Source organism: Schistocerca gregaria, chromosome 3, assembly GCF_023897955.1.
Source record: "Schistocerca gregaria isolate iqSchGreg1 chromosome 3, iqSchGreg1.2, whole genome shotgun sequence".
Classification (NCBI taxonomy): domain Eukaryota; kingdom Metazoa; phylum Arthropoda; class Insecta; order Orthoptera; family Acrididae; genus Schistocerca; species Schistocerca gregaria.
Genome location: NC_064922.1, coordinates 567,151,593 through 567,295,771, shown reverse-complemented (window position 1 = coordinate 567,295,771; position 144,179 = coordinate 567,151,593). Strand labels below are relative to the sequence as shown.

At 41.5% G+C, this 144,179-nt stretch overlaps 2 protein-coding genes across 2 annotated transcripts; one reads left to right on the top strand and one right to left on the bottom strand.

Annotated features, from left to right (window-relative positions):
- The first annotated feature begins 29,595 nt into the window (after positions 1-29,595).
- LOC126355464 (alpha-crystallin A chain-like) lies at positions 29,596-30,075 on the top strand. The gene has a single exon (XM_050005780.1). The coding sequence runs from the start codon at positions 29,596-29,598 to the stop codon at positions 30,073-30,075; it is 480 nt and encodes a 159-aa protein (XP_049861737.1).
- Positions 30,076-35,200: 5,125 nt separating this feature from the next.
- On the bottom strand, positions 35,201-104,352 carry LOC126354089 (aspartate aminotransferase, cytoplasmic-like). Its single transcript, XM_050003474.1, has 8 exons — positions 103,783-104,352; positions 81,102-81,283; positions 69,696-69,804; positions 68,943-69,160; positions 57,554-57,704; positions 46,863-47,028; positions 42,157-42,299; positions 35,201-35,692 (listed from the first exon to the last, which is right to left on the bottom strand). Exons 1-8 carry the CDS (start codon positions 104,162-104,164, stop codon positions 35,526-35,528), a joined length of 1,518 nt encoding a protein of 505 aa, XP_049859431.1. The 5' UTR covers positions 104,165-104,352; the 3' UTR covers positions 35,201-35,525.
- Positions 104,353-144,179: the final 39,827 nt, after the last annotated feature.

Sequence of the window (144,179 nt, the reverse complement as noted above, 5' to 3'; positions counted from 1 at the left end):
AGTTAAATAATGGGATGGCAACTCAAACTAGGGATGGAACAAGGACCGACCGACTCTTTAACCAATTCCCTTCCGTCCAACCAACGGCACAACGATGGAAAATATTGGCCGAGGACGAGGATACGAAAAGCACTACATCTTCAGAAATTGGCGTCTGAAAACCACTTTAAGCAAAATATGAACCAAACAACTTAAAAGGCTGTCGAACAATACGCCGTGCCAGGCAGCATGAACACGACGAGGAAAGGCACACTGCCGGAAAACTATGCTAACGACCATGGAAGGTAACTAGGGTGTTAACGGCCACAGAGCAGAAAATTCCGATGGTGCACTTCAGTGGCAAGTAACAGTCAATTTAATAAGTAATCACAACATAGGAAGACGGCTGCAAGATTTCGTCTACTCCAACACATCATATGCTGATGCTAGCCAAAACGGCTCAGGGAGCAACAACCTGCAAATTAACGAAGAAATATCACAATAATTGAGGTTTCATAACAGGTTAACTGATCACTCGACTTGAGCGTCCATGTTGGGTGGGCAATGAACTTTGTTGCTCTCGCAGCTAGTGCCTCACAATCTGACAGTACGTGCATACCACCAGCGGTTTCGGCCTGGCCACGCGCTGTGGAGTCTTCCTTGCTGCTCCGTCAAAACCGACTGACCCAATCCAGCACGCAGGCAGCATTAACATAACTGAACAGTCAAAAGTACACAAGCTATACACGGTTCCGCGAAACACTTCCACAAAAAACTCGAACAATACTAAAACCAGTCACTGTGGAACAACAAGTCGACATACACAGAAAACCCGGGAATGGTCGGCGACCAAATACACGTCGTCCGATGAGATGACCGACAGAACAACCAACCAAGGTCGTCCCCACTGGTCATGTGTGCTGGCAACGGTCGGGGGAGTCATGGCTGTCTAGACCTCACTGCTGCTCCATCCTCAATGAACTCCCGACACACGACGACCCGGAAATACTAGCGGTCGCTCCAAAGATTGTATGACAGTGCTCTTATCGATAACCGCTGCTGCTGCCACTCATGGGCAGGCAAGCCAGCAAATTAGCGATGTCAGTAAATCGAATAAGAAACGAGACAGGATTACCGCCAAGACAAGATGTCCAGCAATAATGGCACGAACAAGAGCCCTGCACGACTCAGTATAGTAGCCTGTGTTGACGACTTGGTGGTAGTAATAACTGCAAACTCGAGAATGGAGCTCGAAAGCAAAGCTACACAACTCCTTATAAAAATAAATGTCTGGTGCAGCCATAATAAACTCACAATTGTGGCAAACGAGGCATTATATTTACTGATCAAAGGGGCCTTGCAGAGAAACCCAACCATTAACCTAAACAACACTAGCATACAGAGGAAAATAACAACAAGATGCCTAGGGATATACCGCGACGACCGACTGACATTCAACAAGCACATAAGACTTACAACTGAAAAAGCGACAAGACTAATGCAGAAACTCGCCACATTAAACTCAACGCACTACAGACTATCACTGCAGACACTGTGAATGTATCATATAGCCCTCATTGAATCACGACCCAAAAAGCAGTTGTAAGGCGTAGAGAAAGAGGTGTATTGCTCAGAATGTCAGAGGCATTTGATACCACGTCCGTGGAAGCCCTATGTGTTGTTTTTGCGACGTACCCTATTGACATAACCATAAATCACAGAGCAGCAGCGTACTGGCTAAAAACAGGAAGAGTGGTTAATGTATATGAGATAATGGGGAAGTACTGTATATTACAAAAGAATGTCAATTAAATCGTTGGAAGGTTGAGACATGGCAAAAAGAATGGGAAACACCCAACAAGTTCCTTCAGGTTTTCTCCTTCTTACCGAACATCCGGCAACAGTTGACGCTCAGACGCGTTGACCCAAGTCACAGTATCTTACAATTCGTGACGGGCCATTGCCCTTACCCTTCACACATGCACTGGTTTGGCCTTAGCCAAAGTGATATGTGTGAATGTGGTCCTATTAGGGTTATCGCCAGTGGAGCAAGGCGTTCATGTTGGTGGTTTTCGAGCGTGGTTAGGCTTATGAATAATCGTCTATGGTGCGATAGTTTTCGCATGTGGTACTTTTTCGTATGTGGTTATCGCTTATGGCTTACCGTCAGTAATGCGATTATGTTTGTCGTGTCGTATTTCGACTGAGGATCGCCAGAGTCAGAGGCAATTCATCGGCGAAGTTCCGTATCACGTGGTGCGAGCATGTGGAGCGGTGGAGCGCAAGTCATGGTAGTAAGTTTTTAGATGAATGGAAAAGATACGGCGAATGGGATCAGACAAAAAAACGGAAGATAATCGCGAATTCTTATGCACTAAAAATTATTTTAAAAAATCGTATTTTATGTGTCTGCAGCAGCTGTTATTTGGTGATATCTGCACGTCGATTTTTGAGACTTATTGGTCGGTTTCAGAGTGAAAGGTAAATTCTTGTTGAAGTCTAATCTATACTGACAGTACAGTAAGGAGTGTACAGATAGCGGTGAGCAATAGTTGACCCAGATTCTGCGCCAGGTATGCGCATCAGAGTCACCATCCAACAAGTTGACATCAAGAGAAACATCACAGCCCAGATTAGCGTAAAGTAGAAAGGGTTAGAGGTAGCTAGACTTGGTAATTGGTGGAACCTAATTAGAAATAAGTGTTGCATCGTGTGAGAGTGCTTGAAGTATGAATGTGCAGACTGTGCCACTTTAGCCCATTGGGGTGCATGAGTGGTATTGGGAATCTAACAAAACACTGGCATACACTACAGCAACACGGCTTCGCCACTAGAAAATGATTAGTTTATATCTTTTAGATAAGCGATTAATTATCAATGGTATCACAGTTTTCTTCAAAAGAACCTTCGTTGTAACATTGTTTAATTAAAAGAAAACAATAGGGCGCTTTTTTTTAATTAATCATATGGTAAAGTTTGAGATACAAACAGTTTATATTTTTGTTATGGTTCTTGTAAATATTTATTGCAAACGTTCTTTGTAAAAACACGGCACTAAAACATGCACTAAGGATTGTGCAGAGGATTACGGCTTTCCAAATGGCGAGTCAGAAGCGAATAATGACTGGGCACTAGGCGACGTTGCACTTCACAAGGCAACTGGTGGGGCAGGCTCAACGTAGTGTGACGTCAGGCGCAGCTGCTGGCGTGACGTCACAGCAGGGTGACAATCGTGAGTGAGGGACCAGCTGACGTGACGTCGCTGCACGATCACATCAGCAGTTGTCAGCAACAGAGATCCGTCCGCCCTCCCTGAGATGAAAGGGGGGCAGCTAGCTGATACGATGATACTGGGGTAACTCAAGGGCAACAGAGGCGTACGTGGAGTCCCGCTTGTCCCTTTTACTCGTGCCAATGGAGAGTGAAAGGAATTTAATGTTCTGCAGCAGGGGTGCCTCACCTGCAGCCAGCAGGTAACGGAGGCTCGTCCCTGACGTCACACGACCACCTGAGGCCACTGCTGTTAGTGCAAACGTATCAAGGGACCGGACCTGAATGTAACACCACTGCCGAAGAGATAGGAGGGACTCGGGAGCGCCGTACCAAGTGACTGATGCCTCCGGACACTCGCCAGAACACTGACAACTGCTGCTGAAGGACTGTCTTCAACATGAGCGACAGTTTGTCAACTGCGAGCCCATCAATGGTCCTCTGGTCTGTCAATAGTCCAGATGCCTTCCAGTTGCTACCATTGACTGGAGACAGGTCCTGCCACAGACACCGCTGCCACCACTGATCCCATTAAGTAAAGGGGTAACCTTTCTCTTAGGACCAACTCACTCCTGCAGATGCCACATCCAAACTGTTACACACCTCATGAGTGTAGCGCTATGTTTATTTGTCAGTCTAATGTAAAGTTAATTTTTGAACTCCCTAAAGACCCTTGAGAAGCGGGCGTTATTAGGAGACTTAAAATATGTTTCTGTTTTTTTATTCTTATTTTCGTGTGTCTTGCTGTATTTATTTTACTAGATTAAATATAATTTTTCACTATCCTTTCCTACTATGTTTGTCATGAGGGCAACAACATTTTCAGATGTGTACTTGGGTACAAGGTCACTCTCATCTAAAATCTAAGATTGACAATACATAGCACACAATAAAGTCACTAATATTCAAACCACTTTTTGAAACAGACTCATGTTTTCATTTTGTCTTTATCATTCGTGATAAGTCTCATTATGTTCCATGTTTCATTTAAATGTAGTTTATTGTGTGTTAACACCATTTACACCATTGTATTAAACAAACAGAAAAGTACCTTACTATGAAATAAGGTTAACAGATGACACATGGCACATAACACACACTTGACTTGCCTAGGTTTGCTGAATACTTGGATATAATTTGTCATGTTATTTGTATCTATGGAAGACTGAATCACTGTGAATGCTTGGGCAGAAGTAACAAACTCTCTAAGGCAGAGAATGCTGAGTGCTCAACGATACTGTATTGTGGTTAGGAAAACCAATCATCTCTGACCTCAGCTTCAGTATGAAATGTCTACACGTCCTTTTTTACCGTTCAATCATTGTATCTGGAGTCAGGGATGTATATCAAAGACCTGAGGGTCCACAGGAATAATTCAGACACCCAGAAAATCACAATTTTTTTACAGAGATGCAGCAGTGAGTTGTTGAACGAGGTCAAGAAAGGGTGTAGTACGTTTTGGTTTTTTGGTTGGCAAAACAGTCTTCGGCCGGCATGTCATTCACGAAGACCCAGTTAAAGTGTCACAATTTCTTTTGCACCTTGTCACACTAACCTCTTTATTGAAGTGCGAGAAATTATTGGGTAACAGGGAGGTAGTGAGAGGTGGTATGTCACTCTCTCACTTTAACAAGATTGTCCGTCAGATTGACATTCATATTTTATGTTATGAGCTCTGTGTTTCCCAGTACTACAGTGGAACTGCATATCATCTCATACATATCGTGTGTCACCATATTATATTCAAACAGAGAATATGTTTATGGATTCCGCAGCAAACAGAAGTTAGGGATATTGGTCTGGAACAACATTGTCCGTCAGATTGACATTGATATTTTATGTTATGGCCTCGGTGTTTCCCAGTACTACAGTGGAACTGCATATCATCTCATACATATTGTGTGTCACAATATTATATTCAAACTGAGAATATGTACATGGATTCCTCAGCAAACAGAAGTTAGGGATATTGGTCTGTAATTTTGCGGTCGTTCGTTTATCCCTCTTATATAACGGAGTTGCCTGCGCTTTTATCCAGGAGCTTGGGACTGTTCTGGGTGAGAGACTCACAATAAATGCAGTCTACGCAAGTGGCCAATGCTCCTTGTAAAATCAAAATGGGATTCCATCTGGACCTGGTGATTTATTTGCTTTCAAATCTTTCAATTGTTTCTCTGCGCCAAGGATGCTTATCACAATCCCGTCCATACAGAAGTCTGTCTGATGGTCAAAGGACGGTTTCTCGAATGTGAAATTTAAAACTTCAACTTATCTTCAACTGTCACACGAGACTGGTCAACAATGGACTGAATGGAAGCCTTAGACCACTTAGCCTTTACATAAGACTAGAATTTTCCTAGGTTCTCGGTCAGATCTTTCGCTAAGATGTAATGGCGGTATTTTTGTATGCTTCGCCTCCCAGACCATACGCCGACCCTACCACTGGCGAATCCACCTTCTGACACCACCATAGACATGTAATGAGTGTACTCACCTTCGAACCCAGCCGTAATTCATGGTGGATACGCCTTGGTACTACAGTATATTCTGGCCATAATGTGTGGTGGACCCACTTTTGAACATTATCCCAGCCATAACGCATGGTGGATCCATCTCCAAACCCTATCACAACCATAATGCATGGTTCAAACTCTATAACGCATGGTGTATCCACCCTCAAACCCTATACCTGACATAATGTGTGCTGGATCCACGTAATAGCTATATCGTGATCCTATCCCAAATCTACCCTGTGTCATGGAGGCCCCCCATATGAAACTGACACAGGACATACAGTACTACAGTTGCTCTAGGTTATGACAACGGTACTATATTTTCGAGCAATATATGATCACATGAGCAGAAGTGACATAAAATCGGTAAAATTACGAAAATTGATGGAAAATACTTATAAACTGAAGATAAATACGCCATAATGCAGTGAAGTTGAGGGAGAATAGGGGAGTACTCACATGTCCGCTTGGTGCAGGAAGATTCTTATACATGGGAACGAGTATGTGACAGCAAGAGGAATACGAGGAAGAGTTGACGTTGAAGCGCTAGGAGTAACGGAAACAATCATTTTTCGTGGACGGCGGTAAGAAGTCTGGAACAGATTCTTTAATTGGGTGACCACCAAATGTAGAGTAATAAATTTATATACGTCGGATCTCAAGCCCAGGTGTGACCCCAAAGATATCTACAACCACCTTATTAGCTAAGGAACATTGTATTACCAGCTGTGGGAGTGCAATGGATCACGTGTTTCACCCTGTGCAACATTGTTCAAGTGTTTTAAACTCTAGAAAACGATGTTTACAACGTGCTTCTCCGTATTCTCTACCAAAGACAACCATGTGGTGTCAGCCAACAAATACTTTACAGAACAGTTGTATGGATTTTAACAACATTCTGCTGTTTGATTATTACAGTAAAAGGGATATATACAGGTTGACTGCCGTCTTTGATGCTTTCTTGGAAAAGAGTGTCATCTGCCTCTAAATTGAAATGGATCTCCCTTAAAGTATGATAGAAAGTATTAGGAGTAACAGTTTTGGAAAAGAGTGCAACCTGCCTCTAAATTGAAATGGATCTCCTTAAAGGATGATATAAAGTATTAGGAGTAACAGTTTGAGGGGGAATGTAATAATGTATGATTTAATAGTAGATTGGTGCCTTCTCGAGGTAGGAAGATATTGCGGCAGGTTTTTCATCACACATTTAACCATTTTTCTTCGTTGTTCTCTCGGGGCGTATCAGTTGTTTGCCATAGCCTGGATTTGACACGTATACAATTGCGTGTTCTATATCTGACTTCCGGAGTGAGATTTATTTGCAATTGTTAACAGCAAACCTCTCCGTACGGCAGTCAGCAGATGACTTCCAACGCATGTGTGATGAATCATGTCCACCATACAGATGAAAAACCTGTTTCGGGACGCTCTCCTAGATGAATGAAGCGGTATGCGATGTTCTCCATTTCCCTGCCAGTGACAGTGGTTTGTGAGATACTGCAATCCCTGCAGTTAGGAAAAATGACCCAACGTGGGATACCATGTCCCCCCCCCCCCCTCCCCCAGCCCTCCCTTGTTTCTCCTTATGTAGGTCCGTACAGAGTAATCACGCATGGGTTCCAGTACACTTTCAAGACTGAAAAAGATGGGAAACGTGCGGTAGTGCCAATGCAGCGATCGACGATGGTACTTCCCCTTCACATACCACAATATCGAAATCCAACGAAGAGGCAGAGCCTTTAGCACTGGAAAAAGACACTGAAGTGTCTACCTCGGAGCAGACGCAATCTTCGCCTGTACCACCCGCTTTTCCGGGGGACCATCAGATAAATTAAGGGCAAGTGCCCTCAGATGATTTTAAAGAAAAGGGGGGCGGGAGGGGGACTGATGTGGCGACACCACATTACACTTTGTCGCGTTAAGTGAATGAAGTTGTCGTGGATGACCCGCAGTCGACATAACTGGTGTTGTTATTTACAGTTGTTTTAGCTTATGTGCTTTGCCTATCCAAGCTTGTACAATAGAACGATATTTATGTGAATGCGAGAGTAATGTAACGTTCGCCCGCCCGGTTAGCCGTGTGGTCTAACGCACTGCTTTCCGGGCGGGAAGTTGTGCCGGTCCCCGGCACGAATCCGCCAGGCAGATTATTGTCGGGGTCCGGTGAGCCGGCCAGTCTGTGGATGGTTTTTAGGCGGTTTTCCTTCTCCCTCGGCGAATGCGGGCTGGTCCCCCTTATTTCGCCTCAGTTACACTATGTCGGCTATTGCTGCGCAAACACTTTCTTCACATACGCGTAGACCATAATTACTCTATCATGCAACAAACATTGGGTTACACCACTCGTCTGGTGTGAGACGTTCCCGCATGGCGAGGGGGGGGGGGGGGGGGGGGGGGAGCCCACTGGGGTCCGAACAGCACACAATAACCCTGGGTTCGGGGTGGGGTGCACTTCTGTAGCCTGTTGTGGGGCTGTGAACCACTGAGGGCTACAGTGGGGACTAAGCCTCTGCGTCGTTTCTAGGTCCCCAGTTCAATACAATACAATACAAGATAACGTTCCCATTATTCAATTTTGATAGTAACACAACAAGAGACATTAATTTTGCGTCGGAAAAGTCATTCGAAGTAAGATTCTTTGCCGCAGATTGTCATCGCTGTAAACAAAATCGGTATCTAAGTCTGTGACAGATGCGCCTTGGACCATTTGCAAGCGTTCTTGGGAATTAGCAGAAAGTCTTATATCGTAATTTGCACACATGCTCAAAATGGTAGCACAAAAATCAATTGAAAAGACTGACAGACTGCATGAGTCAATTACTGTTGTGAAGAGGATGTGCTTTAAAGAGTGTGTAGTGACGAATGATTAGCTAAGAAATGAATCAAGGCATCAGCTAATTCAAGAAGCATCGGCTAGATGTTGTACACGATTGTTGCAGCTGCATTCAGTGATCAGTAACATCTGTCAGTGAGGATGCGAAACACATTGAATCCCCCAGAAAAACAGAGACCGAATTTAATTCGTGGAGCGAACATGATAAAACAGCCAAGAAAATAATCATTTATAAACTAAAACAAAAGCAGACCTACCACACTGTTCAGCCATTGACTGAAAGATTGCCTTCTACATATTGAAAAATATTCATATGATCCTGTAGTTCACGTCGCTCTTAAAACGATGGCTGTCCCTCGTTTTTTCAAAGCTCGCCCGGTGACCTTGGCTGTAAAGAGGCTTCCCAATGTCTTTTTTTATTTAATTTTTTTATTTGATAGTAAAAGGATGTCTGTGCACTCTAGGCCAGTGTCCTGTGATGGGTCTTTTCTGGACACATTTAGCGTTTCAACTCTGAGCGAATGACTGGAAGCAAAGATAGACTATGATGCGTCCAGTGGCGGCTATTCCTTGAGAACTCCAGGGTGGTTCCCTCTCAGTAACATCTATCTCTTAAAATATTGCGGTATGTACGAGACGTGAATCAAAAATCGACTCATTTAATTTTCGTATACCACCAGCCCGTGTATGCGAATTATTAGTTTTTAGAATGGGTGGGCTACCAGCCCCTGTAAGTGAATGCTAAATGTTCTTGGATTGAGCTGGCTTTCGAACTCTCGGCGAACTTTTTTAAGGCAAGCAAGGGACGCGCGTGGAAGAGTGGGGCTATTGGCAGTTGCACGGGGTAGTGCGTTCTGTAGGCCTGCCTGGGACGGCGTCCGCGCGAAGTGGGCCAAGTAACACGTACTTCCGGGCCTGTGACAGTAGTTTTGTTGTTTCAGTGTTATTCTGTTTGAAAGTGAGACCTAGTGACTAACCGATGCGCTAGTTTCTTGTTTAAACTGAGTGGTATAAATAGCGTAAACAGTATTTTAACTATTGTTTGTCAAAATTTTACATTTGAGAGATAGTTGGAGCTGAAAAGATTAGGACCGCCACGACCTGATGTAAACATTGAACAGAGTCAAAATGTGTGCAAAAGCAAACGTAGTTTTACCAGAACATTTACTCCTTCTTTATACAAACATGCGGACTGGGTGTGTCGATGTGAAATAAAAAATGTCTTCTTCTGCTACACGTGTCTGGTTCAAATGGCTCTGAGCACTATGGGACTTAACATCTGTGATCATCAGTCCCCCTAGACCTTAGAACTACTTAAACCTAACTAACCTAAGGACATCACACACACCCATGCCCGAGGCAGGATTTGAACCTGCGACCGCAGCAGTCGCGCGGTTCCGGACTGCGCGCCTAGACATGTGTCCGGTAATGAATGCTGCAGAATGTGCTTGGATCACAGATGAGGTAACGGACATTTAAACTGTTACTTGACAAATTTAAATAAACTTAAACTGAGTTTGCTATACTTGGCAAAATCGATATAAGTATCAGCTGAATACGGGTTACAGAATGAGAATTAAGGAGGTTAATGAAGATGTTTCTAAGAATCGTTACACCCTTAGCAAGTTGATCGACAGTATCAAGTTCTGTAGGAAGTTCGAACCTGCACTAAGGGGACATGACGAAACGGATACTTCAGAGAATACTGGTATTTTTTCGGTCTTTGGTCAATCTGAAGCCAGAACTGGATTCCACGTCGAAGGAACATACTGAAACAAATCAATAGTCGTGTATTTCGTAAACAATTCACAACGAGCTGCTGGACTCTATTTATGCTGTTTGCCATGAGTTTATTTGTAAATAAATATTAGAAACGGATTACGTCACTATTGAAGATGATGAACCGATAGATTGTGCAATCTTGTCTCAGTTCATTTTTATTGTACGATACAAATTAAAAGGGGAAGTGTATGAAAAATTCATATATTTCATAACAGCCAAAAATCGTGCAGCTGCGGGGATAAGTAAATAAGTGCTCAACGAACTTAACAGATTAAAGATTGCCGACTCTTCAGAAAAACTAATAGCTCACAGTTATAATGGAACTCCAGTTATAAGTAGAAGGCACAATGGGGGGGGGGGGGGGGGGGCAGGCAAGAGTAAAAGCAGTGCCGAAAGAGCAAATTTAGTACTCTGTTATACCCACCAACTAAACCTCATTGTAGAGCGCTGTGCAACACAACAAAAACATAAGAACTTCGAATATTTTTTAGCGATTTACAGGGACTCTCTACTTCCTTCTCAAACTCAGCGAAGAGAACTGCCATACTGGACAATGTTGTGAAGAAACGTATTCCTAGAAATATTAACACAAGATGGAATTTTAAAACGCAATGTGTGAACACCGTATTTAATTATAAAAAAGAAATAGCTGAATGGCTTGGGATCATTGAAGACGATGATAGCAACGGTTACTCAACAACCAGGAAAGCAGTTGGACTTCAGAAACTTCTCAACAGCCACCAAGAGTTTCTCTTTTGACTAGAATTATCAGTACGGTCCTGCCTCACTGCGACATTTTATTTGACCAGCTGCAACGTAAAGATGTTGATAGTGTGAAACATGGAGGTAAAACAGAAGAGTGATGGCGCTATAGACTTATGGTCTTAAGCTATACGTTGTTTTGAAGCCAGAGGGGGCGGGGCCTGCTGCCATGTTAAATAGCCCACATCAGCAGACTACTGTTTACGATCGCTTCTTGTTCGCTATTCCTACCATGCACACGCAACATCTACTTTAATTACTAAAAATTACAGTTCTTACGTGTCAGGTAGGCAATTTCGATGCTATCGTTAAAACTCTGCGAGGAATTTTTTGAAAAGTTATGACTGTGAGGTAACCTAATGAAAACAGAACAATCAAACTGGGATTAGATTCCGAAACACTCCAGCAGAGTATAACCAACAGTAAACAAGTGGGTCAGAAACAGACGTTCCCCCAGCAAAAAAATAAGTTGTAATATTAATATAGGTCGCCAGGCTGATTATGAATTCTTCTGTCAAGCAATATAATAAAACAGAAGGCAGTACTAAAGCTAACCTAACCTTCCTAGGCACACATACTAAGCTCTTTCTTTATGTCTGTTACACTACAACGTAGTAACCTAACCTTGCAGATAAAGGTACTACTAGTACTAAGTCAGACAAAAAAATGGCCAATGAGATAGCAAACAGTAGCATATGCCTCTCAACAATACATACCTTAAATGAACTAGATGCACTAGTTTATAGAACCAATCACTAACACACATGAAACTAGTCGCATTACTAAACAGGGAAGAGCATGATATGATTCTGAAATAGATGAGGGGCTCTGTTAATGACCATACTCTACAACATCCCTGCTTAGTACAGTGCATTAACCATCTTGCATTAGAATAGCTAACTCAGTAAATATTTCTTTCTTAAAGTCGGTTTGAAGCAATTAAACAGAACGCAAATCTGTTTACACTGTCTCTGAAGGAGCCTTTGCTTTGGATCATTAACTAACTAGCATAGTACGTAAGGACTCTTAAACTTTCATGGTTTGAAGAACAATGCTCATTAACAAAACTACACACGTATGTATCAGATGTGGTAAGTATTCTCATTAATAATTATTGATTAAGTAAAGCACAACAAACTATTACTCTTCAAATAACAAATGTGCTTTGATAAGCAGTCTTTTAACCTACTCAAAATACAGTTTGCTTTTAAATGCCAACACAACATTAAATTAAAGTTCAAACACTTTCTCATGAAATGAACACTGATAAAATTTATAATTCTGATCAAATTGCATAAAAGCAATAATTAATAATATTTTTCACGTCAGATCAGCTTTACTATTCTCAGGCAGCTTTTCAAGTAAGGCAAATTATTTAAGAAAATTACTGCAGATTGATTTAACAATGCACTGGAAGTGGAGCATTTCTCAAACTATTAGACTGAAATTTAAATACTATAACTCCTCTTATTAGAAAGCAATCACAACTATTTTTACAGCCGCTGAATAAGTCTTTCCATAATAAATTAGGACACTCAGAATTAAATTCACTAGAATTCCAGGTAATCACGGGTGTAAGACAGAGTTATTAACAACATCACGATTATTATTAAAATCAACCAAATTTCACAAATACCTGGATCGTTTACAGAGTGCCAAATATAAACACTTTAGTGGATGGCTTGTGGTACGGGTGGCGTAATTTGCAGAGGCTGTTAACATGGCGGCGATGCAGTCATGGCGTACTGTTGGCTTCACGCCTTACAGATATTCTTGGCGCCGGAACTATATCTTTATAGGGCCAAAAACCATGCCATGATAATAATATCACTAAATGCAGCGTCCCAGGACCATTTAGGCTCATCTGGCCTCAAAACTCCAAGGATATGAGCCACCATGATCCGCTACTGCTAGTGAGATGTTAACCATAGCACTGCTCAGCCCAGACTCCTTATCCGTCACAAAGGACGAGTTGCCACTTGTGAGCCAACCACACCTTTTCCACTCCTCCAGGCTACTTCTGTAGCTACAGGGCTTCCTCACCTTTTTCTTACATTCAACCCTGTGTTCCCTAACTGTGGACCAAGTCATTTACAGTACATTATATAAGAATCATTCCAGTGGTTATTTAAATCCACAAACACATTTTAAATAACGTCGTTCAAAAAATTCACATAACTAAGACCGGTATACATAGGCAAAAAATTTCCATGACAGATACAACATTCTATGTAAGCAACACTACAAACTGACATAGAAATATCAGTACAGATACATAAAATGATCGAAACTACGCACGGGCATGTCAGAGTGACTGCACTATGGTATCACCACAGTGACCCGTGGAAGTATAAATGCGGTAAATCGCTACTTAAGATGGCGGACGTCGGCTTCAATTTGTGACATAGTGATAACTCCCTTCTTTTTTACCTCCAAGGTGTGATAGCCATGGAGGTACAAAATGATAAGAGGTGCCATTACATCACAAAGTTGAAAATGATGTCCGCCATCTTAATGAGCCAAAAGCATTAGGTTCACCACATTTATACCTCCCTAATACACCAAGGTGGTACTTCCGATGACGTCACTCTGACGTGCCCGTGCCCAGCTTCGACCTTGTTGGATGCTTCCATTGTGTGGAGACGTATTTATTGCGTCAAAAATACAAGCTTGCGGTGTTTATGGCTGTACCAATGGATTCGATCATAATTTAAAGTTTAAAGGAATCACATTTCATTCGTAAGTGAAGGAATTCAAGCGATAATTTCTTTTCTATACATGAATTATCGTTGCACTTTTTAATTTTATTGTAATTGTGTTATTTCTGTCATTTGACTTTAGATTTGCCTTACATTATTCAGTGTCATTTCTTTCTCTTCTTTCCTACGTTTTGCATTGCCTTCCAAATCGCAAACGTTACAACATCCGGATTCGTTCCCACACAATAAACGGCTTGATTGTTGTGGCATCATCTCATGCCCTAAAATCTTCCTGCCGATAACTATCCATTGTTCAAATTTCCTCTCTCTATAAAAAAAATATTCTGCTTAGAACAGCCAGATACAGCAGCCATGTGTGAGTTTTTTTGAAGAAGGCTTTGATTGAAAATTTACGTGGATACTGTTTTGTCGTGCCTGCTTGCTCATAGGCACAGAAGTAGTGATGAATATTTTTCACATTATACACTCCTGGAAATTGAAATAAGAACACCGTGAATTCATTGTCCCAGGAAGGGGAAACTTTATTGACACATTCCTGGGGTCAGATACATCACATGATCACACTGACAAAACCACAGGCACATACACACAGGCAACAGAGCATGCACAATGTCGGCACTAGTACATTGTATATCCACCTTTCGCAGCAATGCAGGCTGCTATTCTCCCATGGAGACGATCGTAGAGATGCTGGATGTAGTCCTGTGGAATGGCTTGCCATGCCATTTCCACCTGGCGCCTCAGTTGGACCAGCGTTCGTGCTGGACGTGCAGACCGCGTGAGACGACGCTTCGTCCAGTCCCAAACATGCTCAATGGGGGACAGATCCGGAGATCTTGCTGGCCAGGGTAGTTGACTTACACCTTCTAGAGCACGTTGGGTGGCACGGGATACATGCGGACGTGCAGTCCTGTTGGAACAGCAAATTTCCTTCCCGGTCTAGGAATGGTAGAACGATGGGTTCGATGACGGTTTGGATGTACCGTGCACTATTCAGTGTCCCCTCGACGATCACCAGAGGTGTACGGCCAGTGTAGGAGATCGCTCCCCACACCATGATGCCGGGTGTAGGCCCTGTGTGCCTCGGTCGTATGCAGTGCTGATTGTGGCGCTCACCTGCACGGCGCCAAACACGCATACGACCATCATTGGCAACAAGGCAGAAGCGACTCTCATCGCTGAAGACGACACGTCTCCATTCGTCCCTCCATTCACGCCTGTCGCGACACCACTGGAGGCGGGCTGCACGATGTTGGGGCGTGAGCGGAAGACGGCCTAACGGTGTGCGGGACCGTAGCCCAGCTTCATGGAGACGGCTGCGAATGGTCCTCGCCGATACCCCAGGAGCAACAGTGTCCCTAATTTGCTGGGAAGTGGCGGTGCAGTCCCCTACGGCACTGCGTAGGATCCTACGGTCTTGGCGTGCATCCGTGCGTCGCTGCGGTCCGGTCCCAGGTCGACGGGCACGTGCACCTTCCGCCAACCACTGGCGACAACATCGATGTACTGTGGAGACCTCACGCCCCACGTGTTTAGCAATTCGGCGGTACGTCCACCCGGCCTCCCGCATGCCCACTGTACGCCCTCGCTCAAAGTCCGTCAACTGCACATACGGTTCACGTCCACGCTGTCGCGGCATGCTACCAGTGTTAAAGACTGCGATGGAGCTCCGTATGCACCGGCAAACTGGCTGACACTGACGGCGGCGGTGCACAAATGCTGCGCAGCTAGCGCCATTCGACGGCCAACACCGCGGTTCCTGGTGTGTCCGCTGAGCCGTGCGTGTGATCATTGCTTGTACAGCCCTATCGCAGTGTCCGGAGCAAGTATGGTGGGTCTCACACACCGGTGTCAATGTGTTCTTTTTTCCATTTCCAGGAGTGTAGTTGTAGTATAGGTACAATAATGTACATCATTACAATACCAAAAAAAACGACATTCATTACACCACAATAAGGTTGTCTGTAGCACAAGCACGTGTTCACAATGCTACCATCAAAACTTTTCATCACTTACCCATTGATATAAAATGCTTGACCGATAGCAAAGTAAAATTTGAATCTAAGTTGAAAACGTTTCTCTTTGATAACTGCTATTACTCAGAAGATTATCTATTACTTTAATCTGTAGATGGTGATGGGTAGGAATTACTGACAAACATCGGTCTGCCTTAATTAAAAAATATAAAAACTATTAAATGTTCAGCATAGAGGCATATTCAGAAAAAAATTGATGTCTACATTTCATTCCATATCACTACGATTTATCTGTGAACGATACATGGAAACGAAGGTAACTAATTTACTATAGGTACATCACAAAGCATGGTGTAGACTTACTTACTTTGAAAACCTCAAAATTAAGTTCAAAAGTAAATTTAAGCAGGTGTACATTCCAATTGTGCTGTGTTTGATTACTCCTGAGAAACTGATAGAGTTACTGTCAAAATATATTCCTGGAAAAGCAGCAAATAGGCTACTGTTGGAAAGATAGGCCTACATCTTACACAGGTTAGCCTATATCATTACTAAAAGTTACTGACGTACATGTTAAAGCAAAATACTCATTTTAAGGGATCTTAAGCGCTTTAGACCATTCCCTTAATCACATTTATAGCATTCTACAATGGTGGAGTATATTTGAAAAAATTATGTCTTTTCCTTTTGGCCTGTAAATTGCTATTATTATCCAAATAATGAATGACACGTTGTACGTAAGATTTTAAAGTGAGAATATCTGTAAACTACAGTGAGACAAATGGACTGACAATCTAATAAAACAAGAACTCTATTTCGCATGGAGGTGTGGGGACATAAGCTCTATGGACTTCCGTCTCCAAGAATATCGTTGTGAAAACAATGTCTCTGGACCTTGGACAGTGTACTCTGAGATACCAAGTGCTTATGTTGTACCTGTGCGTATAATGTGTATAAATAAATATTGTGTAAGTGAATCGGTAACATCGACACTCATTACACATCATGAACATCGTGTTCGTTACCCAAATCCTACATTGGTGACCCTGAGATTGTTGACGACCGCGCCGCGACATTTCCGTGTGACACTTTCCTTCACCTCCACTCGGGTGAGAATCCGACGTCTTGCTGGCGTGGATCCTACACACACCAACGGTCAGCCAGCTACAGTCAATGACAGGAAGTGTTTCGAGTGTTCATCTAACGACTTTTCACTACAAGACGGAAATTGCAATGCGCCTGCGTTTAATACCTGCACAACAGTGCAACCATTTTCATATCAGTGCACACACAAGTACTACGATATTGAACTTCCATTGACTACAGTGTCTTTAACAAACACTGAAAATAGTGCTTTGAGTGCTTATGTGGACACTAACTAACCTCGACAGACTACATAGCAAAGGGACAACGACGATCGACGGTAATGAACAATGGCGCTACCCATCTGCCCCCACCATTCTCGGGTGCAATATTTCAACTGATCTACATACAGCTACTATGAATTCTACTCACAAGTCTCCCTGTGAACCAATTGACTCTACCATAAATGAGATCTCGGGCACTGACAGGCTAATTACGGCCACCAACTGAAGTGATGTAACAAACGTCGAACAATCAGTGACAACAAACAAACGTGCAGATCAATGAATTTGGTGGTCTCAGGGACATACTGCCGGGTAACAGTGATCTTGAACAGAACGTCATATTTCCTCAAACCACTTTCGCTCTCACACTTCACGCAGGTGACGTCACAGCAGCCACGTCGCGTACCAGAGTACACCTCTGGTGTGACGTCATGGCCCCGCCAGCTGCACCACTCCTCACACACCAGCTCGCACTGGGATATGCTAATCTCCACCATTTGCTGGTACAGGTGCACTACACAGACAGTTTACCATTACCACACATCAACAGCCACCAGGATGCCACAACAGATACATCAACAGCACTATGACCACAAGATGGATATGAATACTGCTACACCACCTGCACTGACATCGAAGGGTATCAAGTTCGTACCAGACATCACCGCCACATCTACAGTGGACCCCATACCATGTGGGCCATCGATCTACCACGAATTCATCAAGCCGATGATGATTACACGACATGCTGCTGATCCTATGGACACACTGCACAGACCTCACACACCACGATGGCCTCTGACCAACCGTGACTTCACCCTACCTACCACAATGCGACTGAGGGGTGCAACCTTGCTAACACAGACTTACTTGCTACACCAAATGCGCCGTGTGCTGTATTTTGTTACACTGACGCCACCACAGCAACCATGACGACCAAGTAGTGGCACCACCATTTAAGAAGGGAAAAGGTTAGCTTCTGTGCAATATTTCCGAGTGCACAAGTTACAGCCAGGCATGGGCCTGTTGACAGTAAGTTATTCTACCAGATGTTGTGAAGTAGAATGGTGGCCACAGGGCTTTAGACCCAATGAAAAGAGTAAATGCATCCTTTTGCATGGCGCAAGTCACAGGCAGAAGCGGCCCACTGCCCCAATCCCGGTGTTATGAGCACATGACTCGAAGTGGGGCATTAACAAAACAGAGGCACATAGCCATGAATAAACAGGCACTGATTCACTAACAAGGCATTCAAGCGTGCAGGTCTCCTGGACGGTGGGGCGTGTCACACTACCAGCTACATGTAGCAGCAGATGCGGAGCCAGCATTCCAGACCACAGCGGGTCACTGGTCCGCCCTCTGAGACCAATGAAGGGTCTGCAGCCAGCCAGTGGCTGGACATGCCATGGCTCGCTACTGCGGGCAGTCTTGTTGGCTCCCAACACGTGCCAGAGGCATCCCGAAGCGAGGGCTACAGATTCGGATGCTGGATCATGGGTGTTTGTTGTCACCGCGAGCTTAGCCACGCCGGCAAAGAAGTATGCACTGGGCCACCCTGCAAGCAGCGCTGAGGCAACAAGGGCGAAGACCACTGGGTGGACTGGAGACGCATCCAAATCTCATCACAATTCTGCGGCCGCACCAGGCTGACACACCACAGGGCGTGGCACAGATTGCTGAGGCAGCCAATCCACGCCAAGCCATTTTGCAGATAGTGAAGTGGTGTCCTCAGCATTGCAGGACCCAGTGATGCAGACCGAGAGGAACGGGGCAACTGTAACTGGAAACAATAAATCATTTGGGAAACATGGACGAGTTTTAATACAGTGCATATTGACACTTCCATCCTCGTGCAACATATCCTCTACACTTGGCATCAGAATAGCGGGCGTCATCTGTACACTATGTCATTCAAGTCCACGACCTGCATTACAGTCACAAAATGTGGTCAGTGTTGACCAATTTTCTTTTTGAGTGTTTGTTTGTGTTCTGAGCATGGCTCCTGGCTGGCCATTTGAGATGTTTTACATAGGCATATTTTTTTTTGTCAGAATAAGGGTTAGTGTGTTTGGGGCAGTAAGATGTTGTTTCTCGTGTCATACGATTACTTTTGTATTGGCGTATGATGATACTGAGTGCGATGATACAGAGCTGTAGGAAGTCAGGTTATTCTTGTACTTTAAATGTTTTGTTTCGGGACTAACTGGGAACGAAAGCAACACAATGGCAGAGTCAGGGACACAAGGTGTGTCGGAACCAGAAGTGGTACAGATTTTGTTGAAAAAGATAGCACAATTGACAGTGGACAATATGCAGTTGAGAAGCGAATTAACATCTAGGAGTGAGCAGGAAACTGCATTGGATCAGTCGTTCTTAACTAGGGTGCCACAGCAGAAGACTCATCTAGCCGCTGCGAGTTTGATTATTCGTTTTTGTGGCAAGGCATCTGAGGATGTGCGTTCGTTTGTGGAGGACTGCTGTGATGAATGGTTGGTCTGATAAACAGTTGTTACATGTAGCCAAGATTAGATTAGCGGGTGAAGTGAAAACATATGTGAGGTGTTCTGAGGCCTTAAGGAAGGCGGGACAGTCTAAGCTGTTGAAGGAGAGGCTTTTACAGATGTACAAGAAAGAGAACAGCTCACGCTACTTCAGGGAGAGGTTGAGTACAGAGACAAAGAGGCAGGGGCAGATGGTAGAAAAATTTGCGGACAGGATAAGAGAAATTAACAAGTATACTTACGAGTTGGGTCAGAGTGATAAAGCGAATGGTGTTCTGTTGCAGGAGGCAAAGGGCACTTGTCCCGTAAAGTGCGTGAAGTGCCATTCAGCTGGCAATCCAATGTGAGGAAACAGACGCGGCAGTGGGGGTACATGAAAGACAACCAGTGTTTGCAGCTGGTATAAAATGTTATAGTGTGGTTGTATGGGATACGGGCAGAGGCAATGTACCCAGTCAACGAGGAATAGAGGAAGGGGTGGAAATCAGCAGTGTGGAGGATTTCATTGATCAGCTTACGGGCGGTATTACAGAGTACAGTAGTAGCTGCTGGGGAGTGAGTATTGTCGTTGTGCCCAAAAAATCCAAGGATCGAACTAAGAAATACAGGTACTCTTGTGACTACCGATACCACAATAACAAGACAGTAATGGACACGTACCCCATTCCAAACATATCAGAGACTTTGGATCACTTAGGACAGTGCCAGCACTTTTCTACAATGGATTTGACAAGTGGTTATCATCATTTAGAGGTGGCTCTAGAGGATCGTCCAAAAACTGCTTTCTCTACTCCTGGAGGCGTTTACCAGTACATCAGAATGCCATCCGGTTTGAAAACCGCACCAGCAACGTTTCAAAGGTTGCTAGACAGTATGTTGAGGGGTTTGAAACAACAGCAGTATCTTGTCTATTTGGATGACATTATAGTGTTTTAAAAAGTGTCGTTTTGCATTGGAAGAAGTGAAATATTTAGATCATATCATCAGTAAGGACGGAGTGTGAACATATCCAAGGTTGGTACAGGCTGTAAGGGATTTTCGGGAGCCGGAAAGAGTTAAGGAAGTGCAATCATTCGTCGGAATTTTCAATTTCTATCGAAAGTTTGTGAAGGGTTTTGCAAATTTAGCACAGCCACTGACACGACTGTTACGGAAAGTTGTGAAATTTGAGTGGACAGAAGATTGTCAGAAAGCGTTTGACAAACTGAAAGAACTGTAACATCAAGTCCAGTTCTTGTGTTTCCAGATTTTGAAAACGAATTCATTCTAGCATGCGATGCGTCGAATCAAGCATTAGAGTGTGTTCTTAGTCAGGAAATTGATTGGAAAGAACATCCTGCAGCCTGTGCGTCTAGGCAGTTGAAGCCAGTAGAGAGGAATTACTCAACAACAGAGAAGGGGAGACTTAGCATAAACTACTGAATCACATGTTTTAAATGTTATTTATATGAGAGAAGATTTCAGGTAGTGACAGATCATGTTGTGTTGAAGTGGTTGTTGGGCTTAAGGATCCATCCACTAGACTCGCTAGGTGGGCTGTGAGGCTTCTCTAGATTGTCGCACAAATGACAAAATGGCAGATATCGAAATAGATGACAGATATAGACAGGATAAAAAACAATTAAAACCGCTCGGAAGAGGAAAGGCCGCTGGACCTGTTGGGATAACAGTTCGATTTTACACAGAGTATTCGAAGGAACCTGCCCCCCTTCTCGCAGCGGTGCACCGTAGGTCTCTAGGAAAGCGTAGCGTTCCAGAAGATTGGGAAAGGGCACAGGTCATCCCCGTTTTCAAGAAGGGGCGTCGAACAGATGTGCAGAACTATAGACCTATATCTCTAACGTCGATCAGTTGTAGAATTTTAGAACACGTATAATGTTCGAGTATAATGACTTTTCTGGAGACTACTCTGTAAGTATCTGCATGGGTTTCGAAAAAGACGATCGTGTGAAAGCCAGCTCGCACTATTCGTCCACGAGACTGAGAGGGGCATAGACATGGGTTCCCAGGTAGATACCGTGTTTCTTCCGCAAGGCGTTTGATACAGATCCCCACAGTCGGTTAATGAACAAAGTAAGAGCATATGGACTATCAGACCAATTGTGTGATTGGATTGAAGAGTTCCTAGATAACAGAACGCAGCATGTAATTCTCAATGGAGAGAAGTCTCCCGAAGAAAGAGCGATTCCAGGTGTGCTGCAGGGGAGTGTCGTAGGACTGTTGCTATTCACAAGGTACATAAATGACCTTGTGGATAACATCGGAAGTTCACTGAGGCTTTTTGCGGATGATGCTGTAGTATATCGAGAGGTTGTAACGACGGAAAATTGAACTGAAATACAGGAGGATCTGCAGCGAATTGACGCATGGCGCAGGGAATGGCAATTGAATCTCAATGTAGACAAGTGTAAGAAAGATCCTTTATCATTTAGCAGCAATATAGCAGGTCAGCAACTGGAAGCAGTTAATTCCATAAATTATCTGGGAGTAGGCATTAACAGTGATTTAAAATGGAATGACCATATAAAATTAATCGTCGGTAAAGTAGATTCCAAAGTGAGATTCATTGGAAGACTCCCAAGGAAATGCAGTCCGAAAACAAATGAAGTAGGTTACAGTACACTTGTTCGCCCACTGCTTGGATACTTCTCACCAGTGTGGTATCCTTACCAGATAGGGTTGATAGAAGAGATAGAGAAGATCCAACGGAGAGCAGTGCGCTTCGTTACCAGATCATTAAGTAATTACGAAAGCGTTACGGAGATGATTGATAAACTCCAGTGGAAGACTCTGCATGAGCGACACTCAGTAGCTCGGTACGGGCTTTTGTTGAAGTTTCGAGAACATACCTTCACCGAAGAGTTAAGCAGTATATTGCTCCCTCCTACGTATATCTAGCGAAGAGACCATGAGGATAAAATCAGAGAGATTAGAGACCACACAGAAGCATACCGACAATTCTTCTTTCCACGAACAATACGAGACTGGAATAGAAGGGAGAACCGATAGAGGTACTGAGTGTACCCGCCGCCACACACCGTCAGGTGGCTTGCGGAGTATGGATGTAGATCACGTGTTACCTAGTCATGGTGGGTGTAGAGCGACGAATAGGAGAGTGCCGGAGAGGTATTGGTGGAGAGGCAGGAAAGCAGATGTGGATCAGTATGTCAAGAATTGAATACCATGTGCGCAGAGAGCAGAACTGAGTAGGAAACAGATACAGCTACAGCCATTGTCAGAAGCGACATGTCCATTTTCTGTGTTGGGAACTGATGTCCTAGGACCTTTCAGTCAAACACCATCGGGGAACAGATTCGTCCTGATAATAATAGACCATTTTTCGAGGTATGTGGAGATGGTGGCTATGACAAATCAACAGCTAGCAATGGTCGCGCAAGCATTAATAAACAACTGGATTTTGAAGTTTGGTGTACCGGAGATAATAGTTACTGACCAAGGGACCACCTTCATGTCAGATTTAATGAAGGAACTGCATAAATTGTTGAACATAAAGAAGTTGAGGAGTAGCACATTGCATCCATGGGCGAATGGAAGGACAGGACAGGTACACAGAACAACCAGGAAGATGCTGAGATTTTATGTGGATACTCATCACCGTCAGTGGGACGAGTATTTGAAGCACATTGTATGTGCATACAAGTCGATATCAATACCGGTTTGTTTCCATATGAGGAAGTGTATGCATGAAAAGTGCCATCACCATTTGATTTAGTGAAGTTACAGAAAGAAGGGACAGGTGCATCTGTACATCAGTTTGCGAGGACAATTCGGGATGTTTGGGTAGGCAGGAAGATGCAGTGAAGTGGAAAGGAAGTTTACCGCAGTATAGAGTAGTGCAATGGGTAATGCTATCCAGCCCCCTATACACCGAAAGGAAAAACGAAGAAGTTCGTCACGAGGTATCAAGGGCATACCAAGTAGTTGAAACCACATTCTCCGTTGATGTTAAGCTTCAGATGCCAACTAGAACAACAATAGTACACATTGGGCAGTTGAGGCCATTTAAGGGTTGTCCAGATGTGATTCCAGTCATGTCACAGGAAGGGAAGAGGAAGAAAGAGGGGGTGAAGAGAGGTGTTCAGCTCGAAGAAAACCAGGGAAACAGAGTACAGCATGATGTACCGTATGCTTTGAGATCCAGAAAGTAGTGGAGTATTTATAGGTTTTTCGTTTTCTTGTTTTGTAGCATTGGGTCTGCGTAGATTAATTAGGCATTGTATTTTCATATGTTGTATGTGTTTTCGAGTATTGTGAGTCTGGTACGGACAGAAGTCTTCCTGAAGGGGGAGGTAGGGTGATGGTGGTCCCTTTCCTCTGATCACTTAAAAGGGGAGCATTGAGCAAGTTTGTAGAAGTAAAAAACTGAGGAGGCATTGCTGATCTCGGCGGTACACCGAGATGACAAGGGAGGAATAACAGAGCTCCCATAGAGGGAAGATAATGGTATGTCCAGCCAGGCTGATAAGCACCAATCGGGTCACATCCACTGTGCAGTTATTTTTAGCCAGGAGGGAAGAAATAGACTGTGAAAGGGTCATCATGAAGCCAAAATTGAGCTTGCACCGGGTCAGGATGCGTCGGATCTACTCCATCTACGAAAAATTAATAGTAGTAGTAGAGGGGAGCGGAATTTTAACCAATGGAACTGTGTGTAACATAGTAGGACAATCACTCAATTGAATGTTACACAGCCACAGGTGTAGATGGGAAAAGATTAGCTTCATTGCAATATTTACGAGCGCACAGATTACAGCCAGGTGTGGGCCTGTTGACAGGAAGTTACGCCAACAGTGGTTGCAAAGTGGAATCGAGGCTACAGGGTCATAGACCCACTGTAAAGATTAAATGCAGCCTTTTGCATGGCGCAAGTCACAAGCAGAAGGGGTCCACTGACCCAACCCAGGTGTTATGAGTACATGACACGGAGCAGCACATTAGCAAAACAGAGGTGCATAGCCGTGTATAAATAGGCACCATTTCATTAACAAGGCATTCCAAGTGTGACAGCACTCCTGGACGGCAGAGAGTGTTCCACCACTGGCTACACACACCAGCATTCCAGACCATGCTGGGTTGATGTTTCGACCCTCTGAGGCCAACGTGGGGTCTGCAGCCAGCCAGCAGCATGCCACAACACAGCTCTCTAGAGCCGGCATTCTTGTTGGCTCCCAACACATGCTGGAGGCATCCCGAGGCGAGGGCTGCAGATTCGGACGCCAGATCGTGGGCGCTTGATATCGCCGCGATCTTAGCCATGCTGGCCAAGAGGCACGCAGCAGGCCACCCTGCAAGTGGCGCTGAAGCAAAAGGGGCGAAGACCACTGAGTCGACTGCAGATGTATCCAGATCTCATCACAAATCTGAGGCCATACAAGGCCAACACACCGGGTCACTGAGTCAGCCATTCCATGCCAAGCCATTTTGCAGACCGTGAAGTGGTGTCCTCAGCAATGCAAGAGCCGGTGACTCAGACCGAGAGGAAAAGGGGCACTGTAGCTGGAAATAACAAATCACTTGGAAAACTCAGACGAGTTTTAATATTGTGCATCCTGACAGTTCCATCCTCGTCCAACATAACCTTTACAGGCGTGATGCGACTAACAGAACAGTGTGCACAGTGGACACACAGACAAATACCGCCAGATAACTGTGATATCCAACAGAACGACATTTATTTGCAGTCGACCAATGCCTCTATAAGTCACATGGGTGACAGCATAGAAATAGCAGCTGCACCATGACACTCACCATTTCACAGGCATGATGTCACCGCCTGGCATGCTGTGCCACATGCCAGGCCACAGCTCCAAGTAGAGTATCACACCACATCTTGCCAACAGGTACAACATACAGTGGCCACACCTCATCAGGCCACCATGGTAGGTCGAAGCAACTACTGCACGGCAACAACTCAGTGGGACCAACACATTATGACCACTATGGGAACCATCCACTGTCTATCAAACTCCACCTGCCGCAAATTCACACAGACTCACCAGAAGTGTGTTAGGCTTTTTGTGAATGTATGACAAGGAGAGCAGGGATCAATGATGACCAGACCAAACTGTTAGAACTTCTCAACCATCTTCGTGAACAAGCCGATCTTGTCAGTGATCTACTGCCAAACACTCCGATTGCTCAAAAGTACGAAATGGTGAGGTCACTAATATTGCAACGATTATGATGCATACCAGAGCAATAAATGTACCTCGCCATAAACCAGACAGTGGTGGGCGAAGACACACTATCGTCGTTATGGCGCAAACTGCGCCTGAAAATTGATAACAACCTACTACCAGACACAGCCCAATGGTCATTGTGGATACTCAAGCTCCCAGAACAAATACAGACAGCACTTCTATTACATGCAGACACACAATTGGAAATGCACCTACAACTGGCCAAAAGGATGCTGGTGCTCTCACGCCAATCAGTACCAGGACACCTACATCTGACCGCCATGCCAGCAATGGATATGGTGCACGGCAGGCAAGGATGGCAGCAGCAGCAGACATAGAGCAAAACACTGTGCACAGACCCCCATTAACGGGACCCCAGAAGCCTTGCAGGCCTCGACCACTGCAATGCCATAACAATCGCTTCTCACGGTCCTAGTTGCTGCAGGAAATAAACAAACAAGTGAGATGGTCGACACCTGGGCTGCCACAACACAGCACAAACATAATGACAAGTAGCTACTGCTGGTTTCACGAGCGATTCAGCGCGCGATTCAGCACGCTACTGCCACCACCATGTGGCTACCCAGACTACACTGGTGGACTGGCCTATGTGCACCAGCCCACCTCCCTACAACAAGCCACCTTTCTGCTGGAGACACCAAAGCATATAACACACCACACACAGGGACAGATGATGCTCGAATTTGTTTACTACCACTGCCTACACCAGTACCTGCTGGTTGATACAGGTGTGGGCATCAGCACACTACACCCACATCTCACCACACTAGATTACAAGCTCTCAACCATACAACTCCAAGAGGCAAATGATTCAATAATAAGAGCAATGGGGATGACCTCCACAATGCTATGGCTAGATGACCACACACCACTTCCATGGACTTTCTTTGTGGCCGAAATGGTGGAATTGGTGCTCGGAGTGGACTTACTCTGTCATTAATGCCTCATCTCAGATCTCATCAGGGCTCTGTTATTGGAAGGAGAAGAACTAAACCCTACAGGGGGTGTCTGGAGTGAGTCTCCTGTCCACCACAGACCCTCCCCCTCTACTGCTAGACGTGGAGACTGCAGTGGATTTTGCATTAAAACATGCAACAACGTGCAATGAACTCCACGAAGATATCATGGCCTATGAGAACATCGGCAAAGAAAACAACTAAACTTGTACAGGGAATACGCAGCTATGCAGCTACCATCATGAACTGGACAGCCAACTGTAATAAATCTGGCAGCAACTACAGATGGCCCAGTGCACCTGAGAGGCACAGGAGAATGGTACAACCACCAGCACAGATACACAATTTAGTACAGTGCTTGTTACACTTGGTGACGCAGCTCTTGCGAGTGGGTTGAACAGTGACACTCTCGCTAGCACATCAAATAGTGACAGCATTTCTGCTCTTGTGAGCAGACTACCCACCGACAAGATTACCCCTCTGCAGACAGATCAGACAACAAGATTCCACCTCCAGGACCACCCCTACCAAACAAAACAGTTAGCGTAGTTATGGATGGCACCACCCACATAATTAATATGACCTTAGTACTGCCCATACACAACCACCCCCACTGCTTAGCCCCCTACAAAAGCAAGGTGGCCAAGGAAGCCATTGAAGAATTTCTCCAGGACTGTATAATCAGACCTTCAGACAGCGCATAGGCATGACCTATCACCATGCAGCCAAAGAAAGAAGGTACATGGAGCCTCTGCAGTGACTACTGGTACCTCAACACCAGAACAATTATAAGTAGCTACCCGGTCCCGAATATCCAAGATTTTGCACATGAGTTGGCAGGGGCAACCATCTTTAGCGTACTCCTAAATGCCTATGGCCCCGGAGGACGTTCACAAAATGGCCATTATCACTCCATTCGGTTTATATGAATTCTTATTTACGCCGTTTGAGTTGAAAAACGCTGCACAGGTGTGGCAAAGGTTCAATGATGGGTTTTTTCTCAACGTGCCATATCATTGCTGCTACTTAGACGATTTAATTATATACTCAAAATCCACAGAGGAACGCAAATGACACCTGCATGGGATATACTACAAGCTGTCACAATATGGGATGGAAATTAATCCAGACAAATGACAACTGCGGCGGCCTTGCATCATATTTGCCACCTAGTCAATGCAACAGGTACACAGCCCACACAGTACAAAATTGAGCAAATTACTAACTGGTCCCCTCCCACTAATTACCAGCAGCTATGTAAATTTCTCAGCATTCTCAGTTTCTACCAGTGACACCTACCCCATGCAGCTGAAACCCTACTTCCCATCATAGAAGCTCTATGGGGGAAAAATACATTGAGGAAAAGGAAGCTGACATGGACAGCGGAGATGCACACTGCATTTGACAACATTAAAGCTCAACTAGCCCACACCATCACACTAACACTACCTTTACTGGATACTCATCTTATCATTACATCACACGTGAGCAACATAGCGATAGGTGCTGTATTACAGCAGGAAGTTCCAGGGATGACACAACCCCTGCGTTTTTTCTGAAGGAAACTGACAGACTCTCAAAGGAAGAGGTCGACTTTTGACCACAAACTACTGGCCATGTATGAAGCAGAGCACTACTTCCACAATGATATTCAAGGTAGACCACTTACTATCTATAAGGACCACTGAACATTAGCTGACACAGTAAATAATCTGTCTGCCAACGCCACACCATGCAGGTTTAAGCACTTGAACCACATCTCACAGTTCACAACACACATTCACCACATGCGCAGAACAGACAATATGGTTGTGGACTACCTGTCCCGCCTGGCAGCCATGACCACTGAACTGTATTTTGATACCCTCATGGACGCACAGGCAACAGATATGGACCTGGAACGATTCTTGTCAGACGGTGACATGGAATTGCAACTACAACAATGGCCAGTGGCTGGAACCAACAAACTAGTTTGGTGCAATGCATCATCAGGAGACAACGACCTTTAGTGGGGCCACTATCTAAATCTAACGGATTTCGCCCTGAACAAAAACGGACTTCAACAGGAATTGACAGTCATCGACCGAACAACTTGATGGGTGGAGGCCACTGTGCTCAGGAGCATATCAGCAGAGACAGTGGCGAGATCGTTCATCGACCTATAGAGAGCGAGAGTCGTTAACAACAGATCAGGACAGACAATTGGAATCAACCCTGTTTACAGAACTGTGCCACCCCTGTGGCTGCCTCTAATTTCATACCACAGCCTATCATCCACAGTCAAACAGCCTAGTGGCTAGTGGAATGGTGGCACCGCAAGCTGAAGACAACACTGGTGTGCCACAATAACAAACGGTCAGAGGTCCTACCCTGAGTGCTGCTGGGTACCAGAACAGCCCACAAAGATGGACCTTGAAGCCTTGCTAGCGGAGATCCTCCACGGCGAAGCGATTAGCCCCCTAGTGGAATGTCACACAGACAACAGACGAAGGCAACAAGCAACTCCCTGACCTCATATAACAGGTCACAGAATGGATACGCAGCATCAGAGTCCCACTGCCATTGCACCACACAACACCTACTGTATTTGTGCACAAAAACCTACAGACTTGCACTCATGTAATGCTACATAAAGTTGCCATCAAGCCAGTGCTCAACCCAGTGCACAGTGGAGAATAGAAAGTACTAAGATGGGGTCCCAACACATTCGAAATCATGCTAGCCAGCAAACCCACTACTGTGTCTGTCAATAGACTGAAGCCAGGATGGACTTTGGTGAAGACATCAGGGAAGAATATTGTCCCTTTGACTGCATGTCACAACACAGTCTCCTTTTCCATCACAGTCAATGTCAAGCACTACCTTCCAGAAGATATCACAGTGTCTCTGCATGACACAATGATCATGGTATCTGCCACATATGAAAACCAACAGATCGGCAGCAGCATGGTGTCACAATCATTGTACCACTCAACACCAATACCACAGTCAGTCGATACAACTGCAGTGTTATCTATGCTATCTAGGGACAGCATCCTACACGTGCCAGCCCCAGACCACAACACGGAAAACCAGACACAGGATAAGCCTACACCACCACCACCACAGGATCATGTACAACCACCTGTGGATGACCTAACGATGGAACCTCCAGCACCACCTATTCAGCCAGTACCAATGTCATTAACAGGCTGACTGTTGCACTCACCAACACGTTTAGACAAGAACAAGCTTGACAGCATCTCCAGAGACAAACTGCACCACACCACAGCACAACTTCAGCAATCCATGCATTTCGGTGGTGGGGGGAAGGGGAGGGGGAGCCCTGTGGCGCACAATCTCTGTGGACTTCCATCCCCAAGAATATCGCTGCAAAAACAGTATCTCTGTACCCCTGGAGAGTGTGCTCTGAGATGCTAAGTGTTTAAGATGTATCTGTCCGTATAATGTGTATAAATAAAATATAGTGTATACGAATCGGTAACGTTGAGAGTCGTTACACATCATGTACACAGTGTTCGTTACCCAAATTCTACAGAGGTATAGTTCTATGCTGTTCTCTTTCTATGACATTTCAGTAATCGATGCACGTTTACTGGATACCAAAGAAGACGTAGTTAAGTATTTTACAAACATGAATATTTAAAATGCTGTGCATACAAGTCGAAAGCTGAAACTGTGAGTAACAAGAAGCATTACCAGTAAGCAACAAGCATCAGTTTCGGAATTTCAGCTTCATTTACTATCGATACAAATGTAGTAAAAGTAGAATAAAATGTGTTACGAAAGTACCCTTGTCACAAAAAAATCTTCACTTCTTGGTTATTCAAAATATATCAACAAAAACAAGCTACAATAACGAGACCAAATCTGTTGTATTACTAGGGCAAACACCCATTTAACAACAGAAAAACGTTTGAAATTGCCCTCCTGACACTATATTATTCATGTAATCACTGTAATTTTTAGTACGTGCACACGATAGAAGTAATGAAGAAGAAGCAATTGTAAACAGTAGTCTGCTAATGTTTTAGTACTTAAAATGGCATCAGGCCCCGCCCACTCTGGCTTCAATACAACATACAGTCTACAGTGTGATCTCCTGTCTTATTTTACCACTGTGGTGATAGCTCTTAAGAATATCACTGATTTCAAGTCAGCGATCCAATTGATGAGAAATTTTCTTGATCTCGATCATTACTGGGGTAATGGGAGTGGACTAAATGATCGCTGGCCCAAAAGTTTCCATACTGTATACTCACGAATAACTGTTGTAAAGGATGTCTGTGACCTTGTTATGGACAACACTGATGCTTGTTTCGCATTTAGCAATCACTTGTCAGCAGCTAAATTATCCCAGTCCAGTTTCTTTACAAAACACAAACTGTTATTCCCCGACAAAGAATTTCAGACAACAGTTAAATTATTCACCCTGAACAAAAACGGACTACGACAGGAATTGACAGTCATATACAGTAGCAATGATTTCCAAACTGCAAATGGAGCTTTCGGACTTCTAAGTTGTATCTACAAGAATAATTTAGATACTGTTTTAATGGAATCAGTGAAAGTATTACGAATTGTTTGTAAAATACCAATGACAACACCAGAAAGCGAGAGGTTTTTCCACACTGACAAGAAACAGAATGAAAGAAGAGAGACTGAGAGTAGGCCTATTTGCTATGTGCTCTGTAGAAAAATTATGTTTGAATGTGCTTAATTTCAATGAACTCGTAATTGACCACTTCACTGAAGGGCAGGAGAGGAGAATGGACTTTGTCTACAAACAATTAAGGTAATAACGTAGTTTTAATTTTATTCTGTGAATTATTATCTTGGTCACAGAAATTACTAAAAACAATATATTTGTGGGTAAATTTTTATTTTTTGGCATCAGCAACAAACTGTGTTAGATGGAGGTTTCATCACATGTCTTAATCATTAAATGTTTTATTTTCCCCGTTCAAGAACCGTTCTGAAAGGAGAAATGTTGCGTGCTATTGTTTGGTCAGACGTGTTGCCGCCATTATCTAAAGCCATCCGGCCTCCGCTGGTTGCAGAGATTGTTAAAATGCACCCCCATGAATGTGAAATACTTAGGTTACAAGTGTTTCTGGATTGCTCAACTATCATGGCGAATTAACTGCACACCTATTGCTCAGCAAAACTCTCCTACTCAACAGCTAATATGCCAAGGGATACAATTTGAATATCCATCTTGCTGTCAACAAGCTTTCCAGACTTTAAAAGATTACCTTAAGCAGGCACCGCATTTGACAAAAAATGCCTCTTTTCTGTTCTGCCACTGGTGGTAGTAACTGAAATGTCCCCCCTCCCTACATCAGCATAGTCCGGTGCCATAAATACCCTGCCGGTGCACTCTATTGCACATGCTTCTAAGACATTACTTGTTTCTCAGAAATGGAAAATTATAGTAAGGTTTTATGGGAGAAAACTGCTGAGGTCATCGATCTCTAAGCCTACACACTACTTAATCTAACTTAAACTAAATCACGCTAAGGACCACACATGCACCCATACCCTAGGGAGGACTCGAACCTCAGACAGGGGCAGACGTGCGGACCGTGAAAGGCACCTCCGACCGCTCGGCTACCCTGCGTGGCTCACAGCAATGATATTCTCAAAGAGAGGAATGGACTCTCACTATCATTTATGCTGTTCAGAAATTTAAATTATTCCATTATGCACAAATATGTCATTATGTCACAGATCAAGATTCGGTGCTGAGAGTCTTTGGGCCTAAGCATCATGTACTAGATTGGACCACTAACTGCCTCCAGAACTGCATGCTATATTTGTCTAATTTTCTTTGTTCTACCATTATGAAGCAGCAATGTCTTAGGTAAACATGGATGATGTGCCTTGATCCATATGGAATCCAATCAAGCCTTTCACCATTATGAATTGGTGTTTCCCAGCTTGATTCAGATTCGGATTCATCCGTTTCAGCCTTTCCCTTTCAATGTGCGACATCTTGTGTGCCTTCCATAAGAACCCGATATTAAGCCACCTCATTCACTAATGCAACAAGAGTGGCCAAAAATGCCTCCAGGGCTCAAATTTCATCCCTACTGGCCATGGAAGCTTCAAACACACCTAAACCAAGGGGTTCTGTATCAAGTCTCAAACGAGGACCACCTCATTCTTCCTTGTCTGCAGTCACAAGCTGTAAGTACATCAACTTATGCACACTGCAACTTGGGGCATGTCCTAGATTTAAAGTTTGGTGTGATAACGTGTATTTTGTCCAAATATTGACTCTGAAATGATAGATCTGGTTCACCAATGTTTTGCCTGTCAGGCTCATCGAGCTGCACCTCCACAGTTGTTCTCTGATACTGCAGAGCCATGTAAGCACATCCACTTCAGTTTTGCTGGCCCATTTTTTGGGCTCTGTGTGTGTGGCTTTGATTGATTCCTTTCTTATTTACCTTTTATGTTCTGCATGTCTCGGATCAAAAAGTGCCATTTCTATTATGTCCATTGAAAAAATGTTTGCTCTCACAGGCACCCCACTCACAAACATTTCTGAAAATGGAATGGTGTTTTCCTGGTATGGATTCTAACTGTTTTGCACCAGTTATGAGATTAAACATCTCTGTGCCACATCTTTACACACAGCCTCCAACAGTCCTGTGGGATAGTTTATCTTTCCTTCAAAATCCAGCTCCACAGGGAAATGATGAATAATACTCTTCAGTTTTCTAGCAATTCATGACTGTCCTAAGAAACCCACTTGAATAATCTGGCCTACAGTCAGCTTGTGTAATTAATAAGGCCTCTCTTTCCAGGTAGACACCACGCAACCTGGATCTCCAGGATGAAGTCCATCCACCACTGGTCTGTTGTGTATACTGTGGCCTCCACCTACAGACATCCATTGCACCATCAAAATCACTTTTCCTCCACTGTCCTAGTCAGCAGCCACATGCTTCTCCACACCTGGTGAACCCTCTGTTCCTGTGGTGACTTCCATTATTCTGTCTTGGCCATCTGCAGTGATGCCATTGATCAGCCACTTTTTCCAGTAGAGCTCCTCCTCCAGATCATGCACAACCTGCATCCTTCCCCTCCAGCATTCAGTGCTTGGTGGGGAGGATGTATATTGGCACCACCCAATGTCACTATGGAAACTGAACAGCTGGCGCAATGTTACTCTTAGTCACTGTGGCGCCACTACTGAAAAGATGCATGTCCTCAGGAGAACCCTCTGATAATATCACGCCACAATTTGGTATGTAAGATGACCCAGCTCTGGTCTAAGGGTCTGTGGAGGGCACAGTGAGTGTGCAATTGGTTTGGCTAAAATGTTTATACTGTAGACTTCTTGTCCCAGGTGGATCTTTGATAGCTTTGGAATACTGACTCAAGGTAGTTTGCACTGTTTCTAAGGAGCACCCAGTATATATCTCTTGTGAGTAAACTGTGGTGATCCACTGTTGTGTGTCCATAGATCAACTTTTATGAATGGGTTCAATAGATTTCATAATTGTGGAGAGATTATTGAGCAGAAGGAGGCCCATGTGGAATGCCCCTTTCTGATAAATTTGTGAACTTGCATTATCACAGGCGGGTTTGAATTTATTATAATGTAATGGTCATGAATTTCATTGTTTTTCTTTACTCTGCATTTGGTAGGCTCATTGTGGTTTTTAGAACTTAACGCTCTTGAAAATAAACTGGGTGATCAAAATAAAACTGGTCCAGGAAATGTTTCATGCACCTTAAGGTAGGCGAACTAACTTGCATTACACACATCTGTAGCAGATGATGTAAGCTGGCTTGTGTGTCTTAAAGTGCATGAAATAATTTCCCAGCCATTTTCATTTCACCCATCCTTTATAAGCAAGGCAGAGTTAGGGTCACCAGCTTCCTGAAAACAGGTTTACAAGAATCTCTATTTTTGCTTCCATTAATGCATTGTAGAATTGCAAGGAGCAGCTTGAGAACACCCCAACAATACAAGGCATATCTCAGGTGAGTCTATTTGTAAGCAAGTATGCATTTTCTACTGTTTCTTGTGATAGTAGATGCTTACAGTTCACTCAGGATGTAGCAGTCGGTACTTTGGTCACTTTTTTTAGAATCTACCTTGTTAAATGTTTATTCAATTCCAGGTTATATTGTAACCACAGATATTCAGAAATTTGAAATCATTGTCCATTTCTGTTGGCTGCTTATTTACTATTATAATTAGTTGAGAGTGATTTGTGTCGTGAGGAAGTGCATCGAAACAATCTTTGTAGTATTGAGAGTCAGTCTATACTTATTGGAGGTAAAAACAGGCAGATAATCTGTATAAAGTTGCAATACAATTTTATTTAACATATAAAAATCATACAAAAATACAATACAATATTAAGCAACAGTCTTACTTTTTAATAAGGAAGAAAATAATCAGCTTTAATACTTATATTCTGGGTCATTACTTCATAAATGAAATAGGCGTAACTTCACTCATTTCCTTATCTACCATCTAACTAAAGGACTTGTACTGTAAGTTTCAAAACTAGTACACTCTGTACCAAATAAATAAAAATAAAAATATGGAAAGTAAAAATCAGGTGCCAATCTCTGAGGCCACCATTATAGTGACCCCTCAGGAACGAATAAAACTTATAGTTTTAGGCACGCAAAGGATTTTTGTCCTCTTCTGGCAATCTTGTCACAATATCATGAATGGCATTTGCAGTATAATCAAGATTCTTTGTGTTCAGACCACACATGTTGGCACGTCCATTGCTGAGCATGTAGACATGGTACTTCTCTCTTAGAAGTTGTACTTGACGTTCTGTAATTTAAAAGTACTGTATAAATCCCAGATTTGAAATGTATTTCAAAAAATTCTTACTTTCGTATGACCAACTCCTTTATGGAAAATAAATTGTAAACCAAACAAATATGTAGACTTCTGTGTTCTGCCACTTGTACTTGTTATATAATGGCATTAAAGATAAAATAGTGCCTTATGCTCCTGTGCACACTGTAAAAATGGTAAACATGTATACTATAAAAGGTATGAGGTGGGCACTTAGTGCTGAAAGTTCTTCAAGCAATAAAATAACATGAAATCTACACTCAAGTGCCAAAGAAACTGGTACACCTGCCTAATATCATGTAGGGCCCCACAAGAACACACAAGTGCCGCAACATGAAGTGGCATGGACTCGACTAATGTCTGAAGTAGTGCTGGAGGGAACTGACACAATGAATCCTGCAGGGCTGTCCATAAATCCGTAAGGGTACAAGGAGGAAGGAGGATGGCAAAGATCTCTTCTGAACAGCATGTTGCAAGCCATTCCAGATATGCTCAATAATGTTCATGTCTGCGGAGTTTAGTGGCCAACAGAAGTGTTTAAACTCAGCAGAGTGTTCCCAGAGCCATTCTGTTGCAATTCTTGATGTGTAGGGTGTTGCATTGTCTTGCTGGAATTTCCCAAGTTTGTCAGAAAGCACAATTGATGTGAATAGATGCAGGTGATCAGACAGGATGCTTGCATATGTGTCACCTGTCAGAGTCATACTTAGACATATCAGGAGTCCCATATCACTCCAACTACACAAGACCCACACGATTACAGAGCCTCCACAGCTTGAACAGCCCCCTGCTGACATGCAGGACCCATGGATTCATGAGGCTGTTCCTGTACCCATACATATCCATCTACTGAACGCAATTTGAAATGAGACTCGTCTGACAAGGCAATATGTTTCCAGTCATCAACAGTTCAATGTCGCTGTTGACAGGCCCAGGGGAAGCATAAATCTTTGTGTCATACAGTCTTCAAGGGTACATGAGTGGGCCTTTGGCTCCAAAAGTCCATACTGATGATGTTTCATTGAATGGTTCACTTCCTGACACTTGTTGATGGCCGAGCAATGAAATCTGCATTAATTCATGGAAGGGTTGCACTTCTGCCACACTAAACAGTTCTCTTCAGTCATCGTTGGTCCCTTTCTTGAGGTTCTTTTTCCTGCTGTAGCAATGTTGGAGATTTGATGTTTTACTGGATTCCTGATATTCATAGTACACTCGTGGAATGGTCATACAGGAAAATCCCCATTTCATTGCTACCTCAGAGCTGCTGTGTCACATCACTCATGCACTGATTATAACACCACATTCAGATTCACTTAAATCTTGAATACCTGCCTTTGTAGCAGCAGTAACTGATCTAACAACTGCACCAGATACTAGTTGTGTTATACAGGGGTTGCCGATCCCAGCACCGTATTCTGTCTGTTTACATATCTCTGTATTTGAATACATTTGCATATACCAGTTTCTTTGGCACTTCGTGTAACTCTGTCGATAAAATAATGTGGATCTAAAGACTGTTTCCTAAATAGCTTTTCACAAAATTTAAAAGGTAATAGTAATAATAATAATAATAATAATAAAATAATAATAATAAAATAATAATAATAATAATAATAATAATAACAATAATAATAATATAAAAGCTTGTTATATGGTAGAACATCTATGAGACATTTCACAATACGCATGTTATAAATGACATCAAATTCCCCTTGCCTGTAAAAATTATTTATTTACAATATTATAGTTGTAGCCACGTGGCCATTATCAAGTAATATAACTGTGCTTGAGCACATGACAAAATCTAAAACTCTTCTGGCATGTGTAGATGTGATTGTACACTTATAGTGATTTGCTGCGATTCATGTTAAAGGTGTTAACAATATCAAAAGGTGTAGCATACAGATACAATGATGATGTATACTTATATACATGCCAGAAGATTGGTAGATTATAGACATGTGCTAAAGCACAGTTATACCACTTAATAATGGTCAAATGTACAGCAGTGTCATGCAATATTTTGTGTAATGTAATTTCTTGTACAGACATCTTTTATTAACCTGACACGTTCCACATCATTACGAAGTGTCGTATTCATGAACTATGGAACAAGTATTAATCTAATCTAATCTAATCTAAGACAATGTTTACAGTCAAATATGAATATGATATCATTTACAAAGTTGTACATGACTGGAAACCCCAACCATGAGAAGCTAAACAGTATTTATTATTTAGAATGTGCATAATTTTATTTTTTCATCCTCTAAAAATGTGAACAGTTCAAATATCTTTAGCAGCATAATTTAAAATCAATGAAGAGAACTTCAGTCATTAAAAAAACAATAATTTTCAGTATCAGTCCATCAGTTGGATGGCTACATAAACTATAGTTCATCATGGAGAACTTAAGCAGGAAGTTTTTGTTTTGTAGTGAAGAAAGAGCACGTGTCACATGTGTTTTACAAGAGTGGGGTAACTACCTTATAAGACTTGTCTTCACATTTTGCTGTCAGTGACATTATCTTGAGTACTAAACATGTAGAATGTTTGATTTCAGTGATTATGTGATGATCTTGTGAAGGAAACTTACTTCTTTTATAAGGAATATTAGTCAGAAATAGTAATCTCAGCATTTTATTTCATGCAGCGAATCCCCACCTCCACACAAACACACACTTACTTGTTGCTGCTTTCTGAATCCAAACTGCTAATCTGAGAACAAATTATGTGTACAGTGGCATGTTACTAATTTTTGAGTCATCAATCTCCTATATGGTCCAAAGCAGCCTGCCATGAAATCCTCTCTTGTGGGGTAGCACTTGCACTCTATGTCCATATTTATTTAGTTAGAAGTATTCCAGTCTCTGTCTTCCTCTACAGATTTTAACCTCCCTCTCTAGTACAATGGAAGTTATTCCACAATGTCTTAACACAGGTTCTCTAATTCTGTTTCTTCTCCTTGTCAGTGTTTCCAATGTCTTTTTGTCTTCAAAGGTGCTCTGGAGAACCACCTCATTTCTTGTCTTATCATCACTTAATTTTCAACATTTCTCTATAGCATCTCATCTCAAAGGCTTTGTCCTTCTTTTCTGATTTTCTCACAGTCCACAATTCATCACCCTGCAATGCTGTACTCCAAAAATATGTTCCCAAAAATATCTTTCTCAGGTTAAAGCCAATATTTCTCTTGAAGATAAATGCCCTCTTTACCCATTTTGATTTCCTGTTTAGTCCTCCTTGCTCCATCTGTTGGCAGCTGTTTTGCTTCCAAGATAGCTGAATTCCTTAACTTCATCTTCTTTCTTCAGTTTACTCTCAGTCCAGATTCTGTGCTCATTAGGCTGTTCGTTTGTCTCAACATGTCTTTAATTCTTCTTCACTTTCACTGAAGGTAGCAGTGTCATCAACAAATCTTATCACTGATATTCTTCCATACTGAATTTTATACCACTTTCCTTCCTTGATTTGTAGATTACACAGCCTTTTTTCCCATTGTTATTTTTTCCTCCAGTGCCTTGTACCTATTTTACATTATACAACTTTTCCTGTAGCTTGCTCCTAATTTGCTCATAATTTCAAACATATTGCACCATTATACGTCAGGCCAACAAATCCTACAAATTAGTTTTTATGTTTCTTAAGTCTTGCTTCCATTACCAATCACAGTGTCAGGCCTGTCTGGTGCCTTTTGCCTTTTAAAGTCCAACTGATCATTATCTAACAGATACTCAATTTTCTTTCCAAATTTGCTGTATATTATTTTTATCAGCAATTTGGATGCATGAGCCATTAACCTGATTGTGTGATAGTCATCACACTTATCTGCCGTTGCTACTTCAAGATACTGTGGATGATATTTTCCTGAAAGTCCGATGGCCTGTCTCCAGTTTTATAATCTACACACCAACTTTAATAACTTCCTAACTGACACTCGCCTCTTTGGTTTCTGCCTTATTTGATTGCAGCACTTCCAAAGCTCTAGTAAACTCTGGCTCTAATACTGCATCCCCCGTGTCTTCCATATGGACTCTCATTTTTTACTGAGTCACATTATCAGGTATGTTCTCCTGCTCAGTTCCTCATAATAATTTCAGTTTATAGGGCACCTGTGGGGAACATTAAAAAATTCTTCTCTCAACTAGAGTTAGTTCTTACACAACTTTATAGAATAACTGTCAGATCACAATATGTGGCAATTTTAACATTAATTTTCTTTCGAACAGTAATAGTCACAAGCAATTGGAATCATCGTTGTCAACTTTCAACCTACTTCTGATGCTTTCACACCCAACAAGAGTACATGGGTACAGCAAGGCCTTGATTGATAATCAGTTCCTGGACCCAACAAATTACAATGACATAAAAACGCAAGCCACACTAAATGATCTGTATGGTCATGATTGTCAGTTGACAGCCTTAAAACTCATCAGTAGAAGAATGGTAAATGGTCACACTCATGTTACACATGTTAGAACAATAAATATGGGACCTATTAGCTTGTTTAGAAGCAGTTTACACTATGAACAATGGGAGGAAGTGTACCCAGCAGATACAATGAATGAGAAATTCAGTTTATTTCTGGACTTATTTCTCAAACATTTTGAAGACTGCTTTCCACAAAGACAGGTTAAAATGAAATGAACCTGTTGTGAAAGGGAAGAGAGGAAAACAGCTTGCATCAAAATATCAAATGCTAAAAAGAGAGACTTGTATATTGAACAAAGGGCTAGTGAAACTACATGACAGAAAAATACTTTAAAATTCAAATATATGTCATCAGAAAGGCCACAGAAATGCATTATGCTGAAAAAATTAGCAAGTCAAAAAATAAAGTAAAACTATATTGAACATCACAAAATGTGAGACAAATAGGAACGTAAAATCTGGACAAGCAGGGTCTCTACTGTCCTTGCTCAGGACAAAAATAATCAAAGCCTTGCAGCCCCAAATTTGAATAACTTTTTTCTCACTGTAAGTAAGAGAACAGGGAACCATAATAAACATTCTCCCACAGAAGCTATAGAGCTACTTAATCACATGCAAATCACACCAAATATAATACTTCATTTCAAAAGCACAACTCCTAAAGAAATTGGACAAAACTGTAAAATTATTTAAGAGTTCTGGATCTTCTGGAATGATGGAAATCAAGTAGGATTTTAAAATCATGGGCAGACGTAATCAGTCACATATTATGCTATTTATGTAATCAGTCAGTGAGAACTGGGACATTTCATGACAGACTGAAACATGCAATAGTGATGCCTAACCACAAAAGTGGGGCAATTATCAGCCCATCCCTTTGCTGGCACTGTTCTCAAAGGTGTTTGAGAGAGTGGTATATGGTATGACTTGTGGCTATATGTCACAAAATGGCTTACTGACACCTACTGAAGGACATAACATGAACTATCATGTAACAAGTCCTTAAAACAGGCCAAAACATTCTGGAATTTTGTTTTAAAATAGTCTGATATGGTCCAACTGCATGATGAGCTGAAAAAGGCATGAAGTGATTTCCAGCTAAATAAGACTTGGGCCTTAGAATTGAGCGTGCTCAAGATCCATTCATGTCATGCCAACTGAAGAACTGAGACCATATCTCATAGACCCATCTCGTACACATCAGGAACTGTAGATCGCAGCTGACATCCCGGCACACACTTTTCCTTACACCATATCAGTACAGGTGTACCTGGGTACCACAGACCCATGATCAACTGCAGTAGGGAGGAAATATATCAAACATCACTAGCAAAAGACAGTTGTTATGGCTGCCTGGAGATGACAACAAGTCAGCTTGCCTAAATATTGCACCATTTTGATGATGCCATATTCCTGAATACCCAAGAACTTTTCAAAATGACGCCAAGAAAGCTTAGAGATCACATTGTAAAATGCCTTCAGAAGAACACTGCTAAAAAGGAAACTGGGCTGTATTAGTCCATGTTATCTCTCTACCCATTTTATGAAGCAATTTTACTAACAAGTGTTTTAGTCCATTTGCAAATTGACTGCACATAAAAACATTGTATAATGTCAACAGGGCAACACTAATATGTACTGCCCTGATTTTCATAATCTTGCCTGATATTTCACTGAACCAGGTACTTCATAGTGTTTGTTTCTTGTAGATTTAGCATTGTATAACATAAATTTCCTAATGCCTTAATGGAGGAAAGGTTAGAAATGTATATTTCCTGACTTTGTCATAAGCGCTGTCATAGTTTTACTGGTTATTAGTCTTAAGTATTGTTTATAAGTGTTTTGACAACCACTGGCTGATTTATGTATCAATAATTCCTTTACCAGTATTTTAAAAATTAGAAGCTGATCTCAGGTCTCCTGTGTGAATGGATGCAGAGAACTCTGCAATCTAAGTTCGTTGGAAAACTATTGGAGATGTGGTCAACATACGTGAAGCTTACCAGAGAGTCCTGTAAATGAAAAGAAGCCCACTTGCTGAGTGATGTGGTCCCATGAGCCAGGTGTTCCCAATGCATCCAAGCGCTCTTTTAGGCCTTTCCTCATATCTTTGATGCGGTTTGTCATCTCTCGCAAGCATGTTTTCCTGAAATAAGAATTGTATAAATAGTCAATAAGTATTGAGTCGTTAATGCACTGAATGAAAATTTTGGGGAACGTATAGACTAAATAAAGCACTTTCTTTACATGAAGTGAACGACACATTCAAGATATGTCTGCATAAAATTCATTACTGCAAGTTTAATTTTTAATATAAATGTAAGGACTGATTGCATATCAGTAGTCTAATAAGCAATATAAGAATGAGGATTTTCTGCTTTTAGTTCAGAAACAGTATGTAAATAGTGTTTATTTTTGTTGAGTGGTTTGTTAACTTAAAAGTAAAGACACAAATTATCACACAGAAGTCACAGTGCAATAGACAATACTGTAAGTTGTTGAACAATCAAGTATTTTTAAAGAAAATCTGAACTGCTGTATTTTAGTATAAAGATGTTTTAAATGAACATCTTTTACAATTTTCAGAGAAGATGCATCATCCAAAGAAGATGTATAAACCAGTTAAAAAATGAAAATTAAAAAGTTGTCGTTGCTTTTTCATTTATATTACTCAATAGCTGTTTATCTACTAGTTCACACTTCACATTTAGGTAAGTTCCAGTATGTGAATACTTGTAGATAGCAATACTTATATGCAGAAAAGACTTTTCTTCTGGGACTATTAAAACATACAGTATAAAAAGAGTTCATAATCACAGGTTTGAATGTTTTAGGATTATTTAGTGAGTGTGAAAAGCAGTTATATGCTTTATCTATTGATTTATTTTGTATGTTATTTTTATTCAGTTGTTCATCAGCATCAATGACTCACTGTCAAATAATCAGTTATAACATAACAAAACTTAAAGAAGAAAATGAAGCAGAGTAATAAAACATAGCTTGAGGGTAAAATGTAGATGAACATTAGTAACAATATCAAGATTCTTTAATTGTTTTCTGTTTGATGTTTAATCGTTTATTTTATACAACATTAACAATTTTCATTCTTGCAGAATTATAATAGGTTTTTGCTGCCCTGCCCCTGAAATTCACCCCTAAGTATGACATTAAAGTATGTAAAACAAATACTAACAAAGAGATAGAGGGGCTGGCCAGTACTTACCTCAGCTCAGTACAGCCGATAGATACACAAAAAACAACCGAAAATTTAAGTTCCTAGCTTTCGGAATAAATGTTCCTTCATCAGGGAGGAGAGAGGGGAAAGAAAGGAAAGTGGATTTAGTTACTCACAACCCAGGTTATGAAGCAACAGGGAAAGGAAAACAGGGAGGGTAGCAAGGATGGAGGCATGGACAACCATTATTCCGAAAGCTAGGAACTTAAATTTTCGGTTGTTTTTTGTGTATCTATCGGCTGTACTGAGCTGAGGTAAGTACTGGCCAGCCCCTCTATCTCTTTGTTAGTATTTGATTCACATCTTTATATAAGATTTTCCATTAATTAAAGTATGTAATACAAACAAGATTTTTAATTTGCAAATAGATATGATGAGAACAATTATAGGTATGAATGTTACTTATCTTCCTGTTGACAAATGAATTTCAATTGTTTCTCTGAGTGAACCATGTTAAATCTGTCTAATTTAAGTATATTCAGCACATGAGGCAGGGATCACAATTATCTCTGCTTAATGAATATTTGGCATTAATAAAGGTTTGTTTCATGTTCTTGGCATCACTGCCTATACTGCAGGATGCATTTTTTCTCTGTTGCTTTGTGTAAAAGTAGTTGTGACAATTCTGACATTCATGAATTTGTTTCACTATTTCAATTACATACGGAAATAACTTAATTCCTAACAAAAATTGCTTTTCATCTATATTTAACTAATTGAGTTGTTATGATATAATCAAAGTTGCCAACAATTAAAATCAGCAATTTTTAATGAACGGCATCGTTCATCAGTGTTATGCTTACTTGATTTTAAGGGAGGATATACTAATGTAATGTCAGACGTTTTTTCAGGCATCAGATATTAGTAGGACCCAGAAAGAACAGTTAGGAGCAAATGCCCTATATCACAATGCATGTTACAACCTACTGAAAAAAATTATAAAATTATTCCTTCAGGCAAATGAAACCTTGAATTATCAGAGGTCTCTAAGTAAACATTGTACTCAATGATAGTTCTGTGTAGCATGTCCGTAGACCAAGAGGCTCATGAACAATTACAAATCCCATGAAGTGGCATTCCCATTGCCCATATTTAAAACTGTTAAATAACTGTTCTATGCACAATGTTAACACCCCATAAGAACTTAGAGAACCATTAGTAATGTAATAATAGAACATGTGTCCTATTTCCAATATCTAGGACATAACTTTTGAAGAACACGGAGATGCAAGTAAGAAAATCGACACCTATCAACATATATAAGAATAACATTAAGGAGTAAAACTAAAAGACAAACCCAAATGAAGTTTCATAGAGTTATGGCACTAACCACGGTAGTAAATGGAGCAGAAAATTGGACATTAAAGTCAATAGGGGAAAGACATCCTGAAACATTAGAAATGAAATTCCTTAGATCTGTGAAAGCTGCACAAAGATGTTCTAAATAAGAAATGAGGAAATAAGGAAATACATGTGGAGTACAGCTATTAACAGAAAAAGTTATCCAATAGAAGCATGTTTTGAAAGAGCAGGTCACCTCACAGAATCACTTAACAAGCGATGAAATACAGTATCATTGGAAAGAGGAGTCTGGGAAGGCCAAGGTAGTGATGGTGAGGCCAGAACAAGCCATAAGGCGTAAACCCTCAATTTGCAAAAGAAGAAGGTTAATGTCATCACGTGTTTTTTTATTACAATATTTTTGACTAATACTCTCACAGTAGTTAGAACTTCTATATCCTCCATGGGATTATCTATTTGTGTTCCCCAGTTAATTTAATTAATTCACTTTCCTTTGTTCTGTCCACATAATTTGTCAAAAGAATGCATCCTGATTATTTAATGATATCCCCAATATTTCTGTCTAGTTAGAAAAACCGTACCAAAATGAAAGTTTTATATTGCATTTTGTTTTTAATTCAAATAAATTTACCATATTTACTCGAATCTAAGCTGCACTTTTTTTTTTTCGGGTTTTGTAATCCAAAAAAACCGTCTGCGGCTTAGAACTGAGTGCAAAGTGGAAGTTGTGAAAAAAGTTAGTCGGTGTCACCACAGCTAACTTCTGTCATCGAATATATGTAGCACTGCGCAGGCACAAAGATAAATACCAGCACCAAAACCTCTGCGCCAGTAAATAAATTTAAAAAGAAAAGGTGGAAGACGAGCTTTTTTTCTCCGCCCTGAGTTTCGACCACTGCATTTTCATACATTATCCAACGAAGTAAATACAAATTCCATATTGTTCATTTTCGAATGTAGCAACATTTCAATGCTCTACAAAAATCCGACTGGAACGACTGTTTGGGATGTTTGCCAATGTGGTCAACTCTGCATTCTGAATTTTTTCCTACCTGTGAGAAGAGATGGTTGCTAATAGGAACTTTTATGAATTGTGAATCACATGCAGTATTCTCTCCACCATAATAATAATACGAATATAAACATTTTGCCATGTATTTTTTCATGTTTGCTGCTATCTCATTTAAATCCTCGCTGCCTAACAAACTATGAAACTAGAGTGAGACAACAGCTAACACAGAAGAACATACATATCATGTCATGTATATATTCGTATTATTCTTATGCTGAATAGTGATACAGTTAGAAATGAAGCACGGCAATTAATTAGATTTTTAAATCTAAGATTTATTTCTGTGCAGAATGTAATGTACTAAAGAGGTATCTGCAAAGATTTTCAAATGTAGAAAAATTTTCGCTAAACTCTCGTTCAGAACATCTTCTATGATACGCAGTCTATTATTTGGTTCTTGTTGATCATTATCAAAGAAAGCAGCAGTGTAAGTAACAATAAATAGCAGTCTCTTGCCATTGTTTCACTAACGAGGCGATTCCTCCCTTTTTTTAAAAATTTGTATGTGGCGGTAGCGCTCACAAAAGCAACATGCTGCGAGCGACGACAGGTCATAAACACTCATTACATCAGAATGCGACAAACAATGCATGACACAGTACAGTAATGCATTTTCAGCCTTGAGTGACGTAAACACCTATAACAAAGAGCACGGCACTTATCAGATCAAAGAAAAATAAGCAGTCAATTCAAACCAGACGAAGCACATGAAAATGGAAGGGTATCCATATAAATACAGACGGAGTGCCTGACGCATAGCAATGGCTACCTGGTAAAGCTTAACTGCTAAGCTTACGACTCGAGCCAAACTACTATAGCTGTATCGTCATTCATTCGACCTAAATTGTGTCTCATATTACAATGGATCAACTTTGTTTAGATTTGGAGGTGAGGCCTAAAACTTTTCTCTCCCCTTGAATTTTGATTCTCAGATTTCAGGTGTGGCTTAGATTCGAATGTGGCTTAAATTCGAGTAAATACGGAATATTTCAAAAATGGAAAATCAAACTAAAATTAAAAAAATCTTGTTTACACGTATTAATTATAGCCTTTATCAGTGCCAAAAGCTTTTTATGCACTTTAATTAATATTTGACTTACCACTCTTCCTTCAATTTAGGATCTCCTAGCATAGCAGTTACTATACGAGCACCTTGACTAGGCGGACTGCAGTATATAGATCGTGCGATAACAATAAACTGAGATTTCACTTTCTCAATCTTGTCTGGATTGTTTAGCATCACAGCCAGGTTCCCTGTGCGTTCACCTGTGGAGAAGAAAATGTATTCATGTCTTCTAAAAATGTCAAGAACTTTGAATTTACAATGTGCATCTAAAAAGTTTAGTGAGTTGCCTGATATCTAAGCAGTGCAGTGTATTTAAAAAATGTGTGCATGTTCATTCAATCATTCATTCATTGTGTTCTGCACATCTATTCAGGGAGAGGTGTTGTCAGAGATATGAGAAAATCAACAAATACATTAACAAAAGAAAAGAAGATCATATAAACTTAATTTGTATTCTCTGTTAACAATAAAATGTCAATAAACTGCTTAGTGCTATTCACACTTACACCTCTAAATTTGGTTTCAAATCCAAGGTTTGATTCTGGGGGTGGTCATAGTTCATGAACTGAGTGAAATACTGTAATTTTGTAGGCTTCCACAGCTTGTGTTGTCGTAGATAAAATAATTTTGTGTGTTGGACCAAGTCATTGTATATTACTAAAACAACTAAACTGCTGTTTTGACTGATTCCCTGTGGTCCGCTTCAGAGCAGTTCACTGCTGTATACTGGTGAATGTCTTCCCTTACAATGTCTTCCTTTTACAGTGACGTGGCCCAGTACCCAAAATTATTTTATCCTAAATGAGAGCAGGGCTGTTTCTTTCAGTGTTCTTTCAACTATTTTTGTGTAGTCATTCTTTTTTTTTCTTAGTGGAGGGTCTTCAGTTTCCATCCTGTAGTTTTCTGGTAATACCTCTGAACTCTTGAACTGTGTCTGACATGTTGCTGACAGCAGATACTGTCAAGCCTGAGAATTGGTGCCTTTACCTAGCAGGAATGTTCCACACAGGCGTTCAAGCCACAACCTCAACCACATGCGCAAGTCTGCATGGAAGCAACTAGAAAGTATCCTGTGTTAAACATAGCTTGTAATTTTGCCAGTTTGGAGATTCTCAGTTTTCATGTCACACTGTACATGAAGCCCCCCACCCCCTACCCTCACTACCCTTTAATCTCAGCCCATCGTATTTTAACTGAATAACTTAGAAGGAAAGCTGCTGCCTTTTCAGTTATACTATAGAGCTACTGTTTATCTGCTGTTGGTGGCTGAAGATTTACTTGACTCCAGTGGTATTTTTCAAAGAAAATATTTTCCTGCATCTACAAACACTGAGTCCTATTTGCAGTTCATGCAGCTTTACTGACACTTGCCATGTACTAACAGAACATTTCAGTACCTAAATCTAGATATGAAGATAATGTGTAGAAAGAGTGCTTAATTAGGAATGTGCTTAATTTTCTTTTGAATTGGTACACATTTCCAATTTCTTACTTTATGTTGGGTGGGAGTGTGTTGCATATAGTCCCACAAGAGCGCATAACTTCATTTTGAACTCTGTAGAAGGAGGTTGTGTTGTAATTGTGTATATCATAGTTCAGCCGGAACTGATTTCTATTGTCAACACCATAAACCACAAAGGAGTAAGCATATTGGGAAGTGACTGCAACAATTCCAAGATACTTAAGAAAGATTATGCAATATGCATGGTAATCTGATTTACACAGTATTGTCACATCATAAATCCGATAGCAAGGTATTCAATGAAGTATAACACATTGCACTGAAATCATGTTTATTACAAATATCATTGTGCAGACAGAACAGAACTGAACTCCTGAATGGAGAGTGCTGCTCTTCATATGAATGTCAAATATTCCAGAAGATACAAACATCACAAACATAAGAACTTTTGAGAAGATTTCATAAACAATAAATATCAATTGCTGCTAGTAGGATTTGAAATGGTGACCTGTAGCTCACCAGCCTGTGACACTAACCACTATTCCAAAAGGCATGCAACATTGTTTGTGGGACTGCTCACTTGTGGAGAAACAGTGACCCACTGTTTCAGAATTTCTCAAAGGTGCTGCCTACATCATTCTGGATCTAGATGTTGTCAATGGGTCTTCAGTTTTCTTGAATAACAAGCCCTCCATCACTGATCTGCATCTAAGGATTTTAGTAGATCTTCATAAGAAAGACATGGACATCATCTCTGCACTTTTACCTTCTTGATGAATGGTCATAATCTTCAACTTCACATGTATTGTCCAACAAGCACAATATAATAAGTGGCGAAGTACCATTTCAGTAACATTTCTAATAATCCCACTTTCTGCATAGGTGTAGAAATCCGTAACAAGTCTCCTGGGTTGTATCTTACTGCCCAGTACTTAGGTTATAGCATCCTCAGTCCTTTTCCCAGGTGTCAAGGGTCCATATATGAGCCATCTGTATTTTCTTGTCACTATAATGAGGAGTTTCAGGTACTGATCCTGAGTATCATGTAGTTCAAATAGGAACAATGTACCAACTGTCATAGTAGCCTCACGACTGTGGAGCAGAGAGAACAGTGTGAAGCTTGTAGAATCATGCCGCATGGTATTATACATAAATGTTACCCCTATCTCCTTGTTTGACTCAGCATATGTTGAGAGATATCTATCAATATTTTATTAAAACATTTTGTGAGTTCATGCATCTGGGTGTGGCAGATAGCTGTAATCATGTACATGATGTCAAAATGGGAAATTATCTCTGATACTAACCTCTGTAAAACTTTTCTACGGTCCAAGATCAACACATAGTGTTCTACATGTTTAATTTTTTTCCCCCAGAGAACTTTGCTATTTCCATAACTACAGCAGTCAGTGCAGCTAGTGATGTAGTAGTAAAGTGTAGACTACTATCCATCACTTTCTGTTTTATCACTATCAGGATCAACACAGAGCACGATTTCTGAAGAGAGCTGTCCTAGATGACCATCTAAAACAGTTTTAAGTTTCTTTAGTCAGTTGGAAACCATTAATTTTTAGTTCCTAGGGAAAGGAGTAGGCAAACATAAATACAGAAAAATGGCCACAGGAATGTTATGAAGGTAGAGTCCCAGCATCTACCTGAAACTAAACTGAAAAATAATGTAAAAATATTTCAGGGGTATCTGTGGTGGTAATGTAGCCCACATAATCTTCTAATGGTAAAGCATGAGTCAAATGCATAATAGTAATTGAACTAAAAATCTGCTGCAGTTATAAATAATGTTGCTCTTATGTCATGACTTAAAACTCCACCATTAGACGCTACATAATTTGTTAAATCATGGGTGTATGGTGGGTGGGCTAGTCAAAAACACAGGATCAAACTCATGCCTGAATATCACACGAGTCTGTCAGTACAATGAACAAGGCACCTGTCTCACCAACAGATAAGGGCCATTTTTTAAAGGACATTATATTCGTCATTGACTGTAGAAATTATTTATTTCACTATTGCACTTTCGGACTTTGAGCTATTTTCAAATGGTATTTTGCTTTAGCACATGTCAGACTCTAAGATAGATATATGTGGAGTCACCAGCCACAACATGCGAAGACTTTCTCTCCTGTGCTGATCTCTTCACAACAAAGTTGCACTTACACACTATGTCCATGATTATTTGTCATTGCATGCCACACATTTCTTTTGTTGGTAATGCTGTTGATTACCTCTTCATTTCTTCTTTTATAAGTCCAATTAATTTTAAGCACCACTGCTTTGATTTTCTTCTTTGCCAGTTTTGCCAGATTCACTTCCATCCAATGCCGTAAATTCTCAAAAATTTCTTAGTGTATTTTATACTAGCTTTTTTCTTTTTTTCTGAGGAATGCTTTGTGCTAGTCTGTGTAATGTGTTTTACAGTAAATCAAATGTTGTAAGCTAAAGTTGTCCATTGTAAACATTTTGGAGGCAGTATCATATTCACTGCAGTGGAATTAATTTCGTCATTGGTGCAAGTGTTCCACCTCTTTTCACTCAGTTGCTTTTAAATTATTGTTTGAAAGTTAATGCACAAAACAGACTGCTTTTGCTTACTATGGCATTTTATATTTATTATTATTGTTATATCATATTCAGTTCAAGTTCCCCCTTCAACAGTAGTGTATGCTTACATAAATTATCACTATTTTTGGGCTTGTTACACAAGTCTGTTAGTGAGCATAACCTTGAAACAAAACAGTAGTTTAAGATATAAAGTTAGCTTTGAAGAATCAGTAAATTTTGTCCAACATTTTTCAGTCATTATAACATATTCTACTTTCTAGGGCTTTGTAGCTTCATTTCCAAAAGGAAGGTTTATTTTTAGTTATTTGTTTACTAGACCAAAACTGATGAGCCAGCCACACTGTAAATGTCATTATCAGACACAAGAGTGGGTTAGTTGCTGTTTTGAAGAAGCTGGAAATTTCCCTGATTGTTGTCAAACAATTGGTAGCTGCAGCAAATGGCAGTATTCAGTGGGCTACTGAGAGACATGTAGCTGAGATACTAAAGGTACATCAAGTACTATCCACTCCCTCTACTGGTAATACAGTGTGTATCACTTCTCATTGATCGTACTGTGAGCAGCATATTGGGAGTAGGTTTAGAAGCCCCACACAGTGTAGGTAGAGACTAGCAACAATTCCAGGTACTACACCCATCCCCTTGCCAATATGTTTGAGATGCCTTATCTGATGCAACCAAAACTTGGACAGTGTGACACGTATGTCATCTGTCAGGTAAAATGCTGTGTCAGGAGGAAGCAAGTTGAAAGGAGTAGGGATAAAATGTGCTGAATGCTGTGTCAGGAGGAAGCAAGTTAAACTTGGGGCAAGTAATGGATCCTCCAGGGAAATGAAAGCAAGAGAAACTCTTGTGCATTCAGAGTGTATCCCTGGGCATCTTATCCAGCATATTGAAGAGGCTGTTCTAGCAGTCACTGAGGGAACAGAAAGCAGTTGCACATTGCATGTACAATGGAACAAATGATGCCTGTCGTCAGGATTCCAAGGACAGGATTTCAAAAAAGCTCATAAACTATAGCACTGTACTGTACCAATGATTGTAGAATTTGTTTGGTTCAGTATTACACGAACAGTTAAAATGAAAGTGCTACCATATGGGTTATCAAACAAAATTCTTGAGTCTTTCCTTGTCATCCCATCTGGTAAGTCTCCCTGACCCAGGATTCTGGGTGAGTTTCCTGGACTTTACCCCTTTCTCCAAACTGATCCAGTCCTTTTCCTTCAACCCTCTTCCTTCCCCTTCAATTACTCTACTGGAATAAGGAGCCAATTGTAAAAGTTAAATCCTTATTGTGTGTGTTCCCCTGCCATTGCTTGGTGAGTAAATTTTTTATCTTTCCATTTACATTATATTATATTATCAATAATTGGTTATTTTCATTGCTATAAAATTTTTCATGGTATTGAGGATGTCTTGGTAGGAAGGCTGCAGCATGTTTATTGACAGGAAAGTGTGTTGTGACATTAACATTTAAAAGTGGAGTAAAACTTGTAATGTATGTTCAGAAATGTAACACTATGCATTTCACAAAATGCAGAAAAGTAGTGGCCTACAACTATATTATCAGTGAGACATACCTGGAATCAGTGAACACATGTGAATACTTGGGTGAAACAATTTGTGGGAAAGTGAACAAGAATGATAACTTAGGCTCAATTGTCGGTAAAGCTTGTAGCAAAATTCGTATCACTGGCCGGATACTGGGAAAACACAGTGTCTGGAACCCTTACCAAATATGACTAAAAGGTGATATTGAATGTATAAAAAGAAGTGCAGCACAAATAGTCACAGGTTTGTAGGAAGTCTTGGAAATGCTGAGAAACTTTAAATGGTAGACACTGAGATAGACACCAATTATTCTATGAAAACCTACTTCCAAAGTTTCACGAATCAGTGACAACTCTAATAATTACTACAATCATGTATGTCACTCATAAAAGGACTGAAGAGAGAATATGCTTGAATGCAAAAGTTATTATTCCTGTGCGGCATACATGATTTACAATAAAACTTCATAATAAAACTTTAAAAGCTGCAAAAAAAACTGTATAATTGAAATGTTATTACACAAGCTCCCAACAAAGACAGAAGCACTTAGAAGATAATAAACAGAGAAACAGGAAAGTCATCAGGAAATAACAATAAAAGCCTAAGCCTAAAAATCAATAATGTTGTGACAGAAGATCCAATAATCACTAGCAACACTTTCAACAATTATTTTACCAGCATCTGCCAACAACTTACATAGGGTAACAAGCCCAAAAACTAGTTGAGAATAAACAAAAGTCACTCAGTAACTTATGTTACCTGTATTAGGCAACAGAACAAGAGATAAGAAAAATAATACAGAAACTAAAAAATAAAGCATTCACAGACATAACTGGCATGTCAAATAAAATTTTGAAGCTAACTACTAGGGAAATCGCTAAACCCCTCTGTCACTTAGTCAACTCATGACTTGAAAAAGGAATCTTCCCAGATAGAATGAAGATTGCCAGGATACTACCACTATTCAAAAAATGTGATCACATGTGCCCAGATAATTACAGACCAGTTAGCCTCCTTCCTATTTTGTCAAAGATCTTAGAAAGAATAATATTTGCTAGGTTAATGGCATTTTTGATGAAAACTGTATCATAAATGGCAGACAGTTTGGGTTCCAGAAGGAAAAATCTACAGTGTCAGCTGCATTTGAACTTATTAATATAATCTCTGCAGGCCTTGATCAAGGCCAAATCCCAGATAGTGTTTCTTGTGTCTTATCTAAAGCTTTTGAGCTTGTAAATCACCACATATTAATAATGAAGCTACACCACTATGGAATTAGAGGAATTGCTCTTGGTATCATAAAGTCATTTCTGCATAACAGAAAACAAGCAATGGAAGTGTCACAAAATCAAGGGAAACAGCTATCAGAACTACAAGATATAAAACATGGGGTGCCACAGGGTGGTATTCTAGGACCTCTCCTTGTCCTTATATACATAAATGATTTACCATGTAACATAGACAATGAATTGATACTCTTCGCAGGTGACACTGTGAGACCAAGCTTACAGGAGGCCATAAGTAAAAGTATCAAACAGTTGAAATGATCACCCACTGGCTTGAAGTGAATAGGTTAATTCTCAATTATGAGAAAATTAATGCAATCCTATTTAAAAACAACAAAAGAAAAACACGTGATCTAACACATTTGCAAGAACTAGATGTAAGAGTAGCTGAAAGTGCTAAATTTTTAGGGATCACTGTGGACAGTTGTTTAGGATGGAAAGATCATTTTTCCAATATAAGCAATAAACTTAGCAGTCTTGTTTTTGCTGTGAGACAAATTAAGCCACTAATAACTGAAGATGATGTGTGCATGGTGTATTTTTCATACTTCAATGCTGTAATGAGCTATGGTATAGAAATCTGGGGCCACTCGACTGAGGCAATTAAAACATTCAAATCACAAAAGAGAGCAATTAGAATAATAGGAAACAAAAGAACAAGGGATTGTTTCAAGTCTCCTTTCAAAAAAATATAAGATTATAACCTTCTACAGCTTGTAGATATCTAAAATTCTGTTCCTAGCTTGGGATCATAAAGATAAATTCAACAAAAAATGAAGATGTACACTACCACCACACCAGAAAAACCAATAAATTAAGAATTCTGCAGCATAACACAACTCAGTATGAGATAAGCAGTGGTTACATAGCAGTAATGTTGTACAACTCTTTACCACCACACATCACTAATGCCAAATCGAAGGATAAGTTTAAACAGTCAATCAAAAAACTGCTATTAGAAACCCTTTTATATTCAATCAGATAATTTCTTTCAAACAAAAATAACTGAAGCAATCGGGCATACTACACTAAAAAAATGTACACAGGTACAGAGAAAAAGTGAAATGTGTTAACTTCTTAACAGCATTGTTTTATCTAAATATTTTGTTTTCTACAGTATTATTGCTGTTAAATTCTTTATAAATGTAAACAAAATGGGATCTAGAATATGTATGTTCTATATGACTGTATTATACTGTATATATAAAATGATGGACCCATAGTATAGAATTATTGCAATTAGATGTTCTGTAATTTAGGTACATAGATTATATATGCCTCATAAAATCTGTTTAGTTTACAGTATCTAAAATTTTGTAACTATGATATTAATTTCCAGAAATATTGTGGCTAAAATTTATTAGTTATCTTAGTTAGAATCAGTAAAAGTAATGTATTTTATTGGAAAACTGACAAAGCAAATATGTACTTGGACTTACTCCATAGATGTACATCATAAGCTGCTGAATAAATAAATAAATACATCAACAGAATGCAAACTATCTCTGATACCTGACATTATGGGAAGTCCCCTCTGCGATGCAATTTACAGTGCTTTGTAAAGTCTGGAAGTTGATTCGGGTGCAAATGCAGATTTATTTCAGCACAGCTTTACCTAAATTAGTAAGTGAGAGCAGTTACTAGATTTGTTAGGGGACAGATGCTGCTGCTATGGAGGGAGAGTGTTGGATGTATTGTGTGTGGGCTGTTACACTTTATTGTGTTTATGTTTCATTTTTATGGCACAGGTAAAGTTTGGCTTAGCAGTACTCAATTTATTTATGATCGGTATGATGGTTCCCTCATCATGTCACTTACTTGAGATTCTATGTAAAGTAACAACATTAACAAGGTACAATAGAGCAAATCATGTGTGAAATAACAACTTTTCACTTTTTTCGGCAAATCTGAAGAAGCTTATGCAATTAAACCTGAAGTATACATTGCACCTTCACTAAAAAAATGCAAAACTATCTATTCATGGATGGAAATTTCAGGGTGGGATATAATAAGCAGGTTAGTAGGTCTCTAAGACAGGAACAAGAAATAAAAAGGGAGAATATGGGAAGAACACAGAAGATTATCAGTAGAAGTAAGTGATACAAAAAGTTTGCAAAGGGCAGGCTAAGGATGACTAGAAAAGTAATGGGGGAGGGAGCAGCTTTATAGTTAGCAGGCTTTGTTGGAAGTGTGGTAGAGGGGGAAGGTGGTAAATAAAGGACCAGGGCTAGTGGAGTCTACGGCCATGCAATTTGTGGGAACAATAAATATTTTACAGTTTGAGTTCCGTTAGAATCTAATGGTTTGAGCAGCTACTCTAATCAATCACATTAAGTTATGCAGCATTCCTTGCAGCTTAGTCTTCTAGTTGCCTTTTGGACATATCTGTGGTTGCAGCTGTTTATCTGGGTGGTTAGTTTGTTTGTGGTCATGTTTGTGTAGAATACTGCATAGTAGTTGTTGCCAACTTGGTGTACAGTCTAGCTGCTTTCACAATTTGCCTTTAGTAAGGTATAAAATGCCCCTGATAAGACTGGAATAGAAAGCATTTTCCAAATGTGTGGCACAGGTATTGTGTCCCTATCTTCCATGTGAATATGACCAGTCAGTCAGAGGTGGGAGCCAGAGTGACTTAAAAATGTGTAAGTACATTATGTTGGTTGAGAGGATGCTAGAATACCACTTTGGGAGGGATGTGTAGGGCTGTGTTGGGGAAATTCCTCATTTAACAATACAGCAACAGGTAGTCAAAGTGTTGGTGGAGAATACGATTAAATCAGTCCAATCAAGAGTGGTAGTGCAAGACAGAGGGACAAATTCTTCAGGGCATAAGGTATGTGTTTTAGCACTGTGGTGGCCCCCAGGATGCGATCAGGATGACAGGTAACACATTCTGATGTGAAAAAAATGTTACTTTATGCTTTCAAACTTTACATTTTCAAAAATTGATTATTTACGTCCTGATATGAGACAGCATCTCTTTATTAGATGAATAACTGCAATACAAGACAACGTCCACAAAAGAGGCAGCTCTAGAACCAGCTCAAGCATACACTCAGGCCCAACAATAAACTGTGCAAGACCACAGTTGATACTCAGTGAGGACAAAATTAGGTAGGCAGTTTTCCTCTTTGAAAGCTTCCTCAAAACCTTCAACTTATAGATTCAAGGACTGCTTGTCTTTAGCCATGTCTCCTTGTGAAATCTTTTATGGGTCTTACTAAATGGGATAATTTAAACAATACTGCACAGTCATCAAGTGAGAGAAGCTCAGAGATTGATTTCAGGTAGAACATAGTAAGAGAATGATAATCAACAGACATAAAAGGAATGAAATATGTGTCAAAAATAAAGGTATCATTGTTTTGTATGACAGAATCATGCAGTGATAAACATATGGTGCTCTAAAACGAAATAATAATTTTGGGAATTTGTATTTTCAGTATTTGTGTACATCTTGAAGATGAGGTCAGACTGGGGCTACTAGTGTCATATTGATTTATCAGGTACCTAGGGTATAATGTACCAGTCACAAATTTGAAGTTCAGTTTAACTGAAACACTAATTTATTGTGACCTTTCTATTGTTATTGGGTTTCTTAATTTCATTAGTCAAGTTTTTTATTTTTATTTTCTAAGTATTCATTTATGTATAGATGCAACCACTGTAAAAACTGAAAAACTGTTATGAGTGTGTTCACCTGCCATTCATTCATTCATCTGATTGCACTGACAGCTTCAGATAAATGAGCAAGTGTAGAATGTGCATTTTGCTCAGTATATCTGTATCTAAGAAATATTTCAAACTTATGTGTCAACAGGAGTGTTAGAAACTGGTATAACTTACCATATAACCCACAGTTCTTAGAAAATGACTGTGCACAGAAAAATTCAATGCCTCTTTCAGCAAAGCGTCTGACAGCCCAGGCATCTTCATCAATATCTCCAGAAGCCAGCCCCTGATAGGCAATGTCAAAAAATGGGAACAGCCTTCGTTCCTGGAGAAGAAATTTCAGTGGCTAAATAATTTCATGGCCTTTACAGTTACTGCAGAAAAAAAAAGTGCAGAAGTAATACAAATACTTAAATGTGCTTTCTAGATCATGGAAGCTATAGATTGCAACAGACACCAACAGAAGAGAAGGTTCTAAGCTATACACACCACATTACATTTGTGATTTTTTGTATAATGTAAATTAAATATTATATTTTCTTAATATTTGTGCTTTACCTCATTACCAATTGGTTTTTTATTGTTTATTATTAGTTTGTCAATTACTCTATCATTGCTGTCACTCATTGTTAGTGCTGTTAATAGTACACTCTGTTTTTATTCTGATTGTTTTACTTTTAATACTATTACATGCAGATTTTTCTAGGCCTTTTTAGCAAGGGTTCCCATTTCCTATCATCACTCTGTTGTTCCTTGACTGATGCAAACACTGCTGACCCTGGCCACAAAACCTTCCTTCATCCTGAAACTATCTGAATCTCTTTTGCTTCCTAGAATTCTCCCATATCAACACATTCCTTATGCTTCATACTATTTTTAGCACTGACTGAGTCAGAAGTATCCACTAGCAGTGTCCTTCCATGTGCTACATCTGAATGCACCAAGCTCCAATGCAAATGTCCAATATCTGCCAGCTCATCTCTATGAGCACCATCATATATTTCAAGAGAGCCATCCATATAATACTTCATTGGAGACCTGGTTCAAAGCAAGACTTTTCACCAGTTCTAAGGCATGTCAGATGTAACAAATGAGGGGCTGAAGTAGGTGTACACCTACACTCTGATTTATCACCTACCATGCTACACACATCCAAAGGTAATGAAGGTTTATAGTGGACAAATCCATAACAGGAAATGCCAAATATTTGTCCTCTACAACCTTCTAAAGTAGGCAGGTTAGCCTCATTGAAAACTTCCTTGTCAAGTCTCAAATACACATTTAAGCATATAATTACAGCTGGTGGCATCAACATAAATTTTTCTAAACAACAGTCCTTCCAGTGTGAAATTTAACTGTTTGCTTTTTTTCTTCAAACATTTTATTTAGCACTATTTGAATTTGTAGAATTACAATTAAATCCACGAACAGAATAATTTGTACCTCATCAATACCTGCACCTGGCATGACTTCAGTTTCATGGTGTATTCACTAGAATGTCCCAGGAAGAATACATAAATGACTACACACAGAGGCTTCAAAACATTAATTTATCTGAATTTGCAATTGAGGTGCAAGAAATTACCCAACAATAGGCAGAGACCAGCTGCATAATGGAAAAACCTGCATGATCTTGGTATAGGTAGAGTCAAAGCTGCAGCTGATACCATTGTCCCAGCTGAAGAACTGAGTCTGTACTTCACACTACCTACCGTTTCAATTGAACCACAATGGAAACAAAGACTTATTGATTATGTCATGGTAATTAACAATGGTCATCACAAAAATTCTGTATAAAGCATGTTTCATGCAAAACCATTAAAAAATCCATCAGGCATATTAGATCAGCATCTGTTTGATGCAGTGCCATCATAGACCAGATGTTGAAGCTTGCTATTGCCCCACTATTGCCCACTACAACAGTTATCATTAACCACTCCTTAACCACAGATGTTTCCCCTCAAGCACACCTAGAAATGGTATTGCCACAGCACCCTTTGACTGTCAATCTATTTGCATTCTTCTGGCACTGTCCAGTACCGTAGTCCATGACCAGCTAAAAAACTACCTAAGTGCAAAACGATCTAGTAGAACAACACCAATCAAATTTGTGTAAACATCTGAGCACAACATCTGCCTTAATAAAGGTAACAGGTGACATGAAGCTTGCCATGGATACACATGAGGCAACTGTCATGTGCTTCTTAGACTCCAGCAAACCTTATGACACTGTCATGTTCAACACTTTGTTTGCCAAACTTAGCAGCCTAAATTTGTCACTAAGTCAAGTGCAATGATTCCACTCATACCTGACATTTAGCCAGCATTGCATCTTGTTCAGAACTCATCAGACATCCCTCAGTTTTAAGTACTAGGTCCTGTACTCTTTTCATTTATGTCAATGATGTGCCATTTGTTTTGTCCTCCTGTGAATATCATATGTATCCTGATAACCTCCAGTTGTATCTTGAGTGCAGAATGAAGAAACTTGAAAAAGGTGTCAAGAATTTCAGTACTGACCTATGTGTGCTATGCATATGGATGTGGAATATAGGATTAAAACTGAACCCATCTAAAATATGAGCAGTCCTGTTTGGTCATTCTAGGCTCATGAGCCTAAAATCTCAGGAATCTATACCACATTTAATCCTAAATGGAACAAATATCACAAGACAGTGTGGCCTAGTGGTTCTAGGTGCTTCAATCTGGAACTGCGCAACTGCTACGGTTGCAGGTTCGAATCCTGCGTCGAGCATGGCTGTGTGTGATATCCTAAGGTTACTTAGGTTTAAGTAGTTCTAAATTCTGGGGGACTGATGACCTCAGATGTTACGTCCCATAGTGCTCAGAGCCATTTGAACCATATGAACAAATATCAACTTCACTCCCTCAGCAAAATTCTGTGATCAATAATAGATGAAAATCTAAATTGGACTTAGCACATACTGGCAATAGACAAGCATCTCTCCTTAGCCCCCAAAACATATATATAACACTCTTCACTTTTGAACTGGAAAGGAAACTTTTACAGGCCTTATACTTTCAATTATAGCAATGTTATCCTGCAAAGTCTTTTTCAGGAAAGCTCATGGTGCCTGGAACATCTGTGCTTGATATTTCTGTCAAGTTTGACTCTTTGATCATATTTCACCATCATATGTACACCTATCCTGGCTACTGACTCTTCTACTGCCTTAACAGTGTACACTGTACCTCATGACTCCCCTCGTCATTAATGCCCTAGTCTGAACAACATGGCAAAGATGCCCATTGCCTTCAGAGAGAAATAATATGATTACGAGCCCATAATGCTTTGGAGAACTTCAGTCAGTTCCAAGTTTCATTTTCTCTTCTAGTTGTTGGGATATAATCTTTTTAGAATTTCTTTAGTGCTCACAGAAGCTCAATCTGTCTGAAGAAGATATGGATTGAAAACCAACAAAAAGCCGTAATCAAAAATCTCTATACATACATACATTAATCCTTGTTCCATAGATCATGAATACAACATTTCGTAATGATGTGGAATGTGTCACTTTAACATAAGTTTTCTGTACACAAAATAATTAATTAATAAATATTTTCACAGTTACTACTTCATATCCAAAAATTCATGTATTGATTAGAAGGAGTTGTCATTCAGAAATTCTTTTAATTTGCTTTTAAATGTTGGTTGGCTATCTGTCATACTTTTAATACTATTTGGCAAATGATCAAAGATTTTTGTGGCAGCATAATTCACCCCTTTCTGTGCCAAAGAGAGATTTAATCCAGAACAGTGGATATCATCCTTTCTTCTAGTGCTGTAGCTATGCACTTCGCTGTTATTTTTGAATTGGGATGGAATATTAATGACAAATTTCATAAGTGAATATATGTATTGCAAAGGTACTGTGAATATCCTGAGTTCCTTCAATAAATATCTGCAAGGTGATCTTGAGTGGGCTCCAGCAATTATTCTGATTACACGCTTTTGGGCAATGAATACTTTCTCTCTTGATGATGAATTGCCCCAAACTATGATGCCATATGAAAGCAGTGAATGAAAATAGGCATAGTAGGCTAATTTACTGATATGTTTATCACCAAAATTTGCAATAAACCTAATAGCATAAGTAGCTGAAACTAACTGTTGCAGCAGATCATCAATGTGTTTCTTCCAACTCAATTTCTCAGCAGTGCACACACCCAGAAATGTTGAGTATTCTGCCTTTGCAACAGACTTCCATTCATAGCCTATTTTTATCAGTGGTGTTATGCCATTTACTGTTCAGAATGGTATAAACTGTGATTTTCAAAATTTTGTGAGAGTCCATTAGCAGAGAACCACATAATAATTTTCTGAAAGACATTATTTGCAATTTCCTCAGCTGATTCTTGCTTCTTGGGTGTGATTACTATACTTGTACCATCAGCAAAAAGAACTAACTGTGCATCTTCATGAACAAAGAGTGGCAAGTTGTTAATATATATATGATGTAAATAAAATAGAAAGAAACTTCCACATGGGAAAAATATATTAAAAACAAAGATTCCAAGACTTACCAAGCGGGAAAGCGCCGGCAGACAGGCACAATGAACAAAAAACACAAACACACACACAGAATTACTAGCTTTCGCAACCGATGGTTGCTTCTTCAGGAAGGAGAGGGAAAGACGAAAGGAAGTGGGTTTTAAGGGAGAGGGTAAGGAGTCAAGGAGTCATTCCAATCCCTGGGGAGCGGAAAGACTTCCCTTAGGGGGAAAAAAAGGACAGGTGTACACTCGCGCGCACACACACACACACACACACACACACACACACACACACACACATATCCATCCGCACATACACAGACACAAGCAGACATATTAAGAACAATGTTAAGAACAATAAGGGACCCAAGACTGAACCCTGTGGGACACCATTCTTGATGCCTCCCCAGTTAGAGGACTTTGCTGGTTTTTGTAGACTGTCTGCACTGTCAATTTCAACCTTCTGCATTCTTCCAGTTAAGTATGAATTAAACCATTTGTGCACTGTCCCACTCATATCATAATACTTAAGATTATCTAGAAGAATTTCATGATTCACAAAATCAAAAGTGTTTGAGAGATCACAAAATATCCCAATGGGTGTTGTTCAGTTATTCATTGCGTTTAATATTTGATCAGTGAAAGCATATATAGCATATTCTGTTAAAAAGCCTTTCTGAAAACCAAATTGACATTTTGTTAGTACTTCATTTTTACAAATATGTGATGCTACTCTTGAATCCATTACTTTTTCAAGAATTTTGGATAAAGCTGTCAGAAGTGAGATTGGGCAGTAGTTGTTAGCATCAGATCTATCCCCTTTTTTATGCAATGGTTTAACAATAGCATATTTCAGTCTACCTGGAAAAATTCCCTGTTTCAGTGAGCTACTACATATGTGGCTGAGAATCCTTCTTATTTGTTGGGAACAAGCTTTCAATACTCTGTTGAAAATGCTATCAATTCCACATGAGCTTTTACTTTTGAGTGAATTTGTTATTTTTCCTAATTTCAGTAGGAGAGGTGGGTTGAATATCAATTTTATCAAGTTGCATAGGTACTGCCTCTTCCATATACTGCCTTGCATTTTCTAATGAATAGCTGGAACATATTTTCTCTACAACACTTAAAAAATGATCATTAAAAATGTTTTCTACTTCTGACTTCTAGCTAACAAACTTTTCATTGTGTTTGATAGAAATACAGTCTTCCTGTGCTCTCAGTTGCTTAATTTCCCTTTTCACAGTATTCCAAAGTGTTTTAATTTTATTACCAGACGTGCTAATCTCAGAATGATGCACATACTTCTGGACTTTTTAATTACTTTTCTTAATACAGTGCAGTAGTTTTTTATAATGTTTCATTGTTTCAGGATCATTACTCCTCCTAGCTATAAGATACATTTTCCTTTTTTGTTTACAAGATATTTTATCGCTTTAGTACGCCATGGCTTTTTACATGGTTTCTAACAATTATATTTCACTGTTTTCTTCAGGAAACTGATTTCAAATATACTCACAAAGCTATCACGAAATAGATTAAATTTTAAATTAGCATCATGTTCCCTGTACACCTCATCCCAGTCTAACTGTTGCAAGCTTCCCCTAAAATTTTGAAGTGTTAAATCATTAATGGAACGTACTATTTTGCAGGACTGTTTTGCATTACTGTACAGAGCTACATGATATACTTTTACTAGATGTGCATCATGACCAGACAGGCCATTCTTAACAGGAAAAGTTTTTATTTGATTAAACTTATCTTGGTCTTTTTTGTCATCAGTCTACTGACTGGTTTGATGTGGCCCACCACGAATTCCTTTCCTGTGCTAACCTCTTCATCTCAGATTAGCACTTGCAACCTACATCCTCAATTATTTGCTTGACATATTCCAACCTCTGTCTTCCTCTACAGTTTTTGCCCTCTACAGCTCCCTCTAGTACCATGGAGGTCATTCCCTCATGTCTTAGCAGATGTCCTATCATCCTGACCCTTCTCCTTAGCAGTGTTTTCCACATATTCCTTTCCTCTCCGATTCTGCGTAGAACCTCCTCATTCCTTAACCTTATCAGTCCACCTAATATTCAACATTCGTCTATAGCACCACATCTCAAATGCTTCGATTCTCTTCTGTTTTCGTTTTCCCACAGTCCATGTTTCATTACCATACAATGCTGTACTCCAAACGTACATCCTCAGAAGTTTCTTCCTCAAATTAAGGCCGGTATTTGATATTAGTAGACTTCTCTTGGCCAGAAATGCCTTTTTTGCCATACTGAGTCTGCTTTTGATGTCCTCCTTGCTCCGTCCATCATTGGTTATTTTACTGCCTAGGTAGCAGAATTCCTTAACTTCACTGACTTCGTGACATCCTGATGTTAAGTTTCTCGCTGTTCTCATTTTTACTACTTCTCATTACCTTCATCTTTCTCCGATTTACTCTCAAACCATACTGTGTACTCATTAGACTGTTCATTCCATTCAGCAGATCATTTAATTCTTCTTCACTTTCACTCAGGATAGCAATGTCATCAGCGAATCGTATCACTGATATCCTTTCACCTTGTATTTTAATTCCACTCCTGAACCTTTCTTTTAGTTCCATCATTGCTTCCTCAATGTACTGATTGAAGAGTAGGGGCAAAAGGCTACAGCCTTGTCTTACACCCTTCTTAATACGAGCACTTCGTTCTTGATCGTCCACTCTTATTATTCCCTCTTGGTTGTTGTACATATTGTATATGACCCGTCTCTCCCTATAGCTTACCACTACTTTTTTCAGAATCTTGAACAGCTTGCACCATTTTATATTGTCGAATGCTTTTTCCAGGTCGACAAATCTTTCTTTAGCCTTGCTTCCATTATTAGCCGTAACGTCAGAATTGCCTCTCTCGTGCCTTTACTTTTCCTAAAGCCAAACTGATCGTCACTTAGCGCATTCTCAATTTTCTTTTCCATTCTTCTGTATATTACTCTTGTAAGCAGTTTCGATGCATGAGCTGTTAAGCTGATTGTGCGATAATTCTCGTACTTGTCAGCTCTTGCCGTCTTCGGAATTGTGTGGATGATGCTTTTCCGAAAGTCAGATGGTATGTCGCCAGACTCATATATTCTACACACCAACGTGAACAGTCGTTTTGTTGCCACTTCCCCTAATGATTTTAGAAATTCTAATGGAATGTTATCTATCCCTTCTGCCTTATTTGACCGTAAGTCCTCCAAAGCTCTTTTAAATTCCGATTCTAATACTGGATCCCCTATCTCTTCTAAATCGACTCTTGTTTCTTCTTCTATCACATCAGACAAATCTTCACCCTCATAGAGGCTTTCAATGTATTCTTTCCACCTATCTGCTCTCTCCTCAGCATTTAACAGTGGAATTCCCATTGCACTCTTAATGTTACCACCGTTGCTTTTAATGTCACCAAAGGTTGTTTTGACTTTCCTGTATGCTGAGTCTGTCCTTCCAACAATCATATCTTTTTCGATGTCTTCACATTTTTCCTGCAGCCATTTCGTCTTAGCTTCCCTGCACTTCCTATTTATTTCATTCCTCAGCGACTTGTATTTCTGTATTCCTGATTTTCCCGGAACATGTCTGTACTACCTCTTTTCATCAATCAATTGAAGTATTTCTTCTGTTACCCATGGTTTCTTCGCAGTTACCTCTGTTGTACCTATGTTTTCCTTCCCAACTTCAGTGATGGACCTTTTTAGAGACGTCCATTCCTCTTCAACTGTGTTGCCTACTGCGCTATTCCTTATTGCTGTATCTATAGTGTTAGAGAACTTCAAACGTATCTCGTCATTCCTTAGAACTTCCGTATCCCACTTCTTAGCGTATTGATTCTTCCTGACTAATGTCTTGAACTTCAGCCTACTCTTCATCACTACTATATTGTAATCTGAGTCTATATCTGCTCCTGGGTACGCCTTATAATCCAGTATCTGATTTCGGAATCTCTGTCTGACCATGATGTAATCTAATTGAAATCTTCCCATATCTCCCAGCCTTTTCCAAGTATACCTCCTCCTCTTGTGATTCTTCAACAGGGTATTTGCTATTACTAGCTAAAACTTGTTACAGAACTCAATCAGCCTTTCTCCTCTTTCATTCCTTGTCCCAAGCCCATATTCTCCTGTAACCTTTTCTACTACTCCTTCCCCTACAACCGCATTCCAGTCGCCCATGACTATTAGATTTTTGTCCCCCTTTACATACTGCATTACCCTTTCAGTATCCGCATACACTTTCTCTATCTGTTCATCTTCAGCTTGCGACATCGGCATGTATACCTGAACTATCGTTGTCGGTGTTCGTCTGCTGTCGATTCTGATTAGAACAACCCGGTCGCTGAACTGTTCACAGTAACACACCCTCTGTCCTACCTTCCTATTCATAACAAATCCTACACCTGTTATACCATTTTCTGCTGTTGTTGATATTAACCGATACTCATCTGACCAGAAATCCTTGTCTTCCTTCCACTTCACTACACTGACCCCTACTATATCTAGATTCAGCCTTTGCATTTCCCTTTTCAGATTTTCTAGTTTCCCTACCATGTTCAAGCTTCTGACATTCCACGCCCTGACTCATAGAACGTTATCCTCTTGTTGATTATTCAATCTTTTTCTCATGGTAACCTCCCCCTTGGCAGTCCCCTCCCGTAGATCCGAATGGGGGACTATTCCGGAATCTTTTGCCAGTGGAGAGATCATCATGACACTTCTTCAACTACAGGCCACATGTCCTGTGGATACATGTTACTTGTCTTTAATGCAGTGGTTTCCATTGCCTTCTGCATCCTCATCTCGTTGATCATTGCTGATTCTTCTGCCTTTAGGGGCAATTTCCCACCCCTAGGACAAGAGAGTGCACTGAACCTCTATCCGCTCCTCTGCCCTCTTTGACAAGGCCGTTGGACGAATGAGGCTGACTTCTTATGCCGGAAGTCTTCGGCTGCCAATGCTGATTATTTATCAAAATTTAGGTAGTGGCGGGGGATCGAACCTGGGACCGAAGACATTTTGATTATGAATCAAAGACGCTACCCCTAGACCACGGGTACACTTCCTGGTCTACTTCTTGGTCTATGAGAACATTATCAATCAGTGTGCTGCTTTCCTGTGCCACCCGAGTAGGAAAATCAACAACTGATGTCAAATTTAAAGAACCGAGTAATACTTCAAGGTCAAGCTTTCTATCTGACTCTTTCAGAAAATCTACATTGAAATACCTGCAAACAATAATTTACTTTCCTTTGTCTGACAGGTAGCACAACAAAGAACCATTGTTCTTCAAAAGTAGTTGAAAATTTACCAATGAGGACCTGTACATGGCTATAATTACAAAAGTGAATTTATTTAGTTTAAGCTCACATGCACATGCTTCTATGTGTTGCTCTACACAAAACTTTTTAGTTTGCAAATTTTTCATGCTGTGACTAATTTTAACATACATGGCAACTACTCCTCTCTACATAGTGTCTCTACTTATATGTGCTGAAAGCTTATATCCACCTACATGTACTATTTCCATACCTATTTCTATATGATGTTCAGTCAGGCATAGTACATCAATTTCACCCTCAATTTCTAAATCTTCTATACAAACAAGAAGCTCATCTACTTTGTTTTTTAATACCCTGATATTCTGATGCAATATATTAAGATTACTTTTTACTGTGCTTTTATGTGAATATTGTGACATATTTTTCACTGTACTGTTATGAGAATCTTGTGATATTTTCACATCTCTAGTAGCTGCCTGTCTGAACTTTTCATCAAGCTTAATTTCAATCAATGTAGGATGATTGAATACTGTTCTTAGCCAAAACAAGCCCCCCCCCCCCCCCCCCCAAAGATTTTGCTACCATCCCAGCCATTTTACCCTTCCCTTTCCTATTGAGATGCAGGCCATGTCTTGTGAATTCCGACCTTCCAATACCATCAACAGGAACCAAAACTATGCTTGACAAAGTAGCCACCCAAAGCAGCTGATCTAGCTCCATATTGACCCTCCTGACAGAGCTGTTCAATTGGGGCCGGTCATACTGGATGAAAGCAGGAACTAGGCCAACATTTCTATGGTTCATTGCAGATGCTATTTTTACCAGGTCACACTCAATATTGTAGCCCTGATCCCTGTCAATAATGTTTCCTGCTCCACCCACTACCACAACATGATCCTCCTTTGCACAATGATCCTACATCCTCTATCACTTGGCTAAGACGTGAACTGGGCTTGAAAATACTTGTGAACTGGTACCTGTCACCTAATTTTTCCTGCAACATCTGGCGCATTCCTCTTCGATGGCTACTACCTAACAACAGAACTTTCTACTTTTTTTGCAACAGTTGGTTTCCTACTGAAAGTCTGTTGAGTGCTGACTACACTTACATCTACTTGAGCCTCTTCTTTAGCTGACTGAGGTAGCAAGGCAAATCTATTGTTTGTGCCAATGATAAAACTGTCTGAAACTGTTCTCTTTCTGTGGCCCTTGTTCCTTGCTACCACTTCCCACCTGTCTTCACCCTCCTGCCCCCTTAACCTCATCAGTTCCTCCCTAGCACTATCCAGTTGAGCCTGAAGGGCTGTAATCTTCCCTTCCCGTTCCACTATTTTCCTATCCCTTGAACATAATCTGCAATACCATGGAAGAGACCCATTTGCTTCCCCGATTCCCATGCCACTACATTCACCCCATCCTTTTACATTCTGTTAGTCATCTAAGTTCCACATAATCCACATTTCAGCATGGCAATGAGGTACTGCCAAGATATTTAAAATATATAAATTATTGAACTAAGCCTCTGAAAACAATTTGCTGTGAGCTGCAGTCATGTACAGCATTCTTGAAACTTGAACTTAGAAAAGAAACAAAAAATCCTTTTGGAGTTACAAGCCAGCATACCTTTGATGCTGTCCTTTTTTATAGTTTTTCCTTCAGATTTGTTTATGTATTTCAAAGAAAAAATTAATTTTACATCCAGTCCCTGGTTTCATTGGGCTACATGTACTACAAATGTTTTGTGATTTACATACCTCAATAATGTCGGCAATCCTGTCCCACTGCTCATGTGATGGGTCACAGCCAGTTGGATTGTGTGCACACGGATGCAACACAACTATAGAGTTTGCAGGCGCAGCTGAAAGATCTTCGATCAGACCTTCAAAGTCGAGTGTTCTGGTCTGTGTGTTCCAGTACCTATATTCTCTAACATCAGAAAATCCACCATGTGTAACAAGCCGGTAGTGGTTCTCTGAAAAATGAAAACAGTAATTTTGTATTATTACTTTCAGATGTCAGATTAATATAGTGGTAAATTCTAGCATAATAATGAACAGGCACGTACAAAAGAGCATGAGAACATGCTTAGACACACAATGAAGGGGCACATGCTTTGTGTGTGTGTGTGTGTGTGTGTGTGTGTGTGTGTGTGTGTGTGTGTGTGTGTGTGTGTAGCCCATCGAAGGGTCTCTTCTGAAAGCTAGAAGTTTTTGGTCTCTTTTGTGTGTGTCTGTCAACGACTCAACACTTCTTCCGTTTGGTGAGAGATTTTAAAGTAAGCTAGAACAATACTGCGTCATTAAATAAGCATTAATTTCCATTTTTCACTAAGTTAAATAATACAAGCAATCTACCACAAGATGAATTGCAAATTTTAGGAAATATTCTAAAGAAATTTGACAGCTTTATCCTTTTTTATGCACATATTCTGCAAAGGATGTTTGAAAATAGATGTAAAGACAGTTTTAATATTAATAAATAAAGGTAGCCTTATAAGTAACACCTACCCCATGTCTCAACTGGTATGAACACAGTCTTGTACTTCATTACTTTGCAGAGAAATTCAGATGCTATTCGAACACTGCCTGCTCCACTCAGACTCTGAATGCCAAATACCTGTAAATATTCATGCAATTAAAGTTACTCATGTAATATCTAAACCACTGACAGATAAATAACTATTATCAAGCATTTCACTAACAAGTCCAAATTGCACAGTCCATGTACATGATTGAGATAGTTTTTATGTGCACATAGTGCTAGGATTAGCCATCTTGTTCTTAAGAGACATCAACTGTCAGTCCGGTCAAATAAAGTAATAAACTGAGGGTTATTTATTTTCTTTTATAGAGAGGGAGACCATCACTATGACCTACTAAAGGTGGTTGTGGTGGTGGACAAGAGCACCCAATTTCAGGTGCAAATGAGGGGGAAGGGACTCCCCCCCCCACCCAAATTGCTTCCAGGGAAAGGAAAAAAATAGTGTAGACAGATGTCTTTCTTTCAAGAAAATTATTTAAAAGTCAGTATTGTGCAGATTTTTAACAGGGTTGATACTGAATCTTTTTTATGGTTACAGGGTGTTTCAAAAATGACCGGTATATTTGAAACGGCAATAACAGCTAAACGAGCAGCGATAGAAATACACCGTTTGTTGCAATATGCTTGGGGCAATAGTACATTTTCAGGCGGACAAACTTTCGAAATTACAGTAGTTACAATTTTCAACAACAGATGGCGCTGCAAGTGATGTGAAAGATATAGAAGATAACGCAGTCTGTGGGTGCGCCATTCTGTACGTCGTCTTTCTGCTGTAAGCGTGCTGTTCACAATGTGCAAGTGTGCTGTGGACAACATGGTTTATTCCTTAGAACAGAGGATTTTTCTGGTGTTGGAATTCCACCGCCTAGAACACAGTGTTGTTGCAACAAGATGAAGTTTTCAACAGAGGTTTAATGTAACCAAAGGACCGAAAAGCGATACAATAAAGGATCTGTTTGAAAAATTTCAACGGACTGGGAACATGACGGATGAACGTGCTGGAAAGGTAGGGCGACCGCGTATGGCAACACAGAGGGCAACGCGCAGCTAGTGCAGCAGGTGATCCAACAGCGGCCTCGGGTTTCCGTTCGCCGTGTTGCAGCTGCAGTCCAAATGATGCCAACGTCCACGTATCGTGTCATGCGCCAGAGTTTACACCTCTATCCATACAAAATTCAAACATGGCAACCCCTCAGCACCGCTACCATTACTGCACGAGAGACATTCGCTAACGATATAGTGCACAGGATTGATGACGGCGATATGCATGTGGGCAGCATTTGGTTTCCTGACGAAGCTTATTTTTACCTGGACGGCCTCGTCAATAAACAGAACTGGTGCGTATGGGGAACCGAAAAGCCCCATGTTGCAGTCCCATCATTCCTGCATCCACAAAAAGTGCTGGTCTGGGCCGCCATTTCTTCCAAAGGAATCATTGGCCCATTTTTCAGATCCGAAACGATTACTGCATCACGCTATCTGGACATTCTTCATGAATTTGTGGCGGTACAAACTGCCTTAGACGACACTGCGAACACCTCGTGGTTTATGCAAGATGGTGCCCGGCCACATCGCACGGCCGACGTCTTTAATTTCCTGAATGAATGTTTCGATGATCGTGTGATTGCTTTGGGCTATCCGAAACATACAGGAAGCGGCGTGGATTGGCCTTTCTATTCGCCAGACATGAACCCCTGTGACTTCTTTCTGTGGGGACACTTGAAAGATCAGGTGTACTGCCAGAATCCAGAAACAATTGAACAGCTGAAGCAGTACATCTCATCTGCATATGAAGCCATTCCGCCAGACACGTTGTCAAAGGTTTCGGGTAATTTCATTCAGAGACTAAACCATATTATTGCTACTCATGGTGGATATGTGGAAAATATCGTACTATAGAGTTTCCCAGACCACAGCGCCATCTGTTGTTGACAATTGTAACTACTGTAATTTCGAAAGTTTGTATGCCTGAAAATGTACTGTTGTCCCAAGCATATTGCAACAAACGGTGTATTTCTATCGCTGCTCGTTTAGTTTGTATTGCCGTTTCAAATATACTGGTCATTTTTGAAACACCCTGTATTTATCTTACAAAATATTAAAAATAGTCCATACCAAGAGGCCTTGCCACTCTCCTACAAACTCTCTATTGTATGGGCACCATCGGTGTAGGATAGATAGGGAGAGAGAAAGAATTCAGTTCATTATTTGTGTGGGACACTCATCACTATGCATGGCAGTAACTTTTGGAGTGTCTCAAGGTACTGTGAGGGAATCATTGTTTGAACTGTCACATATGGAGCAGTATCCATGTGTTAAAGTGGCTCATTATACTTGGAACATCCTAGCATATTTATGTTTAAAAGATAATCTCACTAAGAGCAAAGATATTTCTTGCTGCACTTATGTGTTTGCTTCTTTCACATACAAGGGTACAACAAACAGAAACACTCCCTTTACTGATATTTATAGCCTACCGAAAAGATTGAGTGCATTTTTTTACACAAACACAGCACCATTCAAGTGGTTATCATTGCACATTGGCACCTAAAGTCATTACTCTATAGTTTGAGTGTGATTTACATAGACTATTGCTCTTAGCTATAATCAGAGTGGAGGGAATGGTAGGTGTCATCACATTGAGTTATGTCAGAAGAGCAAGTTGGCAAACTGAGGTTTGTCCCAAAGAACCTCTAGAAGGTCATTTAAAATAGGATGTTATGTTTTTATTTATTTATTTATTTTTAATTGTGAATCTTACAAGTCTATGATGAATTCAAAAGTGGTCTAGGGCTGTCACATCTTGTGCAATGCCTTTATTATCTGGTAAAATATAGCAGAGTCCACTTTTTTATTTGTTTGATACATATGTATTCCATTCTCTGGTTTATGTGTGAAGGGTCAGGCACATTACTGTACGTGGCAAACTGTACAAAAGCATGACGTGTGTCATTTGTGGCATCGCACCCCAAAATATACACTGAAGGATCGCCCTTTGCTTTTTGTCCTACTTTTTCAGTTAAATCTTCCATTATCATCTTGTAGTGTGTTTTGATGTTACATTTATCAGTTTCTATATCTCTGTTAATTTTTTTGCATTTTAAAAGAAGTCTTGCTACTTTCTCTGAGATTCATCTAGTATCTTCTACAACAATTTGAAGTTTTTTGGTTTAAAATAAAGCCTCTAATTTATTTTTCTGTCTGCATTGTACCTGAGTAGTAAAACATATGTACTGGTTTCATTTTATATAAGTCTGCAGCCGGCCAGTGTGGCCGAGCGGTTCTAGGCTCTTCAGTCTGGAACTGCGCGAACGCTACAGTCGCAGGATCGAATTCTGCCTCGGGTGTTGATGTGTGTGATGTTCTTAGTTTATTTAGGTTTTATTACTTCTAAGTTCTAGTGGACTGATGACCTTAGACGTTAAGTCCCATAGGGCTCAGAGCCATTTGAACCAACCATAAATCTGCAGGCTTTTGTGGCCTTTGTCATTGAAGATAAAATCTTGTAGGCTGTTAGGCCAAGTCATATTTCTTCTACACAATTGATGTTTTGACTCCTGATGGGATCTTCTTCTTGATCTTGGGAAGTACAATTTTAGCTGAATGCCGTCAAAGATCAGCATTACATTCTTTCATAAAACCATGAAGACCTACAAAGAGGCAAGCACTTCTTCATGGAAGAATCCAATGTACATGGACATAAAATATGTCAGCTCTATGTTAACTGCTCTGCACTGTACAGACACTCTTACCTCACTCCTGGAATAAAATGGCAAGATTGTGTTCAATCATTCATTAAGATTATCAGATTTCAGTGCAATGATATGTAAATAAATGTTTGAGAAACTGACTGCCTGTGGAAAATGAGACTGTCTAATAGTAACTCATTGGCATAGAATAAGGAAAGTGATTAATGGCATCAATAGAAATGAAGGCATCATAGTGACCAAAGCAGATAAGGTGATGATATTTGGTTTGTGGGGCACTCAGCTGTGCTGTTGTCAGTACCTGTACAAATTCCCAATCCTTACACAGTCTAATCTTGGCACTTCCACTAATCATGATGAAATAATGAGGGCAACACAAACACCCAAGAGAAATTCCCCAACCCAAACCATGTAAGGGAAATGCTACATGTGTTATGAACACTATAGATTACCAGAAGAACATGTAACAACTATTGCTTGATCCTCTGTGTTATAAATTAGAAACCAAGCCTACGTGCAGAATCTTTCATAAAGTGAAAAATTTGCTATCAAACTCCAGAACAGATACCCCTATTACCAAGAATTCTAATGACCCAAATAGCTGCCTCACCCACAATAAATTGGCTACTGATGATACACTTAGAAGGGTACTGTGTGAGATCTATAGTGAATGGAATTAAGTCTCAACTTACTTTTTAGTGTTCCATTTGTCTGGAAAACAGAGGCATGTAACTGGAAAAAGAAATACTTATTTGAAATATTCGAAACATGTTTTAGATATTTTACACATGATGAAGTTATCCACAAGCGACATTCTCTTAAACTTTATCATGACATCTTTATGTACTAATTTCCTGGTACCAGATACTGTGGGGGACAGAGTTGCTTCAAATGTATTTAACCTGATAAAATTATGTCTATTATCAAAATATTTAACTCGTAAATACGAGCGGAAAAATGCTCCTGTCAGAGGACGAAAGTGGCAATTATGTTCCCCTATAAAGACTCTGACAGAAACTCAGGGAACCAGTTGCCTTTATACTCACTCTGCCTTTCACACCAAAAATTTTGGCAAGGAAACATATTTGCAGTCTTTGAACACAGAACATTCTAAATTCATTTACTCAATCTCTCTTGGTAGTTAAGCCTTCATGCTCAGCATCTCTCTCTCACTGCCATGGTCTACCTATGTCTCTCTTCTACCATTTCCTTTTTTTCCCATTGGTTTACAATATATTGCACTGTTCTTGTCTCCTCTCTCACTTACACTGTCTTCTTTTGTCTTTGCTACCATTTGCTACAGTTCCTGCTACAAAATTCTGGAATGTCCAAACTACTTTTACCCTTTCAACACGGAATGTCTATCGGTGCCAGAGATGCTGGTATTGTTTCAGATGTCAAGACTGGCACGCTTTTTTATTTTGATTGTGTGGATATTAAGTTCAAATGTGTGTGAAATCTTATGGGACTTAATTGCTAAGGTCATCGGTCCCTAAGCTTACACACTACTTAACCTAAATTATCCTAAGGACAAACACACACAGTCATGCCCGAGGGAGGACTCGAACCTCCACTGGGACTAGCCGTACAGTCCATGACTTCTGCACCTTACACTGCTGGGCTAATCCCTCATGGCTGTGGATATTAAGTATTGTTGACAATTTATTGTATGTGGTTGTTGTGATGTGCATATCGTTTTCATGCTGTGTTCATAAACATATTTTAATTATGGATAATGAAGTTATAGCAGGAAAGAACCATCAAAGCAAAGACGAAAATTGCCAGGAAGAAAGTAAAGCGATCAAGGGTTAAGGGTACTGCATATACAAGCTATGCAAGAAATGCAGTTCCTCAGAAAAGTATCGGACCTCCATGCAAGTCTGACAGAAATTATCAAAATGGTTCAAATGGTTCTGAGCACTATGGGACTTAACTTCTGAGGTCATGAGTCCCCTAGGACTTAGAAATACTTAAACCTAACCTAAGGACATCACACACACCTATGCCCGAGGCAGGATTCGAACTTGCGACCATAGCGGTCGCGCGGTTCCAGACTGTAGCACCTAGAACCACTCGGCCACCCTGGCCGGCTCAGAAATTATCATTTTTACCTAAATATTATCTGTCTAACCATATCACTTCCATAAAAGGGATTTGAATGATTACTGACACTGAAGTTATGATTACTTAATTGATGTCTGAAATGATTTTAGCTAGGTAACTTGTGTGTTTGTGTTAGGTGCAAACTTCAATGCTTCAATAAATTGCAAGAAGAAGAGAAGCTGGAGATATTTAGTACATTTTATGAATATGAAACCTGAAACAAACTAGATATCCACCTACAGAGAAGTACTGAATGGCATCCCTTTAAATGGCGACGACCTATGGCCGTTAATCCAAACAGAGAACAATAGAAAGTGGTATGTGACTCTGCATATACATAATACGTAAAGTGAATTTTATCCACAGTGGATGCTGTATAACTCCGTGTCTGCTCCTTTATAGGATGTAGAAAAATTTCCGCTGCCATTCACTATAAAAGATCATTTATTCATCCCACGATCGGTTTCTGGCTTGTGCCCATCCTAAGGTGTTTATACATTCATGCAGATGTTTATATATCTGAAGATCACTGTGTAAATACAAAAAAATTATTTGCTGGTGACTAAATAGATAAAAGTGGAATAATTGTAAGGGGCAAGCAGCATTTGTCGAAAATATATCTGTACTTACATAAAGATGATGCTTCATTATTACAAGTACGCTGTAGTGACAGTCTTTCAACTTAGTTGCATGTTTGTTATCATTTTCATGTTCATATTTCAGTTGTATAATGTTTAGCTGTGTATTTCACTATTACAATTGATGCTTCATCTTTATGTAAGTACAGATATATTTCTGACAAATGCTGCCTTGCCATTTACAATTGTTCCACTTATATCTATTTAGTCACCAGCATTTTTTTTATTATTTATACAGTGATCTCCAGCAATATAAACATGTAAATGAATACATAAACACCTGAGGATGGGCACAAGCCCGAAATCGGTCATGTGACGAATAAATAATCTTTTATTGTGATTGGTAGCAGAAATTATTCTGCAACATATTACGTAATTAGACATCAGGGGTGTCTGCAGGTATGTAGGAATGCATTCATTAGCTTACATGGTATAACGCAGAAGCGTATACTCAGGATTGCTAAGCTGCTGGTGAAAGGTGAAACCCCAGTAGACAAGAGAGGATTTAATAAGAAGGCGAATGCTATATCACATGAAATCTGCACTGAAATTTGGGACCATATTTTCAGGTTTCCTGTCAAAACATCTCATTATGGGGGAAAAGAAGTAAAATACATGGATGCAAGGCTGAACCTTAAAAAATGCATGAATTATTTTGTGAAGAACATCCTAATTTTAAATTAAAATATGCATTTTACGTTAATTATTTCAACAAGAACTTTGACTACATATTTGGTAGACCCCAAATACAGTAGATATGTGCAGCACCTGTGAAAAACTTCAACTCCAAGAGAAGTCTCTGCACTTACAACAAAATATTAAGTTAGCAGCAGGAACTGAACTACACATTCACATGCGCAAAAGTCGCAAATTTTATTCCTGTATGAAAGCATGCTCAGGATCCTGTCAGCCCAGTGATACAGTCTGTGTTGCCTTGGAGGTTCACCCTTGTTGCCAATAACAGGTGACATTTTTTGTGGAACATTTTGAACAACAAGCACTATGTGATATGCCACTGAAGTCATCTTGTTGGCTTCGCTTAGTGGATGGCACATTTATTAAAAAGCCATGCAGCAAAGAAGAGCTTCACAGATTCCTCAGTTTCTTAACTGAGATGTAATTGAATGTTAACTTTGCCTTGGAGGTAGAGAGTGAGATCAGTCTCTGTGTTTAGACGTGTTGATATATAGATGATCTGGCAGCACTCCAGGACACAGCATGTATAGAAGCCTATCAACACATATAAGTATTTAGATACGAATTCACACCCCCACCCAGTACAGAAGCAAATAGGGGTCAATACACAGTCTTCACGTGCCTTCCGTATCAGTCACAATAACATTCTGGAATCGGAGTTGGTTATCTTAAAGAAGACACGAAGGCCAACGGCTATGATGGTTTGTCCATAGACATGGCTTTCGAACAAAATATTAACTAAGCTAATAGGAAGGACGAGGGCCTGTCTTTTCATTCTGTTTCCTATAGTTACTGAGCGCATCCAGAGAATTCTGCGAAATAAGATACACAAAACAGTTTTGCCAGTCGGAATAAAATATGAGACCTTTTCTGTCACAAAATGGATGCCCTTATCTCCACTCTGCTTGAATTTATGAAATGACGTGCAGCTGTGCCAGAGTGTACATAGGCGAAACAGATGGGACTATAAAAGAATGTGTTAAAGGACAAAAATGCCACCAGCAATTAAAGAAAATTGTGAAATATGCAGTAGCAGCACACCAGAACTGCGACCGTGACATTGATTTCAACAACATACGTGTATTGGTAAAGCAAACCAGCATTTTGGAAAAAAAGTCCGAGAAGTGATTGTGATTTCATAGAGCGAATGTAACTTCGATATAGGAGACAGTTACGGGCTTCCAGCATCGTAGCTTCCTGCCATTAGGGAAATGAACACACAGCTGCTGTGCGAGAGCAGTACAGACAACGTCCAGCTCTGCCCATTTTGCTTCTACTCGATGACGATAGCCCACCATTAGCCGTCGAAGGAACTTTAAACAGTAAATCTTCTTCAGCATAGCTTAGGAAAACTCCTTTCCTATCCAGTGATGATGGCTCACAATTGTAGCTGCTCGAATTGTATCCAGTAACCCCACTTCTTCAGCATAAGCACTGGTAAATCTCTTTTAAAAGAGAAAGAAACGCTATGACAGTGTTCAGTTGACCATAAACACGCAATATCCTCAAGTGGACCCCGCAGATGGGTCGAAAGGTTGATCATGTAGAAGAAAGATGATATAGCGTGGCAACCTATAAGATTTTACCTTCAATGATTTCACTTTGTTGACACATTTCAGATCCAAATTTATGTTGTTTGCAGTCCCTAGATATAAAGTACCATAAGAAATTGGGTTTCAAAGGTTCATATTAAAATCCTTTTAGGAAAGCTTTGTGGAGCACCAAAAGCAGCTGGTTATTTTCAGTCATCTGAAGTCATTGCCAGAGTTCAGTTTGGGACCAATAGAAGTTTTAATTGCTACATGCTCATGGGGTTAAATTTGTCAATGCCGCAGATGAACAATGGCAGTAAGTAGCATCATCTTCCATTATCAGACTGACACAGTCACTTTGGCCAGTTCACAGTCGCTTTAGTGACAGGAGGCACGGCCATAGCTGTTTTTTGCTTGAGCACACTGTTGTACATTATGAGAAAAGGCAGTAAAGGGGAACTGTATGGAGAATATGGGAGGGGTGAGAAATTTGTCTAATTAGTGGGTATTGGTATTTATGAATGGAAGTTGAAGCAGAGTAGTTTCAGGGCAAATTGCATGACGTCCCAGGTCTTTGAAGATGTCACATTTACCCACTATCATCATGAGGCACTGTCTACAAGTTATTTTATCTATTGGACAGCATCCCTCTTTTATCATCTAGCGAGTTGTAATAATAAAAGTGATCATAAGCTGTTTTTCTAAACAGAACTTTCTACCAAATGCTCCTTCCCCTTACGCAACTAATAAGCACCGATGTGTACACAGGCACAGCTGGAACAGGGAAGTACACCTTGCAGTTGATACATAGAACTAGGGAATTGTATTGTTTGTTCAGTTTCCACGCTGTACGTGTTTTACAAAAACATTTTTATTTATGTCAGTGGTCCTTGGTAGAAGCGTTATTAACACTGAACAAGAAAAACTAGCTGCATGGGTATAAAAGCAGCAGTGTGGCAATCACTAGTAGATCCTGAAAGTCTCCTCGGTTTTTCTTCCGGATCCTAAAATCAACATGATTCACTGCTCGGCGATCCTTTTGTCTACCCTCTTCAGGAGCACAGTGCTGCTGCTGTCTACCGCTGAGAACTCCTACCAAGGTCGCAAATCGTCGCCCTGTATGTTCCTCTGTACCATACACGACTCATGCGCTACTCATCACAGTTGCTGCGTTTGTGAATTCCTAAGGGACTAAACTGCTGAGCGAGTGGTTCTAGGCGCTGCTGCGGTCACAGATTCGAATCCTGCCTCAGGTATGAATGTGTGTGACGTCCTTAGGTTAGTTAGGTTTAAGTAGTTCTAAGTTCTAGGAGACTGATGACCTCAGATGTTAAGTCCCATAGTGCTCAGGGCCATTTGAACCATAAACTGCTGAGGTCATCGGTCTTTGCTGCCCTCAAGACTGGAACTGTAGTGCCTCCCTTAGTCAAACACCGACGGCAACGATATATCGAACTGAAAGACTATTTTCAAACACCCTAGCTCGCTGCATCGAATAACGTTCTGTTTTGGTGCAGGATAGCAAAAGGTTCCACGTCCTGCTAAGAGGAAAATCTCTATTGATCAAAATGTCTGCAAGACTATTTTTAATTGCCTCTTTATAAACACTTGTCCAAAAATCGGAAGTATTGACTTCAATTCAGTCTCACGAAATTTCGTCCTGTGTCCCACGGTAAGGCAATGTGCTACCACCGATTTTTCCGGTTGTTGTAGCCTCGTAGGTTGGCAATGTTCCACGCATCTGTCCTGAACTGAGCGATTCGAACGACTGATGTAAGCTTTCCCACACAGACTCGGAATTTTTTGTATGATAGGCTGCCTAAACCAGAAATCATTTTTCCAAACCCCTAATGTTGAAAGGTAGAAGGAACACACACTTAATGTTAAAACTTTTTTAAATTCTTCCAATTGTAAACGATATACCCTCAGTGTAAATGATAAAGGCCACAGATCTATGCTCCTCTTCGTACACTTATGGAGGTGGTCCAAGCTCCATACGCCGAAGTATCTGCTTATCAGAGTATCCACTTTCCTTAAAAACAGTCATCAAATGTGCAAGTTCTTGGATGAAATTGACCGCTTTGGAAATGGCATAATGCTCTGAATACGAGAGTCGTAAGGACACCATTGCGTTGGTATGGTGGAGGGCAACCTGAGCATGCACATACCGAATGGTGTGTGTTGGCTTCCGATAGACACTGTGTCCCAGAGTATCATATTGTTTTTTATAAACCTAAACATCCAAAAATGGAAGCCTCCGATCATTTTCAGTCTCCACAGTAAATTTAATAGTAGGATGGAAACAGCTGGAGTGGTCCAAAAATCTGTTGAGAGCGTCACGTCCATGAGGCCAGACGGAAAATGTATTATGTACATATCTCCTGAAGCACCTTAATTGGAAAGCTGAAGTCCTGTTACAGTGTTCTGCTAAGGTCGGCGCCGTCTGTCCAGTCTTTGAGTCTGGCAACTGTGATGGGCGGCGCATGCAACACGTACAGTGCGGACAACTATACAGGACAACGATTTTTAACCTTGGCATAAGCTTTCAGCGAGAGTCAACAGCACCGTCGACGAATTGTCGAAATACTGAATCATGTTAATTTTAACATCCGGCAGCGAACCCGAGGAGATTTCAAGACTTACTACGCCAAGAAAGCCTACACTGTCACACTGGTAGAGCCTGCATGCATACGCACCTTGCCCTGCTGTATGGCTGGGCTGTTATCGCCCAGTAGCAGCTCGTTGGCACACCTGGTGAAGCGCTCGCAGCCCAGGAAGGGGAGGTACTCGTGGTTGAGAGTCGGGTCGTGAGCCAGCTGCTGCCTCACCGTGTACACCCATGGCATCACCCACGGTCGGCCCTCCTCTGTCCGGTACGCTGCAAATATGAGACAACACTGCTTAACTAATGCTAACAGTGCCAGTGCCTTGCTCTGCCACAGTAAAGTAGAAATATCACAGGTTAGCGTTACCGCCTCAGAAGAGTGTTGCATGATTACACACGTTTAAAAGGTGTGAGGGTAATTTGTACAATAAATTCCAGAAATGTTGTTTCCCTGTTTCAAGTCAAACAAAGTTGTCTAAGCAAATCTGTGCATCAGATAGACTCATTCATGGACATGTTGAAGTTGTTCTTCGCACATCCAAATACAGATAGGATGGGGTACACCAGCTGCCACTATTGTTTTAGTGTGAATGAATCCTCCACTAGCTCAGTATTTATTCAGCATGTAACAATGTTTACAGAAGGGGAATGTAAAATGACTCGATCCATAACATTACGACTTATCGTGCAAAGTCATCCGTCGAATCTGAATTTACCCTGTATTTAAAGATCTTGCTTTTTTACTAACTATTTTGGCACTGCAATGCACCATCTTTAGGCCCCTCCAGATTACTGCCGTCATAAACATGTACTTGTTGATATACTTGGACTGTCAGTTCCATAAGCAAGAAGGGAGGAATTCATCATTGCAGGCATCGAATTGATTGTGACTTCTATTGAAATATATTATGGTGACTAAACACTTATAGAGAGGTCTGAAGATGGTGGATTGTAGCGCTGAAATCGATAGTATTTAAAGTGAGACCTGTGAATACAGCTGTAGGTTTCAGATCCTCAGGTGTACTGGGACAGCATAGTTCTTAGCACACTGCCTGCGAAAGGCAACGATCTAGAATCGAATCCCGGCCTAGAACACAAACTGAACTTGTCACATAATCAATATAACAGATTCTCTGTTTAGAGTAAAATCATTAATATTTAAAAACTTTTGCTGTAATATTGATGTCTGTTTCGTAGTTTCCTGTATTTGAGATGAAGTAAAGCCTAGTGTCACACATTCCGATGGATTTCAGCAGATGTTCATCGGTTTTATCTGCTGCCATCCCGCCCACTAATGGGGAACTGAAGTAACAAAAACAAAACATAGTCCGTGTCAGCATCTGGCGGCACACATGAAGATGACTTGCACATTCTTGGATGAAATATCGTGTGTGATAGTGAGCGACAACCAGCTGCCGCTCCGGAACATCACGGAATATATACATAATTATTAACCGACTAGAATATTCGTATGATTAGTTTTGCACCCCGTCTTTATTTAACCACAGAAGTACAAAGCACTTAATCTTGCAAGTCTTAAAAATATCACACTTGTTACTATCGGAGACGACCAACCGTACAGGTAGCGACAATGAACACCGTAACAGGTATGTTCACTAGAACACCTAACAACAGGGAGACAACTGCACGACAACCTATTGCGTACGGGTTGCACAAAAAGAGGTGAACTGGTTGTGTCGGAACGAGTCAAACGCGCGAGCAGGTCTTGCATAAGCAAAGGACGCGACCTCATCTCCACTACGGCTCCCCCTGAGGCGAATGTTATGCTTTTTAAATTCTGCTCGTTTGTCAAACAAATTAACGCCTTATCAGATGAACTCCACATTTTATAATTTTTTGTGACCCTCAACATTCTATCACTCATATAGAAATGAGTGTTGCAAGCCAGATTTCAAATCCTAAACATTGCCTTTTTCAGAACGAGAAAATTTAAGATTTTTTCATCAGATTTATATTTAAAACTCTATTTTCAAATAAAGAGGTCAATTAGCGGCCAACCCAAATCTCAACTCAAAACCCATAGTATTTCTCTCTAGGTGATATTATAAAAACCTGAGATCACCTAACTTACTACTGGGAAAACTACAAAAAATTTGGCATTCCGGACACAAGTGCATTCCTTTCCGTACCCAAAGTCCGCGTCACCCCCAAACTCAGGAGGAAATGACATATGACCCGGATTTAAGCACGGAACAATAAATTACTATCATTCCGTTTAACCAAACGGAGGCGAAGCTTTCGTTCGTAGACGGTTGCTCTTTGTGTTATATGTTAATGATCTGGCAGACAGTATCAAAAGTAACCTGACACTTTTTGCAAATTCTGTAGTTGTCTATAATGAAGCGCCATCTGAAAAAATTAAAGAAATTATTTGTAAGATTTTGATAAGATTTCGAAGTGGTGCATATACTGGCAACTTGTGTTAAATGTTCAGAAATGTAAAATTGCGCAGAAGAGGCGAAAATGTACAGTAACACCTTCTGACTACAATACGAAGGAGTCAAAATTGGACCCACTGGAGTCAACTCGTAGGGAAATAAATGGAATGACCGAAGAGACTTAGTCGCAGATAAAGCACGTGGTTGACTTTGGTTCAGTAGTAGAATACTGATAAAATACCCAGGAGATTGCTAACAAAACACTCATCGAACCATACTGTAATACTGCTTAAGAGTGTGCGATCCACATCAGGTACCGCTAACAGGGGATTTTGACCTTACACAGTGAAGGGCAGGACGAATCGTTGCAGGATCACCTGACCACCGGTAGAGCGTCGCGAAGATGCTGAAAGATCCGAACTGGCGCCAACTAACCCGCGAAGGCCTACCTGCAAAGTTTTGAGAACCATTATTAAATGAGGGACCCAAGGATATACTACAACCCGCTACGAATCGCTCCCGTAGATTCAGTGAAGCCGATATTAATTACAACATGCAAAGGTGTTTAAGCAATAAAAACTTCCGAGCTCCATTCTCAAATGGTGTGGAAGTATCCTCCACCATATAATTCACAGCGGTTTGCAGAATATAGATGTAGATGGATCAGAATGCTTTTCATCTTTTGCCTAACGGAATGCAGAGAGAATTTCCAAATCAATTGCTTTATTCTGACAATATTATTTCATTTCCGTGCACAATAACGTTATTTAAATAGTATCTAAAAAAGAAAAGAAGACACGCTACGAAGGAATTAAGCGAATGACACGGAAATCTGTAGAGGTGATGAACATGTACAGACTGACACATTAGTCCATTTTCGGGAAAATTGGATGATTTATTCAAGAGAAAAGACTTTACAAATCGAGGAAGTCAGTAACACGTTGGTCCACCTCTGGACATTATACAAGGAGTTCTTCGGCTTGGCACTGACTGACAAAGTTGTTGGATGTCCTCTTGAGGTACATAGTGGTAAATTCTGTACAATTGGCACGTGAGATCGTCAAAATTCGGAACTGGTTAGAAGGCCCTCTCCACAGTGCTCCAGCCCACAAAGCTCCAAACGTTCTCAACTGGGCAGAGATCCGACGAACTTGTTGGTCATTCTAGAGCTTGGCAGGCATGAGACAAACAGCCGTGTGCGAACGGGTATTGTTGAAAGGTAAGTCCAGGATGGCTTGCAATGAAGCGCAAGAAAATGGGGCGTAGAATATCGTCGAGGTACCGCTGTGCTGTAAGATGCAGCGGATGAAAACCAAAGCGGTCATGATACGAAATGAAATTGCACCCGAGACCATCACTTCTAGCTGTCTAACAGTATGGCGGGCGACATTGAGGTTGGTATCCCTCCGCGGTCTGGGTCATCCCTTGTCATCGGGGCTCAGTCCAAAGCGGAACTCATCATTGAACACAGTTCTACTTCTGTCAGTGAGATCCCGGCACCATTGCAGACGAACTATTTAGTTTACAGAGGTCATTGGTAGTCGGCCCAAGTAGCGCCGTGATCCCAGCTCCCTTTCTGTGAGCTTCGTGTTAATGGCCCTTGAAGTCACTGACGTACCAGTTGCACGTCGGATCGATGACAATGATGATTTCGGGTCTCTGAGTATCTCTCTGACGATTGCTCCGTCGCACACGTTCCTAAGTCGACCGCTTCCTTCTTGACACCGCATTCGGCCCTTGTGTTCGGCCGTAGTTCACCCATTCTTGCCAACGATTAGTGGCATCTCTCCTATTAAAATGTCGAGCGGTCCACAGATTACTCAGAACGGCTTGTCCGAGCCCAACTACACGTCCTGTCTCAAATACTGGCATCTGCGTATATTTTTCACGCGCCTGTGTGCGAGGCATAGTTATTGTCCTACTGAGAACACGAAATGAAATTGTCAAAGATTTTATGCCCTCGTGTCGATATCTCCCCTGTTTACTACTCTTGCCAGCTGCGCATCAAACATTCATCCACAGGCAGCCAAAGTTAACAGTTTTGCATTTTCCATCGATGTTCTAATGACTATCAATTTGTGACCAACTTTCATAGCTACTTTGTGGTGTGTCCTTTTTTTTGTCTTAGAGCGTATTATGTTACTTTATCTACCTCGTTCTTAAGTTTTACCGACTACTTGCTGTTGCTGCTAAACAGCTACAGGATGTCTTCTCCCTGGTACACTTTCTATACTATCAGCACCTAAGCGTTGCTGGCTGCGTACATGTACAGGCGTATGAATATTGACGCAAACGATTCGTTAAGGAGCGAGATCTGTGCGAGCGAAACAAGCGTCACATAGAGTGCGAGGGCGCATGTTTTTGACGAAGCAAGCAGGCTCACAAGCTAGCAGTGACCTCACGTCAGTGAGAGACACTTGTTGACCTGCGCGCATTCCGGCTCGTCTACGTCTGGCGCCTGCGTACAGATCTTACTGCGCAGTCCACCACTCAGCAAAACAGCTTCAATTGGGGCTCGCCGTAAGCAATACCCAATTACATTTCTGCGCAGTCACAAATACCGCGTGCGTAAAGCTGACGGAATGGACTGCAGGCACACCAATAAATATATCTTTCTGAAATCACTCTTCGGGAATGTCTGCATGGAGTAGCACGCTATTTATTAATTATTTAGTGCAAAAAATACAGGACAAAGCTACATCTTTGTTCCAGACAAGCGCCATTTTATTATTTTGTATTTTTTATGTTATGACGTTTCCGAAGGATCGTTGAAAACGATCACATTCATTAAATATCTGAGAGCAAGCGTGTCGAGCGACTGAAAGTGCAACGATCACACAAAACTAATCATAGGAAAGGCAGATGGCAGGCATTCCTTGGGAGAAAACTTAGGAAGTGTATATCATGCATGGAGGAGGGACTTGCAAAATCCTCGTTAGACCGATCATTGAGTATTGTTTCTCAGTCTGGGACCCAAACCAAGCAAGATTGATACAGGAAATAAAGAAAATCCAAAGAGGAGTAGCGCGTTTTTTGAAGTATTCATTTAGTAAACACAAAAGCATTACAGAAATGCTTATTAAGCTACCGTGACGTACAGTAAAAGAGAGGCGTTGTACATTGCGATGAGACTCCCTATCAAAATTTCATGAGCGTACATTCCTTGAAGAGTCAGCCAGTATATTGCTTCCTCCCTCACACAGCTCCAGAGAAGACCGTGAAGATAAAATCACAGACATTCGTGCTTACACGAAGGCTCACCAGCAATCATTCTTCCCGGGTACCATTCGCGATCTAAGGTGTACGGGTGGGAGTATCGGTGTGGTTTTGCTGCTGCTATGTTATATTTTGATTATAGTATTACAGTACTTTTAGCGTAGTTTATTTAATAGTCGATCTTTAACCAGTTAACACAGAAATTTCGTGTCCAACATAACCAGCCAAGGATTAGAATTCAGAGTGTTCCCAGGTCTGACTGCTCAACTGAAACCAATGTCTTCGGCTGATATAATTAACAGCTGAGCTGTTTAGCGCAATAGTTATTAGCTGGAGCAAGTAACTATATTATTGACTATTGTTTTATGTCCGTTTAGCCGCAAGGGTGCACTTCCGACCTGTGGTTACTGGAAAAAGGTTGCTCGACTCAAGTGTCCTACCGTGCTCTGTGGCTTCTTATCGCGTCCTTTTTCTCCACCCTGTAGATAAGTTTTCATATTTCTACGTGGAACTTGTCCCGATTAGACGTATCTTAAAATTTTCATGTGCTTTTAACACTTCTGAATGTAATATTATTAATTAGTGCTCAGGGTGACACCTGATGTAATATGACTCTATGGAAATCGCGCCCAGTGAGAATCGCGCCCAATACCTGCTCCCTTTGTGTCGGGCTTCTCCGCGCCCGGGCCGCCGTCCTAATCACCCTAAACTACCTGCTCCTCGGACACAGGGACCTGCCCCCCCCCCCCCCCCCCGGTACTAGGCACAGCCGCCCCCGACTTTCTGATACACACAGCCTTGGTGCCCCTCTGGCTTAAACAGAGGGAATCTAAAGAAGGCGGTGTTACATGGATGTGCTTACGCCGAAAAGCGGATCATTGCAAGGGAAAGCTGCTTTCGAGGAACGGAGAATACATTTATTTCAATTGTGGGAAAAACTTGACGAATGGCCGATAACGCAGTTGCCTCAAAGTCGACCTTTACTTGTTTAGGACACCACTCAGGGACTGCCTGTTTTATCAGACGAAACAGACGAACATATGTATCTTCCTTCTTATTAGGGAGCATTGCAAATACAATAGGAAGAATGCTTATTTCTTTAATCGGGCCTTCTAATTCTACGTGTATGGTGTAGATTTGTGCAAACTGCTTGCATCAGCTCTTAAATGTTCCATCCATTAAAAAATGGGAACATGTTTTTAAACTTTCTTTTCCTTTGCTTCCACTGAAAATCATTATTCTCTCCTCTTATCTATCGTTTTCCAGAAGAAAGCTACTGCCATCTCCCATTTTTAATATGTCTTCATGAAGATCAATTTCATAGGAGTTATTAGGCTCTTGTTGGTTCCCCCGTGCTTGACTCCATCGACGACGCATGGTTCTCTCTATAGATTATGAATTAGGCATCACTGTAATAAAGTTATAAACTTTATTATGTAGATTTGCCATGTCATCCGCGTATATCTCCGATAACTGTGTAGTTTCTTCTCGAGACCTTCTCTTCGCTCTTTCCACTTGCTTTCTCACTTTCAGAGCCGCATCGTCAAGTGGTCCACAGAGATGTTCTAAAACGTTCAACACTTCTCCGTTCCTCGAAAGCAGCTTTCCCTTGCAATGATCCGCTTTTCGGCGTATGCACATCCATGTAACGCCACCTTCTTTAGATTCCCTCTGTTTAAGATACGCGAAACCTTTGTAATCAGCAGGAGGCCTGCCTTGTTCGTTCTAATAACTTCCATACAGATGGTCACGTTAGGAACTTCGAAAGCAAACTGGGCGGGCGGGTGAGGCGGAGGAGGAGGAGGATTGGGGGGGGGGGGGGGGGGAGACAAGGGACCCAACCCCTCGGAGCAGGTAAAATCGTGGCAAATGTCCCGCGTGGCAACTGTCCGGACACCGTCGGAAGAGTTCACATGGCACGATTCGTGTATTCTTGACACAGTAGTTCAGATATGGAATTTTCAACCACTAACCACGGTAAGCCATATTGCCACTACGTAGGTTATTCTTACATAGTGAAGAGAACTAAAGAAGATGGAACAGTAACGTAGCGCTGTTCAAGACAGAGCAAACCACTGCCGAAGAAAGCTGAAAACGAAGGCTTCGACGGTCCTTTTTTCATTCGAGCATCAATGTGGACCTCCGGATGTTGCTCGGTTGGAAGTAAGGAAGACTTTGAACCACGCAAAGAAGAGGACAAGAGACGTCTATTTCAAAAATATATTCAGAGGAGCTGGGTTGCCTGCATAATCGAGGCTATGATTTTGTCACTGAAATGCCAAAGCAGCAAACAACGAAGAGAGCTTTGTACTACCAGCGGGCAAAATCACAGGGAAATGTGAGAGATCCACCGACAAGAGAAGAAATTGGGCTAAAGGCTGATTTACTAACTATGAACGATGGCAGCAGTTTTCTGTTATGCGACGACAAACTAGGCGAGAGGATAATAGTTTTTAGCGGAACGGCAGGAAGAGAGTCTCTAAAGAGTAAACAAGACTTTTTTATGGATAGTACTTTCAAGTGCTGCAGCAGACAGTTTTCGCAAACATACACCATTCACGTCGACTTTGGGAGTACAAATAATGAGACAAACATCTATCCAGTTACCTTTGCACTAGTGCCAAACAAAAGAAAAGAGACGCATGTCCGTCTTTTCCGAAATTTGATGAAAAAAATTCCAGAATGGAAACCTGCAAACGTGACTGTAGACTTCGAATCAGCTGCGATTTCAGCAATTAAAGTTGTGTTTCCGACAGCTGAAGTGCATCGATATAATTTCCATATGAAAAAGTGTCTCTGGAGAAAAGTTCAAGAGTTAGGACTTACTCGTGAATACAAAGAAAACGAAGAAGTGAGACAACATGTTCGCATGTGTGCTGCGCTGGCGTTTCTACGGCTTGAAGATGTATGTGATGATTGGCTGGAGATACATTCACATGTACCGGATATCCCCAAACTTTCTAAGTTTTTTTGACTACTTCGTAGATAGATGGTAGGAAAATGAAGAAACCCCTCCTATCAACCTTTGTAATTGATACAAACGGCGCCACCGAACAACCAACGCTGAAGATGGTTGGCTCCACAAAATTACTAACATACTTTCTAAAGCAACTCCGAAAATTAATGACGGTATTAGGTGTTTGAAAAGAGAAGCAGAACATTCAGCGTGCGCCTTAATGAGGGCAGAACTGAGTATGGAAGATAAAAGGAAAAAAAAAACAGTCTACATGAAACGTGATGAAAGGTTGGGAAAAATAGTAAAAAAATACGAAGAGGATAGTGAAATCAAGGATTGCTTGAAAGCCATATTCTACCTACAGAAACTTGACTGAATTTATCAGAAGATGTATATAGATACAATAGTGTTCAAATGTAAATAGCAACTTATATAAAAAATAATAAAAATTTAAAAAATATTGACGATGCTTATAAGCTGATTTTAAATACGCCTAAATGACTTTTGCTCTGTAGCCAGTCCAAATCCTGTATAAAGTGTGATGGAAATCAGATTATTTTTACAATGCTGTATGTGTGTTTTACAGTACACCAAAACAAAAGCGAACCCTTTTCAGAGTCAAGCCTTTACAATTATACTTCTCATTCAAGAGTCACCACCCCAATTCCTCGCTAGTTTTTATAAATTAAGAGTTAAAATTAACTTTACTAATCGCCAAGTATAGAGTCACTTCATATTTTTGAGCATTCAAGAAGTGTAGTTGTTACAATGACAATGATATTGATAATGGCTGCTGAATGGTACTGCAAGTGATGCAAAAGAATTTAATCTCTTGTATTTACTGCAGTTTGAAGTGCTGTGTGGTGGAAACTTAATATTCTCTCTCTCTCTCTCTCTCTCTCTCTCTCTCTCTCTGTCTGACGGCTGAAAACTCCAGCTCGGAAACCTCCAGGTAGCGTCGCTCAACTCTTTTGTCTGCCGGGCAAGGGGGTTAGCGGACCCGATCTCTCGACCCTTTCTCGGCGCGAATCTCACTGGGCGCGTTTTTCAGTACACCATGTAATATCTGTTTGATTCTAATCTTTACAAACGATTTTTAGAATGCTTGTTCTTAGGACAGTTTATTAATTAATTGTCGTGGGATTTTAATGTTTTCAGCTGTAAACGTTGACTACTTTGACGTGCTGTTTCGATGTTCACTTAACGAAGTCACTTACCATTCGTATAGTGTTCACCCAGTGACGCTAATGATCGCGCCGTTGAGCGCCGTAAGCCCGTTTTACGCAAGCGACCTTTTGGACGAAATCGACTCCTCGTTGTGGATGCACGTCGGGTGCCAGCATGTAAGTAAGCCGCCAAATACGTCGCGTGGTGGAGACACGTCATTGATCAATTGCCTGTGCAGTGCGTGGAGCTCTTGAGAACGATGCAGGCTGCGCATGCGCAGAAACAGCGGGCTGTGGCATTGTCTACTAACATCGAGGTTCACCCACTTCGCCGATTTCGCTATTATTACAACAACTGATTCTATGTATAGGTACGTTTTTAACCTTCTTTTTTTGTTTACTTTGCTTCCGTGACGCATTACAGAGGTTACAAAAGGGCCTGGTGTTTTTCCTACTCTCGTCCACAAAACAGACGAAATACCGGAAAACAGAGAGATATTTATGTTTTAAAATGCCCTGACAAAAAAGCCTGCACAGTGAATGAATAAGAACATAGACGAACGTCGTTTTAATGAAAATTGTTTCAACAGCGAAAAAGTCAAATCTATTTAACGAGAAAAATAATTTTCGTTGTTTTTGGCACTTAGAAAGAAATCGAGATACAAAAGATAAAGGCCGGCCGTTGTGGCCGAGCGATTGTAGGTGCTTCAGTCTGGAACCGCGCGACCGCTACGGTCGCAAGTTCGAATCCTGCCTCGGGCATGGATGTGTGTTATGTCCTTAGGTTAGTTAGGTTTAAGTAGTTCTAAGTTCTAGGGAGTTGATGACCTCAGATGTTAAGTCCCATACCACTCAGAGCCATTTGAAACATTTTTGAACAAAAGATAAAGTGAAAATCCACTGTTTACAGCCATCTAAATATCGTTTGTTATGTTTGTAAGAGTACATTTTTCTTGGTCAGATAAATATACATGTTTTGTTTGGCCGACACATGTGTGGAGAATTTACCATACGACCTTTGTCAAGAACATGCACTACGAATTTTGCTGTGGTCATTAATACACTCTGTAGTTGTTGCTTGTTCTAGTATCATTCTATTACTATACTGAGATTTTCTCGTAAAAAGGATGCTCCCTCATAAATTAATTTTCGCCGTTCAAGTGCAAATTGCACAGCTGCCAGCTCTCACGACACATGCAATTTTGACGCAGACATGTAAGGAAAAGAACCACTCGTTGCAGACGAGGCTCAGCCCAAGAATAAAACGCCAGGGGCGCTGCGATAGGCCTTCTTACCTCAAGAAGTCGTCTGAGACAAGAACACGCGACCATAGATATGCCCGATTCTCTCTCACTAACAGAGACGCAATATTTCCGCTCCTGGACAATTGTCATCACAGCGAACAAGAACTGCATAACTTTACGCGCTTTCCTAAGTGGCTGAGCCTCGGCGCTGTCGGTAAACGACAAAACAAGTTGCGCAACGCTGGGAGCCGGTGAGCGGCAGCAGCAGACCGCGACCATTGAGTGGCCGAACCACGCCACATGACGTCACGGCAGGGCAGCAACGCCATTGGCCGGCGGCCACGGCAGAGGGGCCGCGCCCTCCTGTTTACTCACACCACGCACGGCATCGTTACGCAACGCCGCTCATGGAGAAACGCAACGTCAGGGACACCGAACTCCGCGCCGCTCCAGAACGTCTCGAGAGCCAGTTTAGACCCGATGGCCGAAATGAAGAACGACAGACTGTTATCTCTTGCAGCAATACTAACATCGGACGCGACAACTCTTTTCTGTCTCGTACTGTACACGGTAGAGAGTTTCTTAGATACGTTCTTGGTGCACGTTTCTCTGCTTGCTCCTACATCTCTGGAAGTAGAACATTTTTTCATTCGACTCAAATTATGCAGTTAGTCCACTGTGTTCGTCTGTCGTTAAAGACATGGTGCTAATATTGAGCACGTTCCGTTAGGAAATGAAGGAAACTAAATTACTGTCTGATCGAACATGATCCGTCTCGTTTAGTGTCAGCAAACTGCTTTCGACATCGTGATGATGTTGCAAGTGTTCGTTAACACCGATGGAAATTTTAGGCAGACTTCGCCATATTCCTCTACAACCTTCTGTCGCAACTAATTCATTTAACCGCGCCACCGAAACGAACGCTGCAGTGGCAAATTCCCAGCGACTTTGTATTATATCCATTTATTCGCCAATCTACATAAATTGCACATAGCGATAGCGGCTTGCTAATTCAGCTGGAGAACTTGACCACCAGCCCTCTTTAGAAGTCTACGCACAGTTGCCTTGAAATTGCCTGGTCCTCTAAAATGCTGTAAATTGCAGAGAAAACTACGCAATGTACTTGTGTCATATCGTAGGCTCCAGAGGATTTTTAACAAATAGAAATATAAAACACGAAAACTCCGAGCGGAAAACAATTCCGGATGGTCAGAAACAGTCATAAAAGCTAGGAATAGTCTTGCTGTGTTGGTTATGCTCAGAAATAATACTGTTAAGAAAAAAAATCTGTACCTTGAGCCGTTTATGAGTTAATTAGGTTTCAAGTTAGACAGTCAGACATTTGTGTGTGCAAAATCAAGAGGCCCGCCACATACTGTACAATTTGTGCCAATTGTTCTCACAGAGTAGATGATAGTTCACGAGACTGCTCAACATTTAGCTTGGGTTATAGCCTTAGTATCGTCCTATATCCAATTTTTGTATCGCTCTGTTGTTCAGTTTTTAGGAAACTGAAGCACCGTCTCTGGCAGGCCGCCTGAATTTGCACGCAACAGCCTTATGGCTAACTTCAATTCCAATTAACACGAAAAGGGCGCAATGTATCGAATTTTCTTTCTTCACAATTATTTCTCAGCACAACCTACCATCCAACTCTCTTAGAAGCTTTTCAGACTATTTCTGGCCACCCTGTATGCAGCAGATAGAGTAGAAAAATGTAGTTGTGACAGCTCACGCGAGATACGTAACTGGTAGAATACAAAGATTTGTATTCTACCAGTTTACATCTGCTAGGGAAATTCAAGATATTTTTCGACTAAAAATCCAGAAAAGATGGAGCTGGCATGGACCGTCAAGCAGTGTTCGTCGTTAAGTCTTTAGGCGCAGTGACTCACTTCTGCTGCCGCTGGATCTCGCTAATGCGCCTCAAGGAAACCCTTCAAGGACGGCAAGGTTCTCTGTTTACAGCGGAGCTGCCTCGAAGAATAGATTGTCACTCACACCACGCAGGGATTTAGAAAACTCAAGTAAAAAAATCTGAATTTAGCTAGTGGTATCTAAAACAGAAGACGGGTCGGAAAATAGTGGTGCAGTGATCTGTCTCCAAGCGTTCAACTTCCCTTCACGCAACAAGATAGCGATGCCACAGAGAGGCGAATACGAACGAAATGTGATTAGTCTGAGATGCTCCAGACCTGCATTTAGCACTTCCTAACCACATGTACTGAATCCGACAGTCTCTTATCCACGTTTTCGATTTGTCACAAACCCTTCTCATTCTGCCTGATAGGATACTCAAGAAAAACGGACAGTGCGTGATATTTTGGATGTCGTGACCTACATGTACCAGGTGCTTAAAATAAGGTGTCTAAATAGAGTCGTCACTACGGTGTCTTATTAGGTGTGGTCCTGTCGACAAAGTATGCCATTTTTACCCTCCGACTGAGATTAGGCTGGCAGATGTGAGGCACCTACCGTTTGATGTCTAACTGAAATGACTGTGCGAGGTCGAATTTATCATATACATGAAGCATTACCATAGATGAAAGTGACTTAAGTGCCATGAAAAATCAATAAGAACTGAACATCTGCTCTGAGATTTAAGCGAACTTGTTACCAGATTTCTTAAACTAAGTGCTGGAATTTCTTGGTACTTGTCATGGCATTCGCCTCTGAAACATCCGGCACGAATCTTGGTGGGTAAAATGTTATCACATGGGTATTTCAGTAAACGTAACGTAAAAATAATTCCAAAATCACCGTTATAATCTCTATACTTTGATAACAAGTAGTCGGGATAGTGCAGAAAATTTCGTTTTCTCTAGGGACAAATGTTTACTCTACTGGAAGCAGAAGAACAGTTTCATTATTAACTCTCTCTCTCTCTCTCTCTCTCTCTCTCTCTCTCTCTCTCTCTCTCCGTCCGAGCATGCCTAGGAAGACCACCGTGTTATCTTCATCCGATAGCCGTTACTGGACCCGGATGTGGAGAGACATGTGGAAAGCACACCGCTCTCCCAGCCGTTGTCAGTTTTCGTAACCGGAACCTCTACTTTTCTATCAGGTAGCTTCTCAACTGACCTCACAAGGGCTGAGTGCACCCCGCTTGCCAACAGACCGAGTGGTAGTCCATTCAAGTATTACCCAAGCCCGACAGTGCTTAACTTCGGTGATCTGACGGGAGCCAGTGTAACCAGAGCAGCAAGGCCGTGGACCTTCGCTAGTAAAGTAAGTACGAATGTAATGCATGATCGACATACACTGCGGTCAGCCAATAACTATATATATTAGTAGACTGTGGGGAAACACCCATGAAAAAAGTTGCACAGTTGCAGGCCACATGACACAAAAATCATTTACACCTCTTCATAATATGAAAGAAAGGTAAAATCTGTCACCTCTCCAAAGGATATTACCTTATTAAAACAAAGTGCACTGTGCTGAAACATGGCACATAGCAACTGGCAGTCCATAAGCACAGCACATTGTACGTCCTCCTGCTGGAAGAAGCTGTCTTGTGTCAGAAAATAACATTCTATTTATAATCGTGGTAAATCGATTTTTCCTTCGTATACAGGCTGGCCAAAAAGAGTCTGGAATGCTTATAAGGGCATTAGGAGGTAGGCTGTACTAAAAAAATTAAGGAAAAAACTTCGATTCATTGCTCCATATCCGAGTTGCTTAGCACTGAAATTAGCCAGACAGTTGCCCGCGCAAATTCAAGCGGCCCGCCAGTTACAATTAAGAGTCAGTTGTTCTCATGGCGTAGGCGATAATGCATGAAATTCCTCAGCCTTTGGCTCGGGTTGGATCCTTACTACCATACCATGTCCAATTTTTACATCGTTCGCTTGTTCTCTGTTAGGAAATCAAACGAAAACATGTTTAGCGACGCCGTCTTCTGGCGTACCGCTTTAATTTGGGCGCTTTACGGCTTGAATGGTTAACTTCAATGCTAAATACCTCTTAAAGTCCGCAACGTGTAGAATGTTTTTCTTAAAAATTATTTCTCAGCACAACATACACTTCAACACACGTATAGGCTTTTCAGACTTTCTGACAACCCTGTATAAGTGAAACGCAAGATGTCTGCCGTGACAAAAATGTCTACGTAAACTGCCGTAGTTAATGGGAGGCAGCCCATGGTAATACAATTAGTGACCTACTGCTTCCGACGGTCAGACTCTGCCCCGATGTATTAGGTAAATTTCCAAACCCTGTCTGGTTTATTATGAAATGAAGTTGAAAGACTTTTATAGCCTCTTCGGTTCCTGTTTCTGTAATACAGTTTGGAAATCGTGTGACTGTGGATAGTTACTTCTTTTCGTAATAACGCGTTACCAGTTTTCTGATTGTTTCGACACTCATTTCGTAAATGTATGTCTCTGCTACTATCTTCAGTGGAAATTGTCTAGTATTTTCCATTTGTTGCAACATGAGGTTTCGGTCCCTAACTATTTGCTGTGTAACAAATAGAGTAAACTGAAACATAATTACACAAAAAAAATGAGAAGGGTGTATTATCATACGTCAATGTCAGACTTTCTCTGTAGAAAATTATAAAAGAGCAATTTGGCATAGAAAACAGAACTTATGATAATTCAGCTGAACGTGTGCTGACAGGAAACTTCCTGGCAGATGGAGACTATGTGCCGCACCGAGACTCGAACTCTGGACCTTCGCCCTTCGCAGGCAAATGCTAGTCCAGGAGTGTTAGTTCCGCAAGTTTCACAGCAGCATTTCTGTGAAGTTTAGAAAGGAGAAGATGAGATACTGGTGGAAGTAAAGCTGTCAGGAGGGCTGGTGAGTCGTGCTTTGGTAGCTCAGCTGGCAGAACACTTGCCCGCGAAAGGCAAAGATTCCGAGTTCGAGTCTCGGTCCCTCACACAGTTTTAATCTGCCAGGGAAGTTTCGTATCGGGGCCCACTCCACTGCAGAGTGAAAATTCATTCTGGATGTATTTCTATGGTGCATTTATACGAAATTTGCAGTTGCAGATGCACGATCATTTCTTGTAACACGCTCGCTTTTGATTTCGTCTTTTTTAATTGACTGCAATCTCCTAAATAAAGGACTTCACACTTAGCAATATCGTGTCACAAGAAATGTAAAGCATCAGACAATCGTTGCTGAATATGGAGAGATCATTATAAATGCGCCTGGAAACAATTATTGTTCTGGAAACATTATACAAACTTTATTGATTACACGATGCACTCCTGCTGAGATATTATTATTAAAAAAAAAAAAAAGACACTGATTGGCACAAGTTTCGTTAATTTTTATGACCTGTGTTTCCGGTTATCAGCCCAAAGCTAGTAATACTAGACAGTGGGGCTAACAATAGTAAACATATGTTGCAAAAATAAATATTAGTGAACTAATAGTTTTTCCATAATACATAAATGTTTTACAGTAATCCGTCCATTGTATAATGATTTTGGAAATTTGTGGGACCAAATTGCTGAGGTCATCGGTCCCTAGGCTTACATACTACTTAATCTAACTAAAACTAACTTACACTAAGGACAACACACACACCCATGCCCGAGGGAGGACTCGAACCTCCGACAGGGAGAGCCGCGTGAACCATGGCAAGGCACCTCAGGCCGCGCGGCTATTAAGTCACTTTGCCCTAGTTTGACTTCAGCAGTCCTGCGCAATAATACAAGCACCAGTTACAGTTATCCACTAGACACGAGTACTGCGGTACCTCATGCTAATGTGTATGTCCGAGAAAGCGCCTTGAAAACTGCTCTCGGAGTTAGGGCTCCAGTTAACACGTAGGCAGATGCTTCTGCAGGCAAGTGTTTACCGCGACCGCCCCTACTGGCAAAGTGTCTGGCTGGCAGCGAATGTGGAGTTCAACGCACTAGCAGCCGGCTCCAAGGCCGCCAGCATGCACGCCCCACGCCTTCCAGAACCTTCCGTCTGCCTCACAGCTCAGGGACGCTCTTTAGATTGCGAAATGCAAAGGACAACAGTGAACATACCGCAGTAAAGTGGAGCATCCCTCTGCGACCTTAAAGCAGCCCCTAGGCTGTCAATAATATTATGTAATATTTTGTATTGTGCAATATTGTTGACCGTCTGTGGATAAGGTTCAACGTTGTGCAACACACTGTACAGTACACTAAGGGACCTACTGAAATTAGATTGCTGTTACGCAAACTGGTTAGACTTATATATCTTTGCCAGACTGCTTATTATACGCGATTTGTTGTGTTGCGTAAACTGAATTGCCAAAATGGCTTCGAAATCAACGAAATGCACGTTCAAAACGCTGTGTAAAATCAAACAAGTATAGTAAACACTAGAAGAAAATCCAGAAATGCGATCAGCTGTTGTCCAAATACAGAGAAATGTATTCGTAAGCAGATAAACTTCAATCAGCAAAGAAGTTAAATTCGTCGCGGGCAAATTAGGGATAGTGTCTCTGAAATGAGTGTTCCTTTTTCCTTAAGTATAGGGGCAACCATGCGCTAAAATACGTTAAATGAGCGACAGTCGAATCTCAGTAAGTTCCCACAATCATTTGTCTCCTCTTTCCTCTAGCCAGCCTGAAGAACAAATAGTAGCTAGCGTCCACATCCGCCATGTTTTCCCCTCAGAGATGTGACACGAAGTTTGCGCTGTATAACTTCATCTTCTCGAGTCAATCGTCAATACATTGTACAATATTATTAACCAAAATTACTGATAGTCTAGGGATCGCATAAGATTAGTTTTTTGGTTGTCATACAAGAAGCATTCGAGCCAAGAAACTTTTGACGGGTGGGACATAAGTCATGCGTGTAAGCTTATGAAGAAAGCAATGCGACAAATTTGTTAAAGGTTAAAGCTATGGTTTCACCGATGCTGTATACATTTTGCCTGTTTCTCAGCGGCTGCGGAACACAGCTTAAAGACATTGCTATCTCAAATAATAGTCCAGAATGTATCGTTCATTCTGCAGCATAGTGTATTCTTTTTAGCAAAGATGTGTAAAGTAAAGTAAAGTGAGGGCGGGTCATGATTAGTGGCTGCAGTTCAGTCGATAAGAGCATCGTCCGTTAAAGGCAATTTTCCGCGTTCGCGTCTTTATGTGTCACATAGATTTGATCTTCCTGGAAGTATCAAATAATATTTTTAAACCAAGTTTTCACATCACTCAGGTCTATTAATCCTATCCAATACTCAACAAACCCAAACTGTTTGGTCACGAATTGTTTGCGTAACAAATTTAAGGGCACAGAGAGGAAACAAATCTTAACTGAACTGCACGACAGGCTATGTGCAGCTATTACCCTAAACACGGCACTGCCCGTGTATGCAACTGCAGGCTTTTCTGGCGTATTGAAATGATAAAATCTTCCGGCGAAGTGGCTTGACTTTGACTGAAGATGATGGGTACGAAACGTTGCGACAAGACGTCGCCACCACTCGGCTGATGATTGGAGAAGATTTTATCACTCACTCCTCAGTTTCACTCCAGATTAGCGCAGATTGGGGCACGCTTCCTGGGAATTACGGTTTCCCGTTCAGTAGCGACCTTCGATAGCTTCTATCAAATTTCTCTTGCTGTTAATTTCCTCCCGCAGTCCTAAAAATGAATTTTTACTGTACAGGAAAACCCACGAGTAACAGCGAAATCAACGTGTATTGCAGCAGAACTTCCTCTTATTACCATCACTTGCGAATGTTACAAAGTATGAGATGTGCTGGGTTTAGCTATGAGATTTCTGTAGACCTGGAGGAGCGTAGTCAGTCAACAAACAGTATCGGAAGGTCCCTGATTCGAGATGAAATTTTACACACACACGCCCCTCGGCCACTCGTGGCCTGCGCCTCGTATAGGAAAAACCCTGACAAACCCTCGAGCCCGTTAAGGTATTAATATGTACCGACTACTAAAGCTTGTCTTGGATAATTTTAATCAGTTTCTACTATCTGCTGAGGTAGCAATATCTAAGTTCAAGCCTTAAAACTGTCGGTTAAAATAGGAAAATAACGCACAAGATAACTTATACGTAACATTTTCTTCAAAGAAGAAAACCAGAGAAACTAGATTACACATACACATCTCCTTTGACCGCAGGTATTCGGTACATTCAAGAACGTCAAGTCCATACAAAGAAGCTTCCTCCGCAACGCAGTGATCCTACGCGAGAGCTTATCAGATGTTACACCCGTTGTCCCAGAACGAACGGTCAGTATTCTGCAATGTGGCAGGTACGATCATTTGAAACACAAAAGTCTAGTAAACATGGGCTCTAAAGTGCATACCTTAACAGCTATGAACACTTTTTCAGCAGAGGAGATGTGTTTCACAGTAGCAAAGATGAAAAAGTGCTTATAACTTTTGAAGTAAGCATTTTAGGGCACATGCAGTTGAGTGGCGAAAGTATTCAGGGACTCGAGAGGAGCGATCATTCTAACTCATTCGAACAAAATAAACAAATCCAGCCAACATGGGTACTAAAATAAATACTTTAAAAGCTATGAGCACTTTTTCATCTTCGCTACTGTGAAACACGTATCCTTTACTGAACAAGTGCTCATAGCTGTTAAGGTATGCATTTTAGAGCCCACGTTTGCTGAATTTATTTATTTATTTATTTTGTTCGAATGGGTTAGAATGATGGTTCCTCTCGAGTCCCTGTATACTTCCGCCACTCGACGGTTAACGGAAGCTGGGCAGCTGATTCTGAAGAAGCAGCAAGAATTTTTGTTAGACCCCGAAATGGTCCATAGATACTTTTCTTTCTTTTCGCCTCCGACAGGGTTTTCACTTCTGGAACACCTTCGTTACCGCGTGTGATTAGCATCAAATATGATACTGAACCGAAATCCACGTTAAGGTGTAAGTTTTCTGACGACCAACTAAATGAGCTACTGCTTAGGTCAAAGGATGGAACAGTTCTACCGTCTTCCACAGGAACACAGTCTGTATAACGAAGTTGTTTTCACCTAACTGCTCAAGTTACTAAGAACTTTTATTTAGGGGACTGCACTGTAACAAGTATCCCGAAATTAGCTCCAAGGGTGTATCTATATGTTCCCTGTGTGAGGGACTGATGAGTTATGAAACCTGTATATACGCACTTTTGCTGTGCACACACAGGCACACTCATTATTCACAAATCAAGGTAGCGTATACTCCACTAAAATTAAAAGAAGTTATACTGTTCCTCATTCTTTTGCCAAGGATGGAAACTAACATGGTGACACAATGGGTTAAAAAAAGTCAAAATCTCCATCCAGCCATCTTTCCCTAAACCACTTCGTGACTTGGTGTGACGAATGACGGAATGATTCCCTTGCCAGGATCAACGCGATTTCAGCACCCATGATTTTCCATCTGATCGAGCGTTCTTCCTGTAATGACCATGAAATCGACGGAATGTTAAACAAACTTCTCTGTGCAATTTGTTAATAGTTATTTGGTTATTAATATATGTATAATTCTATGCCACAAAATCCTTATGTCATTCAGTACGTATTTCGACGGTTGCACCGTTATCTTTAGGAGGAATACTTCTTTCAGATGGCTGTTCTCAGTAGCAAGCATCGACCATTTCTTGTATATGAGGTGACCAAGAGCTTAGCTTAGATTTGAAAAAAGGGCAACAACAGTATGAGAGCTGCCTCCTGAATCAGAAGATTGCATATACTTTCCACTGAAAACAAATGACGCATTGTACTGGGACAAGAAATAACCGACCTTGTCTCTAAAACAGCTATATGAATGATACTTTGTACCTGGTGATTAAGTAACCGCCGAAATGCGTAGTGAATTAAGTATATACATACATAGGTTTCATGCAACCCGTAACGCCGTAACGTCTTCAAATCCGACTCACGAGCGCTGACTATTATACCTACGGCAAAAACGAACAGGACCTTTTTGTAGGAAATTTAATGCAGTTCAATTTTAACTGGGATATATTTTCGCTAGGGGTCATTGTTACCGAATTATTCAAGAAAAACGTTCAAAGGTGACCTTCAAAAGCGTTTTACTTTAATAATTCGAAAACCATGGCCTCCAGTTAGTCTGTTTAATATTCGCATTTCTCGCAACACTCTTCGTAAGGGCTGAAGTGATTGTACATCTACACTAACAAGACTGTTCTTAAGTTGTCTGATCGAAGGGCAATGCAACCAAAGGGCATATAAGAGTTACAGTCGCAGTTACATCCCTCACGGTTGTGGGGTTTACCTAATTCGCTTAAGGCGTAATTTGCTGGTACCGTTTATTTGAAAGAGGGCACGTACGATTACTTATTCTTCCCCGATCCGAGCTTGGACTTCGTTCCTTATGACCTCGTCGTGGATCATCCATCCTTTCTCCTGGTTGCCATTTTTGCTTTTGCAGCCCTCATCCGAATAGTAAAAACGTTCAGTTATTTATCCGTTTTTCAATTATGGTTCAAATGGCTCTGAGCACTATGGGAGTTAACATCTTAGGTCATCAGTCCCATAGAACTTAGAACTACTTCAATCTAACTAATCTAAGGACATCACACACGTACATGCCCGAGGCAGGATTCCAACCTGCGACCGTAGCAGTCGCGCGGCTAAGGACTGAGCGCTAGAACCGCGAGACCACCGCGGCCGGCTATCCGTTTTTCCTGGCTGGGAAGAGCTACTATTGGTATACGTATGTATTTCTACTGCGATTCAACAGAAGTACCTGGCATACACCTCTAAGATTTCTGTTGCCATTGTGTCATCCACTTCGCCCTATGAAAGCGTTTTGTTAGACGCATGAGCGCGAACATCAAATTCCGTAAAATCCTCGGAATTTTTGCTATGGAGTTAAACCGAGCAGACATGCAAATGTTCGCTTCTGTGCAATAAAATCACAGCGTTTTTAATACGTTTTCTATTTTTTGTTAGCATTCCTGGCAAGACAAAACATCTCACTCAGTTCAAAGACGGATAACTGCACCAGTCACTTATGAAATATTGTTTTTTTTTCGTTAACTCTTTTTTTGAGCCTTTTCGTGGTCACCTTCAGATGATACCTCCAGAAAATACATAAATATGTTTTTAGCTTGATGCTGGGTGCTGGCTATTGCTTCTTACGGCGTTATGGAAGGTCTTGATGTTGATATCCACATGATAGCTTCCAGTTCATCGCCTATCGGCAAGAGAATTAAACACTTCCGCTATAAATTTCAAGTGCCAATCAATGTTCATACGAGTAATGCGTTAATCTGTTGCCGATAGACAATAAAAATGGAAGCCGTCAGGTTGATACCGACTATACTACCGCAAGAAGCAATCTCCAGTTCCCAACATCACGCTACAAACATATTTATGAAACTTCTGCAGGTCTGAAATGAACATGAAAGGGCTCGAAAAGCAGTAAACGACCAAATGTATAAGTGACTGCGAGCAATTATTTAATTAATATAGAGTCACAAGGTTCTACTATATCTATAATGGATAAGCTTAATACGTTATTTGACAGTTGGAAAAGCGTATCGTATTCGCCTGCTGACGCTGAAACTTTCTGCTACTACCGGCTCGCTATTCGACCGGTACCGTTGCAAAAACACTGTCAAGGTAACCAAGATGGAGAAAAATGCGATTCTAATTTTAGAAGCAAGGCAGCGGCTGTTGGATCAGCAACGCTGAAACTGGTTCTGGCTGAAAATTCAGACAGCTAACGGTAGTATTTCCCGCCCCCCTCTCCCTCCCTCCCTCCATCCCTCTCTCTCTCTCTCTCTCTCTCTCTCTCTCTCTCTCTCTCTCTCTCTCTCTCAGACACACACACGCACACACACACACACACACATATACTAACCTCCAACTCCGAGATCGACCTTCTTCTCGAAAGGGTCGGCGTTGTAGCTGGCTCGAACGATGTGTACTTCGATTGGCGTGCCGAACTCTACATCTTCAAACCTGGACACAGGACCCGCAGACGACGGATAGAGTTCCGGCTGGAGAGCGAAGTTGTGCGCCAGCTGCTTCCTAGGGCCACCAGAGGGAACCACGGAAGAATGTTGGCGCCACTGCGCCTGTCCAGAGCTCCTCACTGGTGAGCCATCTGCCTTCTTTCTCGCTGAACTTGGGTCGGCAAGAGCGTTCCTGGCGCCACTATCGACAGTCAACGCCCGCGGCAGCGGTTTCTGCAGTGACAACAAAACCTCGTGGTTCAGTTGGCGCAAAGTGTTGCCCAGCATCGCGCTGTCTTGGCGTAGCAGTTGCGTCAGATATGAAAGTCCCTTGCGAAGTGAATGAATTGTCTTCTTCGTCGTACAGTGTTGCAGTCGCAGGTGGGACAAATATCTTCACTGGGCCCTTGTAATAAGGAACTGGAAAAATGCGTGGCCGACGTCACTCCAAACGCTCCCTCGCTGCGAAACGACGCTCGCGGCCCACGCCGGGTGCTTTATAAGCGCGCCGCATGCAACGTTCGGTGCTGCTCGGGGGTTTCCGGCTCACTTCGTGACGGTACAGCCGTGGGCGCACAGGGAGAGAACGAGCGAGTCGATGACGAAGTTGTGATCTGCAGCTGTCTTCAGCGCCGCGACTCTTCCTGGAAGACAATTGTCAGTGTCTAAAAGGAAACACAGATCCTTCCGGTGAGGCAGTACTGCCAGCATGTGATCTGCATCTATTATGCAACTCACACTTTAAGTACTTGGCATCTCACCACTTTCAGCCTATTTATCTACCGCACCACTCTCGGATAGCATGTGGAAAGAAATAGAACATTTTAATCTTTCCGTGCGAGCTCTGGTTTCTCTTATTTTATTATGATAGCCATTCCTCCCTATGTAGGTGGGAGTCAATAAAGTATTTTCGAATTAGGAGGAAGAAGTTGATTGAAATAACGAGAAAAGATCTCGCCGCAACGAAAAGCACCTTTGTTTTAGTGAATGCCGAAAAGAGCTGATCTTCTCTGAACGTTTTCAAAGTCGCCGGTTAAGGTTCCCATACGGCGGTAGTACTCCAGAAGAGCAAGGACAAGCATAATATAGGCAGATTTGTTGCATCTAACAAAACGCAGCTACGGTTCGCCTTCCTCAGAACATTTTCTATGTTGTTCCAGTTTAAGCGATCGCCACCAATCTCCTAAACTATAGAGGAGATTATACACAGGGTAACTCAAGATTTTAGTACAGCCATGATTGACTCAGAGTATAGAAGTATACGGTACTACAAACCTCTGGGATCAAAAATATGCAGACAGAAGACTATTCCAAACTGAGTAGCTTCAGATAGTAAACGAGTAGTCGAGCATGAATATTTCAATATTCGTGTAAGAAATTCAAACATTTTATTGTTGCTGAAATAAAATATTAACTTTCCAGATGCGTTTTGCCTTTTAGATGGAAAGTATCTTCAGTGAATTTTTCAGTCATTTTTCTTTCCTGCAAAAGTCTGCGTTTCGTCTCATCTGTCATAGATTTGGCCGGTATTGCACTATCATATTTATTTGTCAAAGCTGATAACTCAAATAGTTATGTTAAAGAAATTTGATAGTGCAACAGGGCACTTTGTCAAATCTCGCCTTTCGTCAAAGAAATCTAGGACCCTACTGTGGATGAGATAATGAAAGTAATTCGTCTTCTGTTCCTTGAAATGTGAAATGTAACCGCTTGGAGCATTGGCGTCGTTACAGCTATTTGACGTTGTATTGTGTTTGTAAACATGGCGTAATAGTTTAGTTGCTACATTCCTTTTTCTCTTTTTAATAATCTTTCTTCGACTTGGGAGGAGGGGAGGGGGGGGGGGGGGGGGAGCAACGGTCACTGATTGGAAGGGGGGATATGTTGCAAGCAACTTCAGACCCATAACCACAGCTACAGCCATCCACCTCTACACCTAGAAATATTCAGGCAGCTTTTCAGCAAGCCAGAAAAGAGGAGGTGGACACATTCTAAAATAAAAAAAACGAATCTTTAATTTTTATTTCTGGATGTCACAAGTTAAAAAGTGCCTCGTCTGTTTCGCATTTTTTATTAATTTTATGGTTGTTGCATTCTAATAATTAAATTATTCAAATATAAAAATAGTTCTTAACTACCTTATAGTGTGCTATACATTTATTTACCTTCAGATATTTCCCTTTCAGTGCTTTTTAAATCTGCTTCACACGCTAATAGAATTATTTTCATTAATGTGAACTATGGAATTCGTGTAGTATATTGTCAGCTAGATTAGCTCTCTCCTGTAGCAAGAAATTGCAGTGTTATGGTGAGCTTCACGTCTGCACTTATAGCTTTTCTCAAGTCAGTGTTCGGCTTTTTAATGTGAGGAACCACTTTACTGAGCAAACACTGAAACTCACTGTTATCCATTCGTAAGTAATTTGTATAAGGCTGGACGTCCTCCACTTGTAGCTCTCGTAATGAATTTTGCTGAATGCTTTTATTATCTGGACGTAAAACCCACGTCGTCGCCCAAGTATTATCCCCTTTTTTTCAGCCTCTTCTCTTCCAAGTGCACAAACAATGCAATTGTGGTACAAGGAACTGAAGCGCATAGTAAAAAATTGTTGGCCGACATCTTGAACTTCGATGAAAAGTATTATGGCAGTGTAATAGAGTGACGGAAGAAAATCGCAACTCCAAGAAGGAGTTGTGAGACGTACACGAAAGTTGGTAGGAAAGTTTCTACGTTTTAAACATGACATCTATTTAAATTTCGCATCAATCTCATAAGAGTGGCGCTACGGCTTTAAATACTAGTTTTAAAGCTCCTGACCATTAGTTACCTTTGAGATTGGCCGTGGTGAGTTAATGTTAGTCAAGGATGTCTTCAAGGCGACAAGGACGCCATTATCACATAAGGATACTGTAACCGAACATCCCCTACAGAATGTCGACATGTTGCCTTGGCCTGCGCGCTCACAAGATCTGTTTCCAATCGAGCACATATAAGACATTATCGGACAACAACTGCAGCGTCATCCACAACCAGCATTAACCATCTCTGTACTGACTAAGTGCAACATGCATGGAACTCCATCCCACAAACTGACATGCGCTTCCTGTGCAATACAATTCACGCACGTTTGCATGCCTGCATTCAACATTCTGTCGATTACAACGGTTTTTAACGTACCAGTATTTCACATTTGCAATGGGTTATCTCGCTCTTACAATAACCCGTGGTCTTGCAATGTTGTTGTGGTCTTCAGTCTAAAGACTAGTTTGACGAAGCTCTCATGCTATTCTATCCTGTGCAAGCCTCTTCATCTCTGAGTAAATACTGCAATCAACGTTCTTCTGAATCTGCTTACTGTATTCATCTCTTGGTCTCCCTCTACGATTTTTTACTTCCCTTCAGTACTAAATTAGTGATCTCTTGATGTCTCAGAATATGTTCTACCAATCGATCCCTCCTTCTATTCCGGTTGCACCACAAAGTTCTCTTCTCCCCAATACCGTTCAGTACCTCCTCATTAGTTATGGAATCTACCCATCTAATCTTCAGCATTCTTCTGTAGCGCCTCATTTCAAGAGCTTCTGTTCTCTTCTTGTCCAAACTGTTTATCGCCCATGTTTCACTAGCATACATGGCCACACTCTATACAAATACTTTCAGAAACGACTTCCTGACTCTTAAATCTATACTGGATGTTAACAAATTTATCTTCTTCAGAAACGCTTTCCTTGGCATTTTATGACCTACCTACTTCGACCATCATCAGTTACTTTACTTCTCACATAGCAAAACTCTTCTACTACTTTAAATGTCTCATTTCCTAACTCCCTCAGCATCGCCTGATTTAATTCGAGATCTTGCAATTTAATCATGTATGTTACCTAGACACATGTATTCTCAAAATTTCATTACTCTACATTAAAAACTTTTGTGCTTGCGATTTTTTTGCCTCTGTTTACGTACCTAATAAATGGTTCAAATGGCTCTGAGCACTATGGCACTTAACTTCTGAGGTCATCAGTCCCCTAGAACTTTGAACTACTTAAACCTAACTAACCTAAGGACATTACACACATCCCTGCTCGAGGCAGTATTCGAACCTGCGACCGTAGCGGTCGCGCGGTTGCAGACTGAAGCGCCTAGAACCGCTCGGCCACTGCAGCCGGCTCATACCTGATAACATAGACGTATTTTGTGAACATATGTTTACATCATGCGCGATTGTAAACACTGTGGTTATTCAGTACGTATTTATTTATTCAGCATTATTCAGATTTTTTTGAAAATGGGACAAGAGGTTATTAATGGTAATACTGAAAATAGACTCACCAAGACTCTTCACTATTAATGGAACAAGTACTCAGCATTGGAGAAATTTTTAATGAAATTTACGTAATTACTTTCATATCTGCCAGTAAGCAAATTGTTATCACGTATAGTGTCACTGATGGAAATTTTAAGTTCTTGATTTAAGTCCATTTGATGTCCTTTGTCCAGGACAAAAGTACAGATTATTGGGCAGAGGCAACAACATTCGGAACATGATCTCACTGCCGAAATGCATCGTGGTAATAAACGTGGGGAAACAATCAAGTGACTGAAGCTGAGAAACTATTTTACACGTTGCCAAGTACCCAGTTCAGCATCCGCTGTTGTTGTATTCAGTGAGGAGACTGGTTGTATACAGTCTGGTTGTATAAAGGCAAGCGCCAGCACGCCAGGTGGGAACGTTGCAGCAGAGAGTGCTGTGAGACGACGTCAGCCAACTGCACGCTGACCGAGAACCACGGTTCACAGTGCGGTGAGGAACAGGAACATTTTCTTAGCAGCCTTTGACACCGCTGACACTCTCGGAAGTTTCAACCTTCTCTAAGAACATTGTGTGGCTCCATTGTCATTAAACGTCATCGCACCCGTTTGGAGCGTAGCGCGACCTCAGTTTTTGCTCTCGGTGTTCATGTTGGAACCACTTGGGACTACTAAACCACTCGACGACATACAATGCAGCAAAAAATGCTTATGCCATACCAGCCCTCCTGTTTTGCGTCCTCTTGTGGCGTGATCACGAAGGGTTATTGCATAGACACATGCATGAGTAAATTGGCAAAGAATCCCTCTAAAACCCTTCAGTTCCGCAAAATCCTCGCTGACACCCGCTATCTTTTACAGAGAATTTTAAAAATTAATGTGTACCGAGACAGAGGTGGCATGCCTTTCCGACCGGCGTGGCCGAGCGGTTCTAGGCGCTTCAGTCTGGAACAGCGCGACCGCTCGGTCGCAGTTTCGAATCCTGCCTCGGGCATGGATGTGTGCGATGTCCTTAGGTTAGTTATCTTTAAGTAGTTCTAAGTTCTATGGGACTGATGACTTCAGATGTTAAGTCACATAGTGCTCAGAACCATTTGAACCATTTTTGCCTTTCCGATGCACACAGTGGCCTGCACCCTCTCATGTTTACAGCAATCATCTTACTCTTAGTAATTAGATTTGGTGAGGTATAGCCGAGAATGGTCATTACAATGTTAGTATTGAGAACTCGGAAGATATGAATGTTTTCCTCTCTAACTGCGTGCGTTGAAGAGTTGCTGTTCCTTCCCACGCGGCGTCTCTCGTCACCTGGGTGGTCCGGAAAGACAGGCGGGTTCTGCTGGTGAAGAAAGGATTATGCCGGCTGGTGTGAGGGACTGGCTGAATGGGGTGGATGCTGCCCCGACGCCGACACTGTCAAAAGAGCGGGACGACACGCCCACGGTGGGTTGTGAGGGAGTGCGTGGGGGGGGGGGGGGGATATTCCGTTTCTTCGAGGAAATTCGGTAAACACACCTGGCGAGCTACGAGCGAGGTGTGGGAACGGCATTAGTTCGCAGGCAGTTTTCATTAGCAAATTCCCGCGTTTTCTGTAAAAGATTACCTATGATTGGCTTAGTGAGGGAAAAGCTCCGTGACGTAGCAAAATCGGCGCAGAAGTTGTCACATGTATCTCCATTGGTGTAGTAGAAGTGCTTCGGCAATAGAGTGAAATTTTCCACTTGCTATCAAGTTGCTGATTGGCACGTTTAACCACGGCCACTGTGGTGTGGGTGGTAACGTGCTGGGTTTGGCCTGTGCGGGTGCTCTGTGAGGCAGTTAGTCTCACCTTTCAGTCCGAGTAGGCTACAAGACTGAGCACTCGCCGCTCTTGACAGTCTGCCTTCCGTTGGCTGTCTTACATACTTTCGTTTAATAGTACCTGTTTGACGAAGATGCTGAAGTTTCGGCTTCAACGTAACTTTCCGAGTACATTTGGCAATTGAACGTACAAACGTACAAATCGTACAAACGGCCTATGTTGTCCGTTTTCAGCACTTTTGTCTAAAGTTGGTTGTATCGGAGTTACTATGTGACTGCGCTCGTTAAAATCAATCACTGTACCGTCACTGACTGTGTGGCGAGCTTTCTTCGTCTCCCTCAGAGGCGCATTTGAATTGCTAGGGAGTCTTTAGTCTGGAACAACCAGGCCAGGATAACTAGTATCGGGCTATACTCGGGACATTATCATCACCACGACGGGACGTAGAAGCAACCAGCCATCGCCTCCAGTACGCCAGATCGTGTTATTGCAGTGAAGAAGAAAGCCTGGTCATTTATGTCCGCAGCACCGGCAGATTAGTGAATTTTCCTACGTGATAATCAGAGTTCAGCAGACGGCGCCTGTTTCCGTTCTTTCTGCCTTGGTTCTGCCTTGGGTTTTCATTGTCTGAGTTCTCCCTACTGTTGCAGCGCTACTAATGTCGGGTTTGCTGGGTGTTTTTCTTAAGATTTGAGTTGCAAGTAATTGGTTCCACATACTACTTGGTCATAAATGTCACGAGCTAGTTTATGGACAACTTCACTTCCACAGCGATTATCTGTGCATCAAACTGACGTATTGTAAATGTTTCATGTGTTTTTCATTTTGAATTTAGTCAGAACAAATCCAATTGTTATCTTGAACAGATCTTTCGTTAGGTAGTTAGGAGGAGCAACCCTTTCAACTGTCACGACATTAATTAAACTTTCCACTGTCAATTTTTATCAAATTAAATTATTGCAGGTGCCAAACTCTTCTCTACTCCACTTGCTAGCCCCGGCACCCCGCAAAGTAGTCCGAGGTGCTCGCCAATAGGTATACTGTTGACACCCCTGTCGTTCCAATTGCCTGCCTGTAAACACAACTTTACAGGCTGTATCTGAACAAATTCATTTTAAAATTCTCAATGACGATGAGCGGGTGTCACCGAGGCTTCTGCTGAACTGGGTTTCTTTGAAGGATCCTTTGCCCTTTTATTCACGCATATGTAAATGCTGCACCCCGCTGTGATCACACCACAGAAGTACGCAAAACAGGAGGGCTGGAAAAGCAAAGCGCCCTTGGCTATTCCGGATCACGTTCAAATTTTGTTGAATGTTTCTACCGATGCGATCACGTTTAATGGGAATGCTTCTCCACCATGTATCTAGAGGGGACTTGAAACGCCCGAGGGTGTCGGCAGTATCAGTGGCAAAGATTGTCAATAACGTCTTCCTGTTGTTCAGATCCATTTGAACCATTTTTTCACACTGCGAACTGTCTGTCGTTTTCGCTCGCGAAATGTGTGAGAATCATCGCCCCAAGCAAAGAGATGACTTCACTGGATCCCTGTAAGTCAGCCCCTGAGGCCTTTTCGTGCTGTTTTTGAGCGGCGGTATGTCTGGAATGTTTTTCTCGGCAGCTCATAAGAAAAATGCGTGATTTCAATAATGGGTGGCGCAGATTCGAGTTCCATCGCTGATTCGTCAAAAGGAGTGAAATGTAGGTAAGAGGGGCTGTGACGACCTTCCCAGCGTGTGACACACCCACGGTTTACATCTCACGCGAACTTCTGAGCTGTGCCCTTTCTCTCGTATGCGTAGACACCTTGCTGTCTGAAGTGTCATCGACCACGAATGTGACTTCAGGGAGCCACGCTTTTGCATCACTGTAGAGGAAGATTGTTCACACTTTTTAGCCAAATTTGAAACTTATGCGTCTTAATGGAAGGCAGTTAAGAAATTTCGAAAAAATGATCCTGTAATTTTGTTACGAATTGCATATTCCACTGTATGAGTCACTGTTTCATTTTTATATTTGCTGTTTATATCGGCATATCGCGTTTTCATAGCACGTCCTCATCTTTACATACGTAGTTCAGGTAAGTAAAAAAACACAAGAGACCTACTTTGCAGTCCAGTCTTCCAGCCTCTTTACTGCAAATTAAAGCTGACGTGTTGCTGTTGTAGTACTGGAAGAGGAGCAGAAAACTGCAAAATCGTCGAAGAATAAGGAGACATGTACAGGACTCCCTACCGTAGACGTTTGTGACTGGTAACAGTAAACTTGTTGTTTGGCTCGATATCAGTAACAGTCACGGTTAAGCCTAACCTAAAATGTTCGCATTTAAATAATTATCCTCAACTCATTGAAACGTAGGTTATATATATTATTTGCCTCAGAGCGTACACGTTTTTGTCTTGGAAGTAAAAAAAGGAAAGAGATGACACTATAGACTTACGCTGCCTGTCGTTTTGAAGTCAGGGTGGGTGGAGCCTGCCGCCATCTTAAATAGCCCAAAACATTACCACACCACTATTTACGATTGCTTCTTGTTCATTACTTCTGTTGTGTCACGCAACAACTGTTTTAAATGCCCAAAGTTATAGTGCTTACATGGATAACATATTGTCAGGAAGGGAATCTCAAACGTTTTTCTGTTCTTAAACGCATCTTTTCTGTAGTAATACGACACATTTGGCCAAGTTAATGTAGCCTGTTTTTCATTGATATATTTCGAATTACCAAGAAGCGAAGGAAGTAATGTGAAAATCATGCTTTCGTAATCCATTTAATTCCACTTTTATTGTATTTGTATCGACGGAAAATGAAACTGAAACTCCGAAAACAGTGCTTGTCTGGTTACAGTTACTCCTTGTTGTTCGTTACATTTTCAGCTTCCAACTTCTATGCACAAGATTTTTAATGTTCACGTTTGCAAAAGAATAACCTACGCGTTTTTTGCTAGTCCATAAACGTGCGCAACGGGGGAAGACGCAAGGTATGCATCATATCTTGTGCGTGTTAACGAAGTGAACGATTATTAAAATGTCAAAGAAACAGAACTGCATAGATGTGTAAACCCATCCAGAATAGAGTTCTTGCTTTATTAGGTTGTCAGTGGATTAGTTTCACTGTAGCTTACACATCTTTTCACTCTGAAATCTTATCTATGATGCGTCATTCAGTGTGTGACCAATAATAGTAATTTACAGGGCAAAAAAAAAGATAATAGGCTAACCTGTTTAACATATAGGCCTACCTTTACAACAGCACGCTGTTTTCTTTTTTTCTCGGAAAATTTCTCGATAGTAACTTCTACAATTTTTAGGAATAACCAAGCATATCACAGTTGTAATGTACATCTACTTTGATCATGTGCTTCGCTTTACTTTTGAATTTCATTTTGAGATTGTCAAAGTATAAGTCTCTAGCAATAGTTAGTTTAATGTTCCACGATTCATTTTATATTAAAATCAATTTTTTTTGTCACTATGCCTCCATGCTGATCATTTATTAGTTTTTATGTTTTTTTAGTCAAAGACAGACAGATGTTAATTGGTAGTTACTAATCATCACCAATTACACATTACAATAGTAGGTAGTCTTCTGTGGAATAGGAGAAGTTGTCAAAGAGAAACTGTTTCAGTTTAATTTCAAATGTTACTTTGCTGTCTGTCGGGCATCTTATGTTACTGGGTATGTGATCAATATTTTTGGTTGCATCATTCTGAACACCTGTTTGTGCCACAGACAGCCTTAATGTGGCGTAATGATTGTCATTTTTACGTATTGTAATTACTGTTCACAGTAAACTTCAGGAGGGAATAACTACAACGCGGAGCGATTGATTGCTACTCACATGCCGAGCAGCAGACAGACACGAGGAAAAGAGTGGTCAAGTAACTTTTTCCTAAAGCCTTCTTCAGAATGGAAGCAAAGCACACACACACACACACACACACACACACACACACACACACACACACATTCATACAATCATACACACATGGCAATAATCTCCGGCTGCTCACACACACACATGGTAACTGTCTCCGGTTGTTCTATCCAGAATCTTTTTTAACGGGTGACTAAACGTGAAGGGTTTATAATTATCAGCAGGAGGACTTCAGGGCATGAGAAGCTGCACCAACAGCCATGTTGTTGTTGTTGTGGTCTTCAGTCCTGAGACTGGTTTGATGCAGCTCTCCATGCTACTCTATCCTGTGCAAGCTTCTTCATCTCCCAGTACTTGCTGCAACCTACATCCTTCTGAATCTGCTTAGTGTATTCATCTCTTGCTCTCCCTCTACGATTTTTACCCTCCACGCTGCCCTCCAATGCTAAATTTGTGATCCCCTGATGCCTCAAAACATGTCCTACCAACCGGTCACTTCTTTTTGTCAAGTTGTGCCACAAACTCCTCTTCTCCCCAATTCTATTCAATACCTCCTCATTAGTTATGTGATCTACCCATCTAATCTTCAGCATTCTTCTGTAGCACCACATTTCGAAAGCTTCTATTCTCTTCTTGTCGAAACTAGTTATTGTCCATGTTTCACTTCCATACATGGCTACACTCCATACAAATACTTTCAGAAACGACTTCCTGACCATTAAATCTATACTCAATGTTAACAAATTTCTCTTCTTCAGAAACGCTTTCCTTGCCATTGCCAGTCTACATTTTATATCCTCTCTACTTCGACCACAATCAGCTATTTTACTCCCTAAATAGCAAAACTCCTTTACTACTTTAAGTGTCTTATTTCCTAATCTAATTCCCTCAGCATCACCCGATTTAATTTGACTACATTCCATTATCCTCGTTTTGCTTTTGTTGATGTTCATCTTATATCCTCCTTTTAAGACACTGTCCATTCCGTTCAAATGCTCTTCCAAGTCCTTTGCTGTCTCTGACAGAATTACAATGTCATCGGCGAACCTCAAAGTTTTTATTTCTTCTCCGTGAATTTTAATACCTACTCCAAATTTTTCTTTTGTTTCCTTTACTGCTTGCTCAATATACAGATTGAATAACATCGGGGAGAGGATACAACCCTGTCTCACCCCCTTCCCAACCACTGCTTCCCTTTCATGTCCCTCGACTCTTATAACTGCCATCTGGTTTCTGTACAAATTGTAAATAGCCTTACGCTCCCTGTATTTTACCCCTGCCACCTTTAGAATTTGAAAGAGAGTATTCCAGTCAACATTGTCAAAAGCTTTCTCTAAGTCTACAAATGCTAGAAACGTAGGTTTGCCATTTCTTAATCTTTCTTCTAAGATAAGTCGTAAGGTTAGTATTGCCTCACGTGTTCCAACATTTCTGCGGAATCCAAACTGATCTTCCGCAAGGTCTGCTTCTACCAGTTTTTCCATTCGTCTGTAAAGAATTCGTGTTAGTATTTTGCAGCTGTGACTTATTAACTGATAGTTCGGTAATTTTCACATCTGTCAACACATGCTTCCTTTGGGATTGGAATTATTATATTCTTCTTGAAGTCTGAGGGTATTTCGCCTGTCTCATAAATCTTGCTCACCAGATGGTAGAGTTTTGTCATGACTGGCTCTCCCAAGGCCGTCAGTAGTTCTAATGGAATGTTGTCTACTCCCGGGGCCTTGTTTCGACTCAGGTCTTTCAGTGCTCTGTCAAACTCTTCCCGAAGTATGGTATCTCCCATTTCATCTTCTGGATGATTGACTGATCTGGCCTTGTAACATTAACCAAAACGGCCTGGCTGTGCTGCTACTGCGAACGGGTGAAAGCAAGGGGAAACTACAGCCGTAATTTTTCCCAAGGGCATGCAGCTTTACTGTATGATTAAATGATGATGTCGTCCTCTTGGGTAAAATATTCCGGAGGTAAAATAGTCCCCCATTCGGATCGCCGGGCGGGGACTACCCAAGAGGACGTCGTTATCAGGAGAAAGAAAACTGGCATTCTACGGATCGGAGCATGGAATGTCAGATCCCTTAATCGGACAGGTAGGTTAGAAAATTTAAAAAGGGAAATGGATAGGTTAAAGTGAGATATAGTGGGAATTAGTAAAGTTGTTTGGCAGGATGAACATGACTTCTGGTCAGGTGAATACAGGGTTATAAATACAAAACCAAATAGGGGTAATGCAGGAGTAGGTTTAATAATGAATAAAAAAATAGGAGAGCGGGTAAGCTACTACAAACAGCATAGTGAACGCATTATTGTGGCCAAGATAGACACAAAGCCCACGCCTACTACAGTAGTACAAGTTTATATGCCAACTAGCTTTGCAGATGATGAAGAAATTGAAGAAATCTATGATGAGATAAAAGAAATTATTCAGGTAGTGAAGGGAGACGAAAATTTAATAGTCATGGGTGACTGGAATTCGTCAGTAGGAAAAGGGAGAGAAGGAAACATAGTAGGTGAATATGGATTGGGGGGAAGAAATGAAAGAGGAAGCCGCCTCGTAGAATTTTGCACAGAGCATAACTTAATCATAGCTAATACTTGGTTCAAGAATCATAAAAGAAGGTTGTATACATGGAAGAATCCTGCAGATACTATTCGCTATCCCGAAGAGGTGTGTGAGTGGAAGGGCTGCATGCCAAACGCTACACGCGTGAAAAACTTAGGAAGGCGTGTTTGCGACACAGTGCAACTACTTCGGAGGGATGATAATTGCAGCATACTTTTATAAACAGGATTTCATCACCTGTGTTTACTTTTACTTTTTCATTTTTTTGCCAAAGCAATAACTTTTATTACTTCAATAAAGAAATACATTATATAGTGCTAATACAGTAATCAGACATTCGACATTAACCTGTCAAGTTTATACATTTTACGCATTTCGATTTTAGAATATGCAATATGTCCGGTCCTGTCGTTTGTGACACTGTCAAACAGCTATGCAGATTAAAATCTATTAAACTCCAACATCGCTGGAAGTTTGTAAATTTCATAGCAGAAGAAAAGAAACATTCACACAGGTATTGACACACATACTGAAATTAGCGGCTTCTCGGTGCTGTCAAGCATATTGCTTCTGGGGTAACACTTTATAAAAGTGTTGTGAGTCCCTGGATTGGACAAACAGGTCGTTGAGCTAGGTATGTCTGTCACCTCAGGCTGTAAGTAATGAGCTACATTAGCAGCCAAAAATGAAATCCGTCTTCATTTGTGCGATGTCGTGAAATCTCTTTGAGAACTCACGAAGCAATGTTTCAATAACTAAAATGTAGTTAGTCATGTCTGCCTTGACTGCCTTCAGTTACAGGAAATGTTCCACACCGTGAACCTGAAGCTGATTGTTCCAGAGGATTACTGTTTGTTTGACAGCATTAGTGTTGTTCGCCATATCTGTTAGTAAACCATTCTTTCCTTGCTTTTAGTCTCTTAATGAATTCAAGTAATTGGCGATGTCGGCCATAAAAGATTTTGTTATCGCACAGCTTTTTCCCTAACGGCCACCTTCAGTTCAGTTCAGCTGCCATTAACTGTCGTTCGTCAGAAGACAGGTGCATCATACCATATTTCTGCTTACTATTGTAATGACGTTCCAATGAGTATTTTTCCAGTTCATAACAGTGCTATGGCTTATTAAGCACTTTTAAATTGTCTTTCCGATTCAGCGTTGAGCGATTTGTCTTTTCTTGACAAGGGCATAGATGCCACAGTATTCCAATTGTAGAACGAAAATCTAATTGAACGCGAGTAGTGTCGTCAGCGAACTGCTTGACACCTGACGAGGCGAATACTTTGCTCTGGCGACGTCTGGCAGCAGCCTTGATTTTCCTCTTGCCCTCACCCCTCAACCTCACTGGGCGTTGCTCTCGGGGCGCTGGGCAGGAGCGCGGCCAGAGCACTCGTGCTCACAGAGAGCTGTTGGGGCAGGACTGGTTTAACGTGTCACCCACGGCCTCTCAGATCGGAAGTTTTAACTGAAGTTTCTTGCCTGGCTGCTCAGGGCACCAAACTGCGAGGCTCTGTACGTCAGCTGTACATATCCCTGGGATTGTCGTCGTTTGCTGGTAGAGAAAGATCCCTTTGTTGAGAAGGTAAGCTGTTTGGGAGCCGTGGCTAGAGCATCGCACGCTCAAGTGTAGACCTCCAGTCACGTGGCAGCTCCTGAGGCATCCTCGGAATTATCCTCAGTATTGTCAACACATACTGAACGTGTGGCATTGATAGTTTGGCAATACTCTCCATGTAGATGTTAACAGAGCTTCATGAACTAGCCACACAGCGTAGTGTCTACGTTGATGTTTTCCTTTCTTCCTTCTGCACATCTTACATCAGATTCAATTTTCACATAATCTTTTACACAAAACAATTTTACTAGGTCTGTGCAAGGGTAAATATTATACACCGAAGAGGAAAAGAAACTGGTACAGCTGCCAAATACCGTGCAGGGCCTCCGCGAGCATGCACAAGTGATGCAGCACGACGTAGTATGTACTCGATTAATTGAAGTCGTGCTGGAGGCAACCAACACCACGAATCCTGAAGGGCTGTCCATAAATCCGTAAGAGCACGAGGGGGTAGAGATCTCTTCTGAACAGCACGTTGCAAGGAATCCCAGATATGCTCAATAATGTTCATGTCTAGGGAGTTTGGTGGCCAGAAGAAGGATTTAAACAAAGAGGAGTGTTCCTGGAGCCATTCTGTAGCAAATCTGGACGTGCAAGGTGCCGCATTGTCCTGCTGGAATTGCCCAAGTCCGTCGGAATGCACGATGGAGATGAATAGATGGTGTCGTGTGTTCTTCGCCCTGTGAACTTTCCGCCCTGTGAAATATCCGCCCAGAAAAGGTCGAGGAAGGACCCACTAATCCCTCTTGCGTTCTGCGCCCTGTGAAATTTCTGCCCAGAAAAGGTCGAGGAAGGGCCCACTAATACCCTGGGGATGTGAGCTAGCATGCTCAGCCGTACGGTACTAGCCATACTACATGTTGCATGTAACAATTTCACTGTTATTGGTTTCGATACGTATATGTTTTTAGGTAGAGAATTCTTACTGATTAAAAGTAAAAAAAAACGATTCTATTAATCAATGCAGAAATTTGGTTTAGAACACATACACAGCGACATTGCCGAAGTGGAGTACAAAATAAGTAAATAAATAAATAAACAGGTAAATTGCGGTCAGGTTTTTGAAGGGTCATTTGTTAGCTGGTTCAGTGCCGAAATTTGTCAAACTTACTTCAGAGAAGCATTTGACCCAAAGGACATGAAAGAAGGCGCAAAAATATTATTGTTCAAGGGTGCATTTCTAGATGAGCAAAAAATTGATGAGACTAACAAAAATGAAGAACCTATTAATGGAGTGGTTCTTGATAAAACTGAAAACGTAGGTAATCTTGCACATAACTGCCATGCAAAAGAAGACAGTATATTAGTTGAAGAAAGAGTACATGAAGAAGAATCCAATGAAAGTAGTAGTAATATTTTCTATTCTGACACCTATCAGAACTTTTGACTGTCTTGGAAATCTAACAGTAGAATCATCAAAACAGTAAGTGACAAAAATTTAAAAACAAACATTACTCATTCGTTTTTGTTTAATAGAAAATGAGTTTAAAAAAAGCGTTAACTAACAGTATTTTCTGACTCCTTCTGTATCAGCCACAGCGTGAGAATACTTTTAGAACTTGGATTGCACATTCAACCAAAAACCACAGTTTGTGTTATTCATGTAGTAGTCTCTTTACCACAGGCACAAGTTTGAACAACGCATATGAATTTGGCAAGAGTTTTCAAACGTGGTTGAATTTTTAAACCTTAAAACCTTAGGAACAAGTCTTACCTAGACAGCACCTCAAACGGAAGCGTGGTCCTATCGGAAATAGCAAATGAATAAATGATTTTGTCAAGATGTTAATTACTGAGGATGACAGAAGTCCGCATTGGGTTCTAAAATACATAGCTAAACCACTGCGTAAACGTCAGTCTGAAGCAGAACAAAACATTCGACATGTAGGTAACAAAATAGGAAATTAATGCAGTTGTGTGTGAGATCTAAATTGATCACGGCTAATATCGCCAAGTCATTCAATAGCTTCATATTTAAATAGCTCAGGAGCATCATCTTTCCATCATTAGTGCCCTTCTTTCTAAAGTGAATGGGAACTCACAGAAAGCAAGTTTATATTCCAAAGATATCCTTAATTTTAGCTCAGTATATGATCACTCATCATTACAACCTAGAGAAAACCAATTTTGCGTTTGGTGTTTCATGTCACGTCTGTTGGTACGGGAGAGGTGGGCGTGCGGGGAGGGGGGGGGGGGGGAGAGCTACCATAACCTCTTTAAGGAACCTTCACAGCATTTGCTTAAACAAGGAAAACCAAATAAAGTAGGCTATTGACGGCCAGATGACTGAACCCTGGTTAGCCACTGCGCTAACCTCGCTTGGTACGACAAACAACAAATAGCCAGTAGATCGAACAAAATAAGACTTCACAGAGACTTTAGAATATTTCAGTACATAAAGAAGATTCGGTTCTTTTACAGCACCAGACAGCAGTCATTGTCAATAGATATTTTTTCATAAAAGTGCAGTTATTAAATACTCGGAACTATTAAGTGGCACTGTGTTCACACATGTGTAGTGTAGCTTAATTTTAACAGTTAATTTGTAAATACTACTGAGGCATGGGACTTAAGCTGATTCCCATCGCACTTTATCCAGGCTTTGGACTTGATAAATGGCAAAAGTAATTTTATTGGTATTTAGGCGTGTTTAAAATCGGCTTATAAGCTTCGTCAATTTTTTTATCTTTTTTGTTATTGTTTTTTTGTATTTGTTAAAGATTGGTATTTACATTTCATATATTTTTTTAATTTAATTTTATCCATATTTTGCAGCTTAAAACGTGACTGTATTCAAAACATTGAAGGTATGAATCAAACAATGCCTCCAGCCACCACTTTTTCGTGTTTTATTAACTACACAATGCGTTTCGGACCCTGTGGGTCCTTTGACAGATGTAATTGGTGTTAATACATGTTTTATTTCTTCTCCTGAATGAGTTGAAATGCATATTCCGGTCACGAAAAGGTTTAATGTTAGGTTACGAATTTCCTAAGTCGAACTAGTTCAAAATAGTGGAAAATGAAAAGTGTAAACTTACCACATCATCCAAGGAAAGCATTTTTAACGTTTTAGTACCGGAAAACATTATTTTCTCTGTCGTTTTTGTACGTGTCACTTCATTCAAGAAGTACATTTCCGCACATATAAACACTTCACAGATGTTTTTGTACATGATGTTGTCAAAGATGAATTTATACGTAGTGCTAAAGATACAACTAGTAAACAATTCACGTATTCAAGAAATAACTTAAGAATAGGTTTTTAAAATTATTGAAATAACTATGGCTTGCGAAATCTGTTTGTTCATTTAACATAGATTTTTTTTATTTTTATTTTATTTTATAGAGGTATATCTCCAGTTGTTCTAACAGAAACCATTGGCTTCGTTATGTAGTATTACCAAATTGCTTTCTAGACTGTTGATGACATGTTTAGTTTCCAACACATATTGTGCAATCACTGATTTCTCGAAATTCTTGATCCTGAAAGCATTTACATGTTCTTGAAAACGGGTCGTGAAGTTTGTGCCTGCCTGTAGGCAGGACAACTGGGGCATGATACTTTGTAGACTCCACTGTTGTTGTATGTTTGTGTGTTTGATTTTACGTTATGGATGACTAGGTTTCCTAACTTATTACAGGTTGAGAATGCAACTGTTACATTTGTTTTTCTGTAAAGGTTGGCCATTTTTTGTAATATGCATTTCACCTCATTCAGGAGAAGAAATAAAACGTGTATTAAGACACCTGAAGATGGACTCACAGGGTCCGAAATTCATCGTGTAGTTAGTAAAACACGAAAAAGTTGTGACTGAAGGCGTTGTTTAATTCATACCTCCAATATATTTTTTACTTATATACATATTCTGATACATTATGTAGTCTAGTTTTTGAAGGCAGGAGATCTCACCATCCTCCTCGTACTTTTTCAATCTTTTCTCCAGCCTTTCATCCCGTTTCATGTACACTGTTATCTTTCTTTTACCTTCCATACTCAGCTCTGTTCTCATTAACGCGCACGCAAGATTTTCTGCTTCTGTTTTCATGCAAGTAATTAAGTCACTAATTTCAGGATTTGGTTTGGAAATCATATTATTAATTTTGTTATGCCACCCCTCTATGGAGTTAGTTGTTCGATGGAGCCTTTTGTAGCAGCTCCAAAGGCTGATAGGGTTTCTTGATTTTCCAATCATCTCTCTACAAAATAGTAAAAAAAGCCAGAAAGCTTAGGAACATTCGGTGCCTGTGAATGTCTCTCCATCCAGCCATCACATACATCTTCAGGCCGTAGAAACGCCATCGCAGCACACATACGAATTTGTTGTCTCACTTCTTCATTATATTCGCGAGTGAGTCGAAGATCCTGTACTTTCCTCCAGAGAGACTTTCTCACATGTCAATAGAATTCATGCACTGAGAAAGTTGGTAACATATGTATAATTGCAGAAATAGCTGCTGACTCAAAATCTACAGTCACACTTACAGGATTCCATTCAGGAATATTATCCAGCATATTTCTGAAAAGTCTTATGTATGTCTCGTTTCTTTTATTTGGTAATAACGCAAATGCAACTGGGTGGATATTAGTCTCATTTTTATTACTTTCAGAATCTGCATGAATTGTATATATCTGTGAAAACTGTTTGCTACAGCACTTGAACATACCATACATACAAAAGTCTGGTTTACTTCTTAGTGCCTCTCTCCCTGCTCTTCCACAAAAAACTATTATCCTGTCTCCTGATCTATCGTCACTTAACAGGAAACTGCTGCCATCATTCATAGTTAATAGCTCTGCTTTAAGTTCAATCTCTTCTCTTGTCTCTAGATCCCTCTCACTTCCCTGCGACTTTGCCCTTTGATTGTATAACGGCTTCTTTGTTGTTCGCTGCTCTGGCATTTCTGTCACAAAGTCGTATCATCGATTATGCAAGCTACCTAGCTCCTCTGGATGGATTTTGAAAATAGACGTATTTTCCTCTCATGTCCTCTTCTTTGCCTGGTTCAGAGTCCTCTGTACTTCCAACCTTGCGTCATCTGGAGCTCGTGCGAAAAGAGCACTGTAGAGTCCTTGGTTTTAAGCTTTCCCCGGCAAAGCTTTTCCTTCTGTTTCGAACAGAGCAAAATCACAGTCCCACCTTCCTTCGTTTTCTTCACTGTGTAAGAATACACTCCTGGAAATGGAAGAAAGAACACATTGACACCGGTGTGTCAGATCCACCATCCTTGCTCCGGACGCTGCGAGAGGGCTGTACAAGCAATGATCACACGCACGGCACAGCAGACACACCAGGAACCGCGGTGTTGGCCGTCGAATGGCGCTAGCTGCGCAGCATTTGTGCACCGCTGCCGTCAGTGTCAGCCAGTTTGCCGTGGCATACGGAGCTCCATCGCAGTCTTTAACACTGGTAGCATGCCGCGACAGCGTGGACGTGAACCGTATGTGCAGTTGACGGACTTTGAGCGAGGGCGTATAGTGGGCATGCGGGAGGCCGGGTGGACGTACCGCCGAATTGCTCAACACGTGGGGCGTGAGGTCTCCACAGTACATCGATGTTGTCGCCAGTGGTCGGCGGAAGGTGCACGTGCCTGTCGACCTGGGACCGGACCGCAGCGACGCACGGATGCACGCCAAGACCGTAGGATCCTACGCAGTGCCGTAGGGGACCGCACCGCCACTTCCCAGCAAATTAGGTACACTGTTGCTCCTGGGGTATCGGCGAGGACCATTCGCAACCGTCTCCATGAAGCTGGGCTACGGTCCCGCACACCGTTAGGCCGTCTTCCGCTCACGCCCCAACATGGTGCAGCCCGCCTCCAGTGGTGTCGCGACAGGCGTGAATGGAGGGACGAATGGAGACGTGTCGTCTTCAGCGATGAGAGTCGCTTCTGCCTTGGTGCCAATGATGGTCGTACGCGTGTTTGGCGCCGTGCAGGTGAGCGCCACAATCAGGACTGCATACGACCGAGGCACACAGGGCCTACACCCGGCATCATGGTGTGGGGAGCGATCTCCTACACTGGCCGTACACCTCTGGTGATCGTCGAGGGGACACTGAACAGTGCACGGTACATCCAAACCGTCATCGAACCCATCGTTCTACCATTCCTAGACCGGCAAGGGAACTTGCTGTTCCAACAGGACAATGCACGTCCGCGTGTATCCCGTGCCACCCAACGTGCTCTAGAAGATGTAAGTCAACTACCCTGGCCAGCAAGATCTCCGGATCTGTCCCCCATTGAGCATGTTTGGGACTGGATGAAGCGTCGTCTCACGCGGTCTGCACGTCCAGCACGAACGCTGGTCCAACTGAGGCGCCAGGTGGAAATGGCATGGCAAGCCGTTCCACAGGACTACATCCAGCATCTCTACGACCGTCTCCATGGGAGAATAGTAGCCTGCATTGCTGCGAAAGGTGGATATACACTGTACTAGTGCCGACATTGTGCATGCTCTGTTGCCTGTGTCTATGTGCCTGTGGTTCTGTCAGTGTGATCATGTGATGTATCTGACCCCAGGAATGTGTCAATAAAGTTTCCCCTTCCTGGGACAATGAATTCACGGTGTTCTTATTTCAATTTCCAGGAGTGTAACATTCATAGTGGCAACTAGGCTTACCACGAATTGAAACTTCCGTATCAGAACTTAGATGGTAATATCCAAGTGGCACGATGTGAAGTCTACGAAAAGTAGAGCGATGTTACCAGGCAGACAGGACTGTGTGGACGGAGTTCGGCCGAGTCCAGGGAGCAGGTAGCGCAAGGTGATTAGGACGGTCCGGCTGCAGGTGGGACGGGACACAATGGGCGCAGGTACGAGTCGAAGAGTTCCCAGATTTCAGGGCGGAGAATTCATACATTCGAACGGATGCAGGTGATAAACAGGACGATTATGTGCGTGCCACCTGTCAGAGTCGTATCTAGACGTATCAGGGGTTCCATATCATTCCTACTGCACGCGCCCTACACCGATACAGAGCCTCCACTAGCTTGAACAGTCCACTGCTGATATGCAGGGTCCATTGATTTATGAGGTTGTATCCATACATCCGGCCGGGGTGGCCGAGCGGTTCTAGGCGCTACAGTCTGGAACCGCGCGACCGCTACGGTCGCAGGTTCGAATCCTGCCTCGGGCATGGATGTGTGTGATGTCCTTAGGTTAGTTATGTTTAAGTAGTTCTAAGTTCTAGGGGACTGATGACGTCCGTAGTTAAGTCCCATGTTGCTCAGAGCCATTTGAACCATTTTGTATCCATACACGTCCACGTTCATCCGCTCGATACAATTTGAAACGAGACTCGTCCGACCAGGCAACATGCTTCCAATCATCAACAGTAAGCTTTGTTTCGAGCAGTCATCAAGGGTACACGAAATGGCCTTCGGCTCCTAAAGCCCATATCGATTATGTTTCGTTGAAAGGCTCATACGCTGACGCTTGTTGATGGCCCAGCATTGAAATCTGCAGCAATCTGCGGCAGAGTTGCACTTCCGTCTCGCTGAACGATTCTCTTCAGTCGTCGTTAGTCCCGTTCTTGAACGATCTTTTTCCAGCCGCAGAGATTTGATGTTTTACTGGATTCCTGATGTTCACGGTACCCTCGTGAAATGATAGTACGGGAAAATCCCCACTTCATCGCTACCTCGGAGATGCTGTGTCCCATGATTTGTGCACCGTCTATAACACCACGTTCAAACTCTCTCAAATCTTGATAAACTGCCATTGTAGCAGCAGTAAACGATACAACAACTGCCCCAGACACTTGTTCTCCAAATTAGGCGTTGCCGACCGCAGTGCCGTATTGTGCTTGTTTACATACCTTTGTATATGAATACGCATGCCTAGACCACTTTCTTTGGCGCTTCAGTGTAGATACTACTTTTGGGATGGGCAACGGAGAATTTTCTATGACACTGCTTACTGTATTAATTTGAAAATCTAACACAGGCTGGCGAATTTCAGAGCACTTCGAAAAAAAAAAAAAAACACTTCCACTACGAAAAATACTCATATATGTGAAATGTTTAGTAAGAGGTCTGGAAAATACATATCAGTTTCACCAAAGTACCGCAAATCGTAAAAAAAATATATTACGTTAATTACCTGAACATATCCTTGTCAAGCAGATATAATTGCTTCAGAAGTTGCCACAGAATTTTATTAATTGTGTATGTGATGATATTACAAACTAAACGTCGAGAATTTGGATGACCTGCTATCGCCAGGTCGTATTATGCAGGACTCAACGGTAAATAGTTTATGAAATCTTTCAGGTCCGTGATTTTTATTTCAGTCAGTAGATTAACGTGTGACCAGTTGCTCCTTTTTTTTTCAAACACTCTCGAACCAATATTCTGTTTTTTGTTGTTTGAAAGCTATATCTAATACAACTGCGGTACACGCTTTCTTAGTGTTCGACATCTGAACTCTGTAAAATCGCTTTATCAGCACTGTTTTAGGAAACATTATTGACGGTGTGATGTCGCTTCATGGTGCTGAAGATTTGATTAACTAGTACAGTCAATAATTGTTGAACGCGTGCAGGCTCCTTTACTGGATGACATTATACATGGGAGCAAGTGCCTGGAAGCAGACAGTTCCGTAGTTCAATGAAAAAAATTACTCTCATTACTCTTCACGAAACCCTCAGGTAGTTCAGTGATATTTTATGAGCATCTTGGTATAAGGGAGTTACGGTCTCCGGTTGCTAATTACAGAGTGATTTCATTTTCTCAGGAGAAGAAAAGCTTCTTAGTTAAGATCGCAATGAAACACTGTATCGATGACGGGTTTCGGTAAAACTATGTTACATCATCATATCTTCGTACAGGTTATTATAAACATCTTGTGCCAGATGCACACAAAATCTTTCCATTAAATAATCTACAGACGCACAACACGTGACTTGAATGATGTGTTGGCACGTCGAAAGTGAAAGTTACAATTACTATGAACACAAATTGCGATCTTGGCTAAGAAGCTTTTCTTCTTCGGAGAAAGTAAATACTGATCGCCCCTTGATACTCAGTATTAGTGAAAAGAATACATTGCGGCAGCAGCATGCCCTTGACACATGGGCGTAACGACTCATTCGTTCGGCTGGAAATGGCGGCCTCCAGGATTGTCGTTCCGTCCAAGTCGTAAAACCAGTGGAAAAATGCTACTATCGCAGTACAAAAAAGCCGAATATGCTCCTCTTCATTAAAAGACACTGACTGGAAAGTTGGGCACTAGCTGCCTCATTCTGCGTTCCTCAGCACCTTTAAGAATTGCCTCAAAAATATTGGCATACGAACATATTAACACTCTTTTTAGCATGCAACTAACCTCTCACCCCCACAAGCCGTCCTAACTGTAACTCGCTCGCACCCACTAGTTCATAACTGTAAGTCTCTCATGCTCATCCACTCCCAATCGTCCATTCTCACTCAGTCATTCGGCCCAACTCATTGTTATTACCTTTTTGTGACTCTCCGACTGTCACTGTCTCCTGTCTCACAGCTTCGTTCTATCCTACTACTACTGTCTCCTCTCACTGTGACTAACTTGTTCCCTCTTACTGCTATTCTCTAATTCATTCATTTACACTGTTGCTGTTTCTTCTCACTGTCACTACTTCTCAATTCATAATTATTATTGTCATAGACTCTGGCTCTCATCCACTTCCACTTACACCTCCTCTTTATTCCTCTACCACTGGTACTGTACCCTTCACTCTTTTCCTTGTACTGTTATCTTACTGTCTACTATGTTCCACTGTAATTGTGTCCCTCTCTTTCTCTCACACTGCCATTGTCACTTTTGCTCTTTCTGCACCACAACAGCTGCCTGCTGTCTTCCAGTATTTATTACTTCTCCGTCTTTTCCCGCGGCCACTCTCTCTTCTCTTATCATCAAATATCGCGGATATGTTCGCATTACAATATTTCTGAAACATTTTTAAAGGCGCCGAGGAAGGTAGAATGAAGCAGCTGGTACCCCAATTTTCAATCAATATCATTTAAAGAAGGAGGAGCATATTCGCCTATTTGTGCTCCAAAAGGGGCATTTTTTTCGCTGGTTCCCTTCTTTTCCCTGCCACAGCAGGGCATGTCACCCATGTGAAAAGAACTACTAGAGTAATCCCAAAAGTAAAGTCTCCTATTTTTTATAGGTACATAGACCTGTTTATTTCTACAATGGTTTACATCAGTTTACAGCGTGAACATTTAGCTATTTTTCGACATAATCACCATTTCTGTCAGTGCATTATTGTAGACGCTGCTGAAGTTTTTGTATGCCCATGTCATACCAGCTCGCCGCCATGCTGTTCAGAAAGTCATGAACCTTTTCGATGTCTACACGACGTCATTTTTGGCCAAAATTCAACAATTTCGGAACGAACATTTCTGCTACAGTACATATTTATGCTTAAAGCATCCGAAACAATTCCTTGGCGTGAGCAAGGGATATACCAACATTGTCAGCAATGTTGAGTACACGATAATCCAGAACCATTTACTTTTTCCACATTTTGGTCAGTGACTGATTTTCTTGGGCGTCCAGCGCTCTCATCGTCTTCAATGTTTTCTTGACACTCTTTGAAACGCTTATACCACTCGTAAACTGTTGTACTACCCATAGTAGAGAGGAGGTAGATGAAGACAAAATAGGAGATATGACACTGCGTAAAGAGTTTGACAGAGCACTGAAAGGCCTTGGTGGAAACAAGGCCCCCGGAGTAGACAACATTCCATTAGAACTTCTGACAGCCTTGGGAGAGCCAGTCCTGACAAAACTCTACCATCTGATAAGCAAGATGACAGGCGAAATACCCTCCAACTTCAAGAAGAATATAATAATTCCAATCCCAAAGAGACCAGGTGTTGATAGCTGTGAAAATTACCGAACTATCAGTTTAATAAGTCACAGCTGCAAAATACTAACGCGAATTCTTTACAGACGAATGGAAAAACTGATAGAAGCCGACCTCGAGGAAGATGAGTTTGGATTCCGTAGAAATGTTGGAACACGTGAGGCAATACTGACCCTACGACTTATCTTAGAAGAAAGATTAAGAAAAGGTAAACCTACGTTTCTAGCATTTGTAGACTTAGAGAAAGCTTTTTATAATGTTGAATAGAATACTCTCTTTCAAATTTTGAAGGTGGCGGGGGTAAAATACAGGGAGCGAAAGGCTATTTACGATTTGTACAGAAAGCAGATGGCAGTAATAAGAGTAGAGGGGTATGAAAGGGAAGCAGTGGAAAGGAGTGAGACAGGGTTGTAGCCTATCCCCGATGTTATTCAATCTGTATATAGAGCAAGCAATAAAGGAAACAAAAGAAAAATTCGGAGTAGGTATTAAAATCCATGGAGAAGAAATAAAAACTTTGTGGTTCGCCGATGACATTGTAATTCTGTCAGAGACAGCAAAAGAACTGGAAGAGCAGTTGAACGGAATGGACAGTGTCTTGATAGGAGGGTATAAGATGAACATCAACAAAAGCAAAACGAGGATAATGGAATGTAGTCGAATTAATTCGGGTGATGCTGAGGGAATTAGATTAGGAAATGAGACACTTAAAGTAGTAAAGGAGTTTTGCTATTTGGGGAGCAAAACAGCTGATGATGGTCGAAGTAGAGAGAATGTGACATGTAGACTGGCAATGGCGAGGAAAGCGTTTCTGAAGGAGAGAAATTTGTTAACATCGAGTATAGATTTAAATGTCAGAAAGCCGTTTCTGAAACTATTTGTATGGAGTGTAGCCATGTATGGAAGTGAAACGTGGACAATAAATAGTTTAGACAAGAAGAGAATAGAAGCTTTCGAAATGTGGTGCTACAGAAGAATGCTGAAGATTATATGGGTAGATCACGTAACTAATGAGGAAGTATTAAGTAGGATTGGGGAGAAGAGAATTTTGTGGCACAACTTGACTAGAAGAAGGGATCGGTTGGTAGGACATGTTCTGAGGCATCAAGAGATCACCAATTTAGTATTGGAGGGCAGTGTGGAAGGTAAAAATCGTAGAGGGAGACCAAGAGATGAATACACTAAGCAGATTCAGAAGGATGTAGGCTGCAGTAGGTACCGGGAGATGAGGAAGCTTGCACAGGATAGAGTAGAATGGAGAGCTGCATAAAACCAGTCTCAGGACTGAAGACCACAACAACAACAACCCATAATAGACTCACCAACATCCACAGTCAACATTTCGAAAGTGGTGTTGCACTTTTATGCCATTTTTCAAGCAAAATTTAATCCAAACCATTTGACTTTTTTTTTCGAAAGTAAAAATTCGACGAACACTCGAAAACACGTATAAACCTTTCAACTGCCAACAGTAAACTAAATATTCATAACAGCTGAAAATGCAGACATACACCAGTAACAAGTGTACCAACAAGATACCTTTTTTTCTTTTTTTTATGGATGTCTAAACATTCATGGTGGTGTCTGTTTGTTCTATATCGTGTCTCCCTACCACTTTCGCGCAACGACGCTCTGAGCGTGTTTTTTAGGGAATTAACTAGTTTGAACCTGGGACCTGTTGCTGGTAAGGAGACGCCACACTACACATGACATGTAGAATTCAGAAGAGTTCAGTGAGACTAGCGATGATACAACCAAATACTTAATGATCTCAGCATCAGCTCCACTGCACTCCCTGTAGAAGAATCTTAATACTAACTAAATTTAGTGGAAGGGGTTCAAGGCTTTCCTATTTTTAGTTAGCCGGTAAAATAACGTCGAAAAAGCAGTTACGTTTACCATTGGAAATTTTGTTCTACTCACAAAACATCGTTTATAAATTGCGCTATTGATAAAAGGAAATGTTTTTATACAGGATGGTAAAAACCAACTGTGTTCAACAAAAATGTGAACGAATATTCCATGAATGGGTTTCCAAGTTCTACAATCGATCGAAGGATGACCTATGCCATATCACATCTATAATCTAGGTTTAAATTAAGTTTAACAAAAGAGGAAACTATCAAAATGGTCTACAGTGACCCTCAATTATCTTTAATTACTTATCTAACTTGTCGTAAATTACAGTGGCTGATGTGGCTTCTCAATAACTATATAACAGAAAAATCATCGCGTTTCAGATCTTTACTTCAAGTGGCAAATGTGAACACCATGAGCTTTAATTGACGATCGACACTTGTATTACTCAAAAAGGGGGTGTAACAGATGAGACTTCTGCAGTTCTGAGTGAAGCCTTATGAGCTCAAAAATGCGGCATCGCGCGCGTTCATTATCTTGTCGGTGTTTAGGCAGCGTCAGAGCAGCGGCGGGCAGCACAGCTCCGCTCACCTCGCCATCTCGGAAGCAACTCTCTCCTCTTAACTTCTCCTTACTACAATTTACCGAAGTTGGTTTAAAAAAAACTATCTGGCTGTGTTTTCATCTGACCAATCAGGGTCTCTATGTTAACGTTAAGCTCCGCCTACAAAAATTCTGTCTATCCAATGAGAAACGTTATACTTTTCGTGGTGGGGCAATGTTTTTAACGTTTGCAACGTAGCAGAGACGCGAAAAAGTCTCACGCTAAAACCTGCAGCTGGTGTGGTCCTTTTAGCGTTATCGTGAGATCTATACTGTTCTTCTGGAGGGCTCTATCTTTTAACATGGGCTGGTGGATGGTCCTAATGTAACAGACACGCGAAAAAGTCTCACGCTAAAACTTGCGGGTGGTAGTGGCCCTTTTTGTGTTATCGTAAGATCTATACTGTTTTTTCTGGAGGGCTCTAGCTTTTAACAGAGGCTGGGGGGTGGTCCTTGACGTAACAGAGACGCGAAAGAGTCTCACGCTAAAACGTGCGGGTGGTGAGGCTCTAGTGGTTAGCTGGCGACGTGGGTGTCCAGTCCGTCCCTTATCGTAGGGCCTTCTAGCTTAACACGGTTCTGCTCTCGGCTTCTGTTCTCGTTTCTCCCCTCGGAACTGCGTCCGTCTCTCGGTGGGAAGGTACGACATGCATTTAGGTATTCTTGTGTTAGTCTGTGGTATTCCATTTGCTCACTCGTTACTCATATTACTTTGGTTAATTTAATGTCACGTTTTATTCGAAACTATGTGACATACTACTAGATTTGTTTATTATGTCAGGGTTTTCATGGAAGGTGTTGGATTTGCCTGACACCTTACAGATGTATAAAGCCAGTGAAACTCAATTAGTCCCGATACCTTTTGATTGTACCTCTTACATCATAAAAATTGTACCCATTTCTTGTGAACAGCCGACTTTGCATTCGGGCAACTTAGGTTTGGTCCGCTGCTGACGGCGAAAAGAAATGTTGAAAAACGCTTTTTTTGGTGTTTCCTCAGGAACCGACCATGAATTTACAAAAATTCATGAATCACTCATGTATCATTCAGTCATAGATATACTCGGCAGTTTAATTAAATCATAGGCTTATCACAGATATATCCGTCATCAGTCATTTTTTTTAATTTTTACGTGCATATTTTAAGTTTAGGAATAGGGTAACTTTGAACCTCTATATCTGGGAAAGGGATAAGGATATCAAGAAAATTTTCAAGGCTGTTCCAGATCAGGATCTTAGGACTATAGAGTAAAAGGTTCAGCCATTTTCTGCGCATAATCATCTTGGAATCCGCGCCTCATGTTTGGTTTTAAAATATCATGTTTTCAACCATTTTATAGGCCTAGAGGTAATACAATTTTGACGCACTGAACACGGAAAATTTACGCAAATGTATCTTTCATTCATTCACCACGGGTATGTCCATCAATTTAGAGAAGGGGATATCACGAATGTCGACCATCAATCAGTTTATTTAATAATTTTATGTGTGTATTTCACTTATACAGGTAGTATCACTTTGAACCTCTGTATCTTAGAAACGAATAAAAAAATAAAGATACAAAGAAAGTTTTCAATGAAGCTGGAGATCTGGATGTTAGATATAAATCGCAAAAATTTCATCCATTTGCTGTTCGTAGTCGTCTTCGTAGTCTCGGCTGAATTTTGGTCTGCTGCTGTCTGTGAAAATATAGTATAAGAAACTTTTTGGGGATTTCCCAAGGAACCGCGCATGAACTAATAGTGCCTGCACAAGTCTCATCAAATCCACTAAAGACCACATCAAACGCAAAAAGGACCAATCGATTTGTTCCATTTGCATTGGCAGGAGGAATGGTAAAATATTCATACTCTGAGCCACATGCATCTCGCGTATTGAACTCGAGGAGAAAATTTAAGAAATTAGAGCCAATAGAGAGGCTTACCGACAATCATTTTTTCCCACGCACTATTCGCGAGCGGAACAGGGTTGGAGGAGGCAGATGGTGGTACTGAAGGTACCCTCCGCCACACACCATTAGGTGGTCTGTGGAGTATGATGTAGATGTAGATGTACTGTAGGACATTGACACTAAGACAATCCGTCTCTTGGGTATACAAATGGGCTCTATGCCAAGGACTATCCAAAACACTTGGCCCTAACTTTTTATAACCGTTTTGAAGCCTGTTGGTAAGTCTACTGTCGTATGTATAGAAATTATCTTCGTTTGCTACTAGTTCCTCAGCTGTGGAATCACTGCTTAACTGCCATACAACTTAGCGTGTCTCTATATGTGGTAAGATCGCGGTATATACTGCTTGAAATCTCTGCTGGTTTCCACATCTAGTTTGCCCGTAGTTAGCGCCACGTCTCAGTTCTGAGCCTCCAGCGAACGAGTAAAGATGCTTAGAAATTAGTGTCTCCCGCCAGGTGTGGGTGCCTGTAGAGTGGTTCCGCCTGATTTCATGCAACCCCACATAATGTATCTGTGATGCATGTTGTTCTTCATGGCAAATCTCAGCCGCATACTGCAGGGGCAGTGAGGACGCTCCTGCAGCGTTTTCGATGGGAAGTGTTTGATCACCCACCATACAGCCCGGACTTGGCTGTCTCTGATTTTCATCTCTAGTGACATGAACCATGGCTATGAAGACAACATTTTGGTGCAGACAACGAGCTGCAGTCCGGTGTAGAAAATTGTCGGAAAGCACAGGAGCTGCCTTCTATGACGAGGGTATTGGAAAATTAGTATGATGATACGACACATTGAAAGGTCTCTGTTGGATTCCTTTCATGTTAATTTCTTAAATCTGTTTTCATTTACGGCATAAATTCCTCTTCTAAATTTACTGTGGAGTTTCTGACTCTATCTGGGAGGAGACTGAGCAATGGAACGTGTTACTTTTACACATAAACAAGAACGATCTATCGCACTACTACACTTTAAAACACAGTTTATATGTGATTCATGTCATACAGTCTCATACGGAAACTACATCCGCTTTTTTTTATATACTGTGTATCATAAGATCCTGTCATCCACCTTCCCTTCTGTGTGAAAGGATGAATGAGCAAATGTATTTCTAGTTGCATGCTTGATGGTAGCAGACAAGCTGGTCTGCTAGAGAACAGTAGGACCAACGTCGGAACAGGTAGAAACGCTTTCTAAAAGCAAAGAGGCTTCTACTCTGTCCCTTGTCATGTTGGTATAGGAAGCTGCCTCTCTGGTCACTTCCGTTTGTATCTGGGAAGCAACCTCGGTAGGGGCCCACGGCAGTCTGTCCGCGGCGCGCGTCTGAAGTGGGAAGATCTCGGGCTAAGTGCGTCTCTGCTAAATCGGAAGGGCAATGGATTTCTTAAGTTCAGCCTAACTGAAAATTTAATCACCTTTATTTCAGGTTTAGCTCTAAAATATCTGATGTTATCTTAAATTGCAACGCAGTTTAATTCGAATGTGAAGTACAGAATATCTTCCAGTAGTTGCTTTGTCACTACTACGTGAGTAAAGTAGAACCATGTGCTGATGATCTTTAACTCTAACTAAAATCCCGTGGTCTAGGGGTCATTCTCGCTTCGCGCGTCGGGCGACTAGGTCGTGCTCTTAGTTCCGCCTCTACCGTAGCGCAGCGTGTTTTCCTCCTGTCAGTTTAGTGCCGTGTTAGTCTCCGTGCGCGTCGCATCGCTGGTTGTCGGCTGGTGTTTGGTGTTCGTGCGGCCCTTCCTGTCGCGGCGTCGTCTCTCGCCGTGATGTCCACCATGGTTCTCACGAAAGTTCCGCGTACAGGTACAGTCAGTTCTACCTTTGACAAATCCACGCGTCACGTCCAGCCCGGTTCTTTGGAGATACATGACTGGTTAGTCGATACAGTTAAGGTCACTACTGATCAGGTGCATACCGCATATTTCGACAGCGAATTATATGTGTTTTTTGTTAAGTTTCTTGACCCGCTCCAGGTTGATAGGCTACTTTCTCGTCATGGTTCTCAGGTACCCTTTACGCACCGTGATGGTTCCACTAGTATGGTTCTCTTGGCAAATGCAGAAGTGATATATACGAATGTTCGGGTATTTAACCTTCCGCCCGAGGTTGACGACTCTTTTCTGAAGTCCGTTTTGCTTCCTTATGGGGACGTACGCCATATTCGAAAGGAACGCTGGTCTGCTCAGCACCGCTTACAGGTATATAGTGCTATTCGGTCGGTGGAAATGGTGGTCAAAAAACCTATTCCTTCTCACCTACAGGTATGTGGTTATAGGGTCCATATCACGTACAGTGGCCAGGAAGGAACATGTTATTATTGTAATGAAACTGGTCATTTCCGTACTAATTGTCCGCGGCGTGTGGTGGTATTAAAACCTACATACGAACAGCGTAAAAAATTGACTTTAGCTGATCTTCTCCCGCAAGGATCTCGGACTGAATCGCTCACTGTTACTGAGGGACGCAGTGATCCATTGCCCGACAACGGCCGTGATTTTCCCCCGTTGTCCTTGAGTAGGGATGTTGCTGCCCTTAATTCCGATGTTCCCGCGCTGATTTCTCACAACAAGCGTCGGCGAACACAGGATGATGCGGCTGATGAATCTTCCTTATTGGCTCGCCCTTCCGATGGGCCTCCGGTAAAGGACTCTCTTTCTCAGTCGGAAATCGTGGATGAGGAAGCCACAGGTGCTATCACGGCTTTGCAGAAGCTCCCTGACACCTTATCTGACGTTGTTCCTGCTACCGCGGCAGCCTCTTCGGAGACGCCCGTGACGGAACCTGCTTCTGGTTGCCACGTGTCTTCTCCGGTGCTCTCTGACACTTCTCCTATTGACTCTCTTTCGCATCCCCCTTCTGGAATTTCTGTCGCCCCCTCTGGATCACAGCCTCCTCCCATCAAACAACTGATTGATTCTCCAGAGCCAGTGGATCCCGTTGTTATTCACCAACTGTCCCACCGTGAACCCATGTCTGCGGACGAGTGGGATGTAGAGGCCTCTCTCTCGCAATCTGACACGGAATGTCTACATGATGCTCCTACGCAGCCGAACGCTGCAGCGTCGGCACCGCGGAGCCGCAGTCGAATCCGTAAACAGCCACGGAGAGCCGCGTCACGGCCGAAGAAAAAGCAGTGGGAAGATGAGGGTTCTGTTTCGTAGTTTTTCTCTCTGTGGCTCAGCGCTTGTTTCTGGTATGATTACTTGTATGCTGCTCCGTCAGCTGACGGCTCTCTACCGATCTTTGTTTTTCTTTCTAGGTTGAAGTTCCATGCAAGCATATACATTTCTTACTCTGAATATTAACAGAATATGTTCTGAGCTTCGGCTCGCCGCCTTGCGACAGTTTATCTATCAGTCTGGGGCAGATGTTGTTTTTTTACAGGAAGTCCTATTCGACCAGTTTTCCATTCCTGGGTTCTCGACGTTTTTTAATGTCGCTTCCGAACTTTCTACGGGCACTGCCTTGTTTTATAGAGAAGGCATTCCGTTGATGAATTTCGAAGTACTCGACAGTGGAAGGGGGATCGGGTGCACGTTTTATGATCTCAGTTTACTCCTTCTTTATGCCCCTTCTGGTTCGGGTTGTACTACCGCACGCTCGAGTTTCTATAAAGAAGAAGTCATTTACCTGCTTCGTAAATCCCCGACAAAGATAATTTTAGGTGGGGACTTCAATTGTGTTCTACGGCCGGTCGATCAGTCTCCTAATTTTAATTTCAGTAAAGAACTCGACGACCTTGTGCGCTCCTTGCACCTGCGTGACGTGTGGGTTTCTCGCTATCCTACACTTGTGCGACATACCTACTTTACTCCCACGTCTAGCAGTCGCCTCGATCGCTTTAACCTTTCCGATTCCTTGTGTGGGCAACTTCTGGCTGTTGATGTGATACCAGCCTGTTTTACTGATCATTGCGCTGTAGCCGTTACGTTTAATTACGAGCGACAACCGGTAAAATTGTTTCGTCCTCCTTGGATGCTCAATATCGCGTATTTGCAAGATACCTCCCTTGGTATCGTCCTGGAGGACATTTGGACTCGTTGTTCTCGTACTATGGACCGGTACCCGTCTATCGTGGCATGGTGGACACTGTATGCAAAACCACACATCCGTAGGGCTCTCATGCGTTTTGGGGCTGCGAAGGTGGCAGAAGATCGACGAACGCAAGAATTTTACTATTCTGTCTTACGTCAACTGTACGATAGTGCTACGCATGCTCCCCTCCGGGTTACTGATATACAGCGCATCAAAGCCAAATTGCTGCAGCTCAAACGCATTCAAATGGAGGGCCTGCGGACGAGGTCTCAACCACGTTCTCTTCTACAAGAGGAACTGACGTCACTCTACCATCTAGTCCGTTTACGATCGCGCCGGAAACGTGGGTGCCTTGCCTCCCTCACAACCGCTGACGGCCGCGTGTTCACCTCTCACCGTGACATTTCTGACTTCGTTTACACCTATTTTACTGATCTGTACGATACTCATGTCCCGGCGGAAACCTCTCTTGACGACTTTACCTCCTTGCTGCCTCGCGTCGTCACTCCTCAATTAAACGACGCCTTTCTGCGTCCCTTTCAGAAGGATGACATATATGATGTTGTTGCAGGATCGCAGTCCCGCAAGTCGCCTGGATTAGATGGTATTCCTAAGGAGTTCTATGTTCAATTTTGGCCGCTCATTGGTGACACCTTAACGTCAATGGTAAATGAAGTGATGCGGGGAGTCTCACTTCCTGCTCCTTTTCAGGAAGGCAGAATGGTCCTCCTCCCGAAATCCACAGGTCGACCTGCAATTGATTCCCTCCGTCCTATTACTCTCCTTAACTTTCATTATAAACTTGTCGCTCGAGCAATTAATATCCGTCTCTCTAAGCTGCTCGATACCATTATTGCCGCCCACCAAAGCTGTGTGCCTGGACGCACGATACTGACTTCCGTTCTCGAATGTCGCGATGTAATCTCGGTGGCGGCTGCCGCTAATATCCCAGGGGCTTTGCTTTTTCTTGATTTCCAAAAAGCGTTCGATCGCGTCAGCCATGATTTTTTATCGAGAGTGCTCACCGCTGTCGGCTTTAATAATGATGCTCGACAAGTCTTAACTAATCTTTTTACCGGTATCAGTGTCTCGGTGATTGTGAACGGTCACCCTACCCCCCGGATATCGATCAGACGGGGGTTACCCCAGGGAAGCCCCTTATCCATGTCACTTTTTGTTCTATCCTTAGAGCCCTTACTTCGCCATCTCACCATGCACTTACGTGGCTGGAATATATTGGGGGAAATTTTTGCAGTCCGTGCATACGCCGATGACGTCATGGTTTTAGTACGACATGCCGAGGATATACCGCGGCTTAAGGATACCTTGGATTCATTTTGTGGTCTTGCTGGTGCTCGCATTAATGATCGCAAATGCACGTTCCTGCCGTTGAGAGGCTTTGATCATGTCGTCATTCCTTGGGCGACGGTTGTCGATCGCCATAAGACCTTGGGGATCATAGTGGATCGTAATCCGATCAAAATGGCGGCACTAAATTGGCGTGAGGTTACGAGTCGTGTTCACGGGGCGATCTTTGAACATGACCGCCGTTCCCTTAGCCTCCTTCACAAGGCACGGGTTTTAGAGACCTATGTCTTCAGTAAAATATACTACGTTGCGCAGGTCTTCCCGCTTCCCGCGATGATGGCCCGCAGGCTGAAACAGCTGTCTAGTCGATTTCTGTGGCGCCGCCATGTCTTCCGTGTCCGGTATGAAGTTGTGGCCAGGCCTCGGAAGCTTGGAGGATTGGGTCTTTCAGATATCAAAGTGAAGACGTCCATCTTATTTGCCCGCCGCAATGTTTTAACCTGTACGCGGGCTCCGCATTCAGTCACCTCTCGTTTACTCTCCCGCCTCCGGCCGGCCAGTCTGACCCCTCCTGTTGATGTTGGACGGATTAATCCTAAATTGCGGCACATTCGTGAATACTTTGTACTTGTCGGTATTCTGGGTGCTGATATACTTTCTATGACGCATATTACTACCAACATGCTACAAATCCGTTGGGGTACAGCATGTTTCCCTTCTTCTGTTGAACTTGCTTCCCCGTCAACGTCATGGAAAACGGTCTGGTCTCATCTTAGTCTTCCCATTTTGCCGATGGAGATTGTTTCAACGTGGTATAAGGTCATTTACCGTCTGATACCTACTGGTGATCGTCTTTTTCGTATTGGCCTTCGTCCGACTGATCAGTGTGAGGAATGTCCTCAAACTGACACCTTACTTCACAGGCTAGTTGCTTGCGGACGGGATCATTGGCTCTGGGTCCGCCGTCAATTAGCTTTTCTTACTAGAGGGCCTGAAACCGCATTCCCAGACGACATCTTCTTACATCCGGACATCTCTTATTTTCCTCAGACGAAAACGAACACGATTGTCTGGCTCTTGGGTTACTATGTCCATTACGTCATTGAAGGCGGTAATGACCCAGATCCCCGCGTTTTTCACCATTACTTGTCAACTGCGCATTGGAAATGGCAGCGGTTACCACAATACCGAACGCTTTTTGCGAATATGCTTTTTCTTGTGTTTAACCGTCAAGGGGTTGGTTAAGTTCCCCTGTGATTCCTGTTTCTTCCCTGAGCTCGAGTCCCCTCCCTTGTTGTATTTATCCGTAATTTTTTTTTCTCTCTTTTGCATGTATATATATACACCCTAAATTCATACGGGTGGGGTAACGGGTTGGTCTTCCCCTTCAGAAGAAATGTTTTATTTGTGTTTCACCTAATTTGTTGATTTTCTTTTTGCAGCTAATATTACATGATGATATGACTATGGTTGTCTGAATTCTCGTGAAATATACCAAGTCAATCTGATAATAAAATAAAAAAAAAAGGGGGCAGCGTCTTTGATTCATAATGAAAGCGTTTTCGGTCCCTGGTTCGATCCCCGCCACTGCCTAAATTTTGATAAATAATCAGCATTGGCGGCCGAAGACTTCCGGCATAAGAAGTAAGCCTCATTCTTCCAACGGCCTTGTCAAAGAGGGCGGAGGAGTGGATAGAGGTTCAGGGCACTCTCTGGTCCTAGGGGTGGGAAATTGCCCCTAAAGGCGGAAGAATCAGCAATGATCAACGACATGAGGATGCAGAAGGCAATGGAAACCACTGCATTAAAGACACGTAACGTGTATCCACAGGACATGTGGCCTGTAGTTGAAGAAGTGTCATGATAATCTCTCCATTGGCAAAAGATTCCGGAATAGTCCCCCATTCGGATCTCCGGGAGGGGACTGCCAAGGGGGAGGTTACCATGAGAAAAAGATTGAATAATCAACGAAAGGATAATGTTATACGAGTCGGGGCGTGGAATGTCAGAAGCTTGAACGTGTCAGGGAAACTAGAAAATCTGAAAAGGGAAATGCAAAGGCTCAATCTAGATATAGTAGGGGTCAGTGAAGTGAAGTGGAAGGAAGACAAGGATTTCTGGTCAGATGAGTACCGGGTAATATCAACAGCAGCAGAAAATGGTATAACAAGTGTAGGATTCGTTATGAATAGGAAGGTAGGGCAGAGGGTGTGTTACTGTGAACAGTTCAGTGACCGGGTTGTTCTAATCAGAATCGACAGCAGACCAACACCGACAACGATAGTTCAGGTATACATGCCGACGTCGCAAGCTGAAGATGAACAGATAGAGCAAGTGTATGAGGATATTGAAAGGGTAATGCAGTATGTAAAGGGGGACGAAAATATAATAGTCATGGGCGACTGGAATGCAGTTGTAGGGGAAGGAGTAGAAGAAAAGGTTACAGGAGAATATGGGCTTGGGACAAGGAATGAAAGAGGAGAAAGACTAATTGAGTTCTGTAACAAGTTTCAGCTAATAATAGCGAATACCCTGCTCAAGAATCACAAGAGGAGGAGGTGTACTTGGAAAAGGCCGGGAGATACGGGAAGATTTCAATTAGATTACATCATGGTCAGACAGAGATTCCGAAATCAGATACTGGATTGTAAGGCGTACCCAGGAGCAGATATAGACTCAGATTACAATATAGTAATGATGAAGAGTAGGCTGAAGTTTGAGAGTAAATCGGAGAAAGACGAAGGTAATGAGAAGTAATAGAAATGAGAACAGCGAGAAACTTAACATCAGGATTGATGGTCACGAAGTCAATGAAGTTAAGGAATTCTGCTACCTAGGCAGTAAAATAACCAATGACGGACGGAGGAAGGAGGACATCGAAAGCAGACTCGCTATGGCAAAAAAGGCATTTCTGGCCAAGAGAAGTCTACTAATATCAGATAACGGCCTTAATTTGAGGAAGAAACTTCTGAGGATGTACGTCTGGAGTACAGCATTGTATGGTAGTGAAACATGGACTGTGGGAAAACCGGAACAGAAGAGAATCGAAGCATTTGAGATGTGGTGCTATAGACGAATGTTGAAAATTAGGTGGACTGATAAGATAAGGAATGAGGAGGTTCTACGCAGAATCGGAGAGGAAAGGAATATGCGGAAAACACTGATGAGGAGAAGGGACAGGATGATAGGACATCTGCTAAGACATGAGGGAATGACTTCCATGGTACTAGAGGGAGCTGTAGAGGGCAAAAACTGTAGAGGAAGACAGAGATTGGAATACGTCAAGCAAATAATTGAGGATGTAGGTTGCACGTGCTACTCTGAGATGAAGAGGTTAGCTCAGGAAAGGACTTCGTGGCGGGCCGCATCAAACCAGTCAGTAGACTAAAGACCAAAAAAAAAAAAAAAAAAAAAAAAAAACGGGTTTTTACTCCACATGGGGCTTTACTCCCACCTACCTTAAATTATAGGAGGGTTGCATGTGGCGAACATCAAAGCTTCCTTCCTTATAGCTCCACCATTAAATACAGCGAAAATAAGCGACGTTAAAGCTCTTAAGGATGAATACATAGCAATAGCACAAAAAATTATATAGTACTAAGTTTGAAACATTGTATCAGTCAGCTGATGACCAAAAAAAATTAAAAAATCAACAATCTTAAATGCGAATGTGCGGGAGATTGTTACGTCTCTTCTTGACAATATTTTTCAATATAGCAACTTTTCTTTATGTTCAACCGATGTGGGGTGTACTTTGTGAGACCAGTACCACGTTCTTACACAATTTTTTGACCCATCAGCTTAATAGTAAGACGATAATAACCAGTTCGAGGTTTTTCAAATGGCTCTGAGCACTATGGGACTCAACTGCTGTGGTCATTAGTCCCCTAGAACTTAGAACTACTTAAACCTAACTAACCTAAGGACATCACACACATCCATGCCCGAGGCAGGATTCGAACCTGCGACCGTAGCAGTCTCACGGTTCCGGACTGCGCGCCTAGAACCGCGAGACCACCGCGGCCGGCAAGAAAGGTTTTTCTTTTGTAAATTTATTTTAATTATTAAAATTATTGTGGAGTTAAACTCTTTGTGGAAACCAGGCTGACCACGAGAAGCATGTGGTGTAAGCATTAAAGTAGCCCTCAGCTATTCATTTTGGGAAGATTTCACAGAGAGTGAGTATGAATTTAGTATACCAGTGTGTGGTAATTTCATGATGGACAGGATTGCGCTACGAACGTAACTTCTTTGGGTGAAAATTGAATCGGTTGGTTGTGGTTAATTTCCCCTTGCATATGTTTCAACGTTCTTCGTGTGTTATTTTATGAATGCAGTGTTGCATACAGTCTGCCAATCTTGGCTCCATATTTGATGTGTTACGTAAGATTAGAAACTCACATTTTCACAATCTTAAATAAGGCACCAGTTTAGTTATGAATCAAGTTTAATATGCTAAAATTTTAAAGGAACAATGATCAATGTTAAAATAAATGTCCAAATATAAACTGATTCATTTCGATTATATATATATATATATATATATATATATATATATATATATATATATATATATATATATATATATATATCACCGGTTGTAGTAAGATGACTATTAAAAGATTATAATTAATGTTTGTCTGGTTGGGAATTTGGTAAGCTAGACTGGATACCTGGTGAAACAGCTGCTCAGTAATGCAAGGTAAACTTCCCCACATAGCTCTCGGCTTTCAACCTGCTTTTATTGCCTTGAATATCAGCACCGCTTTCAGAACAACTTCGTGCATCAACATTACAACATGTCTAAGTTAGAGCGACGACTATGCAGAGAAGTAGCTGAAACTTGTAGCTAACTGTCGTAAACGAAAAGGTTTAAATTTTCACTGTGGTTTACATTTCGCGACCAGTCGTTCCTCTCTTTCCGAATACCCCTCGTATACAAACTGAGCTGAGATGATGAATGATAATTATTGATACCTCTAAACTACAATGTCATTTGTGGAATAGATTCTAGATATTGTAGTTGATGACTTTGTTTTCATAGGTATTAAACCCCTGGTCATAGTAAAGAGAAAAGATACGATGCGACCCCAGTCAAGATATACTGCTTATGGTCCTTTACACCAGGTCCTCCAGTTATCCAAAATCTGTTGCATAACTTCAGTAATCAGCATTGTACCCTGAGGAGAAACCTGCTACTGGAATCAGACCATTCAGATCCGACTGCAGAAGCACAACTGCAATAGACCTTTACAGAAAACGACGTGGGTCTCGCACGCTGCGTCTTAAAACACAAAACACTTCTTCTACTTTGGTTATGAAAACACCCACCATCCGATCACCAACAATTTGCCCACGTTAGAAGTTACTTAGCTCCGATATAAAGCTCTCACAACACTGTTCTACAACTGACACTTGCAACGCATTGAGAGCACTGACAGGTGTCGTTCGTGGACAAGAACAAAGCACCGTGTGCAGGCTTGTCTGGCATCTGCATTTATGTTCAAGCATGCAGTTC

Excerpts from the sequence above, each read along its gene's own strand:
- LOC126354089 (XM_050003474.1), bottom strand. The coding sequence starts at position 104,164 with ATGCTGGGCAACACTTTGCGCCAACTGAACCACGAGGTTTTGTTGTCA. Across the intron at positions 81,284-103,782 it reads GGTCGATCTCGGAGTTGGAG|CGTACCGGACAGAGGAGGGC; the intron begins GTTAGTATATGT and ends TCATATTTGCAG. Across the intron at positions 35,693-42,156 it reads TTCATTTACAGGACTCTCTG|AACGTCAAGTACAACTTCTA; the intron begins GTAAGCTTCACG and ends TTTAAATTACAG.
- LOC126355464 (XM_050005780.1), top strand. The coding sequence starts at position 29,596 with ATGCTAGCCAGCAAACCCACTACTGTGTCTGTCAATAGACTGAAGCCA.